This window comes from Chelmon rostratus, chromosome 1 (genome assembly GCF_017976325.1).
Source record: "Chelmon rostratus isolate fCheRos1 chromosome 1, fCheRos1.pri, whole genome shotgun sequence".
Classification (NCBI taxonomy): domain Eukaryota; kingdom Metazoa; phylum Chordata; class Actinopteri; order Chaetodontiformes; family Chaetodontidae; genus Chelmon; species Chelmon rostratus.
The window spans coordinates 32,339,738-32,444,737 of NC_055658.1; the positions used below are offsets into that span (position 1 = coordinate 32,339,738).

The window sequence follows — 105,000 nt, forward strand, 5'->3', positions numbered from 1 at the left end:
TCATCTTCATCATTCATCAAACGTTCACTGGTGTGTGACAGGCGCAGTTAAAAGTGGTGAGTGTCACCTGTAACACCTGTAGCACCGCCAGCCAACACACCCTCTGAAGGATGCTGCCTCAGGACACCTCAGCCCAAACACCTACAGTAAAAACTAAATCTGTCCTCAAATCCAGTCCTGAGGTGGTCTGGTCTGGCGGTTTACAGCAGAATACTATTATGTTAATACTTTTGTACATGGTTGATTATTATGAAACTTTTGAAGAAATAAAGTATCTTCATGAAGCTGCTAGTTATCTCGATTTTAACGCGTCTCACAGCTCACCTCAGTCGGATCATGTGAATTCATCTCGAGCCTAAAACCACTGAATCTGTCTTTGGTTCACCAGATGAACGCAGGATGTTGGAAGTAAACAAGCCTCCGTCACTGCAGTCTTAATTTCATTCACCAAAAGTGTGACGAAATATGTTCATCACCGACCTTTTTCATTACTTAGACAATTACAAGACTGCACAGCATCATTAAACTCATAATTTAATTTGAAAGCAATATAAGAATTCATATATTTAGCATTTTGTAATTTTTAGCTTGTTTATTTTATGAAAGAATGGTTACTGCAAGTAAGGGACTTTAATTTTATTGCGTGCGTAAAAGCTGACGCACTTTAGATGTGAAAGAGATGGTGGAAACAGCTAGAGGGAATTGGACCAGCACGGAAGTATATAGTTTTTTAACCGTGCTTGCTGTGTAACACCTGGAAATTGTTTTTGAAGGCTTGTTTTGTTAACCTTTTTTATTATATAAAGTTTTTGTTTGATTAAGAACCCAGCTTGCTTGCGTCCATTCTTTTCAGTGCTGGACTGAACGACACCGATACTGATCGGCTGCCGTAACACTCTGTGACGATATCAACATACAACACTGCTGACAATGAAAGACCGTGAAATGTAAGAAATACCAAGGTCTCGAGGAGACGATACATTAGAGATGTTGTCAATGCAGTAGTTGTGTTTGTGTGTGTGTGTGTGTGTGTGTGTGTTTGTGTGTGTGTGCGTGTGTGGGAAACACTGATGCTTCAGTCAGATTGAAGGTTTATTTAAAGCAGCAGTCAGAGCTTCAGTCTAAAACTGGCGAGCTAACAAGCTAAAATCTAAACGCTTTGCAATCATAAACAACAGTTAGCTGCATGCTAACATCTGAGCAGCTAACTTACTGAGTGACGAGTTTGGTGACATAAAAGTTGTGTGTTTATTTGTCCTTCACATCCACATCAAAAGTAAATGTTAGTGAATTGTAAGAGCTAAGTAATGTAGCTCGTTAGTAGTGTTAGTAGTGATTAGTAGTGTAGTGCTACGTTAGCTAGATGCCATGTTGGCTTAGTGCTATGCTAGCTCAGTGCTACATTAGTTCAGCGTTCGTATCCAGACTGTGAGGGTCGGGCAGAAGCTACATTCATGTCGGCCAGTGTTAGCATGTAGCATCTGTACTGTCACCGTCAACATGCTCGGCTCTCAGAGCGATGGAGACCAAACTTCAATCATCAGCTCATTTATTCAGCAGGAACATCAGAGATGTCACAAAGACCTGGTCTGAGCAGCATCATGATGAACATGAAACATCTTGTTCAAGCAGTGCTGAAAGCGTTCCTCAGGGCTCCTGACTGGGTCCAACTCGACTTCCATCCATTATCTGACGGTCATGTATGTTTCTGGGAAAGTGAGTGAACAGAAGAATGAATGAATGAGCTGCATGTTGTTTTGCAGCTGGTGTTCCCTCTAGATCCCACTGAGATGGTCCAGAACTGACAAACTGAGCTCCAAGCTTCAGCTTCACTTGTAAGTCCTCCAACACAGATGACAAACTGAGTTCATAGGATGGATTTAACTGATTCCACACAAACCATGAGTGTCCAACTAGCTGTGTTTTAACTCGTCGGTCTTAATCATTTTAAATTGTGTTTCAGTTTGACAATTCGTCTGAAGGTGAACTCCATGTTTCAGAGCATCAACAGTGAGCCCAGAGGGACAACACAACGGGGCATAGCCAGAAAATGTACCTGCTGTCAGGTATTCTCACATTTTAGGAGAAAACGTGTTAAACTGAGCAAACATAGTCTCATTTTCAAACTAAGGTATCATTGTGGAACAGGTAAGACAGGTAAGACCGAGCCGGCTGCTCATGGTTCATGGTTGTGTCACGGAAAAGAGTTTTTGCTGAACGTCTGAACTAAAAGTGAGCAGATTAAATCCTCAGATGGACCTCGACCTTTCAATCCACAACAGACAAAAACAGACGGAGGGAAACACACGAGGTGTTTGTGCAGCAGAGTAAATAACGATGCGGTCCAAGAACAGGATTGCGGTTTGGGACAGGTATTAGTGTCTCGGTCATGGACACCAATGGCCTCAGGATAGGAGGCTTTGAGGCTCAGCCGGTGCCAGCAGGCCCGTGACCGCACAGATTAACTGTTGAGTAATCTGGCAGCCAGATTATCCCTCATCCCTCAGAGGACGTCTCATCTCTCAGAGGACACGATAACAGAAGGATAATTTAACATGACGCTTAACAAGTGTTCACTTAACCCTCGTTAACTCGTGATCTCCTAACGAGATGATCCAGCAGCCACACCGCAGCGGGAGGAAAGAATCCTCCTGCGGATTATTGAGGCACGTTCTGTCATCCTTCATCTGAAAGAAACAAGCTGCGCTGTCAGGATTTCAGATGAAGCTTCCACAACACTGAAAGAGTGAAAGTAAACTGAGCAGCACCAGAGACAAAAAGACTGAAAATGATCCCAACTAAAGGATTTCATGTGTGATTCAGTTTGTTGTCTGCTCTGTTCTTTCCATCCAACTCTGCTGCCGTTGCCCCCCCCGCCCTGCTTTAAACCCTTTTCCTGCCATTTGCATCAGCTGACCTTCCCCGCTCACCTGCTCACCTGCTCACCTGCTCCCTATTTCCTCATTACTCCTGCAGTATACACACACCGGTCCTTTCCACTAACTCCCCGCCTTCGTTCTGTGTGCCTGGTTTTGACCTTTTTATGTTTTCTGACTCCAGTAAACATGAACTTTTCAAAAAAAAAAGAAAGTTAGAGACAAATTTTAGCTTTGAGGATTTTTTTGCTTGATGTACAAACTAAAAAAAAAAATGTGGTAGCATTTTTAAATGAAAAGAAGAGAAAAACATGTACTGTATGTACCAAGAAAATAAAAAAAAACACACATCAAATGGCAATAAATTCCTGTGTACTTACAAAAAGAGTCGACGCCTTATATACATATAAGCAGCCGCGGCCGAGGGGTTGGAGAAGCGGCTTGTGATCGGAAGGTCGCCGGTCGTCAGTTCCCCGCCGGACTGGCAGAAAAATTTGGGTGTGGTGGAGTATCCCCTCCCCCTCCATTAGCCAGCTGATGTGCCCTTGAGCAAGGCATTTAACCCCCCCAACATGCTCCCCGTGTTTCACTGCATGTTGTATATTGCATGTGTGTGTGTTTCAACAGCGATGGGCTAAATGCAGAGAAGCAATTTCCCAGTCTTGGGAGTTAAAAAAATAAAATAATAATAAAATAAAATAAAATAAAGTGAGGTGAATCAGATCCTGGCCTCACCCTGGATGACGCACTGATCTGGGCTCTCATGTATGCAGATGACTCAGTGTTGCTTTCTCCCACTAAACACCTCAGTCTCCTGCTTAAAATCCTGTCAGATCTTGATCCTGACAGTAAACAAATAAAATGATGTTTCACAAGCTATCCTGAAATCAAGTTAACACACAGTTTCTGTTTGGACACCAGGAAGTTAAACATCAAGCATCAGGACAGCAGCAGCAACCTAATCTGACCAAAGCAAACTGCAAACAATGACAAAGAGAAATATCACGAATATCGGTGGAAGCAACCAAAACACACAGTAAACTCTAACGTCATCTGACACGCAAAAGACTCTGCACAGTGACCCGAAACCTGGACACCTAAATCTGGACACCACAGAGACTCAGTGAACACAAGTGAGCCATAGAGGAGAGTTGGCATAGACACAGCCGGCTGCCAGAGGAGTGAGACAGAAGTCCGCTGTCCCACCTCATGTCCAAACTACCAAATATTTCCCAAATTGAACCAAAATAGATCCTGAATTTCAATGTAAATCATGCAGAAACTCCCACATTTACTGGGGGAAATCTCCAAATGTGAAATAACCACAGCAAAATTCATCTCCTCTTGACCTGAGAAGAACACCTGTTCCTGATAATTGTAATGATAATTACAGTTTTTATTGTTATTATTTATTCTTTGAATCTTTATTTATTTGCTTATACACACACACACCTAAACAAAGTTATGTTTCTTCTAAACAACAGTCTGATCCAACGTTTGCTTTGAACTTTCAGGATTTTGGACCAATCATAGCACTGAGACTCTTCAAGATGCTTAAAGACATTCACCTGGACACTTAGTCTGGCTGTGTCTCTGATTTAGTACTGTTGGATCTCAGTGCCGCTTTTGACGCTGTGGACCATACAGTTCTATTCCACAGATGAGACTCTCTGAAACTGTCCTTGACTTGTTTAAGTTATACCTTCATGACAGAAAGGACTTTGTCTCCATTGGAAGCTGTGCATCTGAGCAGATGGCTATGACCTGCGGGGTTCCACAGGGGTCCACTTTGGGACCGCTCTTCTTCAGTCTCTATACTATGTTTCCTAAAAGGCAAATCCTGCAAAATAACAAAATAATTTGTAATTGTGCAAAGGACACACAAATCTGCATATCACCTACTCCAGGTGGTAATTGTCCTTTTTAGTCTTTTCTCTTGTGGACTCCCTGTCTCTCATAACTAGTTACAAATCTTAGTGTTCTCCTGGACTTTCGCCACATCAAAATCAGTAACTTCAACTGCTTATTACCATTAATGCAAAGGTTAGAGGAATAATGTCCAGACAAGACCTAGCAAGGCAGACCCACAGATTTTGTCCAGTAGATTGGATTACTTCAATTGTCTGTGGGCTTTATTCAGCTGCTGATGAAAAACAGTTCTGAACTGAGAGAGGAGCAGGTCGAGGGGAGAAAGCATGAGGAGCGAGGCAGAGACACGCAAAGAGCACCATAGCAAGACTTCCTTTTTTTCGAGCTGTTTTTATCTGCCAGATTTACGAGCCTGTGTCTTTTTTTGTTGTGTTTTTAAATCTAAGTTTTGCTTTTTATCTTGCTGTGTTTTTATTATGACTCAATGACCCAGTGCATGGACATCTAGCCCTTTTATTAAGTAGTCTATAACACCCGGAAGCTGCTTAACAAACAGAACTCAATCCTTGGGACTTTTTGTATGCAGGCTCTAGACCGACCACCTCCTGGGCTCCACCTGTCCAGGGACCCTGGGAATGAGGACTTGGACAGTGGTTTTGCTGCAGGGAGAGGAGACTTTTAGTTGGGGCCCCGTTTTAAGTTGTGTTTTTATCAAGTGGCTGGTTTTTAATCAATTGTATCTTGTTGCCCACCTCACCCTGTCTTTCTGCTGTTTGAACAGGGCTCCCTATCAAACCGGAGTGAATTTAAAAGTCGGGTTTTACCCAGAGACATTATCATGCAACACAAACCTGGAATAACCTCCCAGATACTATGAGACAAGTCAAAGATAAAAACTTTTAAAAACTGCCTATTATACCCTGTATCTTTTGAGCTTAGTCTTTAAACTGTGGGAGTATCTGTTATTCTGTAAACTTATTGAAATGTGCTACGCAAATAAAGCTGACTATCTTTACAGTGCTGTCCCTTCATCTCCTCCCTTGATATTTAACAACCATTCACATTTTGCATCATGTGACAACTCTGATTACTGTTGTTTTCACCTGACCTCAGGTGATGATAGCTGTGAAAATTCACAGATAACAGTAACAATAAACCAATTTAAAAAAGGAACTGTCGTGATATAAGCTTGACTAGTGTGCTGAGAAGAAGGAAGACTCTGACAAAAACCCCAACAACTCTGACTGGAAACCCCCCGTTGTCTCGCTGCTCTAGACGGACATTCTGCAGATGCTGGCACTGACCTTCCTCTGCCAGAGAACATCATGACAGGACTTTTCTCCCAGAAGGGAGGCAGAGCTGCTTCAGCTCAGGGGGCAGCTGGATCAACAGCAGCCTAATTCTTCTACTGTCGGTGACTTCCTAACAACTATAAAGGGAGAGCAGAACAATGTCAACTCACAACTAAGAGAGTTCCAACAAGAAGCAGACCGTCAGAGAAGACAGCTAGATTACCTCAGTGCAGGTGAAGGAGCTTGGGGGACCAGAGATGACCAAGAATTGAGTTGGCTGCACTGATAGGGGAGACGGGGGGGCACTGCTCAGTCCACAAGACAGACCTCCACACAATCTCAGACCCAAACCACCAGAAAGTCAAACTACACCTGCTGAAGTACAGCACAGACCTTTCCCTGAGGGCTCAGGCCCTCTCACCCAGTCATGCCCAGCCTCCAGTCACCCCCAATTTTTTACAAACACAGTCAGATGCAAACCTTCAGTGGGTCACAGTCATTTATGCAGTCTGAGAGGTTTCAGCCTGAACAGCTTCAGTCTTTTACAGGATGAATAACAGAATCTGTCTTCTGAACAAACCACAGGACTGCTGAAGGAACATATTCTTCACTGTGGGAGAGCTGCGTGACTTTAACCTGCCGTCAGGTTCAGTATTCACCCTCGTGTTCACAGTGTGTCTGATCACGTGACTGCTGTCCTGAGACAGTGACCTCAGATACTGAAATCCTCTTAAAACCTTCCAGTTAAATGTGTCTAAAAGTCCCTTCTTCCTAAAAAATATTTTTCGTGAAAGTATGAATTTTAACCCTGTTGAATGTTGTTGGCCCAGAGACATGTCGAGTATTGTTCTTATCCTCTTCCTGATCCAGAATCAGTTGAACATGAGTTCACATGTGAGCAGCGAGGCTCACGCAGACAATATGTTGTTTACTGCAGAAGCACTAATTGTTAAATGAAGCGTACTTAGTGTGCTATTGTTACTGTTCCTGTTCGCTGTGGACATGCAGCGTTTCGACAGCGTCTGAATCAGGTTGATGTCCACACTGGAGGTCCTCGTGTCACGCCATCCTCTAATGAGTCTAAACACAGTCTGAACCTCCACCTCCACAAAGAGAGCATTCTTCAGCCGGAGCGGGAAGTTGACTTTGCATTGTGACTGAGCGCTGACTGTTCTGATCATCCCCCCGTTCTCATGTTCACCCGAATTATCTCTGAATCCTGCTGAAGAAAACAGCTCAAACCAGGTCAGAGTGTTCGTATCCAAACAGGAGTCCAGCAGAGATTCACTGACCTCCGTCTTACTGTTCATCATCGTAAGTAGATATTATTTAAGATAAGATCAACTTAATTAATGCCCAGCTAGGGAAATGTGGTGTTACAGGCAGCATCAATAAAAATAGCAAATAGCAAAGGCAATGGAAAATAAAAAAAATACAATTCATTAATATTCTGAAAGTTTGGCAGGCCAGACGTGGTCTACAGGCTGTCAGCTGATGATATGTGGTGGATCTGGATTGACTTACCGTTCAGTCAGGATTTTGAGAAGCCCTGGTATTAAAGATATTACTACTAAACTACTAAACTCTGTGAATCGTTGTCAGTAAACATAGTTCCTTTGCAAATTTTTTGCATTCTGTTATTATTCACATTTTACACAAGTCCCAACTTTTTTGGAATCAATATTAACCAAAGGGATGCCCTGTGATACCCGAGGTGAGACTACACCTGTGCATACATATTTTATTTCCGCTGTGACACATATATTTATATTTAGCTGCTGTGCTATAGAGCAAACACTGTACTTAACTTATCCAGGCCAACCATGTGCAATTTATTCAAATCCTTGTGCAATTTTTCAGTATTTCTCAATATTTTCCATTGGCAATATATTTTTTAGAGTCTTTTGTATAAATTATACATATATAGTCAAGTTCTTATTTTGTGTTTTGTATTTTTTATTATCCATTGCCTGTTATTGCTATTTCTATTGTGCTGCCTGTAACACCAAATTTCCCCAGCTGGGGATTAATAAAGTTGATCTTATCTTATCTTAAATAGCAATGAAACCATTCTAAAGCCGAACCAGAACTCAGTTATGAAACCTGTAAAGTCAAATAAAAAGGATTTCATTGGTTACTCTCAGTAAAGAATTCTCAGTAATTTGCTTGTGAGGAAAGCCAGATAGGAATTTGTCAAAGATTTTATGACCAAAAATCAACTTCAAGAGTTGGTCTGGATGCAAGGGTAGCATGGAGATTGGCCTGTAATTCTCTAATTGGGCTGAGTCTAGAGGGTTTTTTTTAAGAAGTTGCTGAACTCTGGTGATTTAAAACAGTCAGCTGGCGTCATGTCTTGTAATGCACTTCCTGTTTTATTGTGAAACCCTAACTCTCCTCTCTTTTCAGACCCTTGACTTCCTGTCTGAGTGTCTGCCCCGCCCTGATTATTTCCACCTGTTCCTTGGTACCTTGTGTGTATAAAGTCCGCGTCTCTCTTTGTCCTGTGCCAGATCGTCTTGTGAACTTTGTCTCGTGACATAGTCAGTTCTTGCCTTGCCCAGTGAATCTCGTAACCTTAGTTTTGCCTTGATGAAAACTCTTGCGCCTTTGTTCGCCTTTTTTGTTACCGAGCGCCTTTTGTTTTTGTCTTGTAAAAATTCCAAGAGACTTTTTGTTATTAATGCCAGCCTTCCAGCTTTTGACTATCCTTGGTGTTTGAGTTTTGCATTTGAATCTGGACTGCACCTGATGGTCTGACCATCAGGTGTAGTCCAGGACTCAGTGTTTAGAACACCTTGGGCACATTCAGGCTGCTGTGGCCCAAATCACATTTTTTCTCTGCTCATGTGGCTCAGATCAGTTTTTTTCTTCAGCACAAATCAGATGGACTCTGATGCTTTCGGCTCTTGTTTAGGCCCCTTCCGCCTTTGTGTTCTGTGGTCGGTTCAGGTTTGTGACCAGTTCACACTGGAGTCTGATGTCAGCCACGTTTAAACAACAGAGTGAACAACCAAAGACAAAAAGCTGCTTTGAGCACCGAGGCCTGCAGTGTGAACGTAGCCTTTGACTCGTGGTCACAGGTCAAAGGCTACCTGTGATCAACGGACGTGGCTGATGATTTATCATGAGACCATTTCATAATCAATACATAAACGTATAAAAAGTTTCAAAGGGTGACTTTTACTTTTATAGGGTAAGGCAGTGTCTATAAATCACATTTGCTTTTCCTGTTTTAAGGATTGAAGATTCAGAGGTTTTATTTGTCACATGCTGCATGTAAATGTAAAGAATTATTCAATCAAAGAAAATCATTAAATGTTTAGCTCGGTGCATCACAGATGTGGTCATATTGTAGTCCACAATCAAGGACTGCGTCTAACTTCATGTGAAATAATTCTCTGTATTTCGGTCTCTGCGCGGCTCTGCTCTGATTGCGGATTGTTAACTGTTTTATTCTAATTATTTGTCGTCTGCTGTGATTCATTAAATGAGATGAAACCATCGGTTGTTGCACCAGTCGCCCAGTTTGCATCCATCAAGTTGGCCTGTTATCAGGCTGATATCACATTATAGCACATTATATAGCAGTTTGGGGACATTGATTATGTCAGTAATCAAATCTCACAAACAGGTGACATTCATGAGGCTGGACCAAGACAATCATGACGAGTACTTGGAACAGTCGCAGAACCAAACCGGACCAGAAGCTTCGGCTCAGTAGAACTGTGTCAACAACACTAATCTGCTTGTTTCAAGTTGAAGGAACCACTGAGGGCCGTTCGTTAACAAACAAAAGCTGCGATTCTCTGATTGGCCCAAATGAGAACTTCACCTACTTTGAACACCACGTGACTTTCAGACGTGGCCTCGGAGGTCAAAGTGAAACATAACTGATAAATATCTGATGTAAGAATTGACCATCAAAGTTTAAAAGGATCAGAAACTACAGGGAGGTTCTGTTCTTTCCAAAAAGATGAATTATTATAATCCGCTTTCATGTCAAAGTGAAACATAATCTGCTTATGATTTACAGAGAATTAGAATCACTGTTTTTAGCTCCATGTGAGGTGAAGGTGTTGCAGTGAAGTTGTTCTGGATTTGAGGAGGTCAGGTGATTAATCCAACAGCAAACCTGATCCCAGTCAGCAGAGAACACAGGATTCACATTCCACCTCGTTCCACGGGCGCCTTCTTCTGTCGCAGCTGATTTTTAGAGAACAGTAAGTTCAGTGAAGATAAACCGAAGCTCGGACATGTTGTTCACAGTTTGTTGTACAATTTCAGCCATCAAGCGGCTTCACACGCTGAGCTAAAACCTCTCATTTTTCATCAGTTTATGAACAGACAAACACACAGTGGCTTTAGAGTGGAGTCACGCTTCCTGTCCGTTGACAACCAGGACTTTTGGAAACTGAAACACAGTGGCGTGCACAGACTTTTTGAAGGGCAGGGGCGAAAAGGACTTCACTTTAGCACGCGTTTGGCTCCCAAGAGGGCACTTTAGCACGCGTTTTGGCGTCCAAGAGGGCACTTTAGCACGCGTTTTGGCGTCCAAGAGGGCACTTTAGCACGCGTTTGGCTCCCAAGAGGGCACTTTAATGCGCGTTTTGGCTCCCAGGGGACACTATAGCAAGCGTTTTGGTGTCCAAGAGGGCACTTTAGCACGCGTTTTGGTGTCCAAGAGGGCACTTTAGCACGCGTTTTGGTGTCCAAGAGGGCACTTTAGCGTGCGTTTTGGCTTCCAAGAGGGCACTTTAGCACGCGTTTTGGTGTCCAAGAGGGCACTTTAGCACGCGTTTTGGTGTCCAAGAGGGCACTTTAGCACGTGTTTTTCAACAATTGAATTGAAAATAAGGTGGATTTAAAGACTGAAGAGAGGAGTCTGGTCTCAGCTCTCAGTTCAGATAACGTTGGTGTTCTTTGTGTATCAGCGGAGGATGAATGCAGTGTTTGTGTCTGTGATGGATCACTTACATACTTTCCCCTCCGAGTTACAGACCCTCATGCTTCAACCACATGACAGATACAGAATGAGACTCAACTCTGTTCACTGAAAAACTAAAAGCTCCAGGAAATTAGCTCAAATCTGTCAGGGTGGTTAGAAAAAATCTTGTTTGTATTTCAGTGTTGAATGTTTTGTTCACTTGGGACAAAAAGAATGAAAACATTAATTTGGCACTTTCACACATTAAGAGGCAGATTGATCAAACTTTATTCAAACTCCAACCCTGTTTAAGGTTTTTTAAGTTTAAGTTTAACATACCCAGGCTTAGCGAAGGAGGCGCTAGCTTTTCTTTAGCTTCACTGACCCCAGCAGTCAGGCAAAGTAGTCACACAACAGCGGTTATCAACTTGGTAAGTCAACCCAGGTTTTCCCCATTCAAGCCAGGGGTGTCTTCAATATGAGGGCCTATGACCAAATATGGACAAGTCAGCTGGCAGCAGGGCGGCATATTTTACAAAAGTAGAATATAAGAAGAAGTTAAACACAGTCCAGGGGGTTCACTTGGCTCCTTTCTTACCAATTTTACGCAGATTTCCAGTAATCCATCCAAACACAGATGGTGAGTGTAGCTGTCGCAGGCAGTATTTCATGAGATTTTGATTTTATGATATGTTTCTGTCATGATTTCAGGATTGAGTACATCCAGCAATTTAGAAATGAATAGAAAATGTAATATAAATAAAAGGTTAAAATGTTAACAATTCACAGACAATCTAAAAACGTACCATTGTAAAATGTTTTGAGTCCTTTCTGTGAGGTTTTGTTTTCAGTGTGGACAATTGACTGTAATTATATCTTTAATTACTTCCAAATGGAGGTCTGCACATGCTACTGCTTCAAATGCTCTCCATCCTAACATGCACTAATCGGTTCTATTGCTATGATCTTAATTTTGCAGGTAGAGGGAAATGAGCCTGTGGCCTCCACTTATAGGACAAAATGATGACTGGGAACCAATTAAGCTTCATTTGAGCAGGTAGTTAGTGTGACATGCAAAAGGACAGTGCTTAATGATGTGTCCACAGAACCATCTGAGAGGTCGTCCATGGAAACTGTTCAGCAAAAGGTAAATTCAAAAAATACCTTGCAGGTGATTGGATGAACCATCTGTCTTTCACAGGCTCACTTTGACCAATCAAATCAATGAACTGGACGCTGTTTGTCCTCTAACAAACCCCACAGGTGTGAGTTTCCCTCTTAAGATCCACTGGTTTCCATGGAGAGCAGCTGGTGTGGACCGGCCTGCAGAGACCTGCAGAGGAAATCTGTGACACACTGACCTCAATCTGCAGCTCCATTGTGTGCTGCTAAGTAGACCAAAGCAGAGGCCCTGCGTGCAGAGTAGCTCTGACCGCTTGGTGTTCATGCTGTAGAAGGTCACATGATCACACCACCACCCATTTCCACCCCCCAGCAGGTTGTTTCCTGCCTATTATGTCGTCATATTTTACACAGACAACCTTAGAGACAACAATCTATTTTTCATTTCTATCAGGTCTGACAGAACATCAGCAACACTCATCTGCTCTGCTCTGACTCCAGGGAACCTGCAGACTCTACTGGCTTCAGGGTGGGCTAGCAGCAAAACAATTAACCCAAGTGGGAACTTAAACGTACTGACTCAAAATAAGAGAAACAAAAAGACATCTAACTCTAATCTAACTCCTAGAAATAAACGGCTGAACAAAAACACCACCCACCCCGACCGAACCTGGTCTGTTCTATCACTTAGGAGGTCTATTACATTTCACACAGAGACATGTTGGCTGGAATTGGAGAGAGGAGAGCCTGCAGGAGCTGGGAGGAGCTGGGAGAAACTGGCCTTTGGAAACCACAAGCTGGAAGTAATCAGCTCACTGGAACAACCTGCACACTCATGTAATCGTTCTCCAACGGGCCGAGCTCACCTGCAGCCCGTCACGCACACAGACGACATTAAACCACATACACAAATGTGCAGAAAATGTTCCCACGACCTCAGGGTTCGAACAGCTGAGCAGGATAAACACTGTATTCATCATCACAGCGTTACCTGGATGGAAGCAGACAGCAACTGTGTGACAAAGAAAGAAAAAGGTGGACACAAAGTGAATGCAGACACAGAAGGACAAGAGAAACAGACCTTCAATAAAGTCAAGTCAGTTTCTTTATATAGCACATTTAAAAAAAAGATGAGTTGACCCAAAGTGCTTTACAGTCGGGGCAGATGGGTCAAAGTCTGCCTCAATACAGGTGAGCATGATTAAAGAAAAAATAAAAAATACAGAGACGGCAAGACCAGAAGTGGCAAAAGATGGCAAGATGAAAATCAAAGTGATAATACAGGAAGTTCATATTAGAGGTGAGTTGACAGAAGCATGGGGCAGCTTCAGACCGGACCAAGAGCAAATGTAAAAATTTAGATTCAAATTTGATTTCACTTTTGATTTTGTCTTTAAGTTTTAAGAGTCTGAGCATCTGTCGTATGAGGACAGTGAGCCACCACGACTGTGGCTGAGTTTACAGACACTGTGGATTTTTAAGATGGTCAGACGCACCGATAGCAGCTATTTCCAGCCTAGAGACAGAAAAACCAGGTGAAAAGGTGTAGTGTGTGACCCTTCTGATAGACCCAACCCTGATTCAGTGAGTCCCCAAGACATAAAAACCTCATAGGTTTAGTCAACAGTCAAAAAACGTTTATCAGGACAACAAGCCGTAAATAATAAGAGATCAGGGTCTGCGCATCCACACAGGACAGGTGTAGAGCCGACATCAACGGGCAGAAATCTGCACTTAAAAACTGTGGCTGAGCCGCCTCCAGACCAGTACACCTTGGAGAATTTAACTCTATTCTGGATGGAGATGTGCAGCATTTACTCCACCACACAAGTACCTGAGGTTTCTGATCAGACACTTTTCATCAGGTTCAGGGTGAATTCTGACTTGTGTAGAATAAATTGTCAGTTAAAACTAAAATACAAAATAAAGGCTGACTATATATGCATATTTCAAACAAAGAACTATAAAGATTATGTAAAAATATATATTGCTGCAAAGAACAATAAAAAATATTGCCATAAAATATATATATAACTGCCAGAAATTGTAGAGAATATTAACAGTTTTAACTGAAATTGCACATGAACTGAAATTGCACATGCTGGGTAAGGATAAAATAGGTACAACATTTACACTGTTGCACAGTAATAAATATATATGTCACCAATTGCTTGCTCATGAGGGAATTGTTGGGTCTCTGTAAATAGTTTGGTCTGTGCCTGCTCTATATGGAAAGTGTGTCACGTCACGATCTGTCTGGTATTGAGTGCTCATTCCTGTCTCTCTCTCTCGCTCTCTCTGTCTCTCTACAGGTACATGAATAGGGGCGGGGCTGATCTCCTCAGGAGTGAAACTGATTGCACACACCTGACACTAATCAGCCCATCAGCGCTGGCTCCTTAAGCCGGGACCAAATGCTCCTTCAGTGCCAGAATGTTCCCTCATGTCGCCTTGCATTGTCTCGATCCTGAGGAGAGTCTAGCCACGCTCCCTGTTCGTTGTAGTTTCAAGAATTTACCTGAGTTATCCTCCAGAGTTTTCTGTATTGTTCTTGCTGTAGTTGTTGCTACTTTGGGCGTTTTTGTGTTTTGTAGCTCTTTTAGTTGATACTTTGATTATTGATATCTTCTTCCCATTTTGGCATCCTCAGTTGTACTCTAAATAAATACTTTTGTTTTTCCTCTCTGCATCTGGGTCCTGGTTCTCATTGCCCGAGCCATAACAAAGTGTCCTGAGACAACTTCGGTTATGATTTGGTGCCAGAACCTGGACTGGCCCTCGGGTATACCTGGCACTGCCTTGCTTAATGTAGCACTGGTTTCCATATTCGGACTGTTTTTTTGCGCTGCTGTGCTACTGTGACATATACATATTTATTTCTGTGCAATATCATTAATGCTGTAATCACTTTATCTATTCCATGTGCAATCTGTGTATAAAACTCAACAGAATCCTTGGCAGTATATTTTTATGGAACTTTTTTTCACAGTTCTTTGCAGCAATATATGTTATATATATATATATATATATTTCTCTTTTAAAGCCCTTTGTATGAAAAGTACAGATATATAGTCAACTTTTTTTTTTATTTCTCTATTTCTGTTGCTATTTTTTCCTGCTGCCTGTAATACCCAAATTGCCCGTCTGGGAATTAATAAAGTCTTTCTTATTTTATCTCTACACCATCTGTTGCTCACAAACATTGCTATGCCTCCACCCTTCCTCTTACCGCTCTCCGTCACTCGCCTGTCCACTCTCAGCAGATGAAAACCATTCAATGCGACATGCGTGTCCGGCGTGAGTTCATTCAGCCACATCTCTGTGAAGCACATGACGCTACACTCCCGGTACTCCCACAGCAGTCTGGTTAGCACTGTTAGCTCTTCCATCAGATTAGGAAGAGATCTTTGGAATTTGGGAGTCATCCTTGATCAGGATATATCATTTAACTCCCATGTAAAACAAATTTCAAGGACTGCCTTTTTCCACCTACGTAACATTGTAAAAATCAGACACTTCCTGTCTCAAAACGATGCAGAAAAACTAGTCCACGCATTTGTTACTTCCAGGCTGCATTATTGCAATTCCTTATTATCAGGATGTCCCAATTTGTTGCTAAATACTCTCCAGCTAATCCAGAATGCTGCGGCACCTGTTCTGGCAAAAACCAGGAAAAGAGACCATATTTCTCCGATATTAGCAGCTCTGCACAGGATCCCTATAAAATCCAGAATAGAATTTAAAATCCTTCTCCTTACCTACAAAACATTAAATGGTCAGGCACCACCTTATCTTAAAGAACTCATAGTGACCTATTACCCCAGTAGAACACTGAATGGGGGCTTACTGGTGGTTCCTAAAGTCTCTAAAACCAGAATGGGACCCAGAACCTTTAGCTATCAAGCTCCTCTCCTGTGGAACCATCTTCCAGCTATTGTCCAGGAGGCAGACACCCCCTCTACATTTAAGAGCAGGCTTAAAACTTTCCTTTTTGATAAAGCCTACACTCAGGGCTGGCTCAGGCTTGCCTTGGACCAGCCCCTAGATATGCTGCCATAGGATTAGACTGCAGAGGGACTTCCAGTGACACCCAAACCTCTGTTCTTCTCTCCCTCCCCATCTGTACGCGTTCCTGACCTATCAAGACATGTTCCTGATTTGGCTTCTTGGCTGAGCCTGGACTACTGAGTTCACCTGTTCACCATGTTCATATACTATCTGCTATTAATATGTAAATATATCACATATGTATATACTATGCCATATGCACTTCATATACCTATAAATCTATTAGAGCTGTAAAAACTGTGATTTCTGACCATCCCTGAACCTCTCTGTCTCTCTCTCTCTCTCTCTGGCCGCCCACCCTGACCCTGGTTCTGCTTGAGGTTCCTGCCTGCTAAAAAGTTTTTCCTCACCACTGTTGCCAACTAAAACTGTCCATAAAACCTACATTGCAGACTGTACAGTTAGACTGCAGGCAGTTGTGGAGACTAAGACTAAAACAATCCACACCACAGTTGAGGATGAGGGAGGAGTGGCCAGGTATGCATGGTGGTGGGATTGAAGGTGACAGCAAGCCCAGAGACCCACACAATGGCAGGGGAGATGGGGGAGGCTGACCAGAAGACCAGAGGACCAAACCAGAAGAGGGAAATCATGCAGGCCAAGGATGTTGAATGTATTTTCCAGCTGGATGTCACAGGAGATGGGTAAGAGGAGGTCTTCCCTCTCTACAAACAGGGACCAGGGCTCATGCTAGGATGAAGTGGAGCTGACTAGGGCTCCAGGTTGAGCCACCAGCCGGTCCCAGAACTCTTCAGGGACGATGTTGGGATGAGGGCTGGAATGACAGCAGGACAGGGAGCGGGGGTAACTCATGGGCACAGGCTGTGTTGGTTAGCACTGGGCTGATGATGATGGTGTCCATGAACTTCCCAGCGTCCTGGATCTGGTAGAGCATCCTATCAGCAATGTGGGGGCAGCTGATGGCACCAGATGGAGAGTGGAACCATGGTCTATAGATGAGAGACGTGAAACAGATAGGAGGCCAGAAACCAAGCAGCCAGCTTTGTTTTTACCTTTATTTATTCAGGAAAGTCTTACTGAAAGGAGGCCTGATAACACCCAGACATTCACACCTGGAAGCTGCTCAGTGCAACCGGCTGCTTTATCACTGTGCCCTCCCACAGTTATCCTTTGATTCTCTAACCTTTAGACCACCAGTGCCCACCATAAATGAGGAGTAGCAGCTGCTGGCAGGGAGGGCTGTGGTGGTCAGGTAAAGTGTACAACCAAAAGCCAAACAAGGGAAAAAACACAGTGCTGTACTTACAGCTCTGCAGTTGTAGTGTTCACGAGCTGAAGAGCTTCGCTGTGCCACCACTTGCCAGCAGCAGACAGGATCCGGTCCAAACCAGCAGTTTCAGGATGGTGGATGTGATACACGTTGCAGAGTAGAAGTCACTAAAATCGCTTATAAAAACAATGAGATGGCTTAAAATGGTCAGAAGATAAAAGTGGGATTTAATCAGAGAGACACAGGGGCCACCACCAAACATGCTGGTGAGCCTGTACAGTGAGGAATTGATTGATTGATTGATTGATTGATTGAGATTATTCATTCTTTGACCCAAAATGATCAGTATAAGAGGAAAAGTGTGCAGACATAAGATACGATCACACCGAGAGGTCAAAACAAAGATACACTCATAAAGTAAGAAATTAAAGACATGAGAGAGAAAACACTATATACAGCATGTAGTTTACAATCCTTTAGGTTGTACAAATGAACTGTGAATTAAATTACACACAAACACACAAATTGATGTCTGCTGTAACAAATCAGTTGCTTGGAAATGTCATTTCTGTGAGACAGCGTTGAATTTTAAAAAGTGAATTTAATATTAAATTTGAATTCCCGTGTTGAACAAGGCAGCAAACCTAAACCCAGTCATAAAAACTGCACGTTGTGCGGTGGGACCAGAGGCAGGAGCTCTGCAGTAGCAGCAGTTCAGGTATCGCCCTCTGCAGGCCGGATCAGGCGGTGTCTGCAGGCTCAGTCTGAGAGTGTGGGAGCACTGAAAGTCTGCAGCAGCCAACATGTGCACCAAAACAAACAGCCAGCAGTGTCACAGTCTGTATTTAGGCAGTTCTCAGAAACACGGCACACTGGATTCTTGGAGCGGCCTGGCTCACTGAAGATGTGATGCTTTCTGTCCCTGCCAACCTGCTCTTGGCTCATAGACGGCAGGCCGTAATAGGCGGCTTTTATTCAGAGCAAGCTGAAGGCATGTTTGGCACAACAAGCTGCAATCAGATCCAGCTCAACTGGGCAGCAGCGAGGAAAAATGTTTTTCTACTGTGGGACGGGTTCATCCTGGAGAGACTCTTCATTACATAAGAGCTGATTTTTATCTAATTACCCGCTGAGAAATATTTTTACTGTCTCACGTTCTTCAAACACTGTTCATATATACAGAACTTTATTTTAAACGGCGTAGCCAACTCTCCTAACGGACAGCTCTGTCTTTAAACAGCAGCCACGTGAACACTGAAATTCATCTTCAGATAAACATTTTAACATTATCACAGCTGTAGGCTGTAGATCTTTTCCTCCATCACTTCCATCACATCACACGATGAAAAGTTCTGTTAATGTCCAAAATGAACAGGAGGAATGATTTAAGAATGCAGAATGGGCCTAAAATGCCTCTCCAAGACAGACCCAGACCCAGTACCTGCATGGTTCTGGTCTCTTTTCAAAGGTAACACTCTGAACGTGTATTCCAGCTGTCAGACATTGAGCAACAGGTTTGAACACACTGAGGGAGAAGGGTTTTTTCCATCTGAGTAACTTTTAGATCCCTGCAGATGACTCTATCTGGGCCTTGCTAGCTGGAAAGACAACGGGACCCAGCATGAAGCCTTACACCAGTCCAAGTTCAGTAAAAAGTCATGACAAGATCACAGAAAATGATGACATTATGCATTATATTTCTCAAAAAATATTTTTGTATTATGTGTATGTATATATATATATTAAATTATTTTTTTCAGGCATCTATATTTATATTGAGGCCATTTATTACACTTTTCATTTCAAACCCTGTGTAATAGCCTTGTTTTCACTGAATTGCTTGATTTGGCTGTAAATTATCAGCTAAAGCAGCATCTCTTAGTGTTGTTGTCAGAGTGCAGCAGCCACTCTGACACCAACAGATCGCCTGTGCTCACACACTTACTGGAGTTAAAACGGAGAAAACGTGGACGCTAAGCATGTCTGCTGGCTAATGTGAAATGATAAAACAGCTTTCTGTGGGCTCTTAAAGTGTTTTATACTTATTATTTTACTGGACTGGATCGTCAGGACCTTTGCCGATGTCACCAGACTGTTTTCGTTTTGTTGTCCAGCAGTGGATAACGATGAGACCTGCTGTTGAGGTTGTATCTTGAAATGGTTTGCATCGACTGAATCACAAGAATTACAGTTTTCCAGCGATGCTGCAGCAGTTGTGCACATCGACGGTCGAGCGCTGAACCCCCCGACAGCCGAACGAACGCACAGTCAGCAGCTGTCACAGCAGTCTGTTCTTCAGAAGACGCATTTCTGTTAGTGTTGCCAGTTTTTACTGACATCGTCGTGTGTTAGAGCAGACAGAAAGTAAAGAGACACCTGCAGAACTTTTTCAGTCTCACTTCATTCAGCAGGCAAATCCAGATTTCCAAGCTGAAGAACAACTGAAGTCAACCATGAGGTGAGTTCTGTACCTTCTGTACGATGAAAAGTGACCTTTAAACTCCCTCAAAGTCCAACACAGACAACCTGAGATCCGATATGTCCCTCTTCACCTCGTCCCTGAACGTTTCAGCTGCTGCGAGGACACCAGATAAGACAGATAAAGTCATGTAACGGTCACATACGACCACTCGCAGAACATCCTGTTCCTATTTTGTTCTACATTAAAACGTTTAATCGCCTTCACTGTTCTGTGATTGTCCACCACTGAAACCTGCATTAAATCTGCTGATACTGTTTTCTTCAAAGAGTCATGAAGAGTCAAACCAGCGCTGAACGTCAGTCCTTATATGCAGTGCACTGATCAGTCATGTGACTTATTGATCATCATATATACTGAATATACTAAACAACACCACACTAACACTACAGGATTTACTGTTGGTGGATACAAACACATACGAGATAAATAAATACAAACCAAACAGGAACACAAGCAATGCGAGGATGCAGTTTCTCATCTGAACACACCAGTGGGCTGAAAGTTTACGGAAACAAATTCTGGGTTGTTTTTTCACATCTTTGCATTTTCATGCACAGCCTGAACTGACGGAGGTCAATCTGTTGCTGACTTTGAGTGAAACTGTTGTCTAGAAGTCTACTTCCTAATTAAATCCACTCAGGCTTCAACAAATAGATCAATATTTAGTGAAATCCTAAAAGCTTATCTTAGCTTAGCATAAAGCCGGCTCTGTCCAGTGGGCAATGGACTCCGTGGCTGCTACCAGTAACTTCCTGCAATCTCACAGATGAGCGTGGTCTTAATCTTCTCATTGAACTCTTCATCAGAAAGCAAATCAGCATATTTCTCCAAATGTTGAATTTTAAACTTTAAAGTGCCAAACTTCCCTGAGTCGGATTCGTCCTTTTCCACGTGGGCGTGCTAACAGATAAGCGTACGTGAGTATCAGCTGTGTTTAGTTGTGTGTTCGCATTGATCACAGATTCATCCTCTGGGATTTATGTTTTCAGATGTAAACAGATGTTCAGCTCTGTGACTGAAAGTAAAGAAACAAACTTCACCAAAGTGACCCGACAGCCTCGTGTCTGTCCTCCGGCCTCTGCGTGCCGTCTGCTATCTTACGGTCGTCCTCCCGTTGTCTGTCTTTTTCTGTTTAATCTGATCTGGTACACGTGAGGAGCGTCTCCTCGGTCTCTGTGGGACGCGATGCATGTCAAACGCTGCTCAGATTAAGGGAAAGGGGTTAGAGCAGCTCAGCAGGTGTGTTCACAGCAGCAGGTAATTGTGTCAGACAGGTGACGACGCTCGCTGCGTGCTGCTGACCTGATCCCGATCGCCGCCCGTCAAAGTCACTGAGGAGGAGGAGCTCAGACCTGCTGTGATAAGAAAATAACATGAAGATGAGCAGGTGACAGGAAGTACTGAGGTCATCAGTCCAGCATCCACTAAGCTGTTTAGTTTAATGACTAATGAACATCATTTGGTTAACATTGTTTAACAAATATAATTTAGTTAAAAGCATTTAGCTAACAATGTTAACCAAACGATGCTCATTAGACATTGTTTAATGAGCATCGTTTAGTTTCATTGTTTAATGAACATCGTTTTGTTAACATTGTTTAGTTAACATTGTTTAATAAACATTTTTTAATGAACATCGTTTAGAGATATTTGAGTTTCATTGTTTAATAAACATTGTTTAGTTTCATTGTTTAATATCATTTAGTTAAAAGCATTTAGCTAACATCGTTTAATGAACATCATTTAGTTAGCATTGTTTAGTTAATATTGTTTAGTTAACATTGTTTGATTAACATCGTTTAATGAACATTGTTTAGTTAACAGTTAAGTTAATATCGTTTAGTTAACATCATTTAATTAGCAGCGTTAAGTTTCATTGTTTAACATCGTTTAGTTAAAAGCATTTAGTTAACATCGTTTAATGAACATCCTTTAGTTAACATCTTTAATAAATATTAATCTGAATCTTAATTTAATTACTAGCATTTAGCTTACATTGTTTAATGAACATCAACATTGAATGAACATTGTTTAGTTGACATTGTTTAGTTAACATCGTTTAGTTAACATCGTTTAGTTGACATCGTTTAGTTGACATCGTTTTAGGTCTAGGTGAAGGCAAGTAGAGGTTTTGGTTATTGTTCGGGTAAGTCTCTCAGACACGACTCTTAGTCTGTGCAATGTCCCCAAAAATGAGGACCTGTATGTGTGTGTGTGTGTGTGTGTGTGTGTGTGTGTGTGTGTGTGTGTGTGTGTCTAGATAGGCGTGCATGTGTGAGTGTGTGTATGTGCGTGTGTGAGTACGTGAGCATGTGAGTGTGAGAGTGTGTGTGAGTATTTATGTGAGTGTGTGTGTATGTGCGTGTGTGAGTCTGTGTGTGTCTGTGGGGGGGGTGCAGATTAGGCTGCAGCCTGTAGTCCCTCCTCCCCTGCAGCTCCTCTATATATACAGAGAGCCGGAGAGAGAGAGTCAGGGGACGACCGACTGCAGCCACGGACAGAGTGTGTGCAGCAGAGAGGGAGAGCGGTCGAGAGACATACACACTGACTGAGGGACGAGAACAGACAGAAACACCGGAGCACACTGATGTCTCTTTCTTACATTTTCATTTGAAACAGGAGCAAAGGAAGAACAGGCAGACAGACAGGTAAATCAGACAGACAGGTAAATCAGACAGACAGGTACATAAGGTGAACCTCTTCTAGCTCTCCTCTGATGATGGACGATTACACACTTCCCTTCTGGATTTACCTGGGTGTCTTGACTGTGTTCATTGGCGGAGCCATGAAGAAGATTTTGGCGTCCCACCTGAGCGCAGCGCCCCCCCTGGTGGCCTGGCTGGGGGCCACTGTGCTGGTGGAGCGGCTGTGGGCTTTCTGCCTGCCTGCCGTGCTGCTGCTGGCGCTACTCGGCCTCGCCTGCTGCCTGTATTCCGCCGCCAGGACCGGTCCGCAACCAGCCCTGCCTGCCCACGGCAAGGCGGTCTTCATCACTGGTAAGACGAGGCCCCGCCCACTCTTTCAGGTGTGTGTGTGGCTTGTAGGCGCACACAAAAACAAAGAAAAATCCTGACTGTGCTGTTATTTTAGGATGTAGCATCATTTTTTACACCTGGAAGCCTAGAAGTGAAAGCGTGCTTTTTAGTAGTTTTAGTAGTAGTAAAACCTTGTATCTCTAAAACATGAACTTTTTGGGGGAACGTGAAATCCTTCAGCTGATGTGAAGGAATGAAAACCACCAAAAAAGGAGATACAAGGTTGACACGTGATGTGGACTATGAATTGGTAGAACTTCCTCTCCCATCATGAACCGCTTCCAGCTGAAACTTCATCAGCAACATTCAGAAGAAAAGATTTTTCCTGAAATTGGAACAAATTTTCAGTCATTCACGATCATTAAAAACTCATTATTTTTGTCAAACTTCAACTTCAAACTGACAAAAGTTTCAGTTCAAATTGCCAAAGATCGCAGATGTGTTCAGGAATTACAATTTTGGTGAAATGTGTAAAAAAGGATGTGGAGGAGAGGTGGGGGTGTCCCGTGGCTGCAGCCGGCAGAGACTCACACAGCCTGTAAGAGGTTAAAGGGAAAAGTTTCGTAACCTTTTGTGTGAGTGTGAATGATCACAGAGCCGGTCACGCTGCTCTGAACCCACTTTTAAAAACCATTGTATCGCTGCTCAGATCAGGGAGGTGATGTGATCCCACAGAGACTCTGACTGTGTGTGTGTGTGTGTGTTTGTTGGGGAACAAACTTCATGAACAATAGGCTGGGGGGGGGGGATTCCCCTTCACATTAAAAGGGTGTGAGGACGCAGAGTTCACAGGTCCCTGACGAGTGGTTTTTGTCCCACTTTGTGTTATCGGAGCGTCGTGGAAATGAGTGTGATAAGAGGACTGATTAGTTTATGGATCTGTGTGTGTGTGTGTGCGTGCACGCGCGTGTGTGTGTGTGCTTGGATCGGCCTCCATGCAGACTTAATCACATTGTTGTTGCCTGACGGCCAGCTGGCTCTGAGCGCTTTGTGTCGTGGTTAACGAGATAATCAGATCTGCAGATTAATGTGACTGTTTAATAACACCACGCTCTGCCTTTGTGTAACTGTTCGCTCATGTAATCGCCCTCGAGCACAGAACGAGACTTACAGTGGAAACTTTCGAACGTGTCCTCGGGTAACTGAAAGGTAGGAAACAGGCGTCACCATGGAGACGGACGGACGCTTTGCTGGCCGGGCTGCTGTGTCGTGTTACCTGCTGTTTCCTCCATGTGATAGATGCCGTAATCTGTTTTTAATTCGAGCGCTGAGAGAACGGTTTTCATGGAGATGAATCGAGTGCCTGTGATGTTTTTCATCAGCGATGAATCTGCCCGTTATTCTTTCAGGTAATCATTTGTTGTGCACGGTGTCAGGTGATACCTGCCCGCAGCCCACGCTGACGTCTTCAGGTGTCTTATTTTATTCATCCACACACTCGCTTTAGTGTGACTGATGACAAACTGTCAGATCTTCACTGTCACAGGCTGGAACCAGCAGCTGTTTTTTGAACTTGTTTTTCATGTTCAGTTGCTATCGGCCAAGTCTGCACTGGTACAAAGTGTTTCCAGGAAATAGTCACAGCCTCGCACTCTAAGTCCGATGCTGACGACTGTTAAACCGGTGATGCAGATCTGTGTGGTGGAGCGTTTCCCACAGTGTAGGTGGTGACTGACCCGATCGTATCTGTAAACCTTAATTCACTTACTCATCCTTCAGTACTTCATTCCAACGTACTTCAGTCACCCGCTGAAAAGAATACAAACCACCGGAGGCTTCAGGGCAGACAGTAGATTCAGAACTTGTTCAGGACCGGTTAGCCCAGAAAGTGGCCCAGTAAACTGAATCCGTTGGTCCTTGTCCTATGGATGTTTCTAGAGTCTTGGTGATGGCTCACAGGGCTAATTGGGAAACCACTGTGGATGGAGAGCTAACAGCAAACACCTGGTTAGTGCAACACGCTATCGCTAATCAGTCACAATTCACCTCTGGGATCAGTCGCTAATGGGACAATTATTTTGCACACTGATTCAAATACTCAATCATTCTGTTCTGATATCAGACGATACTTAAACTTGTATTCAGAGAGTCTTGTTTCAAAGTTAACAACAATACACAAGTGTAACTCACACAATTACATCAACACAGCTGAATGGAACCTACAACAAAACATCAGTAAAATATAAGGAAACGTGAATTCAGCACCACATTCTGTCAGCATGCTCTGCCGTCTTGTGGACTAAAGGTGCACAACAGGCAACTCAAAATCCAACAAAACTGGACCTGCCACATACAGAGCAGCACCAGCAGCTAAAACTTGTTTTTCTGTCTGTATTCAGAGACAATCAGTATCCACAGCTGAACTGGGCAGTGGAATATTAACACTACGATCACATGAGAACGTAAAACAACAACTCTTCAGTTAACGTTCAACAACTGTAACTCCCACGAGGCCATTTACTGCTTTCTTTTGTCTTTTTAAAGCCCCCCCAGCAGTGCTCATGTGTCAAATTGCCTGTGTGCAAACATTTTCAGACTTTGAACATAGGTGTGGTCTACATCTCCAGCAGCCACCTCCCACGCAGGAAGGAGTGCTTGTTTGATCAGGATCAAAGAAATCTAGGTCACTCAGACACACAATAAACCCAGAGAAACAGTGTTTAGGGAGGGCACACTTCAGCCTTTTCAGAGCCTCCAGCAAAATGTCAACTCCCACCATGAATGTGTGCAGTCACGTACGATGATTACCTGCAGCAGGTGTTCAGGAGCTTGACCTCCTGTGGCCGACCGTGAGCACCCGCAGGACATGCAGGAAAACTACAGTTTTGTTCAGTAAAGGTAATCAGGTGATGGTGAACTGTGTCCATTCCTGTGTAACTGTCTCCTGAACTGCTGCTGTCCGAACTGACTAGATCCAACGAGCGCATAATAACCTTGGATATAACACATCCTGTAATAATAACAGAAAACTGATTGCTGGCATGTCGGTGTTTTAACATTTGTGTTAACACTTTGGACAGACGTTCATGGTCGCTGCACAATGAATCCTGATTACTTCAGAGAACTGCAGATTTTTCATCTTGTGTTTTGTGTGAAATATCTCTTGGATGAAACGTGGTTCAGACCCTCATGTCCCCCTCAGGAGAAAGTGTTTCTTCTGGGTTTTCATGTGGCGCCATCAGCAGGTTTAATGTGTTCGGCACATTAGCTTTGTGACCAAATACCTGCAGAAGTAATGACATCAACAACATCCTCAGCTGGTGTTTACTGCTAATTAGAAAATGTTATCATGCTAACATGCTAAACTAAGATAGTGAACATACCTGCTAAGCATGGGGAGTTTTTGTCATTATGTTACTTCATTTGAGTAAAAAGTAGACTTTATCTTTGGGGGTAGTCGGCCAGAGGGGCTCTTCTGCCTGATACCCTTCAGGCAAATTTTTGATTTGTGATGCTGAGATATACAAATAAAACTGTTGCTTTATAGCCTGTTGTCTTTGAGGGACGCACGTTCCAGTACTGCTTTATTTTATAGGTTTGTACATCAGATTAATTTCCTTGGAACATTTGTGTAATTTGGTACTAATAATGTGCAAGATTAGAAATTCATTCATTCATTTTTCTTCTTTAATTGTAAATTAAATCTGTGTTTTCCAGATTTGGGGTGCAACTAAAACATATTTTCATGAACAATTCATCTCCTGATTTTTGATTTATTTATTTATTGCTTGAAAAATAACTTGAATTATTATCAAAATCTCTGATAATCCAGTGTGGGTCAGTGAATCAATTGATCGTTTTAGTTACTACATGTGATGAATTATATACCAGCATGACTACTGACCAAAAAACTTGGTCTTGGTTATCAATTTATTGGAATCAATTCAAGGAGGTATATGGTCATTCTCTCATAAATGCTTGCAAAGGTCTTTCCAGAAAGCTTTGTAGAGGATAAAAAGGAAATGATGGACCCTTAGTTATCCACGCTCTTTCCACATCCACTGTGCTACAAATGCACATGGAGTAAATCAGTCCACATGGCGGTTCACTCAGTCCAATTCAGCTTGATTTCGGGTCATAAATGTCAGTCTTTGTGCCGTGCTGAGGTAATCCCACACCAGATCAACATATACTGCATACTAAGCTGTCTATTGGCCAAGCGGTAGTGCTTCAGGAGGTCGTCTGGTGTCAAGGCAACACAGTTCTAAATCCCAGTTCAATATCACGTCTTTCCATGTGGCATTTACAAGCCGGAGCCAAACATCATTGCATGTATGCAAACACAAAAAGCCATAAACCGCAGAGATAAAGGGATTATGCAACCGTTCCACTTACCCTGTGATAGACCGCTTCTTATGAATTCATGTTTCAGCTCAGTGAGGAAGAAAAGAACTTAGATCTGATTACAGCCTGGAAGCCGTCTCGCCCTCCAGACCTAACAAGCGTTGGCTTTGATGCAGTAAAACAGACAAATCTAAGAGGAGATTTAAAACGTGTCCAGAGCCGAGATCTCAATCAACAGCTCGTTCTTAATTGGCTCTGCTGAAAGCTGGTGAAGGCCAGTGTGGGGTCACTCTGGAAATAAGAGCAGCGGGTGGAAAAAAAGGCCCCAGTAAACCTCTTAGAAAGCTAATTGAACTGTTTGAGGCACATTCCTCGAAGGATGAGGTTTGAAGTCACAGGGCTCACTGATTGGGCAGCGCTGCCGGCTGGCGTCCTGCCGTCACTTGCAGGAAACCTCTCATGACATGAACACCGCTTCGTTTATACTACACTGATCATTTTGTTTTTACTGTCAGACAACTTTCTAACAGAATGTCGAGCACAGCGTTAAAACTGGGCCAACGCTGTCAGACTGATGTAGAAATGTGGTTTTCTGAAGGCCATGAACTTTCAGTGGCTCCTGTCACGGTACTGTTGAGGTAGTCTGGTTCCAGGCCTCTGAACCAATGTCCACATCCCTGATCTATTCTATTGTGTTCTATTTTGCTGTATTCTGTTCTATTCTATCATGTTCTGTTCTATTCTATCATGTTCTGTTCTGTTCTATTCTGCTGTATTTTATTCTGTTCTATTCTATTCACTCAGTGTCTTTCCATAAAATTTTCTACCCTGTCCTTTCTTTCTTTAAACATCTTCATCATTTCCCTTCCTCTCCTCCTCCTCTCTTCTTAGTTGCTTAAGGTTCATCAGCAGTTTAACTTCGTGATAAATGTAGAGCCAATCAGTGCAGATCAGGTCACTCTTTCACGTGATGGAAGAAAAACTGGTTGTAGCTGATTCCTGGATGAAGATGAAGATGAAGATGAACATTTTGTCTGCCCTCTGATTGCACAGCGATGAGGACAACCTCTCACACTCAGACTGCGTTCAGTAACAGATCTCTACATAATGTTTGCTCGGCAGTACTTGATGGTCGGTCATCTGCAGTTATTTGAAGGTAGAAAAACACTCTTCCTCTTCCTGCCACACGGTCTCTGCTCGCATCTGGATCAGAGTTTGTTATGACAGAGTTTTCCAAGTGATGAAGCAATGAAGACCTGCACCATGTGACCGTGTTTTCACACACAGGGACGATGGATGCTACAGAACAAACAGCAGGAACATTTCATTAAATGTTGCTCAATAGTTGAGTCCTTGTAAAACGTTTTCAGGGATCACTAGAATGCTGTCAAGCACCCCAGAACATAATGATTGACTCCTACAATCTCATCAGGGACCCAAGGAAACCAAGGCCTGATCAAGGAAACCAAGAACCTCATGACCTCATGAAACCTCATGACTCTCAATACCTCCTCAAAGACGCACATGAAATCATTAAATAGCCTTAGAACCTCTTGGAGAACCCCATGAAGGATCTATAGAAGCTCTGCAGGAACCACTATAATCTCTCCAGGGACCTTTGTAATCTCCTTAAGAACCCCTAACCCCCAACACCTCTTCAACATGTTCAAGGATCCCTATAACCTTCTCAGGGGTTCTCCTCAAGGACCCATAAAACCCCATGCGCCCCCTCCTGACTGCTCAGGAACAGCTCGCAGCTCTCTGGATCAGATGGTGTCATTACTTGTCGATGGATGCCAAAATTTGTCAGCTAATACTTCTACAGGAGAAAAATAAAAATAATAAAATGAATATAGAAACACAGATTTCCAGTCGACCTTGCCCAGGTCCGTCCAATCACAACTGTTTATTAGTATGTTTGATACAATGTGTTGAATCTGCTATCGTGTCGGTTTGCTGGATGACATATGTTCCCTAACAAATGAACAAACAAATGCACTTCAAGCTTTTGTTGATAAGAAAGATGTGTTTGCCGCACTTCCAACAGGATATACTTAAATGTATATACAGAAATGCAGCTGGCATTTAGGTAAGCGTGTGTGTACTTAAATGTTGATAAGTTCAGGTGTATTGTCTTAATTCCATGATAAACTCTCTCTTAGTTAAATCACATTTCACTTTTGAAAAAGTGCTCCGACATGTGATCGTAGATGAAAGTGCAGTTCAGAGACGGGACGAAACAGCCGCTAAACTACTGCACTCTGTGTATCAAAATTAATTTATTAATCAGCTAGTCAATGGTAAGCTGCAGAGCTTTCACATCTTTTCAAAATACATTTTATTGGATTTTTCAGACAGTACAGGAAGTTATAGTAACTATTCCATAGATTGTGTAATACATGTAACTGTAGTGCTCTTTTCATGGGAATCAGCGTCACAGAAAACCTGTCATGGTCATCTCACATCTTCATCCTGATAAAGGAAGCTCAGAAACGACTGTGTTTTGAAAGACAGCAAGTGGGGGCCAAGTGCTTGTTAAGTATTACTGAGGTTAGATAGACATCTTGGTGACTGCAAACATTACAAACTGACGTGGCTTGTGCGGGAGAGGAGGGAACATCTCTGGTGATTTCAGTGAGGGGAGGCATCTGCAGAGTCCAAAGACACTGAAGACAAACCCAGCAGTCATAGTCTGTTCACCTGCTGCTGTCTGATATGCAGCTGCTGGAGCAGCAGACTACAGAGCACTCCATAAATCATCCTCCACACTCCACAGAAACTACAGGTTTTCTTGTGTGGCATAAAATAACTACACCTTGCATTTTGTTGTGCGACCCTGTGTTGCAGAATGACAAATAAAGGAACCTTGAACCTTGTTAGATTCACATATTTATTGCTTTTTTACGGAGCTGGCACTGTGTAACTTTTACTTTGGCCTTCACGTGCTTACTTTTAATGTTTCAGGTCATGAAGTAAAATGAAATCCAGTGGCCTGATTAAGCTCGGAGTCTAACCTGCGTGTAGCTGAATTTCTGTACGTGAGCGTGGAGCTGTTGTGTGCAGATGTTGAGGCCTCCGCCCAGAGACAGATGTGTGTTTTGACCCCGTACATTTCTCAGTGCTCATCTGTCAGATCCCCGTTTATTTCTTCATCTGAGGGGCCCCTCGGAGCCCCGGCCCCGTTATGTAATGCTGCTTCTCCTCAGAGCCGAGTGTGTCTCCTGCAGCGATACCAAGGCCACATGCTCAAACTGGCTCCATTATGGACATGAACCGTCTGCTTTTAACGGCCCGTTTACACTGGGGGTGTTCCCGCGAGCTCGTGTTTCAGAGGGGAACCCCCAGCTGTCCTCACAGGGGTCTGACAGCGGGGTGGAGCCAGCGTTCATCGGCCAGAGAGGCATCTCTGTCAGTCTATCTGAAACCCGAGTCCACTTCACCCATTGCCCTCAGAGCAAATATTAAAGCTTGCTGTGAGAGGTCAGCAGTGGACAGAATGAAGAATGTAGGACAGTGTGTGGTCTGAGAGCTGCTGCAGCTCTTTACAGAGCCCCGTGTCATGCATTCTGCAGCACACATCTGCACATCTGCTGCCAGCAGTGATCGAGCTCTCTGCCGACACTGTCCTGTGTCTGTTCAACTTGACGGGCCAAATATGTTGGCACGTACCAGGAGCTCTCAAAAAACATACAGACAGTGTAGAGGAGAAATGTACAGGATGACACACACAGCTAAACAGATGTTGACTTTAACTCATAGTGTAAACATCAGCAGACAGAGAAGAGCTGGATGTCTGGATCCAGGCCCAGCTGTTGCTTCATGAACGAGATGGTTGTTGTTTTCGTTTTTACTCGACACAGTTTTGTTCAGGTGTTAAGATCTAAAAATCTGCACAGATCTGTGTCCATGTTGTGCTTGTTGTTGTTATTGTTGAGTTTGTTGTTGTTGTTATTGTTTATGTGTTTGTGCTTGTTGTTGTTATTGTTGTTTGTTGTTGTTATGTTTGTTGTTATTGTTGTGTTTGTTGTTGTTATGTTTGTTGTTATTGTTGATGTGTTTGTGCTTGCTGTTGTTGTTATATTTGTTGTTATTGTTGTGTTTGTGATTGTTGTTGCTGGTTTGTCCTTTTGTTCTGCTGAAGATTTATAACTGTGCTCCACTGCCTTGTTTCGGTGTTGTTTGAGTGTGTGAGATCTGACATCATGAAGCCTGAACCCCCTGACACACACACACACACACACACACACGCACACGCGTGCACTGTGTGTGCTTGTGTGTGTAGTTATGAATCAGGTTGGAGACTGTGGAGTAGAGTGGTGGTATTTATTTCTGGAGCCAGTCTTCACTTTTTTTTTCCTTTCGGGACGTGACTCTGGAAACCCTCCAAGGACACAGAGTGAAGCAGCGTGCCAACGCCTTGACGCTCTCGCCAGCAGAGTTCTTTCAGACCCCCGCCGCACAAAAGAACAAACGGAACAGCGAGTACTGCCGCGGATCAGGTTGTAGGTGCTGGGACTTCTGGGAAACTGGGGAGGCGTGGGGTACGTGACAGGTCCCTGTCTCTGAGGGACCTGCACCCTTCTGGGAAAACATATGTGGACGTGTCGACTTGGGGGTTCTGTTTTTTGTCTGCTCAAGATGTAAGAATGTTTCACTCCGAAAAGATATTTCAGTTCTCTGTGAGCAAATGAGGAGAGAATAAAGTTTTATTAATGTGTCAGGCGTACAACTGTGCTACCACCATCAGTGCATGTAAGCCAGAACCAGAGTTCTGCACAGACCTGAAACTGAGAACCGAATCTGGCCTCATCTCACATCACCTCCGTGATGAGGACGCTCAGAAATAACTGTTTTAAAAGAAAGTAAGCGGGGGCCAAGTGCTCGTTAGGTTTTACTCAGGAGCGATAGAAAGCATCACGACTGCAAACATTACAAACTGATGAGGTTTGTGCAGGACCCAGAAGACGAGAACCGAGATCGAGGCCACTTTGTTATTTCACATGTGGCTTTGGAAAAGGAAGTAAAAGAATAACTGTCCTGACAAACTGATCAACAGCAGCAGCGCAGCGTAAAATCCAGAGAACTTCTACCAGCGGATATAATACGACCAAATGAGTGAATGAATGTCGTTCAGCAAAGTTCAGCAAACTGCTAACATGCTAACCAGCGGGGAACCGCTGTCGGTTTCTCTGTACTGTTCTCCTGACATTTCGTTCTCAGGATTGTTCCTCATTTCATTCAATGAAGAGCTGCTGAATAGGGAAAAATAAGTCTCCACAGTTTATGATGTCCTCCAGTGTCTGAACTGTGTGTGAATCAGGTCTCAGTTGTTCATACTGTGGCAGAGGAGCTGCAGTAAAAATACAGCTAATAAGCTAGGAGAGCTTCCTCCATTGTGACTCCCCGGAGGATTTACCTTTTTTTTATTTTTATTTTTTTAATTTACTCTATTGATCCCAAGACTGGGAAATTATTCTCTGCATTTCACCCATCTCTGTCTGAAGCAACACACACACATGCAGCATGCAGTGAACCACACAGGAGCAGTGGGCTGCAATCAAGCGCCCAGGGAGCATATTGGGGGGGTTAAGTGCCTTGCTCAAGGGCACATCAGCCGGCTAATGGAGGGGGAGGGTATACTCCACCACACCCAAATTTTCTGCCATTCCGGTGGGGGAATCGACCCAGCGACCTTCCGATCGAAAGCCGCTTCTCCAACCTCTAGGCTGCCCCCAACTTCATCACCCTGAGCAAAAAGAATTGATTTCACCATTAAATTCTGCCTTTTGAATGGCATCATATTTATTCCTGTATAATGTACTATTATTAAATCTGATTGTTTAGTGTAACTGCGCATGTAGGACTGAATTTATTCCTCTACAAACAAGAACTGAACAGTGTTACTAAAACCTCGAGGCAGTAAATTACAACCCAGATATTATCATCATCTCCATATGTGCCAGTTGAGGCTGCAGCTGATGACTGAGCTCTCAGTCCAAACCTGCACTGGCTGCAGCTGTCACGTCTGTTACCGACACATCCAAACATCTGCAGGGTGACGAGCCAATAAGAGCTGCAGCAGGAAGAGGAGGATTATGTCTGCCCTGTTTGACGCGATGCAGGTGAAAGTTGATCGGCGTGATCTAAACCTCAGATTAAGCTTCAACACACTGATCCAATCTGCTTCTCTTCCCTGCCAACCCTGCAGGAAGAAGCTTGCGTCTCGCCCAGATGAGATTTAAACCTTCATGTCGGTTTTTATGGATGAGTTTCTTCAGTTTGTCAGAAACTTCAGTGGAGCACGTCATGACTGCAGCAGCATGTTAAACTCTTTTATTAGGCTCTAAAATCAGACACTCGTCTACTGATGTTACGCTGTAAAATCAGCACTTATTTCTCTGCTCTTTAGAAACATTTTGCTCCATTTTTTCTCAGGGCTTTTTGTTGTTGGATGATGTCCTGTTTCTTCTTGTCCGGGGTTTTCAGTAGTTGTGCTAAATGCTCGTGTGTGCCTGCTGTAAAACGAGAATATCATGGGCTTCATCTGTATTGTAGTCACATATCTGCCCCTCTGTAAAACACATCTGCCCCATATATATATATATTTGCTGACTTGGAAAAGTCTGTGACTGAAGCCGACACTACAATGAATGTGACTGCTTCTTGTTCCACTCTGCACAGGGAGGACGAGGAAGCGTAGGCCTAAAGAGACACATCAGTCATCAGTTTCTAGAAAGTAAAGGTTTTTATTGATCGATACAAACCGCTGATAATAAGTCTGTCCCTGTGTCCCCGCAGGCTGTGACTCTGGTTTCGGGAACGCAGCGGCAAAGCATCTGGACACTCTGGGCTTCCAGGTGTTTGCCACAGTGTTGGACCTATCAGGAGACGGAGCCAGAGAGCTGCAGAGGACCTGCTCCCCCCGCCTCACCCTCCTCCAGGTGGACATTACCCAGCCACAGCAGGTCCAGCAGGCGCTGCTGGACACTAAGGCCAAACTGGGCCTTAAAGGTACAGACCGGCTCCTGAAGCCAAACCTTCTGGTTGTGAATCAGATCGTTGGCTTTATTCCCAAAGACATCTGTAACTCATTTAATAACAGAGATAACATTTAGCCACTTTCAGTTTGATCAGCTTAATCATTACACTTTGCCTGAGTCACACGTCTACAGATGAGGTAACAGCTGTGCCGTTCACTGCAGTTCACTGTCTCATGCTTTTAAACTGTGAAAAGGTCTCGTGGCCAGAGGACATGAAAGCTGACATTGTGTTGTCACAGAGCAGGTGTACAGGTGTTAGAGGACCTGAAAGCTGACATTGTGCTGTCACAGAGCAGGTGTACAGGTGTTAGAGGACCTGGGAGCTGACATTGTGTTGTCACAGAGCAGGTGTACAGGTGTTAGAGGACCTGGGGGCTGACACTGTGTTGTCACAGAGCAGGTGTACAGGTGTGCTGATGCACACTGTGTCTCCTCAGCTCAACAGGTTGGACTCCAGACTTCACTTCTCAGGCTGAAGTCGTTGCACTCTGAGCAGTTTGACGAGGTCGACTGTACCTTTAAATACACAGTGTGTGTTTTCAGTATTTAATGGCAGAGTGCGTCACATGCACAGGAATGTTTGAGGGCCTTCTAGGAAATCACTGACACGCAGACACAGCGGAGGAGGCGCTGATGCCCGAAACAAAGCAACAGCTTGAACTGATCTCAGTGAAGACGAACATCTGAGGAGATTCAGTGTTGAAGCAGACGAGTGGTTTGGTCTCATGTTTCACACACATAAATCAGAGCAGAGCGTCCCCTGGCTCGCTCTGTGATTGGCTGAGACCTGCAGCTCCCACTGGCTTTGTAATTAGACGGTTCAGGCTGCTGACTTTACCTCCGAGTCATCTGAGGATACACAGAGAGAGAGGCGGGGGGGGGCGGAGAGAGACAGAGAGAGAGAACAGAGAGAGAGAGAGGCAGAGAAAGAGAACATAGAGAGAGAGAGACAGAGTGTGAGTGTGTGTGTGTGTGTGTGTGTGTGTGTGTGTGTGTGTGTGGGTGGATGTGATTATGAACTGGAAGGAAAGGTCACTTACACTCTCATACACTCTCTCTAGAACTGTGTGTGTGTGTGTGTTCCCTGCTGCAGGCTGTGATTGGTGGAGACTGAGCCCTCAGTGCAGACAGGTGTTTGAGGTAGATTTGTAGGTATTTCACTGATTCATCAGTTGTTCGAGGAGTTCTTAGCTGCGGCGTGACACAGTCGACTGTCGCTAACGACTCCTCCGACAGTTTGAAATGGATCGATCGATCGATAATAATAATAATCTCAGAGGGAAAGTGCAGCCTTACTTTCCATTAATCAAACAATTAAAGTACAATTAAAAGGCCAAACAATAACCAATAAAAATATATTTCTATATATGATGATGCTGTGACTTCGAGACCCGTGACATTACTGACCCCAGGCCAGTGGCTCAGGAACTCATCACCTATGGAGGCTTTACAGGGTCACTCTCATTTAAATGATGCAATAATGTCTTTACAGATATTTTATGAAATAAATGATCCTATGCAAAAAATACAAACAAATTATACTATCTAACCATGAAACTGTGATGTAATCCAGAACGTTTTAAAACTGATTATTCTAAACTTTTATTTCATCCTGTTTCTTTTCACACTTGAGGACTGTGTTACAGCTCATTTTGGTTTCCTTTGGGCTGTTTTTATTCGTTCTGTTAGAGCCCATCATGGTCACGTCTGCAGTTTTGAGTTTTTACCATGTGCAGACAGGAAGTTACCTGGGCGGCCGTTCAGGTGTTTGACTGTCTGCCAACCTGGATGTTCTGTTCCTCGTAATCTTTTATCAGCTCTGAGCGGTTCAGGCCTAAACAAAGCTCCACAGTGGCTCGGCAAACAAAGCGTGGGATTCTGGGTCAGCCGCCTCAGATGAGTGTGAGCGAGGCTTGTTTACACTCGCACAAGAGAGAGAGAGAGCGGGAGAGGCTGACCTCACGGCGTCCTGTGTCGGCGGTGTATAGTGATTACGGTCATATCTGCTCACAGTCAGAGGCGACTGTCAGACAGATGGTGCACGTGTTGAATAAAGAGAAAACTTTAGAAAAAGAAAAACGCCACTTTTTCACAAGTGCACAGTGACGCTTTAAGTTTTAAATCCAGATACGAGGGGAGGGGTTTTCCATGATTGATGTCAGCTTGGCAAACATCATCCTCTCACCCACCTCCTCGATGGAGTCCAGAGGGCAGTCCAGGACAGAAGCAGCTCTCCTGACCAGTTTGTTCAGTCTAGCAGCTCCAAGTCTCTTGTGCAGTGCTGCTCCTTTACACTGATGTGTCCTCGGTTACACCATCTGTTGTTTGCAAACATCGCCATGCCTCCACCCTTCCTCTAACCGCACTCTGTCGCTCGCCTGTCTGCTATCAGCAGATGAAAATGAAAATTTTCCAAAGTAACATGAGCGTCTGGTGGGAGTTCATTCAGCCACGTCTCCATGAGTCACGTGATGCTTCACTCCCGGTACTCCCAATGGTTAGCGCCTTTAGCTCTCCCATCTTTCATTCCATCTCCATCTTGATAACACAACTTTCCCAATCTTTTGTTGTCCCAAAGTGTTTGAAACATGTTGCTGCATCACATTCAAAATGAGCATATAAGTAGTTTTGAATATGATTTGAAAAATTCAGATGGTGATGATGCCAGTATTGTTGTTGCTACGCTGAAAACTAAAGCCACGTCGCTCCACGGTGAAGGAGCTACATCCAAAGAGGAGCGAGGTGTTTTGGCTATGAAAGATCAAATGAAGAACAAACCACAGTAACATGTAAGAAGCGCAGGAAGATCAACAACGAAGGGGCAACATAACAAACTTATCTCACCACCTCAAGCAGAAGCAGCCATCTGAGTACGACAGCAGGAAGTCAACAGCTGCTGTCAGATCTAAACCTAGCCAGCAGTTGCATCGGCTCAGCACAGCACCACGGAATCCTCGGCAAGCCGTACTCCATATTTAGTTGAGATATTTTTTATCGAGAGTATCGTGGTTACAGAAATACTCAGAAATATCATTTTATCTGAGGGCCATACCGCCCACCCCTAACACCCAGGTTTATGAGCTGTGTGGGACTCTCCGGGGAGACAGATGCTAAATGACAAATCAGAAATAGTTTAAATAATAACATTAACTTTTAATTTGAGCTTGTGACGTTCTTGTTGAGCAGCAGGAAGATGTGTCCGGATGTCCCTGTGATGCTCCGAAGGGATTTAACAGGCTTTGTGTCCGCAGGGGTAAACAAGTGTGTCATCTGTGTGTGGTCGCTCAGCACTAACCGAACAGCAGTGGACCCAGTGTTGACCCCAGAGGGACCCCACCTCTGATAATAATAATAATAATAATAATAATAATAATAATAATGCATTTTATTTATAAGCGCCTTTCAAAACACTCAAGGACACTATACAAAGATAAACAATAGTAAAAACAAGACACATTAAAAGCTCAGAGGATGTAAACACAAGAGAAAACTAAACAGAGTTTAAAAAGTCATAGTGAATACGTGAACTGAAACAGACGAGTTTTGAGTCTGGATTTGAGCAGGGGTAGCGAGGCAATATTGCGGATGTCGGGGGGAAGTGCATTCCAGAGCTGGGGAGCAGAGCAACTGAAGCTCTACTCCCCATAGTACTGAGGCGGGCGGAGGGGACAGTGAGGAGGATGGAGGAGGAGGAGGAACGGAGGGAGCGAGAGGGAATGGCAGTTTGGAGAAGATTAGTCAGATAAGGAGGGGCAAGATTGTGGATGGCCTCGAACGTGTGGAGGAGTATTTTAAAATTAATTCTGAACTTAATAGGGAGCCAGTGCTGAAGTGCAGGGGTAATGTGGTGATATGAAGGGGTTTTGGTGATGATACGAGCAGCTGAGTTCTGGACCAGTTGGAGCTTATGAAGGGATTTTTGAGGGAGACCAAAGAGGAGGGAATTACAACAGTCAATGCGGGAGGTGACAAGACCCTGTACAAGGATGGAGGCAGTGTGGGGGGTGAGGGAGGGGCGGAGACGGTTTATGTTGCGTAGATGAAAGTAAGCAGGCCGTGTGGTATTATTGATATGGGAGTGGAAGGATAGAGAGCCATCAAGTATGACACCCAAGCTCTTAACCTGAGGGGGGGGGGGAACAGGAGAGTTGTCGATTGAAAAGGAAATACTGTCAGCTTTGGATAGGGTGGATTTGGAAGACTTCAGTTTTGTCCATCATAAGACACATACTCAGGCTCTGATCACCGAGCTCCAGGAACTGTGAGGAAACACATGTCTTACCTTTGCTGTGTGTGTGTTCGGCAGGTCTGTGGGGGTTGGTGAACAACGCTGGAGTGTGTGTGAACTTCGGAGACTCCGAGCTGTCGCTGATGTCAAATTTCCGCGGCTGCATGGAGGTCAACTTCTTCGGCACGCTGAGCGTCACCAGGAGCTTCCTGCCACTGCTGCGACAGGCCAAAGGACGCATCATCACCATCTCCAGCCCTGCAGGTGTGTGTCCAACACACACACACACACACACACACAGATTCTATAATACATCTGAACGTTCGAGAACAACTGAACCAGAGATGAACTGACTGCTGCCTTCAAACTGCCAAAGTAAACAAACATGGCTGCAGCTCCTCAGTCGTCAGCACAACCTGATCAGTCAGAACTGTCCCCTGTTCACAGAAGTCATGTGATCAGCAGGTTTCATGGTCTGTTAGACCTTTAGAGATGTCGTGTGCAGACTTTAAATTCTGGTTTGATCAATAATAAGTCACCACATGATAAGTTACACAAAGTGTTAATGAGAGAATCAGAGTAAATCAGTGAAGACAGTTTCCTCCCACACTCTGAGGACATGCAGATGATCCATTACCTGCCCACAGGTGTGACCGGTGCCTCTGTGTCGGTCCTGTTGACGGGTGACCTGTCCAGGTGAACTTTCACTCAGTGTCAGCTGGTACTTGCTTGGATATATTAAGGCAAAACAGGTTGTTATGATTAGAGTCAAAAATGTCCCTCCTCCAGGTCCAAGTTCACTGTGGACATAAAGGAAGTGATCCCAAACAAACTGTGAAGTTCCTGCTGTAGTTTTCCCTTTAAAGGCAGAAAGAGAAAACAATGTTTTCACAGAGCCCCACCCTCCCACCCTGCACATTGTCATTGGCTGGAGGCTACACGCCCACCGCCCAGAAAAGTCCCGAACACAGCAAAGTAAGAGAAGACCAGCAGGGGGTAGCAGCTCTGCAGACTCTGCAGACGCCACCACTCACCTCTAGAGAGGGTTATCATTTCTTCGTCTGGTCATTGTTTTCAGGACAGGCCTCCTCCTCTGCCTTTCAGACCACCACAGCCTCAGACCTCACCTGAGGTCACCTGATCCTTCAGGGATCATCGTCTGAGGAGCAGAAACATCTGCAGTGTATTTCCCGACTTGAAAAGCTCATAATGAGACGGTTCAGTTGAGTCCGTACCTGCAAGTGCAACGCATCGACATCATGTTCTCCTCACAAAGACTCCCTCCTCTCACTGCCAGGAGGTCTGACTTCGATCTGAACTCTGACCTGTCGCCAGAGGCTTGAGTCTCCTCCTCCTTCTCCTGTGGGTTTGTGCTCCTGCTGGTTGGCCACATCGAGCCTCCAGCCGATCCTGGAGGGTTTCCATCTGCAGGAGGCTGTATATTGACGATGAGCTGTCAGGACTGGATGACTCTGCTGTATCTGCTGATCTGAATAAAGCAGTAACTGTTTCCAGCAGAGGTGAAGGCAGCAGTCAGCAGAGCGACAACTTTGAGGAAGAATAAATGAACTCTGACCCTTCTTTCTCTTTTTTCTCTGCTTCCTCTGCTTCTTCTTCTTCTGCTGCTGCTGCTTCTCATGTCATGATGAAGTTCTACCTGTGTTTTCAGGTGACCAGCCGTTTCCCTGTCTGGCAGCATACGGAGCATCTAAAGCAGCCCTGAACCTCTTCACCAACACTCTGCGACATGAGCTGGAGCCCTGGGGGGTCCAAGTCTCCACCATCCTGCCCTCCTCATACAAGACAGGTAACAGCACAAACCTCTGCACCAGCCGATTATTCAGCGGTCTGACCACGTGTCCACATGTTCATGCATGTTTCTGACACGGATCAGCTGTCTTATCAGCAGTGCTGCCAAATCTATATGTACCTGACGTGAGCCTTCAGAAGGTTAACAGAGGTCCACGTGAAGTGAGATCATCATTATTCCAGGAAACAAACACAATCCATGGGGGTTAAACAGCAAAGAGGGTGGTTTAATTATCAAAACATTTGTTTGGCTGCCAGACAGAACAGAAAAGTTATGATGAAGGGATCAAGCAAGTGATGAGGTGAGACATAGAAACAGCCATTCAGATATCTGTCGATCCTGATTGGTCAGGATTAAACTGCACTCCTTGTTTTACATTTATATACGATAAGAAATATCAACGTGGAGCGAGTCATTTCTATATACATCCTAAAATGCATGAGTGCATCCATTAATACGGAGGCTGATCTGCTTCCATAGGAGGCCTCGTCATGTTCAACACGGGCCCGAACCGCAGTATACAAGGCCTTTAGTCCATGACAGGAAGAGGAAGAGGAGCGCAGCTCTCTGTGCATTCGTTATTACTGAGAGTGATCTGACTCCATCGGCCTCCTGCCGAGGAGAATGGTCTCGTAATGAGGGCCACATGTGGGACACGCCATCTGTTCTCACAGAGAGGACTAATTGCTGACTTTTGATTTTGAAACTCCCGCAGGATGGATGGATATGATTAGAGTGCTGGAGGACGAAGAGTCACTCAGAGCCAGACTGTTGGCCAATAGAAAACCTCAGTTTTTCCTCAGTTCTTATTCTTGGTGTGGGTTTGAATAACACAACGTCATCGTGTTAATAACTCACTGTGCTGTGGTCGCAGTGCTCAGGAGACTCCAGGGTCTCAGAGAAACCACAACTTAACGAGTTAATTATGTTGAGATGAGGAGCAGATATCGGGATCACTGGCCGAGGCCAGCGGTGGAGGAGTGTTTAGATAATCAGTCAGTGATGACTGATTGGACGTAGCAGTGGTGGTGTAAACAGCGAGCCGGGCACACTTTATCCTGCTGTTTTCGCTTTAATCCTAAAGGAACAGGTTTCTATTCAAACTCTTAATCCTGATGTTTCAGCTCCGTTTGGCTGACGGCCGACCGAGACGATGAACTTTATCCAGACTTTGTGTTGACATCCTGCTCGCAGCACCGAACCTCAAACCTCACACTGAGACAGAAAAATGAGAGATGTCAGCAGCTCAGCTCTGCTCAGTTTGTATGAAATGTGTTACAACACATGTTTCTCCGGCCCAGCTATTAAAACTGGAACATTTATTGGTCTGTTGGCTGCTGAGGCGTCAAACCAAAAGGATTTTTTGACATCCAGTCGGCTTCACACACGTGGCTGTTCACCAGGTGGAGAGGCTCTGATTAAAGGCATTTAAGACATGTTTTTGGACTACAAGTAAGCCAGGAGGCCCCACAGACCACCGCAGACCATCCAGACCTCATATTCTCATATTATAGCTTATTAAACAACACTTTGTTGGGTTCATTTGTTTCATTTGTAAGGACAGGACTTTCAGCCAGGAGACAGCTGCTCATTTCCTGAGTGGAACTGAACGTGACTTATTTAACTTACAGAACGTGCTGAAATTACGTCACGTACATAACATGAACATACGTATTTGAGCCCAAACCAGGATCTTTTCCTTAACCTAAGCAATTAACTAACTAACTAACTAACTAACCTCAGCAAAGTGCATTAAATAGTTACTGGATGTAACTCCTGTTCTATGAGTTTGTCTGCCAGTCATATGTGTTGTGAATGGAGATGTTGGCAAACTATTTTTTCTGTCAATGAGGACAGAATGTCAGGTGTTAGGATTTCTATATATATGGTAAATTTGTTAATATATAGTTTTATAACACCATCACTATGAAAAGAAACACGCTGGACGTATATTAACATGTATGAAACAGTTTCCATCATCATCATCTGTTTCCTTCATACTACAAACAGACAAGTCTCTGGAGAGTTTGAACTCTCAAACAATGCATGCTGGGAAGTCTGCTAATATCCTCATCATGTTTCTTTAAAGTCAGAGCAGCCCTGAAAATGAAAAGTTGAATGCAGATGAGATGAATAGAACGTATGTTACAATGAAGTAAATGATGAATCCACTAAATTCAGCCAGTGTGGTTTATAGGGCAGCAACACTGGAGCAGCCAGGATTAGTCACTGTTGGTTGTTGCTGTGGTAACCCTAAACTCTGCTGTCTCTGCAGGTCAGTCCAGTAACCACACCTACTGGGAGCAGCAACACAAGCAGCTGCTGCAGAGTCTGTCTCCGGCACTGCTCGAGGACTACGGCGAGGACTACGTGACCGAGACCAAGGAGCTCTTCCAGAGCTACGCGAGCCAGGCCAACCCCGATCTCAGCCCCGTCATCGACGCCATCGTCCAGGCGCTGCTGTCGCCGCAGCCGCTCATCCGTTACTTCGCCGGGCCCGGTGTCGGCCTCATGTACTTCATCCACAACTACTGTCCCTTCAGCATCAGCAACCGCTTCCTCCAGAAACTGTTTTTGAAGAAGAAGCTGATGCCGCGTGCTCTGAGGAAGCAGTCAGGCTTTGACCTGAACCTCAGCCTCCACAACAACAACAACAACAACAACAACGAGGAGAAACTCAAGTAGCTGTGAGACAGTAGAAACATCCAGATGGTATAGTCCTGCAGAGATAGAGGACCACTTCTGTAACGCACTCATAGAGCTGTATCCTGTCCTTTTCTATGTGCTGTTTTTAAATTGTTCAAGGGATCATGGAGATGCACCAAAATGGTTTCTGTTTGTCTCTGTATTGTCTGGCCTCATGACGCCCCCCGGTGGACAGCGGGGACACACCTGGAGGTCACGGGGCAGGTTCTGGTTGAGGTAGCGCCGCAGCCACAGGTCGATCATAGAACACTTCAACTCCATCAGCAAGATCAGCTGTACTGTACACACACCGAGAGTCACGCTGACTTCATGTGCCTTCATCACACAGAGGGAAGAAAGACGAGATAAAGATGCTGGATCAGCAGAATGAATCAACACTACAGCAGCTTGTTGAACAAGTGACACGAGAAAAACAGCCAAAACACAGATGCAGACAAACATCCACGTTCTCGTTTTATGTGTTTAACTAAATCTACATCAGCGTGGCTGAAGGCAGATCAAGCCTTCATCTTATTTCATGGTTTTAGCTTCTTACAATCACTTCTTACTCAACAACTTCATAGTTAGCACACAAACTGCTTCCTGGTCTGATATGACCCTCTGGTCTGTCCATAGTTGTGTGCACCTGGCCGGACCAGGAAGTGCACTGAACCTCCTGAAATATTCTGCAAGCTTTGTGACGCAGTGAAGGCTCCTTGCTGAGGGACTGTGGCAGGCGAGGTAAGCAGCTTCTTCATTGACAGACATCACTGTGGCTCTGTGTCATTGTAGACCGGGAGGGGTCGCGTAAAATGGGAACAAACTCCACCCGTGTGGGACGTCAGGCGCCTTGAAAACAAGCTGCTGTAGTGACGCCTCCGTCCACCAGCCCGCAGGTTTCAGACATCTCTGAAAATATTTCCCATTTAGAAAACAACATATTGAAATATATTCATGCTGAATCTCAGTTTAAAACTGCGACAGCAGGAAGCAGATGGAATTCTTTCAAAACAAAAGGACACGTTCAGTTGTCTTGTTTGTTTCATCTCACAAATCCAGAATATATGAACTTCATTAGATTTGCCAAGGGGCAGGTTTGCTTATCAGACCCAAATATAAGTACAAATATCAGACTTCCTGTTTAGACATCTGACCTTCATAATAAAAGCACAAACGTGATGAATAATAACTATGGCAGACTCTACAGTTTTTTTATTTGAACTATTACTTTTTTTTCTTTTTCTTTTTTTTTTTTTGCTTTAACGTATCATTGTGAATGAAATGTTGGGTGTAATGGTTGTCATGACTCCATCAGTGTTTAGACTGGTTCCCTATAAGCTTCACTTTCAGTCTACAGCTCTGTCAGGTGCCAGGTGTGATCATCTGGGAAATGAAGGCTGACTGCTGGCACCACTTCTGTCTGATTTTTCTCCTCGTGTTTCCTTCTCCTCTCCCTCCACCCTGACACCGACCCCTGATGTAGTTACTTGTTTGCAAGAAGCAACACAAACTGTTATTTCTCCATTGAATTACGACAGTTTCACCTCAGTGAATGTGCTTCTTTCTTCTCTCTTCTTTCCAAAGTGCTGTTGATTGTTTCTTCACTGCAATTTGGAAACAAGTGCAGCGTCCTGTGTGTTGGTAGCCGCCCGGGTGTCTTTATGACAGCGGCGCAACAATGATACCGCTCAGAAATGTTGCTGTTTTCACTTTAAATCTTATTATCATGTGGCCAGGCAAGGCTATGACTATGTACTGGCACTGAGACACACAGGAACACACACACACACACACTCAGGAGAGAGCCTCTGCTAGCTCTGCTGCTAGCTGCTAGCTGCGCTGCTGCACAGGTACCCACGGTGTCTCAGGGACATAGATGATGTTCTGGTCTGCAGCAGTCTTCCTTCCTGAGAGTAGCTGCTGGTTCGTCTCCACCCATGCTACACTGAGCGCCGGTCAGTCGGTGTCTGCCGTGCCGCCCCCCCACCCTCCACTTCACACACACAATGACCTTTGTGGCGATAACACAGCAACATTTCTGCTTTTTTCCTTTGTCTTCATGAAAAATGGAAAATAAACTGAACATATATATTTTCAAGTATCTGTAACTTTTCAAATGTGCTTTTATTCTAAAGGTCAGAAGCAGAAGTCTTATTTTTATGTGATTATTTTACTTTTCAGCATTAAAAATCAGCAAATGTAAAAGTTAAAGCCTCAGCAGACTCACTTGAAAACCAGATAATCCAGTTCTATTTTGGTTGGTTGATAATAAACCACAGAAACGTTTTTCTGCTCTTGACAACAGAAAATTCAGTTTTCTTGTTTCTGACCAGTTTTATCTTCATCTTCAGGTTCTTTGAATGTTGCTTCATCTTGTGGTGTGTTTTTTGTGATTCAGTATATGAACATTAATAAAGCATGTAGCAGTTTTCATACGTGATTAATCAGACAAAATCAAAACCTCAATTTTACAACGTTATTCCAAATGCAGGTCTATTTATTGTTCTGTAGATAAGAGTCACAAACGAAGTTCTTGGAATATTTTTGCACTTGTTCAGCAAGTGTGTTTCTGAGGTCTGTGGAAACTGTCTGTCCCTCGCCAGATTTAACCTCCCCCCATTCTTCTCATTGGTCCTTTCTTTGTTTTTCAGCCCAGTGTTTGTTTTTGAATCAAACTATTTATGGCATCTCATCTTGTATCATCACTTAAACTGTGAATTTTGTATTTAAAGGAAATTTTAAAAAACAACAAAAATATGATGTAAAATGTTCACTTGGTTCATTCTTTGATAGAAATAAAGTCGACTTTTTCAGACTCGTGGTTTTGACTCTTTGAGTTTGCACTCTGGCGTCTGTTTGGGGCGTATTTTGGTTCGGGTGAAATCGTCCAGGTTTTTGACTTTATTGTCTGAGTCTGAACATCCACCACAACACAGCGAACACAGATTCAACTATCATCTGTTTTCCATGTAGATGAATGTAAATGACACGTTCTTCTTCTGTTTCTGTTGTTCTAAATGTCAGCAGGTCTTTTTTAACGTTTGGTATCGAAGCCTTTTTCTGCTGCTTTCACATCAATATTTCACAACAAATGAAGCGACTTACAGAAGATACAGCAGTGAGCTTTGCTGTTAGCTAGAAACATCCACCATGAACACTGCTGTAAAAGCAAAGAATGGGCAATATTAGAGAAAAGTTGTATCCAAAAAGTTGGATGTTGGACTTCCAGGAGATTGTAGAGCTCAACACGCTGTTGTCTGCATGAACAGACAGAACAGCATTGTTGAAGCTACATGTTAGCGACGCCTTGCTATGAAACTGAGAACACTGATCCAGGGATCTGTGGATCAACCACCTCCAGATCAATGCAGGGAAACAAAAAGAGCTTGCGGTGGACCTCTGCAGGTGAAGCATTCTCCTCCTCCACAAGTGAACACCCAGGGAACAGACAGTGAGACGGGTACCTGAGTGTTCACCTGAATAATGCACTGGACTGTGCTGACAACACAAACATCCGCCTCCATCTCTCACAGTCCATGAGGCTCCACCTGACTTTCCATGTCTCCAGGCTGAGAACTGTCAGAGAAAGCCTGCTTCAGCCTACCTACAGATCCCCACCAACGAGGTTGGAGCAGCATGCTCCGTCCACCACGTGATCACAGCTCGGCGACGTGAAAGAAGCTTCCAGTACCTGGCGAATCGGGAGGGCAATGGTCCTGAAAAGGTTCAGTAATTTCCTATAATGCTTGGTCAATGTAGTTTTTAGCAAATGAGGGAATAAAGCCTTTGTTGAGGACATTTTTTTGTCAATAGTTTCAGGACAACAATGGAGCTCTATGGCACAGAGGAAGAAGGACCATCAGGCTTCGATACAGACATGGTGCTAGTTAACAGGAGCATTCACTGCTGGCTTGTGTTGTCACTATACTGGAATTTCTAACTTCAATGTGATACTTAAAAAAAACTGATACTTGACACCATTTTAGATACCACAGGGGAAAACTGACACAACACTGAGGTCATACAATCCTGACTTTTATTAAAAGATAAATATAATAAAGATTAAACCAGCCAACAGGATATAAAGTAGTTCAAATGAGCTCAGCCTGAAACATCTGCAGCAGTAAAATACAACATATATGCAGCAGGAATATTAATCCACAAACATCAGACATGACAGAGAAACACTGACAGCAACATTTTACTGATACACCAACACTTTGACTTTCCAGACAGTTTGCTCATAATGCATTATTTTAATGAAGTAAGGTTTTGAATGCAGGACTTTTCCTTTTCACAGTGTGGTCTTTTTCATTTTACTATTTTATTATTCCTTCTTTAAAATCTGAATAGCTGAAGATCTGCATACAGTCAAAGAAGTTTCCTCTCAGGTCAAACTCTGCAGCCTGAGACTCCTCAGGCCCGATCGCTCAGAGGGGATTAGCTTAGCTTAGCTTTGACAATTAGAAATGGCTGTTGGGCCAACAACTTACTGGGCCATCTTGTTTAATGCTTCAGTGAGTCTTTATAGAGGTCAGTGTGTGTGGGGGGGAAAGCACAGCTGGCACCAGTGTATCAATACTGTGAGCATTGAGACCATTTCAAATATTTAGAATCAATACATACTGAAAATTTACTGATATTTGTGACTTCGCTGGTGTTGGTTTGAGTCTGAACATGAAGAAATGAAGATATCAGTTTACACCGGGGTCCTGAAGATTTAATCACGTCTGTCTTTCTGGTTTCTTGGAAATCTTTGTCTTGATAAAACCAGGTGTGTGTCCTCAGATGGTCTGAGGTGGATCTGGTCCAGCAGCAGTTGGGTCAGTGGGTTGAGCTCTTGGCAGCATCCTGTGAGCTCTCCATGGTCCATGTTTCCCCTGTCATAGACCCAGCAGTTTACTGGCACCCGCAGGACGAACCCAGTGTGTACTGGGAGTGTGTGTCGGCCTTTACCTCCAGCTCGGCCGCCATGTGTGTGACCGTTTACTCTGGCAGACCGGCAGCTGAGGAAATCCGGCTCGTTTCCATCGGGAGCGAGGTGAGACGAGTCCAAATGTTCCCCTTGATTAAAATATGTGGTCTGCGTAGGAGCCTGGACCCCCCCAGCAGCAGCTCTGAGCCAAGTGATGGAAATAACTCACATTGTTTAAAGCTCTGTGGGAAACCAGCTGGCTGCATCACTGAGTCACTGAGTTTAACTTTCACTCACACTCAACAACAAGCACACAAATGCACACAGAGCACTGTGATTTATTATTACCCCCTCCCCTCCAAATTATACCCACACCCCTCCTAAAACACACACTTTTCTCTGCTCTCGCCTCATTTGACCTGTTTCTGCTGAAGACAAAATTCCTTCGAATGAGCCTCTGGCAGGAAACACACTGATGATATTTAAAGGTTTTAGTGAGTCGACTCCTCTGAAGAACCTTCAGTTTATAGGAGCGTCCAACTGCTGCCCCCCTTCCTGAGGCCCCTGGTTCTGTGAGCCAATGGGGTTTGAGCATGAGTAGTAGCGCTCCATTATGAGGTAGGCTGGGTAAACTTTCACTTATTTCACCTTAGCAGTTCACCAAATCCTGTTTCTGAACAAATCTGTGGCAAGAAATTAGCAATCCGATGGCTGAATCCACACTCACTGTAGATCTGCAAGGCCCGATTTAAAGGTTTGTTCTGTAAGGCGGGGGCACTACGGCACGGGGGCATTACATTTTACTGAGTGACCGTGTTAACTGGGGAGTTTCATCGAGGTGCGTCCATGGTTACCAGCGGTCACTCGCAGTGACGGCAGCTGTTGAAAACACAAACAGAGCTCTTGAACTTGACGTTCAGTTTATGGATTGGACAGCCAACACTGACGCTCTGTGCAGGAAAGCACAGAGTCGCCTGTACTTCCTCAGAAGGCTGGCGTCCTTCAACATCTGCAAAAAGCTGCTACAGATTTTCTACCAGTCTGTGGTAGCGAGCGCCCTCCTGTACGCAGTAGTGTGCTGGGGGAGCAGCTTAAAGAAGAAGGACGCAGCACGCCTGGACAAACTGGTGAGGAAGACAGGCTCCGTCGTTGGCACAGAGCTGGACAGTCTAACATCTGTGGCAGAGCGACGGTCACTGAACAAGCTCCTGTCCATAGCAGACAATCCTGATCACCCACTGCACAGCGCCACCTCCAGGCAGAGGAGCAGCTCAGTGACAGACTGCTGTCATTGTCCTGCTCTACGGACAGACTGAAGAGATCGTTCCTCCCCCACGCCGTACGGCTCTTCAACACCTCTCAGGGTGGGCGACAAAAGCAATAATCAACACAACAACTCTGGACTCACTACACCAGGGGTGGGCAAAGTTTTTGACTTGTGGGCCACAAAGGGTTCTAAACTTTGACAGGGGGGCCGGACCAGGAGCAGATGGATAGAGTGTTTGGAGTGGTAATCCACCTCATAAGAGAAAATAAAATCTCATGGGATATGTAGAAAACATGTGCTTTAATTTCAATTGAAAATGAACAAAAGCATCACAACTAAATATCTGTCTTTGAAGTTCCACAGAATTTATTATTTTAAAGCACTGAAAGTTCTGTTATCCTTCAGGATATCATCATCACTCTCCTCCTGACTGTCTTTTATTTAAAAAAAAAAGAAAACTTGTCCTGCTCCTTCTATTCAATCATCCCTAAAGCCAAAACTCAACAATGACCAGCACAAGGACGGAACAGTGATAACGCGCTTTCCGAGCCCAGGCTTATTGAACAAATTATTTTCAAATGCATTTTTTACAGAACACAACAGAGAAACTTATTTTTAATTTCAGGGGGAACAGTGTTGTTGGTCTCCCTTTTTAGCCAGTGCATCAAAGAGTTAGTTTTGTTGTTGTATCACATTCTTTAAACACCGCCACAGTCTCTTGGCAAATCAGGCATACAGCAGTTGATGGGTGATCGGTAAAAAAAATATTTAGTTGTCCTCTCCTGATTAAAAACTGGACATTCTCTGTCCACTTTTCTTTTCTTAGCTCCGCTCATCTTTACAGAAGGGCTGAGGGTCGAAGAGTAAAGCGCAAACGTGGAGTAATACGCCGCACCTCAACACAGCTCAATGTATCTAGAGTGTGCCATTTATTGGGAAAAAGACAGAATTGCAGGGGAAATAAAACATTAACAAGGTTTATTAACCGGCCCGCCAAATTTCTTCAAATTCGGCGGGCGGGATCAAAAAGCTCAACGGGCCGCATATGGCCCCCGGGCCGTAGTTTGCCCATGCCTGCCCTACACACTCACACCACACATCATGGACACACCCACTTTATCACACACACATCTATATGCTGGACTTAAGTGTGGACAAACCGACTGTTGCACACTGTCATTCTGCACAACTGCACCACTGTGCCCATATTTAACCGCCAGATGTTTATCTTGTATAGCTTAGTTCTATATTTTTATCTCATTATTTTTTTTCTTATATTGTTAGTTGGTATTTTGTATTGTATTTTAGCCTCCTTACTTGAAAGTTGTTCTTTTTTGCATGCCCTTGTGTTTCCACCTTTCCTTTGAGCTGCTGGAAATGTAAATTTCTCTTTGGAGATTTATAAAGTATCTATCTATCCGTTCATCCTGTTGGTCTCACTTAAGTCTTTATGTGGAGCATGCATCAGCGTTGTGTCCGTCCACCAAAACACTCTGTCATAAATGGACTTTAGCCACATTTTTATTTTATGCTTTTTAGGTCTTGATTGCTTTTAACAACATCTTTAACCAGATAGAGTAGTTTAACAGACAGCCGAGCTGAGTCATGGCTGCAGTTCCCTCTCCAAAGCAAACAATTTCCACACCTACGAAGTCCAGGCGGGCGGGAGGCACCGGACACCATTCTGTTTGGCCTTGTTCGAACCACGGCCACCGGCGCCATCCTGCTGCCGACGCCTGCTGGGAACTGCAAATTGCTCTCAGTGACATCACGTCACGGCATCATCCAGCGCAGGTCAGATCTGGATCACCGCTTTTCACTGATCCTCGATCTGGCCTTGCCGTTCAGTGGCAATGAGAACACGTTCTCTTTGCATCCCCAACCTCCGGATGTCTGCAGAACAACCAAAGATGCTAGATGCTACATCCAGCCAAGCACCCTCGGGCCCCATCCCAAAGGTGTGGATAAGAGGGGAAGACCATTCCCCAACCAGGGAGGGGGGTTGTGCAATAACTTTAATGACCTAGGATGCAACAGTTCAAGCAGCTGATTCCTCCACACACGGCCTGTGTAAGTATCTCAATCCCCCAGTTAACATCATGCCCTGAGCACTGCCTTAAAGATCCACCCAGACCAGCTGTGAGCCCAACACAAACCGCCTGAACTCCTGCAAATGATAGGAGCATTTTCTAGTCCACCTTTCCCCACTTACAGGATCAGTCCAACTGGTGAAGCTGTCCTCACACTCCTCCATCCATCTGTCCATGCTGGTCCACGCCGGTCCACAACAACCTTCTTATTCCCTGCTCAAAATGAAACTTGCTGCGAATTATTTCACTTGATGGTTGCAGTTCAGTTTGGTTTAGTAACACTACTCGGTTAGTTTAAAACAACCACCTGCTTAAAACACTCAACACTGATGATCAGTTTCAGGGAATGGAATATTAAATGAAGCAGGAAATATCAAGTAAAGCCCATTTACGCATTTATAAAGAAGTGCAGCAGTGAATAAGTGTGAGACAAAGCACCAAAGTTTCAGGTCTGTATCAGGAAGTCAGAGCTTGTTAAAGGCTGAAGCGCAGAGATCAGTTTTTAGCTTTCAGCGAGCTGCTTCCTGATATCTGAAGGTAGTTTGTTCCAGAGCTTTGGAACACATCATCATCATGTATTTGTATTTATCCTACTTCTTATTTATCAGAATAGACAAACTATGAACTGGTTCATTGTGTTATTTAGGCGTCAAGTTGAACTGTCTTAGTCTTATTTTCAGTAAGTATGCGTGAGACCACCTTTGACATATTCAATAAGAAAAATCTGAAAATTCAAACAAACACACTCCTTCTTTCTCTTTCTAGGCTGCTTCTCTAGTTGAATAAAATCTACTTTGTTTGTTTTCTGATCTGTCTTTGAACGCAGTGATTTTCTTCTCTGTTTGCTTTGAGAACAGTGTTTGTGCATGTCGGCTCATGAACCCTCCAGGCTCTCCTCAGAGTCCCCCTCCTCCCCTCTCGACAACAAGACAGTATCCAGATACTCTGGTTTGATGTCCTGATTTAGGCTGTGATGTCTGCAGGTTGATAAGAATGCTGATCAATCATACATATTGATAATTGACTTTGATTATTGACTTGGCTTTTCATCTACGAATGCGTTCAAATTGTGAATTTGGCAGCTGAACTTCAGAAAATGACCTCGACTCCAGCGGTGGGTAATGTCACAAAAGGCCGGCTCATGAACTTCACTGGTATCAAATCTCACTCCAAACTGAAGTGGAAAGTTGGCGGGCCTGTGTAAACACCGATCATAACATCGGTCATGCTAGCTGCTCTGTGGCTTTCCCATGCTTCCAGCCTCTGTGCTAATGCTAGGCTAATCAGATTAAACTGATATCATCTTCTCTTGAAGAGCACAGAACAACAGGATTTACCTCAATGTTCCTGTGAGCTGCAATGAATCTCACACAAAGTTGTGATTTATTGAAGCATTAATGAGATGTGACAGTTTAATGAACTCTCCGTGGTTCACTCAGTTCCTCTGTAGCTGAACTCGCTTCATTTCTTCATGTGTTGGCACAGGACGTTTGGCCAGACGTCTGGTGCAGTTCTGTGTGAATGTAGGACAACGGTGTCGAAGCTTGTTTCTGCTCATTACCATGTGAGACATACAGGCGACCACTGGAAGGATGCTGAGCGTTACAGCAGTACGCTTCCCCCTGGCAGACAGGTAACCTGAAAGGAGCCAAACTCAACGTATTTCTGTCATTTTTTTATCGTCACTCTGTTGTAGGTCTCTGAAACAGGGATCAGGAGCTCTGAAGCAGAAAATACTCAGTTTCAACAGATGTATTTTGCTCTTCAAGCCCTAATCTGGAAGGAACAACAATAACTGTGAACAAAAGCAGGAACTCAGCTCAGCTCAACTTACTTAAGTAAAAATTTAGCAAAGTATTAGCAACAGTATCAAAAGTAAAAGTACTGTCTGTTATTGTAATACTACAGAATCTGAAACTTTATTATCTGATTATTATTAACCCTTTAATGCCTAATGTCGTGAATTCGCATCAAACCGCTTTAATCCACATTGCAGCCGAATCGTGCTGCATTCCTCTAACGCCGGTTTGTGCATATTCAACACACACCTGGGAACCTTTGCTAGCACTGGTTTCTCGTCGGACCGGTCAAAGTGAAAACTACATCAGTTGTTTTGTTGTTACAATGTAATGGTTGTAAGCCAATTTTGTGGCTTTTATGATGCACATTTATGAATTTTGAAAAAAAAAAGTATTTTATGCAAATTAGAGACGACAGGCTTTAATGCTTAAATGAAAGCATTAACGCCTGTCGTCGCTAATTTGCATCATACCTAAATTTATATCTGTTGTATGTGCTACAGAGAAATTAGCAAACAATTTGAAAGCAAAAACACAGAGAATTCATTTTTTAAAATAATTCTAAATAAATTCAGGCATCGAGGGGTTAATATAACATTACTATTAATGTAGGTTGCCAAGTTGGAGCTCATTTTAAGTACTTTATATCTGTTACTCTTTGGTAGTTCAACCATTAACACCATTTAGAAACTCAGACATTTTCGGTTGCATTAATACAACAAGTAACCAGTTATCAAAGCTGGTAAAGGTAAATGTAGTGCAGTAAAAAGTACAATATTTCCTTCTCAAATGTAGGGAACTAGAGGTATACAATATTTTAAAATGCATACAATACTTTAAAAATGCATATTTTTCATACTTGAGCCACAACACAGTGATTCTTTCTCGACCACATGAAGAGAAACTATTAAAAACTGTTCTAGCTTTGGCCGCCAGGGGGTGCTGTGGCGACAGCTCCGGTGCTGGTACTTCATGGTTTTAGGTAGTCACAGGTAACAGGTGAATGGACCTGAAGCAGCATCTCAGCTGTGGAAAAGAGCTGTCTCAGAGATAAACTTTGAAATCAAGAAAGTTTCTGTTAATGTACTGAACTTAATGCTTTAGTTGATATTCCAAGTCGTTCGCGTTCACGGTAAAAGCTAAAGTAATATTGACCTTTCAGTAACTATCTTTGTGTTTTTTCTGGCTTTCCAATCAGCTGAGTTGTTTCAGCAGTGAAGGAAGAAAACAGGTTCCACCGAGATTTGAACTCGGATCGCTGGATTCAGAGTCCAGAGTGCTAACCATTACACCATGGAACCGCACAGCTGTGCAGCTGCCAAACAGCGTTTATATCCACATGTCTTTTTATCTCTGTGTATGTTTGTGTTCTGCAGGCACACCCACAGGATTTACAGGGTTTACAGGGTCTCATCAGCTCTCCACATTCATTTTTACACAAACTCAGCTTTTATTTGCAGCTTCCTGTTGAATGACGTCACATCCCGGTGTCGGTCACAGAAGAAACGTTCACGGAGCTGAAGGCGACAGAAGCACAGTCATCCCTGTCGGTCACCTGAAGGATGCGGTGAACTGCAGCTTTGTGATACAGGTGTTGTCCGGTGAGAGGAGACAGGGGGAAACTATGACGTCTCAAATTGCACCAATCAGAAACGAGACAGAACCGTGAAAGTCGTGACGCACGTGGTCATGATGATGCACGAAGCCATGTGTCAGACTCACCTTCAGACTTTTTTCTGCCAGGACTGATTTTACAAATATGAAAGTATTTTCTTGATGTGAATTCAAACGGATTTCTTAGTCAAAAAGTTGTTTCCAGCCAGCAGGCTAGTTTGTGTCATGGCCTTGCAATGACATCAAATAGATGCCTACTTGATTATTCATTAGCAACTGTTTTTCCATTTGTATAATTATAATTGATAATTATGGTTAAATTAATCTAAATTTAAATTAAAAACGAAAATAAAAAATATTTTGATACTGGAGACTTTCTTGAGGTTCTAGAAGACATTTCGCCTCTTGTGAAGAAAAAAGCTTTGTGACGTCTGATGACTGTTAACAAGAACACAGATACAAGCTACCAAGACTTGATTCAGAACAGGGATTCAACTATTGACCGTTTGTTAATACAGTGATAAAGTAGTAAAAAGTTAATGATAGAGACGCGTGCAGTACAACATGTAAGATATTATTATTATTTTTGCCGACTTACCTGACTTGTTTTGCTCACAGTGTCAGCACAGACATCAATAGACATGTCACACAATCAATAAAGAGAGAAAAGAGAAAAAAATAGTTTTCTTTTTATTACTTCCTTTTGTTACTGGAAAAACAAGCATCCATAAAATGAAATCAACTGAACTTTGGACACCTTTGGCTAGAATTATTTGAGTGAACAATAAACCCTGAATCATTTAATGTTGATTATTTTATATTATCATCGTATTTATTTTTTATTTTATTTATTTGTTTGTTTATTCTCTAGGCGAGAAGTGTCTGGAGCTGAAAGTCCCTCCTCCCGCCACCAGATGTCAGTGTAACACAACAGATTACCTGAGAGGCGACCGCTTTTCTCTCCTCACACCATCTCCTATACAATAATAATAATAATAATAATAATAATAAGGAACATTTTCCCTCAATATAATCTCGTAATCATATCAGGTGTTATTTCACTTTGTCAGTATTATTATTATTAGTAGTAGTGTAGTAACAACAACATCATCGTCATCATCATCATTGGAAGTTATATACAATTGTCATCTGTGTGCCGGCAAAACACCAGTTTTTCAAAATCAGTTGTAAGTTAATGTCAGTCTTGATCCTGTATATGAATATTTTCACACTATTATTATCCTGGATGATATTTGTATTGACTGATCTCTTCATCACTTCGTGTACACAGTATATACATCATCTCTCACTGAATAAACAGTGTGACTATTAACAATGTGCAGTTTATTATTGTGGAGAACCAGGGACTTGAAAAGAAACCAACATGATCCAGGGAACCAAACCCAGCACGACACCGGTGTCTGTCCGAGCTAAACAGAGATTAAAACCTGCAGAAGAAGAATCCACTCAGACTTCCTGTGTGTCTTAATATAAACATAGAGAGCAGAGTAATGTGCTGATATTAGATTAATGTGTAACTGAAGCTGAGGATCCATCGATGTGTTCAGAAGAGGAAGCTGCAGGGTCACAATCCTGCAGACATTCATCACATCGATCTGCCTGAAGCGACGGAAACATGAGACATTGTTTTGGGCAACAAAAACACTTTAACAGGCGTCAACTCATCAAACCTGATGGTCAAACATACATCAGTGACTGTACAGCTCTGACATGTGTGGCAAAATGTACATTTACTCCAGTACTCTTGTCTTGTAGTACTTGTATTTTACAAGTGGGCTACCATTTTTTTAACGGCTCCTGTTAGCTGTGTACTCATGGGTGTACAGATAACTATCACTGATCATGGTTGTTGACACACAGTGCAACAGTCGAATGCTGAACACCCACAAACGTCCCTCCATATAGAATTTTAAAGTACCTTCATATCCCAGAGAAAGCATCTGTAGGAGCCACTCGTCACAGGGGTGTTGGCAGCAAAGGTTGCCCAAGTTGTCCTCTGTTACACCCAGGATCCACAGAGTTCTCAGTGGTAATGGAACGGTCGTGGATGGGACATGGGAGACCTCGGGCTTGTCAAGGTTGAGCTTCAAATGATGTGCAGACATCCAGTGAGAGATGTCAGAAAGACGCAGAGATTCATGCTGCCACATGGGTTTTAGAAAAGCAGCAGACCCAGCAGGCAGCAGGTCCAGCGGACGGCAGGTCCAGCGGGCGGCAGGCCCAGCAGGCAGCAGGTCAGACCGACAGCAGGTCCAGCGGACAGCAGGTCCAGTGGGCAGCAGGTCCAGCAAGCAGCAGGTCCAGCGGACAGCAGGTCCAGCAGGCAGCAGGTCCAGCGGACAGCAGGTCCAGCGGGCGGCAGGCCCAGCAGGCAGCAGGTCAGACCGACAGCAGGTCCAGCGGGCAGCAGGTCCAGCGGACAGCAGGTCCAGTGGGCAGCAGGTCCAGCGGACAGCAGGTCCAGCGGGCAGCAGGTCCAGTGGGCAGCAGGCCCAGCAGGCAGCAGGCTGTGTGATCCAGCAGATGAAGGCCGATGTGCTGCAGCAGCAGGAACACGGTGTCGTCACCACAGTTGGCTGGTCACAATAATCAGGATAAATGTCCTGATGGTGTTTCAGTGCTGTAGCGAGTCTCCACCTGAACTGGACAACCTCTGAACAGCAGCCTGAAACCTCAAACCACTAGCTGCAGGAGGATATTCAGCTCATCGTCTGTCACCTCCTCTGTATGTTTAAACCTGTGTTCATCTGTCTTTCTTATATCATCACCAAGTCAGATCAGATGGTTTTGTTTTTTTCAGCACATTAGCCGTCTGGTTCAGGTCAGCGTTTCCATCAAACGAGCCACCGTACTGTACACTACCTGCTCAGCACTGCTACACAATCATTGTAAGTACTAAAGCAGAGTGACAGTAGCACTATTACACAACACACAGGCATATCTATGGAAAAAATGCCAACATTAGCCACCTTAAGCTACTAGTTACACAAGACCAACTGAGGCAGCAGCTGCAAAACTCCTGAGTGTGTTGAATTTAAAAGAGTGTGTGTGGGACAGAAACAAGATGATAATGTTGTACTGAAACAGACTGACTTGGGAGGATCATATTGAATTCAATATTTGGAGTATATTTTTATACAGAATGAGGATTGTGAATTTTGTTCCACATCACATTCATCGAAATTGTTTTCAGAAAAGATCTGTTATGTCCAATATGAGCAGGAGGAATCATCACAGTGAACAAAACATGAGAATTTTACTTTTAAAGACTGAAGTTGTGTTTTATGAAGAAAGGTTTTTGTCTGCAGAGCATCATGGGTGCAGAGAAACAGGAGCCTGTTCATCACGTAGAGTTTGTGAAGTAATTTAGGCCCTTTAGTGGCACCGTAACTGAATATTTGTGGTCTTATAATCCTAAAAATGTCTGCAGATGGACGGGAATAGGTGATCTTGTTCACTGTTTTTGGTCTTGTGTAAAGATAGAAAAATATTGGAACAACGTCTTATTTGAAATACGAAAGGTTCTGAAGAAGGAATTTGAATTTGACCCGGTTTCCCTCCTTCTAGGTCTTCCCAGTAACCGTTTAACTGATATATATCAGAAAAACTGCATAATATAATGACATTTTGTGCTAGGAAAAACATTCTTCAGCACTGGATCTCAGACAAAACCCCCTCAGTTGTGGGACGGCATAGGACAATAATCGAATATATACCTCTGGACTTTCTGACCTGTCTGCTGCATTACAAAATGAATGTTTTTGAAAGAGTGTGGAAACCATTTCTTGACTAAATTAATGTAAATATTTCTGCCATAATGACAAGAGCGTTTGTATGAAGGGAAAGAAATCTTATTTTTTATTTTTCTTTAGCTCCCATTATATTTCACACTTCATATCATACTGTATAATGTACCTGTTAGTTTGTGATTTTGATCTTTAAGTTGTTTCTCCCACCTTGTTTTTGTTTTTGTGGTTGTTTATATTTGTGTTTGTTGTTTGTGTTTGTTTATTGATAAAAATTAATAAACACATAAAAAAAAAATGTCTGCAGATAATTTAAAGGAAATGTGTTCATGAATTTAGAAATGCATCCACAGAAAAGCGTTGTGTTCTTTCCGTTCAGGCAGTTTATGGGAGATGAGGTGAACTCCTGTTTGGATCTGATGGTTTTTAGCTCCAGTCTGAGGAGCACCGTGCTGTAACATTACAGAACAAATCTTACGACCTGACCCTGAATCAGATTTCTTCCATAAGAAGCTTCATGAAGCATAAAGCAACAGAAAAACCTTTTATTTGATTTTAGCCACGTAACTTTTTCTCTCGTAGTAGTGAAAGCTGTACCATCAGGCTTGTTGGCGGCAGAAAAAGATTTATCAAAGCCAGAGTTTACAGGTGAGATGACAGAGCCCTTCCATCAACTGAACTACAGTTTACTATGATTGTCATTATGCACCAGAACGTTTCGCTATATCAGACGTACAAATTAACCACGGCTAGAAGCAATTTACAACATGCACTTCATGAAGAAAGATTGCATAGCTCTTCACTGTTTTGCCCTTTAAAACTGTGCTTTTTAAAAAGAACCCAGTCAGTGGATCTGACCTTTCTGCAAAGCACTGAAGTCAGAAAAGCCCTGTTCTGTTTCCTCCAGATGTGTCTCAGAAGAGCCAAAGAGTCCAGAGGAGACATCGGAGCTGCTGCAGAGATGCTCTCTTGGTATAAAAATAGCCCCATCTTGGTTTATGACTCCTCGTCAGCCTCCAAACGGTTTAGAAGTAATTAAAGAAAAAAGCTTCATGCAGTAGCAGCTTTGTCTCTGAAACGTCCCCGCTGTCTGTAAGATGCTACATTGGCAAGAAAACGCCTGTGCTTCTGTGAGTCCAGACCAGAGTCCGTGTCAGGTCTCAGGTTCTGCTGGGGAGGAAGACTCTCCACCGGCGATAGAAAGGACAGGCACTGAGTCGAGGTGGGTCTGAGGTTCAGGTGGAAGTGGAGTCTGGAGGGTGAAGACCAGCTGGATCAGGAAACAGGGTCAGACGTCTGTCCGCAGCAGGATCTCATATCTCATATTCGTATGTGGAAGTTACTGCAGATGAAAACAAAAAAACATGATGAGTTTATGTGTTGAACCGCAGTCGGTGACTGTTCACACTGTTAAACTCAGGCCTGAGAGAGAATCCACTGATCACATGACTCCACTGAAATGAACTGACTTTGCAGCAAAGTTTAGCCATCGTAAGTGCTGTTGTGACGGGACCTTTATTCAGTGTTTGAATGATTCTGTTCATTGCAGTGAGGGGGCGCTCTAATGCATCCAGTAAATAAAACGCAGGGTCATCCAGCATATAAACAGGAGGTCATCCTGAGATCAACTTTACACCCCACCTTGCTGCGGTGTGTGTCGGTCCACTGTGACACAGCTGCAACCACATCCATCAGTGACGCTGCTGTGATCAGCGGAGGACTGAAACTTTACACCAGAGAAACTCCTGCCAGTAGAAATAACTCCTGTCAGGGGATCATAAACCTCTGTGTGTGATAATCCTTCAAACTCTGTGGACTCCTGGTACCTGAAACATCAAATCTGTCGATGGTCAAACATGCCCACACTCTGCTATCTTGTTCCCAGTTCATCTTCTTGTCCAGACTGCAGGTCAGCGAAGGAGCACAGAAACTGGATCAACCATCAGATCCTCGTAGTGTTATTCAAGTCAGGAATCATGCTTTGCTTTTAATGTGCAGCAAAACACACTACTGCACATGTGTTTTGTTTTTACTGCACATGTGTACGTGCAGTAAAAACAAAACACACAGTGAACTGCTTTCGGGGCCTCAGATGTAAACTTTCACAATAAAATAGTGCCATTACATCACAATCCTCACAACACATGGTTGAGATTTGGGAGGTGTGACAGTCCTCTCCTCCAACCTGTGGTTATCCACAACCCCTTTCTCTGTGCAGCTTCACACCGACGTTTCTATGAACCGTCACAGAGAATAATCCTGGCCTCAGAAGTTATTGTCTTCTGTCAGCAGACAGGATGTGAATGAGCTGTCGCTCTTAACGACGTGCAGTATCTTAAATAAAGGTCACAGCGCAGGAGGAGCTCTGACTGTGCAAAATGATAACCTGCAGCTCGTCTCCATCAGCCATCACACTCTAACACACTGTTATCACACTTCGTCTCACCTGGTTGCTATGGTGAGAAGATCTGGAGCCTCATCTACAGCTAACCTGGGACAGGTGGTCCAGTGTGTAGAAAGATTTATAACTGGAATCAATGACCAGATAAATTCATTCTTCTTTTTCCAGGCGCGTTCTTTCTGCTTGTTTGGGTGGAGAAATGATGAATCATCAGCAGGAAAAGGAGTCTGATGAAGCTGCACTGCTGGTTTTGTGGGTTTTGTCTCTGAGTGGACCCTAACCCTTACCCTAACCGCAGCAGAATAATCTGCTTCCTGTCTGAGAGGCAGCTCAGGACACTCAGGACCTCCTCAGTCGTCCAGGTCCTGGCTATTCAGGAGGGCTGAATCAAGGTCAACTGGATGTAGAAACTTGAAAATGATTCTCCTCCTGACGGACTGGTGGAGAGTCCCAGGTATTCAACTCCTGTGGGGTCGTGGATTCATTGTCATTAATACCACTTGGGTCAGTCGTTGGGGTCACCTGGGCCAGGTGTAAACAACAGCCGTTATGTTTCTCACATGAGGCCAACTGTGAATAGTCGTTAAAGGGGAGAAAGGACACTATTGGAGGATAAGTGGAGGTGAGATACCCAGCACTCCTCACCAGTTAGACCTGAAGAAGCCCCGCGGATGAGAAAATGTTTTCAAGTCCGGCTGCCCTTGATTCAGCACTGCTTGAAAACCCCTCATACTTGACCTTGATAGAAAACATCATGAGGGCGAGGACAGACGTGGGAACACAGAGTCAAAACCAACCAAGCAGAGGAAACACCTGCACCATCAGTTTCTCTAAGCTTGTCTGAGTAAATTAGGCTTCAAACACATTTGTCTCCCGCACACAGCTCAGACGGTTATCGTTTGGCAACCCCTGTGGTCGCAGGTTGTAACTGCAGGTCTGTTTCGGTCCCACAGTTCTGGCGGAATTGACCAATTCTGTCCACCAGACAAAAATGATATTTGACTTTTCTGCAAAACAAACTGTATTGTGTTTAATTGTCAGAAATGACAAAGAGAGAGAGAGAAAGCAGCCGTCATACCTCAGGAAGTCAGGAGCTTTTGAGACCATGTTCTCGAAGTCTGCAAAGGACAGCTTGCTGTCTCCGTCGAGGTCGGCCTCCTCGATGGCTTTATCGCATACCAGAGTGACCTCTTCTGGTGTCAGCTCTCCTTTGGTCAGTTTGTTCAGAGTCTTCTTCAGGTCCTCCTTACAGATGAAGTTGTCCCTGTTAAAGTCTGGACCACAACCAGCAGATTACCCACAGAAAGACATTTCATTACCCCTCACATTACACGTGTTTGAGATGTAACAAGAAGAAAACCTGAAAAATACTAGTGAAGAGCCCAACGTTTAAAACGTCTCGACCTGCTTCTGTCCTCTGGGTGTCTAACTCCCACCTCAACAAACCTCTCACCGTATATCTTGAAGGCGTATATGGTCTTGAGCTCTCTGGGTGAAGTTTCACAGAGTGCAGAAAACATGTCGACGAAGTCATTGAAGCTGAGGTTCCCCCGTCCGTCCTCTGAGAACGTCTCCACGATTCTGTCTCTGAATGGGTTCTCCTGTTAGACAAGCACACACAACAACGCTTACGACAACATGCTAACGCTAATCAGTTAAAGTCGGCTTCTCTCTGCTGGACCCTTTACTCCTGCTGACCACCAGACTCAGCCCAATGATGAAGGGACACATTCAAATCAACCGGCCTCGTTCATCTCTCTGTGTCGTCATGGTGACACAGAGTGTGAGTGCTGATAGGTCAGACTCAGACTCAGCTGGAGTAGCTGTCCTCCCAGTGCCCCCCTCTCCGGACATTGTGATATTAATTCATGTCTGGAGGTCGGTGCTGTAAAGTCAAAGCTCGACCTGACGGAGCAGCGGGGGATCACATCCTGGTTCATCTCTGGCTGAAGAAGATATAAACATCAAGATGAACCCACAGAGCTGCTCAGTCTTTAGACACACGAGCAGAAACATCTGTTGGACACGTGTTAACGACATGGTTCACGCATTCATCAACTAATAACGTTAACGATCCTGTGATGTTTCATCCAACACCACCAAAAAGGCAAATCTTCTATCTCTGAACTAATGACGACGAAGGTTGGAGGTTCAAACCCCACGTGGGTCTTGTATCTTCAAGGGTTTTGGACTGTAACAGCTTCACCTGCTGATGAGCTAACTGTGTGGGGGCTAATGTGATCCTGTGATGTCTGGGCTGCCGCGACCACAGAGAGAACAAATGGAGACAAACACAACTGTGATTGGTCAGCTGGGACTGCCTGTGTTGTTTTCATAGACTGTAGAAATAGTTTATGTAGCTTCTGGGTCTGAAAAGTGAAGCCAGTGAGGAAGTGCCTTTAACATGTTTTTCTTCTAATGTCCAGCAGGGGGCGACTCCACAAAGCAGTCTGGATGTATAGAAGCTCATGAGAAAATGATTCTACTTCTAGACTACTAGTCAAGAGTTTCTAACACCTTTATGGTCTCAGTCGCTTGTTTCAAGTCTCCCCCCCTGCAGCGTCATGCTCATTTAGTAAATTATGGCCCCATGTAGAATAAGGTAGACCATGAAGCAGGATATGACTTAGGGCGTGACTGCCTTGGTTCTCAATCAGATCCAATCAGGATGGAGATGTAGAAGTGTGCATCCATGGCAGCTCCACCCTCTTGTCCAAATATGGTCACTTCTGGCTCCAAAAATCAAAATGGCAACAACCATAACGCCAAACTCAAAACCATAGTCCAAAAACTATGGTGGCTCCATCCACTGCTTATTATACTGAGGATGTTTTTAACTAAACTGAAATGACAGCTGCAGGAATGTTTACACACTGTTTAATGAGCTGTAGCTAAGTGGCTAATTAGCGAGCCTGCGAACTGACATTAGGCTTTTCCTGTGAATGTGAGGTGCAGAACAAGACGTGTTCATGTTTGTAAGTTAGAAAAGGACACTTTAGCATGATGCTAATGTGGATCGTGTGTGTAGCTGGCTGCTGATTGGCTCTTGTGATCATCTGCTCTGCCTATGATTCAACCTTAAGTTGCTGCTTTATGCAAGATTAGTTGATGGAGAGTCGACGAAGCCGTCGAAGCTAATTGTCTCCCATCAGGACACAAACAGTGATTCACAGAGCTGACATGTTGATTTGTGCTGGAGCAGAAAAAAACGTGTCATTTAATTTCAGCTGGACTTCCAAACATGTCGAAACGTCGCCTGACTCCGCCTCTTTCAGTTATCTTACGCTGTCGATCAAGAAAGTACACACGAGTCCACGCAGTAGCATCGCTGCCATTGACCCAAGATGCACCATGTTTGCTGACAGGTATCGATGTGGTTACAGTAAAAGTAACACAAGGTGACAGGTTGATACCAGGTAGACACGAGGACTCGTTATCAGCCTGTACCTTCAGTTCAGGCATGGTAACGATGAGCGCCAGAGGAACTTTGATGTCGGGGTTGTTGGTGTAGTCCAGCGGCACTAAATGTGGAGCCAGCTCGCGGTACCTGCCATGTAACCTGCAGAGGACAGAAGACACAATATTACAACAGGTGTGTTTAGTCAAGCCAGACTGAGAGACAGACAGACTTAGAGACAGACTGAGAGACAGACTGAGAGACTGAGAGACAGACAGACTGGGAGACTGAGAGACAGACTGAGAGACAGACAGACAGACTGAGAGACAGACAGACTGAGAGAAAGATTGAGAGACAGACTGAGAGACTGAGAGACAAACTGACAGACAGACTGAGAGACTGAGAGACAGACTAATAGACGGACTGAGAGACAGACTGAGAGACTGAGAGACAGACAGACTGAGAGACAGATTGAGAGACAGACTGAGAGACTGAGACAGACAGACAGACTAAGAGACTGACAGACTGACAGACTGAGAGACAGACTGACAGACTGAGAAACAGACAGACTGAGAGACTGAGACAGACAGACTGAGAGACAGACAGACAGGCTGACTGACTGAGAGCCACCATGGAGGGTCCTGGTCTAACCATCAGGAGAATTTGGGGTTCAGTGTTTAGGCTAAGGACCCTCTGACATGTGGACATGTGGACAGGATGAACCCTGTGATCAGTGGACCACCTCTTGAGATGTGGACAGCGGAGGGACTCAGTGGACTTCACAGCCTCCACACATGCAGCTAACATGGAGCAGCTGACCTGCAGACTCCATGAGGACTCACCGCAGGACTTCTTTCCTGGTGAAGAAGGTGCAGTCCTGCAAACAGACAGAGTCAGAGTGAGACAGGGCTGCCGGTCCTCAGGGAGGATCCGCTTTCACCGCATCAGTCAGCCGGACAGCAGCAGCATCATCACATGCAGCAGGATGCAGAGGGAGGCTGGAGCTCAGCCAATCAGCAACAGGAGAGACATCCTGCCCTGTCGCCTTCATCCCACTGCTTTCTACCTGCTCTATGTCTGCTGCAGAGAAAACATCTTAATTAAGCCGATGGATCTCTGGAGGACATCCATCTTCATCTTCATCTCTGCTCTAAATAGCTGAATAAACCGTGTCAGCGCGCTCTAAACGCCGCACACGGCGCAGATCGTCACCTGATACGCCTCCAGCTGCTCATCGGTGAAGGTTGTCTGCTTGTTGCCCATCCTGCTCGGCTGATTCTCCCATCACAGAGCTGCATCACACTGCGAGTTACCGCTGCTCTGAGATCTGCTCACATCCATTCAGGACGACGTGTTCCGGTCCAGCTGCTGGTCTAACATTCACACCCCTGATCCGGGTTTAATCCTGGACGTCTCCTGGTCGCAGAGAAAAAGGTGATTTTTACGCCTCAGCGGTGCAGAGAGGAGGCGGCGCGGGGACCAGCGTGCTGCCTTCTGGTGCTGCTCGTTCAACACGCAATCAAATCAAATCAAATCATGATTATATGAAACTTTGTGAGTCCATCTGTGTTCAAATGCAACGAATGAGTAAGACGTCTTGAAAAATTAAATGTTTCCCTAAACAAAGTCATTCAAATAACTAGTACTCTTTTTTTATTACAACAATTATAATATAATAATATATCAGAAATGTTTTGACGGTAATTTTTGAGAGTGAGTGAGATAGTGAGACTTTTATTTTAGAATCTTACTTTTCGGGAAGTCACTGTCACTGTGAAACCAGTGTTTTACATACAGGTGATCGACCACGTGCAGCAGTCACAGCGGTGGAGATGCTGATGATCTGACGCGTCTTTGTTCAGTATGAAGATGTGAGGGACACCTGACCGATTGACTGAAGTATCGTTTCATCACAAATGGCTCGAAAATACCAAATCAATGACAACGACACAAGAGAAGAAACAATTAAAAAAAAAAAAGCTTCCTGTTAGGATGTTCATGTCAATGAAGTTTCTGAAATTCCTGAAGGCAGCACGGAGTGCGCGCACACACGTTTTGTGCGGTGAGGGGCTGCAACCAAGAAACTAAACTCACTCAAAAACACGACATTATTATTCACTTATTTATTTATTATTATTATCCACAGACACAGGTTTCATTTTTCTGAGTCTTGGTTTGTAACACACTTGGTGACAGTTTATTTTATTACTCTCATCGGTCCTGATGACGAAACGGTCAAATTAAGTTTTTTCAAGTCATTTTTAAATCAAATGCAAATTTAAACTTTGTGCTTTACTAAGCAACACCTTTGTGCTCACACACACACCTGTAGACTTCCTGTATTGTCTAACCATCTTTTGGTCAAATCACTTCACAGAGTGACAAATGTTCTCATCATCTCACCATCAGCCTTCATACAAAGGATGTAGACAAAAGAAGAATAATTACAGCACATTTGCCTCACAGAGAAGCCAAAAACAGGCGAATGATTGAAACACATCACACAGTCAGACAGACGGAGAGGATTCAGAAATTTAGTTGTTACACTTTTTGCTTCTCTGGCACATTCAGTATAAACATTTTAGTATATTTCAGCTGTTACTGGGATTTTATTTCTGTAGTATATTTTTATTTCTGGTATATTTTTATTGCATTTATACATATTTTTATTTGACTGCATGTTAGTTTATTTTATTCTATTATCTTTATTTTATTTCATTTATATTTTTTATTATCTTGTTTCTAACACGGGGGTTGCAATGCAGATTTCATTGACATGTCCATGCTCAATGACAATAACGGCAATCTTGAATCATGAATCTTGAATCTTGAAGAAAACCTCACCAAATGACAGATTTTCTTCAAATCTGGCAACCCTGATTATCAGCACTGATATCACCCTGTCACTGATGGTGTCACTCACATTCTTTCTTGATAATAATAAACATTGTTTGTACAGCAGCTTTCACACAGGAATTAAAGCTCAAAGTGCTTTACAAGATAGATAGATAGATAGATAGATAGATAGATAGATAGATAGATAGATAGATAGATAGATAGATAGATAGATAGATAGATAGATAGATAGATAGATAGATAGATAGATAGACTTTATTTATCCCAAGCTGGTAAATTGCAGTGTAGCAGCAGCATCACACACAGTGAAATAAGTGAAAGAATTGTGAAATAAGACTATAAAGAACAGCACGACGGGAGCTGCTGCTACAGGCTGCCACCTGGGATGGCGCCAAAGCGAATCTCACATGAAACGAGTTTACATGAAAACAAATAGAAAATGAATGTAAAAGAAGATGAGACCTGCTGTACAATGACAAAGATGACAATAAAACAAAGATAATATGTAAAACCACAAAATAGAATTCAAATCTAGGTCTTATTCTAATATTAATTCTCTGCTGGACCAAAGAAAGAACCCTCCTCCTGCTCAGAGCATCTTTGTCCCGGCTCGGAGTGAACCCTCTTCCTGCTCAGAGGATCTTTATCCCGGCTCGGAGTGAACCCTCTTCCTGCTCAGAGGATCTTTGTCCCGGCTCGGAGTGAACCCTCTTCCTGCTCAGAGGATCTTTATCCCGGCTCGGCGTGAACCCTCTTCCTGCTCAGAGGATCTTTATCCCGGCTCGGAGTGAACCCTCTTCCTGCTCAGAGGATCTTTGTCCCGGCTCGGAGTGAACCCTCTTCCTGCTCAGAGGATCTTTATCCCGGCTCGGCGTGAACCCTCTTCCTGCTCAGAGGATCTTTATCTCGGCTCGGAGTGAACCCTCTTCCTGCTCAGAGGATCTTTGTCCGGGCTCGGCGTGAACCCTCTTCCTGCTCAGAGAATCTTTATCCCGGCTCGGAGTGAACCTCCTCTTGCTCAGAGGATCTTTGTCCCGGCTCGGCGTGAACCCTCTTCCTGGTCAGAATGGCAGGCAGCGCGTGGAGGTCAATGGTAAGAAAAGGCAGAATTATCACCGGAGAAGAAACGCTGAAGGTGTTCTAAACAGTCTTGACGTGTCTTTTCTGTGTGAGGTGAAGTGTTGCTGTCACTGCGGGTTTTTTTAATGTCTCTGAACGCGTTTTTTACGCTACTTTTAGCCGGTTAGCATGTAAGCTACGTGTGTGTGTGTGTGTGTGTGTGTGTGTGTGTGTGTGTGTGTGTGTGTGTGTGTGTGTCCTTCAACATGATGACAGTAGCTAGCAAAGCTAGCCGAGGTGTTGAGTTCTTTAACGGGACGGTCGCATGATAAACCTTCACCGCCTCGGCTCCGTCAGTCCTGGTGGGGGCTGTGGTCCGGCGCCTGAGGCCGCAGCTCTCTCTGATCTACTGTCCAAACCCGAGCTATGCAGTCTGAAGAACCACTTTAAGGTCTCTCTGCGGTTCGGCTGTGAGATGTCCCCCGTAGAAAACGGCTGAAAGGCGTTAAACAAGCTGAATGCCCATTGGCTAATTCGGCATACATGACATCCATCACACAGGTATTAATACAATAATACTGCAGCTGGTCTGAAGTGATTTTGTCCTCATACACCACACAAATGGTCTCATCACATGTGACTTTCTAACATTAAATTGAGACATGACAAACAAAGAGAGGAAATCTGCAGACATTTGTCTCTTGTGTAATTTGTCGGTAGAAGTTAATGGAAGTGAATGATAAACAGGTCAGGGGTCAGTTGTTCCATCAGTTTAGCTGCTGGTTGGCAGCAGTGAGGTTGTCCCTCTGGTTAACCACAGACCACCGCTCCTGTTTGGACCTGCTGTCTAACAATACAGACTGAAACAAATCAACGTTCGCTGTTTGATGAGGCGGCAGTCGAACACCTGAACAGCAGCGCCGAGACACGTCACGTCATCATGGACGTTTCAAGGTCAAACGTGTTGATGTGACCTCCATGTTTCTCCTCCAGTTGTCCCAGGTGGTGGTGAAGAGGCCTGCTCTGTCCTCTGCTGCCTTTTCCAGAGGGGTGAGTAGTTCAGGGTCACACACACACACACATTAAACATATCTGTGTTTGTGGGCTCTTGATCAGGAACATATGATGGGGGCTGGTATTACAGGTGACAGATCAGATTAGATAGAACTGAAAGGATTCATCAATTAGCCGAAGAGCAGAAAATCATTTGTCAACAGTTTTAATAATCAACGGATCAGTAATCAATAATGTTGATCTTTGGGGAGTTTTGCCATGAAATCCGACAAACATGTGATATAAGTGGAGTGCAGCATTAATCCGGTTTCGCACTCTGACCTTTGACCTGTTTCACCGGTTGATGTTGCTGTGCGGACTCTGCAGATGCAGACGGTCACACTGATTCCCGGCGATGGGATTGGACCAGAGATCTCCACGGCTGTCATGAAGATCTTCGAGGCAGCTAAGGTGAGTGCGAGCAGATGTCAGAGCAGGTCTTGAAGGTAGCTGTGCTTTTAAATTTCTGATTTCCACCCGCAGGCTCCCATCAGGTGGGAGGAGAGGAACGTCACGGCGATAAAGGGACCCGGCGGCAGGTGGATGATCCCTCCCGATGCTAAAGAGTCGATGGACAAGAGCAAGATCGGACTGAAAGGTGTGCTAATGTTGTGTATAAAACTGAGCTGCACAGTTTTCTTTAAGGTGGCCGTCCAGCCTGAACCTTCTCTCCTCTAGGACCCCTGAAGACCCCCATCGCCGCTGGTCACCCCTCCATGAACCTGCTGCTGAGGAAGACCTTTGACCTTTACGCTAATGTGCGACCGTGCGTTTCCATCGAGGGCTACAAGACGCCGTACACCGACGTCAACCTGGTCACCATCCGGGAGAACACGGAGGGCGAGTACAGCGGCATCGAACACGTGGTGAGTGGACGGGTTCTCTACCTGCTGCGTGCTGACACGACGCACAAACGGACAAATCACGTGAACGCCGAGTCTGATTGGTCAGCTTGTTTATCATCTTTATCGCATGTTTCAGCTTCTCCCCACAAGGTAAACTGCATCCCTGCTGAGTCACATGATGTGTGTGTCTGTGTGTGTGTGGTGACAGCTGTAACCATGGCAACTTTACAGACAAAGACTGGAGATGGCTGTACCCAGGGTCACTGTAGACAAAGATGGAGACAGATGTAACCATGGTAACTACACATGTAGAACCAAAATGTTTGGAGAGACACAAATGAGAAGTGGAGGACGAGAGCGAGACTGACGTGAAACTGACTGACAGTTTGGGGTCTGTGGTTCTGGTGGTTGACCCTCATCTCGCTCAGGTCACTGGTTTAGGATCCAGTCTGTCTCCACTAGTCCTGTTGAGCTGATGTGAGGAGATCCAGTCAGGAACGAGCCGCTGTATACTGTACGTGTGTTGAAGTTGCAAGCAGGTGCTCCCACCTGTGTGAGCCGTAGTGATGATGGTGTACCTGCCCTCCTCACCTGTGTTCCTGTAGGTCAGCTAGCTGCTGCAGACAGGATGCTGTGCTCCTGCTCGTCTTCAGGGTAAGAAGGAGGAAGCAGTTCAGCCACACGCTAACAACGCTGAAGCTTCCTGAACCTCCCACCTGTCCACCTGTTGAGTCCTGATGTGGATCAGTCTGTGTTCACACTGTCAGCTCAGATCTGAATCATGGGTCCACAACATCTTTAGCCTAGCTTAGCACAAAGATTGAGAGCAGTGGGAAGTGTTAGCCATCAAAAGAAATCCAAACAGTACAGCTTCCAATAGCTGCAAGTCTGCCTGATTTACACGATTGATAAACGAACTAACTCATGACCAAACCATCAGAACGGATCTTTCAGCTGGCAGTAGACGTTCATGTGTGATGTCACTTCCTGTCAGTGGTTTTCCACTCCCACTGATGATCTTCAGTCCATTTTCATTCCCATTGCTGTTGGTGTTTCCCCTCCTTCCACTGTGTGTCTTCACCTCAGTCCGACTGTCATGCAGCCTTCGGTGTCGTGCATGAACACAGTAACCGTGTGCTTTCATTGAATGCGTCACTTGCTGGTCTGTCTCTTATCACGATCCACTTGGGGACAAGACGCGTAGCGGGATGACGACGCTGTACTGTGTCCTCAACTCCAGTCAGAGATAAACGACGATTCACGGCCTGAAGTCTGAGTGAAGGATGCTTTATAACGTGAACTCTGGACAGTGTCCACAGAACCAGGTCCAGTCATTGTCCACAGTTGTCCTTTCATACGTCTTTCTGTGTCAGACGCGTCCTCACTTCCTGGAAATACTAAGTTTAGGCGGGGGCTGGAGCCTGGGTAGAGCAAGGTGGAGGAAGAGGAGGATGACTCATCTGTGACGTGTCCGTTGTGGTGTCGATATCATAGATACGATGTCTGAAGAATGAAAAACAAAATACAGAGAAGAAGAAAAGAGAACGAAACAGCTAAACGCTGTGATGTCATCAACACGCCGGCTCACTGTGAATCCTCCAGACGACGACCTGATGATGATGATGACCTGAAGATGACCTGATGATGACGACCTGATGATGATGATGACGACCTGATGATGACGACCTGATGATGATGATGATGATGATGACGACGACGACGACGACGACGACGACCTGATGTGTCCACATATGACCTCAGTTGAAGGCAGGCTTCGTCCTCCAGAACTACACAGTGATGTCCAAGTCAGCTGATTCTGACGTTTGTGTTCACACAGCTCGTCTGGGTAACGTCCAAAGTTCAGGGTCGTGGAGTAGTGAATGTCCCGAGAAGATCCACAACAGACCGGGACCAGTCCACCTGCCCCTGGAAGAACAGCTGTGCCCCTTTTAAAACATGTAAACACAGCTGTCTGAGATGGGTTTTCACTGGTTTGTGACCGGAATGTTGTGTGATCATCCCGGATCTTGTTTGATCATCCAGGACCTGCTGTGATCAGCCAGGATCTTTTGTGATCAGGCAGGATCTTGTGTGATCAGCCAGGACCTGCTGTGATCAGCCAGGATCTTGTGTGATCAGCCAGGATCTCGTGTGATCTCTCTGCTCTGAAGCGCCTGTCTGGTCTCGTTGTCGCAGATCGTCGACGGCGTCGTTCAGAGCATCAAGCTGATCACTGAGGACGCCAGCAGACGCATCGCCGAGTACGCCTTCGAATACGCCAGAAACAACCAAAGAAGCAGCGTGACGGCCGTCCACAAAGCCAACATCATGTAAGAACAGTATTACTCTTATTCCTGAAGTCAGAAAGGTGTGTCCCATAATGTTTCAGTCACTGGTAGCAGTACAGTAGGGGGCGCTGTATCGTGAACTCTCTCTCTGTCTGTCTGTCTGTCTGTCTGTCTGTCTAGGCGAATGTCAGATGGTCTGTTTCTGAGAAAATGTCGTGAGGTGGCCGAGAACTTCAAAGACATCAAGTTCACCGAGATGTACCTGGACACCGTTTGCCTCAACGTAAGTCCATCAACTCATTCACACGACTGAATCATCCGACCCTGAAAACAACGAGAGAGAGTGCAGAGGCCAGCCAGGCCCAGCCGGACTCAACCAGGCCCAGCCAGGCCCAGCCGGACTCAACCAGACTCAACCAGACCCAACCAGACTGAACCAGACCCAACCACAGTCAAAGAGACTGACCCAAACTGAACCAGACTGATCCAGACCCAACCACAGTCAAAGAGACTGACCCAAACTGAACCAGACTGATCCAGACCCAACCACAGTCAAAGAGACTGACCCAAACTGAACCAGACTGATCCAGACCCAACCAGACCCAACCACAGTCAAAGAGACTGACCCAAACTGAACCAGACTGATCCAGACCCAACCAGACCCAACCACAGTCAAAGAGACTGACCCAGACTGATCCAGAGTGGTCAGGACTCTTAGAAACAGACAGCGGTTGGTGTTGGCTCAGTGTGACACAGGAACAACATGTTAAATCCGTTTTATTGATCGTCCGGCGTTTTCTCTCTTGATCATTGTAAGAATCTCTGACGTGTCCTGATGCTCTGGATTTTCAGATGGTTCAGGACCCCACCCAGTTTGACGTACTGGTCATGCCCAACCTGTATGGAGATATTCTGAGGTCAGTTTGCTGTCAGCGTTTTTATTTCACTTCATCTGCTGAATCGGAGACGTTGACATGTCGCTGTGGTGTTCTGTGTTGCAGTGATCTGTGCGCCGGTCTGATCGGAGGACTCGGAGTCACTCCCAGCGGGAACATCGGAGCAAACGGAGTCGCCATATTTGAGTCGGTTCGTTTGTCTTTTATTTGGTTTTTGAGGTATTTAGTCAATGAAAAGGTCGCGTTGTAGAACATCTGAACCCTGATGTATAAAAAAGCTTGAACCTGAGACGGCTGGAGGGTTCAGTGCCAGCGATTGATCATCAGTTATCAACCGTGTGTTAAACTGGTTTCAAACATCAAAGGGAGAAAGTTTGACGTCAGTCTTCTGTCTGAGAGACATGACATCTGTTCTGGGGTTGCAGGAAGCTGATTGGTCCATTACTGTTCTCACTACACATGCAGCCACTGGGTGGCGTCATTAGAGAGCACAATGCACGTTTCCATAGTTACGCAGATGACACACAACTGTACATCAGTGCTGAACCACATGATGCTGCAGCTACAGACCCCATTACTGACTATCTGTTCATCAATAAATCAATGGATGAGCAATAATTTCTTCAAGTTAAATGAGGACAAAACTGAAATCCTGCGAGTCGCCCTGAAACAAACAGAGAAATGCTGTTTAATAATCTGGGAAATTAACTCCCTGGATTAAATCTGAGGTTACAGTCTTGGTGGTCTCCTGGATTCAGTTCTAAGACTCAAGACCCACATCAACAAGGTGACAAAGTCTTTTTCCACCTTAGAAACAGATGCTGAAAAACAGTCAACTTGATTACTGCAACATTTACTGACCTGATGAAGAAAAACCACTGCGAGACCTCAGATCATTCAAAACTCTGCAGCTCAACTATGACCCAGAACTAGGAGGAGAGACCACATTAGTCCAGTTTTAGCTGCTCTGCACTGACTTCCTGTAACATTCAGCACTGATTTTAACGTCCTCGTCCTTGTATACAAAGCCCTTAATGAACTAGGACCAAGACACATCTCTAACTCCCTCTTTATTATTTGAAAGAAAGTCGGGCTGACAGTTAAAGTCCTGCTGGAGACTCGACTCAGGAGGATTGTGTTCAGTTTGACCCAACCTGAACACACTCTTAACATTAGAATCTGAGTGTGTGTTTGTTCCATCTGCAGGTTCACGGCACCGCCCCCGACATCGCCGGCATGGACATGGCGAATCCCACCGCCCTGCTGCTCAGTGCCGTCATGATGCTGCGTCACATGGGTCTCCATGACTACGGCAACAAGATCCAGACGGCCTGTTTCGACACCATCAGAGAGAAGAAGGTGAGACTCTGAAGCTTCTCAGGTAGAAGCAAAACTAAATCCACGTGCAGGTGAAACAGGTGACGCTCGTTTGTGCTCCAGTAAGTTCGATTAATTGATCCTAAAGTCGTGTTTGTACGACTGACCTTAGACCAGCCTGCATCTCTGTGGTGGGTCACATGTTGAAGGGACACAGCTAACAGGCGTTCATTCAGTGTTTTGTCCGGTTTTCTCTCTCTGTGCACATCTGCTGTTTGCACTCTGATGCTCATGCTAAGCTACGTTTCATTGTGTTTCTGTTGTGCCGTTTGCAAGCTGAATCTAATAAGTGTTTGAGGCTGTAACCATGGAAACGTGTCGTTTGATGATCTCAGGTGCTGACGAAGGACCTGGGAGGAAACTCCAAGTGCTCCGAGTTTACAGGTGAGATCTGCCGTCGCATCCAGGATCTGGACTGAAGCGGCAGCAGCGATGGAGCCGCTGCGGGAGCCCGAGTCTCCGCCCGCCCGAACCACCGCGGCACAGCGCCTCGCCTCCCCCTGCTGACTGGTTTGATGTCTCTGGAGCTGCGGGGAAACAGTCAGCTGCAGCTTCTTTCTACTGTATTTACACAAAGAAAAAAATGTTTTTGCTGTAATGAGATGATGGATGTGGAGGGGGCGGGGCTTCTGCAGCAGCTACCTGAGTAGTTAACATGATGAAACATTCACAGCAAACATACGCACAAGCGTCACATGACCAAGGTGGAATGGAATCATTTCAGGAGTGTTTTTACTCAAAGTATCATCATCGTGTTAATAATAATAATATCAGCATCTGCTTTGTTGTGTGGACAGTTTGGATATTTGCTATTTTTTTAACAGTGATGCAGTTGAACTGAAAGCTCGTCTTATTTATTGTTTCCTGTTACTGTCTCGTGCTGCTCTTAGTTTCAGAGCTCCTCAAACATATAAACATAAAGGAAGAGAACGCTGCCGCTGTGTCTCCTCTGTTTCTGCACCTTCACATGAACGTCACTAACATGCAAAGACGAAGACCGAGCCTGGCTTCGTCTTCATCATGTGAGGAGAACACTCACATTTCACACACTTCCTGTAGCGTCAGGACAGACTGCACTCATGTCGGCCTTCCTCTGTCTGCGTCCCCCTGTCTTAGTGTCCTTCTGACTGGAGCCTCTGGATGACGTCCTCTGACTGTCCACTGTGGTTTTATCAGATTAACATCATGGACACAACGTAACATTTTATCTGACGACAAAGCGCGACGTTAAGCTCACGGGAGTGACGCAGTTCACCGCGGGGACTCGTGTCTCTTCCCTCGGGCTCACAGACCTGAAGGTGTTCAGATGAGACGGCTGTGAGAGCGCGGCTTCCACAGAGGATGTGGGGACACGTCCTCTTTAAAGTCAGAGTCCAGACCACGTACTGTGGGTTTCGTTTGCTTTGTGTGGTTTCTTCATGGAGCTGCAGGCTGAGAGGTGAACGACACCTGAGGCCTCTGCTGCATGTTGTTTGATACGTCTCAAAGACAGAGATGAACGTCAGTCAGACATTAAACAGTGACGGTCAGAGGATTTAATCATGAACGATCTGTTGCAGCGCTTCTAATTGTTTGATTTCATGTTTCAATCAGTTTCTCGCTCGTTCTTCAGTCTTGGCTCTGCTTAAATCTTTAAAATCCAGGAACCAGCACAGTTCTTGTACCAGCAGCCCACCCCCCCTCTATCAGGGGAACGTCACAGGTCCACGCCCCCTGCTTCCTGGCCGCGTCAAGCTGACAGAGACGACCGGAACACATGTTGGCATCACCTTCAAAATAAATGATCAGGAGTTTAGTTAGCATTGTCATCTGCACAGAGGAGCGCCTCATGTCAGTGACAACTTCACAAAACTGTACTGGCAGCATTACGAAAGAATATATACATGAGGTAAAAACGTAGAAATGTAAACTGCTCCAAAGTGTGATGTTACTCAGAATGATGCTATGACCTGACCTGAGGTCTGTAAACCTGAGCTGGTCAGCTGGGCCAGATGATGGTTCATTTAGAAGTCTCCTGTAGCTCCCAGCTAACCTCTGCTTCAAACATCTCACTGCAAATACTTCACACGTAGCCCCTCAAAGCCCCTGAGTGGATGTCACACATGAACATTTTATTTCCTTCTTGAAAAGTTTGAACAAATACAAGACGTAAAACACATGATTACATGATGAAATCACAAATGCTCAATTCTTATGTATTTATTATGGACTAATGTAATTAATCACATTCAATAATAAAAGTCAAACAATGAATGTGTAAAGGCAAGATAGTGCTTCAATCATGTCATTGAATAATGAATATTTAAAAGCAAACATTGTCAAGTAGTAAATATTCACGTATAATAATTAAACCCGAATCTCAACTAATAAAGACACATTGAATTAAAAGAGCTGCAAAGAAGTAACTTAACGATTAATGGAGTAATTGTTTCAGCTGTAACCGCTCATTTGTTACTTCCAGGGCAACCAGGATGTTTTTATTACTAGTTGTAATGAATAAATCATGTTGAATAAGTGTCTAGAATACAGCGAAACAGGAGCACAGTTAGAAGCTAATGAGCTGGTCGTTTTGTTTTTTAAAGTGTTTTATTCTGAAAAGTCTGTACCGGATGTGGGCTGCGGTGTGTTCTGGTAGCTTGAAGCTGGAGCGTTTCCTGCTCCCGCGCGGTAGTGTTTTAGTAGAAACCAGTACGGAACCAGTGTTTCCAGTAAAGCCAGCAGAGTGTCGGAGGGTCGCGGAGAGTTTGCGGAGGCCGGAGGTTCCGTTAATTCACCGGGAGCACCGGGACAGACGGCGGAAAATGGCGAAGACGTACGACTATCTGTTCAAACTGCTGCTGATCGGTGACAGCGGCGTCGGTAAAACCTGCCTGCTGTTCCGGTTCAGCGAGGACGCCTTCAACACCACCTTCATCTCCACCATCGGTGAGTCCCCGCCGGTCTAACGCTGCTGTAACCCGGTACACGAGCAGCCGAATGGTAGCTGCTACCGGAACCGAGTGTGGTGTTAGCCACGGAGCTAACGGCTGCTGGGCAGGAAAGTGACAGCACACGTTAGTTTGAGCTCAGTGCCAGGTGACCTTTGACCCTACTGATCAGGTCTATTGATTAGCTCATCAGTGGCGTTTTGATGATCAGTTAAAGGAGAAATCCACCGATTCTACAGCTGAAGATGTGTTTACTGACCATGTTTGACACTTGTATGATGCAGAAAGAAAAGTCCCCAAAGACATGATGATAATGATGATAACAATGATGGTTATGATAATGAGGATGATGATGGTAATGATGATAACGATGATGATAATGATGATGATAATAAGGATGATGATGATAATGAGGATGATTATGATGATAATGACGATGATAATGAGGATGATGATGATAATGAGGATGATTATGTTGATAATGACGATGATGATGATAATGAGGATGATGATGATAATGATGATAACAATGATGGTTATGATAATGATGATGGTAATGAGGATGATGATAATAATGAGGATGATTATGATGATAATGACGATGATTATGATGATGGGACATTTTACTCACAGAGGATTTTTGTAAATGAAGGATACAAACTTCTCCTCAACATGAAGCCAGAACAGGAAAGCAGTGAAACAGCTGGATGGTAGAAAAGCAGAGAATCTTTGATTATTCAGATCATTGATGACGGAGTTTCTTTCTATCACGGATCAATAGACAGACTGTTACAGACGTGATGCCGACTCATCTGTTGATCACAGGAAGTGGTGAACCGGTCGTGAGTCTCAGCTCTGAAGTGAACGACTTCCTCGCGCTCGTTTACTTTGTTTCCTGATTCAAAGGACAGTTTCGGTTGGTCTGAGGCGGAAAGTCCCGACACGCTGACACGTCGAGTCTCGTCAGGAGACGAACGCCGAAACGACTCGCTTCAGAAAAACCTTCAGATTTCATTTCATGAAGCGAGTGCTGAACCTTTTCAGCTTAAATCAACCTCTGCAGTGGCTGAACGTCTCTGTGACGAGCAGATGGTACTGATGATGATGATGATGATGATGATGATGATGGTACTGATGATGATGGTACTGATGATGATGATGGTACTGATGATGGTGATGATGATGATGATGATGGTGATGGTACTGATGATGGTGATGATGATGATGATGGTAAAGGTACTGATGATGATGATGATGGTGATGATACTGATGATGATGATGATGGCGATGGTACTGATGATGATGATGATGATGATGATAATAGTGGTGATGGTGATGGTGATGATGATGATGGTGATGATGATGATGATGATGATGATGATAGTACTGATGATGATGGTGATGGTGATGGTGATGGTACTGATGATGATGATAATAGTACTGATGATGATGGTGATGGTGATGATGGTACTGATGATGATGCTGGCTGTCCAGGTGTGGGTCAGTCAGTCTTGAGTCTTTGACAGACTCAGTTTTGGACAGTGGTTTCATGTTGTCACAAACAGCTGCTAGATCTCAAGGTTCAGCTCTGAGACGTCAACGTCCACCATGACGGTCAAAGCACAGAGTTCCTGAGACATCAAGAGGTCAAAGGTCACCTGGACACAAACACACTTAAACCTGAAGCTCTGCAGGCTGAGGCAGAACACACACTCTGTCTCTCTGTCTCTCTCTGTCTCTGTCTGTCTCTGTCTCTGTCTGTCTCTCTGTCTGTCTCTCTGTCTGTCTCTCTCTCTGTTTCCGGTGAATCAGAGCAGAGCTGTGTCGCTCTTTTGTCTTCCTGATGGAAACAGGAAGTGTGAACTGTGTCTGCAGGTTTAGGCTTTTGGTTTGTTTGCTCAGTGACAGGTCAGACGCTGCGTATCGATCGTCTTTACATTCAGACCACCGTGAGACGGAGTGATGATGTCACGTGCTCTGGTCTCTTCTGGTTTTCTCCCAGTTCGGCTGCTGGAACTACATGAATGTTAAATGAGCTCCCACAATCCTCTGCTGCTGTGGTCAGACAGAGGACGCACTGTCACCACGCTGCCGGGGCCTCGTGAGAGTCAGCTGACCTCTGACAGTGTGTGTGTGTGTGTGTGTGTGTGTGTGTGTGTGTGTGTGTGTGTGTGCCCTGAGTCCAGACAGTTTTATAACTCTTCAACAGGGAAAATAACAGAAAGCTCAGGAAGAACCGCAGAGAAGGAACTCCTCTTCAGGATGGACGGACAGGAAGTACATGTCCACGTCCAACAAAATAAAAGTAGGACATGAACAGTCAGGATGAGGAAACTGATGATAAACATATGAATGATATCAATCATTAATGTGAGGCATTAAGCAAATCTTCGTTTGAGTCAAAAGTGAAATAAAGCAGACGTGTTTCATGAAGTCTGCAGCTCTGCTGATACTGATCCAGTGTAGAGCTGCAGGAGGAGGAGGAAGAGGAGGAGGAGGAGGTCGTTGACCTGCTCTGCTGCACGTGTCCTTGACAACCAGCAGGGTTTCACTTCCTGGTGACCATGAGAGCAGAAGAAGAAGAACAGAGAGAAAAGATTTGAAACGGAAACAAACTCAGTTTCTCGTTTTTTTCAGCACTGAATCAACAAAGACATCAGTCGATCCACCAGGATACATTTGATTCAGTTCTTTACACCTTTTTTTTTAGATCTGGGGGAGATAAACTAATGAGATTAATTCATTATTAAAATGAACATTACGATAGCAGACGTGAAGAGTTGTTGCATATTTTTTTGGTGTTTTTATTCAGATTAAATGTGGAATTTTGTTCATGTTCTAAGCAGTAAAACCCTCCCAGTTCGTCCTGACTGGCTGTAGCCCCCACCCTGAGCCTCTCTTGAGCCGCTGGTGGTGCAGAGCTACGCTAACACTGTATGTGACGTCTTCAGAGCTTCCTGGCGCTCACAGCAGCAGGTGAGCGTCTTCGCTGGAAGATCCTGGCAGATCACTGCTACAGTACTGGTTCCTGTGCCCTGATATCCACAGGAGCCTGTAATCATGTGACCTAAGGTGAGGGACCCCCCCAGGTGAGGGAGGTGCGAATAATGGAGGTCTATATGCGGCGTTGTGCTTCATCTTTACAATTTTCTCTCATTTAGGCCTCAAAACTTCATCCCGTTAGTTGAGAAAATAATCTGCAGATTGTTTAATAATGAAAATAATCGGGTTTTATTTTGTAGTTTTCCGACTTGTGAGAATTGGTGCACCTCTTCCACTTGGTTAAATGTGTTGCTCAAGGACACTGTGGCAGGTAGAGCCGATCAGGGGATCAAACCAGCATCTGGCTGGATGAGCTGGGCGAAGTGGGACAAAGCTTCAGCCCCCTCAGACCCTCAGAGCTGGTCCAGGGGCTTGAACCAGCGTCACAAACAGCTGCTCTGAGCAGGAAACGGCAGAGGAAAGCGAGCTGCCAGCTTCGTGGAAACAGATTTTCTCTCTTCAGAAACAGGAAGGAACACGGGGTCACATGTGTTTGTTTAACATAGCTTTGACTTCCTTTTTAACCACACAGAGCCCCCCCCCCGGTAAGCTGACAGATTTAACGTTCAGAGCTGAGAAACAAATGCACCTCCTGGATGGGTGGAGTTAACCGTGTCACTGTGATGTATGACAGGAAGAATACTGTCAGGCTACATGCTAACACAAAGTATAGCTGAGGTCATGTCTTTATATACTACATCCGTATATATATATATATATATATATGTTTGTGTGTGTGTGTGTGTGTGTGTATATATATATGTTTGTGTGTGTGTGTGTGTGTATATATATATATGTTTGTGTGTGTGTGTGTGTATCCTGTATCTGTATGTTCAAATGTAAAAAAAAAGCTGAGTACTTCTTGTACATCGTCTTATTATCTTGTCATTTCCAATCAAGAAAAAACTTGCTGGTTTAATAAAAGTAACTTAATAAAAGTAAAAAAAAAAGTTTTATAAAAAAAATATTTTTGGCCTGACTGCTTCATTGACTATGTATGTATATATATATAACTATCGAACTTCTGGAATGAAGCTAGCAACAAGCTTCAGCGATGAAGCTAACCGTTTGTTTGTCGGAGGCTGAACATCGAAGCAGCTGCTTGGTGTCTGTTGTTTTTTGGGCGTCTGTCACAGTCGGTTACTTCATCGGGTCGAATGTTGATGACCAGTGACAGCCGCAGCCTTCTTCTTCTTTGTTGAGTTTTTTGGTGCTTGGCATCCAGAAGTGTTGCATTACTGCCATCTGCTGGACTGTAACAGCTTCACAGCCCACGCAGACCCAGGGCAGTCGCTGCCTGGAACACACAGGTGTGTTCTGAAACCTGTGCACGTACGTGTATGGATCTATATACGGGCATAATATTAACAGCATCCTGAAGATTGATCCCTTGTTGGCAGCAGCGCAGGTGAACGTGTTGTCCTGATGGTGGCGCTGCAGGAAAGTGAACAGTGCCTAACAGTTGCATCTTTCTTGTGTTTCAGGAATCGACTTTAAAATCAGGACGATCGACCTCGACGGCAAGAAAATCAAACTTCAGATTTGGTGAGTGTGATCGATGATTCTGTCAGTGAGGATGAATCGATCATCGAACTGTTTGACGGGATGTCGATGCCTGAACCTGAACGAGCTTTAAAACAATGTGAACGAGCCGCCGGCTGGCACTGAGCGGAGAGACTTTCAACAGTCTGCTTCCTGTTCCTGCAGGGACACCGCGGGCCAGGAGAGGTTCAGGACCATCACAACAGCCTATTACAGAGGAGCCATGGTAAGACACGCCCCCTTCTGCTTATCTCTCTGCTATTGGACAGATCAGGTGTCAGTCATGTCACACACCTGAGCACATGTTAGCAGCCTCACAGCCGGGAGGCCGTGGGTTCGATTCCCGGCTGGCAGAGGGTCGTTCAGGTGAAAAGCCAGAACTCCACAGTTCTACTGTCAGCAACATACAACAAATAAACAATAAATATACAACAAATAAACAATAAATATACAACAAATAAACAAATATACAATAAATATACAACAAATAAACAATAAATATTTAACAAATAAACAAGGATCATACAACAAGTATACAACAAATATACAATAAATATACAACAAATAAACAAGAATCATACAACAAATAAACAAATATACAATAAATATACAATAAATAAACAGTCAACATACAACAAATATAAAAAATACAACAAATAAACAATCAACATACATTCAATAAACAATACATATAAAATAAATATACAACAAATAATCAACATACAACAAATATAAAGTAAATATACAACAAATAAAGAAGAAATATACAACAAATAAATAAATATACAATAAATATGCAACAAATATACAACAAATAAACAACAAATATAAAAATTTACAACAAATAAACAATCAGCATACAACAAATATATGTTTGTGTCTGTGTGTGTTTGTGTGTGAGTTTAAAGATCTAAAAGCTCCACACAATAAAAAACATATTGAGTTATTTGCCATCATGTGTGCAGAGCCAAACGTTAACTGCTTATGGACCCTATTGTACATGTGTCAGTGTCTCAGTGACTGATGGAGGTCCCTGCAGCCAGCAGCTGTAAAACAGGCTGCAGTTTAATCCCGCCACAGCGTCGATGTTGGTCCACTGAAAGTGTTTGTTTGAGCCGCTGACAGCTCAGATTGTTGTAATAAGTGTGTGCCAACATGGTGGAAAGGATCCTACAGAGATGGAGCTTTTTGTTACAGAGTAAGATCCTTCTTGTTAAACCAGCTGTTATATCTCTCTCACCAAAGCCACCAGACTCCATTCACAGAAACAGTCATTTAACGTGGTCAAACACACTTCATTCAAAGTGACAGAAAACAAATAAAACTCACCAAAACCTCCTCAGTTCATCTTTCACTGATCCAACAATCATCACTAACGCTGTTTGTTCTTTCAGCCAATCAGGAGAGAGAGAGAGGACGACATCAGAGAAACAGAGAAAACAGAGTTTCATGGAATTCTGGAATTATTTTCTCTGGACCTTCTGACCGGAGACATTTAAATATGTCCGACTTCAAACAGTCATTACTGGACAGCAGACGTGTCACTTCCTGTCTTTTGTGTTCCAGGGCATCATGCTGGTGTATGACATCACCAACGAGAAGTCCTTCGATAACATCAGGAACTGGATACGCAACATCGAGGAGGTACGTCACGCGCTCTGACATCACATCCCATAACATGACATCACACCATGTCGTCGTCATCAGTGCTGCCATCATGTGACTGAAAGCTGCCTCTCAAACTCGTGTTTGTCTTCAGTTTGAAGTTTACTTTGTCGGTGAAGAGGAAGAAATGACGTCATTTTATCACCTGGAATCAATCAAACCTCTCTGTCATTGTTCAGTTTGTGTTAAAGGAACCCGACCAGGTGTCTGGACGGACAAATATTTTATTGATTTAAATGTATTGATCGTCTTCACGTGCTGTCGACGGTAACGACCTCCATGTTTGTGTGTTTTCAGCACGCGTCTTCAGACGTGGAGAGAATGATTCTGGGAAACAAATGTGACATGAACGACAAGAGACAAGTGTCCAAAGAGAGAGGAGAGAAGGTCTGTGTCCTTCATACACAACGACCCCTGACCTCCACCCCGTAACCCCGAACCCTGAACCCCTACCCCAACCCCTGAACCCTGACCCTGTAACCCTGAACCCCTACCCCAACCCCTGAACCCCGATCCTGTAACCCTGAACCCCTACCCCAACCCCTGAACCCTGACCCTGTAACCCTGAACCCCTACCCCAACCCCTGAACCCCGACCCTGTAACCCTAAACCCTGAACCCCTACCCCAACCCCTGACCCTGTAACCCTGAACCCCTACCCCAACCCCTGAACCCTGAACCCTGACCCTGTAACCCTGAACCCTGAACCCCTACCCCAACCCCTGAACCCTGACCCTATAACCCTGTAACCCTGAACCCCTACCCCAACCCCTGAACCCTGACCCTGTAACCCTGAGCACTAAACAGTTTTCTTTGTTGTTCAGAGATCATTTAACAAAAAAAATCTCGTCAGGTGTCTGAACACAAACATCTGATCAATGAACAAATTGCCAAGAATGTGACTGTCAAACCATCAGAGTCCAGAGTCCAGGACCTGAATTCAAACCTCTTCTTTCACAGAGTCGCTCTTAGTGAGGACACTCAGAGAAAAAAAAAATTTCCCCTCACAGTTCAGACTAGATCCTGGTAGAGACTGAAGTTATTCACCGAGTGTCTCCGGCCTTCAGAGAGCTGCTCAGGTGACAAACTGTTAGGAGTAGAGAGGAGGACTTTGAAGAGGAGGAGAAATATTCTCCAGACGCTGAATGACAGTGAGTTAATGAAACTCTACAGATCAGATGGTTCAGGGATGATGTTTGTGGTCCATCTCCCACCAACACAAAAACACTGGACAGACAGGAACACTCAGATATCTGACTGCAGCGCACTGAGGCGCAGTTCACCTCATGTCCACTGGGTGGCTCCACCCGCAGGCCACTAAAGGTCATTCATGGACACGCCGGCTTCCCGCTGTTGTTGGTGTGACTGGTGGAGTTCTGTCAGATGGAATCTGAGACATTTTTCCTCGTCAACAGGCCGATCAAATGGATCACAAACTAAAATTAGCACCGTGCTAACAAACGTAAGCTAATAAACAGAACACCTCTGAGTTTTCCTCAGCATCGACTCCTCGTGAGGAGCTCTGAGACGACTCTGAGGTTTTCAGGCTTGAAGTTTAACTTGGACTCATCTTGTTGTTCAGCTCGCGATCGATTACGGGATCAAGTTCTTAGAAACCAGCGCCAAGTCCAGCATCAACGTGGAGGAGGTGAGTGATGAGCTTCATTCTGTCTGAGCCAATCAGGAGGAGTCGCTCCAATGTTCACCTACAGTGTTTTTTCCTCCACAGGCCTTTTTCACTCTCGGCAGAGACATCATGACCAGACTGAACAGGAAAATGGTGAGTTTAAGACACGAGAGACATCCAACACCAGCGAGCGTCCGACCCGACCATCGCAGCCGCCGCTCGGCTGATTGGACGACACATTTCTGGTTACTTTCACTCAGAGTCATACGTTTCGGTACAGTCTGGCACGAGTGAGGCTTGAGTTACTTTCACCAAAATAACTGCAGCAGTACGACCATCACACTTCCATCATGTCTGTAATCACCTGGTGTCTATGGCAACCTGAGCTCACCTCGTGATTGGTTCTGACGAGGTGTGTTTATCTGCCAGCCCTCAGCCGTGACTGACAGGCTGCTGTCTGCCGGGAAACTGCAGATTGCATCGATTGATTTTCACTTGATGTTCTAATTGTTGATATCTGACTGAAGGGGAGAGCTGTCAGTCATCTGTCACGTCTGAACCTGATTGGTCCAGTTTTTGTCTCTGTGACCTTTGAACCTTTGTGCTGTTTTTTCCTGCAGAATGACAACAACCCGTCAGGTGGAGGTGGGCCGGTTAAAATCACCGAGTCTCGCTCTAAAAAGAGCTTCTTCAGGTGCGTGCTGCTTTAGGCGGAGCCTGCTCCTCCTCCTCCTCCTCCTCCTCCTCCTCGCCTGGCTGCTGCAGGAGGGCCGCAGAACAAACGTGCGGAAGCAGGGAGAAGAAAACATCTTCGTACTGAATCTGTTCAGGAAAGTTTCTCCGCTTCTCACTCAGCTCAAATCTTCCTCCTTACTTCCTGCACGCCCTCCCCCTCCTCCTCCTCCTCCTCCTGTTGTGGACTCTCGCTGCCGCCAGGTCAGCAGCAGAAGCAGCGAGGTGAAAATGTTTTCTAAAGAAAGACAATGTAAGTGATGAAGACGATGAGGAGCAGAGGACAGTTTGTGTTGTTTTTCCTTTGACCAAAGCTGATGTGGAGTTACGGTGGCGTCTCGCTCTGCGGGATGAAGGTCGTCCGTCACGTGTCTTTCATCTCCGTCCTGTAAATGTTGTCGTGACGATAAATGTGGGAAATATTTCCTGTTTGTTTGTCGACAGTCATCAGTTCCACTGCCGATGCTTTGAAATCGAATTTATTTGAGACAATGAAAAGAATCAAAAACAGGATTTATTACAGGAAATGAAGAACAAACGATCCAGTTTAAAGTCGCAGACCCGTAAACGACTCACGAATCAGCAGAACGTCATGTTAAATGTAAAAAACGAATTCTGTTGGTGCCTCCTGTAAAAAACATAAGTGTGTGTGTGTGTGTGTGTGTAATGTAGACATTCACTGTCATGTTTTTAATATCAGCCGTAGAATCCCGAAGCTTCTTCTGCTCATCAGTCGCTGATATCAACACCTGATCAATATCCGATCAACATCTGATTAACGCTTGATGTTAGCACTCACAGACTCTCCATTAATTAGCTTTATTAGCATGTATGTTAGCAGCTTATTGGCTGTTCATTGATCATTATTTATTCTGCATGATCATATTCTGCAACCCTCAGTAATCTAATTACTGCTTGTTGATTGAAGTAATGAAGCTTCTTCATAACTTAACCTTGAAGAAACGGAGCCCAGAAAAGCCTCTAACACGTGTTTCATAATGACGAATGAAGAGCCAATCAGCTGCGAGTCAGCAGCTCGTTAATGTCCAGTCTGTGTGTGTTAATGAGCTGTGACCAGCAGGAATCATTGAAGTTTCACGTTTCATATGAAGACCAGCTGATTATCTTCACAGGGATGATGATGATGATGATGATGATCATGAGAATGTTGATGATGAAGATGAAGATGTTGATGATTGTAATGATGATGACCGTGACATTGATGATGGTGGTGACCGATCAATATGAGCTCGTTGAAGCATCAAAGCTGTTTGTTGATTTATAGCCCCTGCTGATGAGAGTCACTGTGAGACGTTCACTGTCTCCTGGTTTCCGGAGTTTCTGTTTGTTTCTCATCAACTTCTTGACGCTTTTTTCATGTTTTAGTTTTTTTTTGAGAAAACCCTTTTAAACGTGTTGGATCTGTATGAATGTGAAACGTTTCAGTCATGTCTTCAAAGTTCTCTTCACGTGCTTCATGTTGATTCAGCGTTCAGTCCGTCCAGACCAGAATTATTCAATCGTCATGACGACGGTCTCGTTACCTCGTTAAAGTTGTTAACGAATTACATTTCAGTTAAAATGATACATTTATGAACTCAAAGCCAAATGAAGAAATCAGAAAATCCTTTTTCTATTTTTAAAATGATTTCATAGATAAATTGAACATTTGGGACAATTAGAAGATAAAATTATTGAACTGAATATTGATGAATATTGACTTTTACGGACTTTGAGTTTCTGGATGTATCATGTAAATGAAAGTTGGCTGATAATGAAACGCTGCAGCCCCTCGTCAATAAACACATTGATTTATCTGCTGCGGACAGCTGGAGACTTGTGATGAAGACTCTGGAAACCTCTTCATCACTTTGTTCTAACTCGTTGCACATGAAGACAACTGAGCTATTGTTTACAGACTCACTCCAGCAGTATTATTATTATTATTATTATCAGACATTAATCTCAGCTGCACTTTATGTTCTTTGTGCTTCTTCTGATAAAAAGGTGCTTTAACAAACTGAATCAATCAGAACGTCACCTGATCAATACTGAAGTGACTCTTAAAAGATGATCATTGATCTGCTCGTCTTAATTTCCGCTCCCTGTATTAACAATCCACTGCTCATTTCGTTTATAATCACATATTTGAGTCAGTAGCTGTTTCACACCTTCAGTGTCGACAGTTCCTCTTTTTAACTTTCACTTTGTTCAGAATGTTGAAAATCAACACATGACGTCACTTCCTGTCTGGAAGTGAAAGTGAAGGAAAGCAGTGTTTTTATCAGAATTAACTTTTCTACCGAGCATGACCACAGTAATCAGCTGATCAATAATGGATAATCATTCATGTCTGAGGAATCTGTCAAATCTTCAGCTTTGTTTTCTTGTCGAAGTTAAAGTTTGTTGTTTTTTGACTGGAGTCTGGTGTGTAAACTCTTTTTAAACTTGTTTTCTATGTTTTCAGCACTTTGTAACTTGGCTAAAACGGCGCTATGCAAAAACACATGATGATTATTATTCTGAGCAGGTTTTGTTCCTGAACTCTTTGATCTGATCATACAGTCTGTCGGATGTATTGATCAGCAGAACAGACGAGGGTCAGAGCTGCGTGAACATGTTAAAAGGAACATTTTTGAAAAAATATTAAATTTTTACTTAAATCTCCAAACTGTTGAGCTTTTTCTTCTTCTCACACCGAGTCAGATTTGAACTTAACGTTCAGCTGTCTAACTTTAAATGGTCAAACGTGTGTGTGTGTGTGTATTGATTAGATCCAGAAGTGACGTGAAACTCACTGACGAGACTCGTCGGCGTTGACTCTGATCTGTTTTCATCAGATGTGAACTTAAACATATTTCTGGAGAATCAGAAATAAAGTTGTTACTGTCGGTGTAATGTCCTCAGACTTCCTGCTCTGTGATGTCACAGTGTCAGCTGATTGTATAGGAAACGACCGATCATCACCTGCAGCAGGACAGGAAGTCTCCGCTGAATCCAGATCATCAGAGAGGATCTGGATCCTCACAGAGAACCAGATCAAAGCTGCGACTTGTTAGGTGTCACCTTTCAGGTGAGTGAGTTCACCTGTCAGCACAGTTTCATAACACACAGGAGAGTAGAGACAGGATTCTTCTTCATTTTCAACGTTATTCTCGACCTCCTCCTTTCTTTCCTCTTCTTCCTCTGTCTTCAGGTCCTCCAGATGAAGAGCAGTGATGGTGAGATTTGTTCTGATTGGTCTGCTGTGTTTCTGCACTACATTTACCGAGAGTTCACCTGTCAATCAAAGTGAGTGGGCGGGGACTGCAGCCCAGTCCAAGTGACCCTGTCAGGCCTTCAGTCCTGAACCCTGATGGACTCTCCTGACGTCACCTGGTGAGTTTGAGAACGAGCCTCTGACAGGTCACGTCCTGAAGGGACCTGAAAGCCTGCCAGACTCTAGTCTTGTACTGGACCAGAGTTTGTGTCAGAACGGCTTCATGTAAACGACTGTTTTCATCTTTAATTGATATTGAATATTTTTTAATCAACAAAAGGAAAACTCAGGTAAAAACAGGAGGACTCGGAAACACGAACGAGTAATAAGTAATAATAAAGTAATAAACTGATTAAAGGTGAAATCATAAAGAACACAGAAATCATCAGATGTTGAAGACAAAGTCTCTTTGTCTCACGTTAACTGTCCACTTCACTTCCTCTGTGTCCTGCAGACAGGTGTCGTCCTCCCTCCTGTCTGGACCAATCAGGAGCAGGGCAGCGGCCTTCAGTCGGGGGTCAGGGCTGTATGAGGATCCAGGTGAAGGTAAGACAGTGTTAACTCCTCCTCTCCACCTCTGCTGAGGTCAGAGGCCTTCCTCTTATTTCTACTTCCTTCCTTCCTGCTTCCTTCTCCACCTCCTCCTCTCCTTTTCTCCATCCTTCCCCTTCAGGTCATGCAGGTAATATTTCAAACACTGATCATCATCATCATCATCATCATCATCATCATCACTGAAATCAGCTGCTGTTTCCTCTGATCTGAAGGTTGTTTCCAGATTCACCACCAGAAGGCAGCATTGTTCCAGAAAACAGCCTGTCTGTCTGCCTGCCTGTCTGTCTGTCCAACTTATCTTCTCTGAGAAGTTGATCTGATTTATTTATTTCTGTTCTCCCTGCCTCCTTCTGTCTGTCTCTCCCCCCTCTCTCTCCCTCCCTCCCTGTTTGTCTCTCCCTCTCCTTCTCTCTGTCTCTCTCCTTCTCTCTCTCCCTCCCTCTGTTTCTCTCCCTCTCCCACCCTCCCTGTTTGTCTCTCTCTCCCTCCCTCCCTCTGTGTCTTTCTGTTGTGAATTTTTCTGTATGTGTTAATTAGCTGGTGTAGTTTTTGTTATTAGTTGGTGGGTCAGGTGGGGGTCAGGTGAGGTCAGATGGGGTCAGGTGGGGTCAGGTGAGGTCAGTGGGCTTTGAAGGTGTGCTGTGCACGTTTTAACATCGTTGATAACAACAGAAAATATGTGTCAATAAACATCCAGCAGATCATGATATGATCACCTGGACCTGGACCTGGACCTGGACCTGGATCACTGAACTCGCTGTTTGTCTTTCAGGAGAGGACGAAGAGTCGCTGAAGGAAAACTGAGAGGAAGAAGAGGATTCAGTGAAGCTGAGAGGACATCGGCTGACCTCAGACACAGGTGAAGGCAGACACACAATAATCTGTGACGTGTTTCAGACGAGCTCAAGCCAAGGTCCACGGCGTGTTTAGCCTAGCTTAGCACAAAGACTGAAAGCGGGGGGAAACTGCTAGCTTAGCTCAATCACAAGAGAAAACACACCGTTAACAAAGGTCTGATTGAAACATACGCCACTGTGTTAGCAGCGGTTAGCATTCAGCTAACATGACAGAGCTCCAGATAAACTTGAGACTGCAGCCACAGGTCAGTTTTCAACAAACTCATGTTTATTATTCAGATAAGAAAAACGACGGCAGACGCTCAGCTGCGGCTTTATTTACACACATGTACAGTGAGTCGAGCTGATCCCAGACCAGCTCAGACACAGACTGTCCTCCTCACAGACTGAAGAGACAACAAGAGGAGAACAAACAGCAGCTGTGAGGAGTCAAACTACACAACTTTATCAAGTCTAACAGTTCTTCACAGAACAAAGTCGACTGCAGCGACGGCGGCAGCTAACGGACCAGCACGAAAGTAAAAAACTCCAGACTGCAGCAGGACGCAGACAGACAGGCTGCAGAGAGACAGACAGCAGACAGAGAGAGACAGTTTAATGAACATATGTGTGTATATAGTACATCAGGACACTCTCCTTTCTATGCTTTGTCCACACAAATGTATTTACACATCGTTCCAATAAAGTCAGCTGAAACTGAGCATTGGGAGAGATTTTTTGAAGAGCACAAACAGAAAACGATGCTGAGAACCGTCTCTGGACAGCTGTCACTGTTTTCTCATCAGTCAATGCTCAGTTATTCTCAGTCATCGTTCAACAGCCTGCTTTGACCAAACTGTCACATCAGTAAAACTACTGTGAAGCATCTCGTATGAAGTACTGTTCAGGACTCACCTACAGTCCGTCCTTCAGGTTCACACGATGGTGGCCGGGCTCAGGACTGCAGCTGCTTCCTGCCGACAGACAGACGGACACGGGTATCAGTCATCAGTCAACAACCGATCCATCGATCCACCAATCAACCGTCAGACTCACTGAACCTGTTCAACTCGCGTCTCCGAACTGGACACTGATGCTGCTCGTCAAAGTAAAAGTCTGTTCTGTATGTTTTTGTGTTGATTAATACTTTTATTTTGAAAGGCTGTTTCATAGGGCTGGGCGATAAATCGATTTTATCGATTAATTCGAATTTGTACTTAATCTCGATTTGTTTTCATGAAAATCGATTTTCTTATCAACATCCGCCACCAACGCCTGCCTGCTGGACTCCCGTAGTTCAGAGTGCGCGCGCCCCCGCCCCCCGTGCTTGATACACAAACAACATGGCGGCGAGCGGTGCAGATCTCACCCTGAAGAAAGGAAAGATAACTTCTATGATTTGGAATTGGTTCGGCTTTGTGGCGTCAGACACTGAACAAACAGCACCTCGCTGCAAAGTCTGTTTAAAGGCTGTCGCTACAAAAGGTAGCAGTACGACCACTTTACTGCAGCACCACAAACAGAAGCATGCTGCCGAGTGGGAGAGGTGTTGCTCCATACGAATGGATCAAGACCGCGGCAGCCCAAGCACCGTCACCAAAATAACAAACTACCGTATTGGAAACATTGACAAACTGTATCCCGTATGATAAGAAAGGAGCCCGGTGGAAAGCTGTCACGGATGCAGTCGCGATGTATATTACGAGAGATATGGTGCCCATATACACCGTGGAAAAGCCGCGATTTATTCACCTGCTGAAGGTTTTGGACCCCAGGTACGTGCTACCAGGCCGCAAACATTTTTCTGAAGTTGCCTTGCCTCAGCTGTATAACAGTACACGCCAAAGGATCGCTACGGAGCTGGAAGAAGTTCCGTTCTACTCCGCGACAACCGATCTGCAGTCCAGCAGAGTGATGCAGTTTAACGGTGCACTTCATAAGCTGAGAGTTTTGTTTGCACTTTATTTTATGTTTTATTTTTTCAAGTTGGTTTTAGAGTGCATTGTGTCATTTTGAAACTAGATAAAGCTCACTGAAAAGTTACATTGTCACTGTTTACGATGGTAGGAGGGCTTGCCATCTCTTTATTGTGGCTTGTTTATGTAACTTAAACCCCAGAAGGGAGACTTTAAACAAAATAAAATTGAAACTTGTTTTGAACTATTTCTTTGTCATCTGCAAATTGATTTTAGGTAGGGGGTGAAAAAAAATCGATTTAAATCGTGAATCGGGATTTTTTGTGAAAAAATCAGAGATTTTTTTTTTAGGCCATATCGCCCAGCCCTACTGTTTCATAATGAAAACGTCAGAACAAATGAGCTGAATGCAAAGCTACTTTCTACACCTGAGATTTTACAAAAAGGTCCAAGCATGTTCGCCCACTGGGCACAGTGCAGGTAGAGCAGATGAACAGGTGAACAGTGCAGGTGAACAGGTGAACAGTGCAGGTGACCAGGTAGAGCAGGTGAACAGTGCAGGTGAACAGGTAGAGCAGGTGAACAGGTGAACAGTGCAGGTGACCAGGTAGAGCAGGTGAACAGTGCAGGTGAACAGGTGAACAGTGCAGGTGAACAGTGCAGGTGAACAGGTAAAACAGGTGAACAGGTGAACAGTGCAGGTGAACAGGTAGAGCAGGTGAACAGGTGAACAGTGCAGGTGACCAGGTAGAGCAGGTGAACAGTGCAGGTGAACAGGTAGAGCAGTTGAACAGGTAGAGCAGGTGAACAGGTGAACAGTGCAGGTGAACAGGTAGAACAGGTGAACAGGTGAACAGTGCAGGTGAACAGGTAGAGCAGGTGAACAGGTGAACAGTGCAGGTGACCAGGTAGAGCAGGTGAACAGTGCAGGTGACAAGGTAGAGCAGGTGAACAGGTGAACAGTGCAGGTGAACAGGTAGAGCAGGTGAACAGGTGAACAGTGCAGGTGAACAGGTAGAGCAGGTGAACAGTGCAGGTGAACAGGTAGAGCAGGTGAACAGGTGAACAGTGCAGGTGACCAGAGATCTTCTCTCTCTCTCTGTACTCACAGGTGAACTGTAATGGCTGTTGAGGTGCTGTTTGTTGGAGGAAGAAGAGGAGGAGGAGGAAGAGGAGGGCTGGCTGGGGGGATTTGGCTCCTCGGGCAGCGCCTCCTGGAGGTGGGAGGAGACGCAGCCGCTGTCGGAGCCGGTGGAGCCGGAGAGACAGCGAGACGATGAGCCTGAACTCTCTGTGGCTGAAACAGAGAGAAACAACATGCAGATAAAGGTTTAGTTCAAACACGGAAACATGTGACCACGATGATGTCACAGTGATGTCATCATGGCTGTTTCACAGGCACGGAGGCTTCAGTGACAGACACAATCAGGTGCATTATGGGAAGTAACACTCATCTGTCTGATGCCACACATCATCGTCAGCGTACTCACTGATCACTGATCACACTGACTGATCAATCTGGGATCAATTTATATCCTTAAAATGCTGCCACACCTGCTCCTCATCTTAAAACCACCTCCAGCAGGAGTGACAGAGGAGCCTCCAGCATCAGTTTCTCATATCACGTGTGCTGCTGTATGAATGAATGAATCAGCTTCTCCTGTTTCTCAACAGTCTCAACAACTATTGGCCAGAAGCTGATGAGCTGATCTCAGTCCTGCCTCACAGACCATGAACCAGCCTGAACAGCTGGAACCTGCCCTGCTGAGCTCTGACCTTCAGCGAGGATGTGTTTACTTACTCATGGAGGGCTGGCTGCTGGTCTCGTGCTCCTGCTCGTCTTCCTCAATGCAGGAAGTGATGAAGGAGCTTTCAGCAGCAGGAGAGGAGGGGAGGCTTTGACTGGAGGAGGAGGAGGAGATGAGGGGAGGAACAGTTATAAAATGGTAGTACTGAACTTCACTGGAGTGAGTGTGTGTGTGTGTGTGTGTGTGTGTGTGTGTGTGTCGTACCTGTACAGGTGCAGGTTGAGCGGTCCCAGCAAGCTGGATGAAGAAGACCCTAATGTCGTGGGGTCAGAGGTCACCGCTCCTCGTTTAAATGGGTTAGACTGATCGAGGACAGAGACAGCAATGGACGCCCGTGTTCTGGCACCTGAACACACACACGCACGCACACCTCATTAGTTGATTATTCTATCAAACATTAGAATAAGTGTTGATTTGTTGGACTGATGGATGTTCAGACGCTCTGTGTCATCACTGATTCTCCGCTGGTTGCTCTCAGCCGTTACATACAGCTAGCGCTCGTTTTGAGCTCATGATGACTATATGCTGTTAGCATCGCGAGACGCTGTTAGCATCATGAGACACTGTTAGCATCGCGAGACGCTGTTAGCATCATGAGACACTGTTAGCATCGCGAGACGCTGTTAGCATCATGAGACACTGTTAGCATCGCGAGAAGCTAACAGGGAATGTCTGTGTACAACAGGAAGAAAGGAGCCGACCACGTCACAGCTCTCGTTCAGCAGGACTTTGATAACCTGCTCGTCTAATCTGCTGGAGGATCGCTGTCAGCTGGACTTCCTCATGCCACGAGGTGCATCTTTAGTCAGACCAGGTGTGTGTGTGTGTGTGTGTGTGTGTGTGTTCACAGGTGTCACCTCTGCTCTTCATGATGCAGTGAACCGCTCGGTCGCTGATCGCCGCATCGCTCGGCTGGATGTCCAGAAACGGTTTGTTGCCCACTCCCATCGACACCATCTCCTTCAGACGCATCTCTGAAACACAGACAGAAGGTGATGAAGTGGCCTCAGCTGAGGACAGACTCTCTGTGTCCCCTCTATACCTTTGTTCCTGGTGGCCTGGGTCCACAGAATTCGGGCGATGTCGGTGGTCCAGGCCTGTTTGACATCCAGCGTGGTGGCCTGAAGGATGAAGGTCTGATTCTTGGACGTCCTCCTTCGGAACCAGATCTCAAACCGCAGCCCGTTGTCTCCTGTGGACTCTGTCAGACCCACATCAGCTGTCTGAAGGACAAAGAGGAGCTCAGTCTGTCCTTGAAGTTTGACTCTGGGCTCTAACAGCTCTGATTCTGACTTCTGGCTCTGGTGGTTTTACCTTGAAGGAGTGTTTGTAGATGAAGACGTCCAGCCCTGCCTCCATCTTCTTGGGTTTACTGAAGAGGACGAGCTCCTCAAACAGGAAGACGTGACGCTGACATTTCCTCCTACCGGTCCAGACAGTGAACTCGTCCTGTCGGATCAGCTGACCCTGCTCCTTCAGGTTCACCTGGCGGGACGGGGGGAGGCAGACAGGTTGTGTTCAGACCTGCAGTCTGAAGCCTGGACACACGCTCTCACTACTGAACACGTGGAAGTACGTTGTAAACAAAGAGCTACATGTTTTTATTTTAGATTTTTCAGTCGTCACTGTTGATGCAGCTTCACGGATGTTCCGTGTTCCGGATGAAGATCAGAGATAATAAATTATATTAATGTGGAAGGAAGTTTTGTTTTATTTCAACTTCAATTAACTTACGTCACAGTCTCGGATGGCATCCATCGCCAGCAGGTCGTTTCCGTGGCGAAGCTGGAACTTGACCATGTTGGTGGCGGCCTGTAGTGCCACAAGCTCCGCCTCCTGAGCCGCACCCACCTCCTTCATGAGGTCAGTGAGCAACAGAGCATATTTACTCATCCTCTGAACAGGTTTCAACAGGTAAGATGACAGATCCATCTTATCTCCCAACTCCATCTGCTTCCTCTGCAGAGAGACAGAGAGAGAGAGGAGAGAGGGAGAGAGAAGAGGGAGAGAGAGACAAAGAGACAGAGGAAGAGAGGGAGAGAGAGAGACAAAGAGAGACAGAGAGAGACGAGAGGGAGAGAGAGAAGAGAGGGAGAGAGACAAAGAGAGACAGAGTGATAAAGAGACAGAGAGAGACACAAAGAGACAGACAGAGGAGGAGGAAGGCCAATGTCAGTTGATGCTACACTCAAAACGTGTGGATTGTGGGAAATAGTCGAAGGTCAAAGGTCACAGTAAGTCAACAGAGGTTACAGCATGAATGGAGGTCAGAGGTCAGAGGTCATGATCAGTGAAGTTCTCACCCTGAAGAAGGAGTTCCCGTGGTTTGCCAGCAGAGCGTCAGACTTGGGTTTGTTCTTGCTGTACAGAGCATACAGACTGAACTGCTCCTGCTGTTCAAACACAGAGCACAAACACACCTGAGCATGACATCAACAGGTACGTGATGATAAAACATCTGAGCATCACATCAACAGGTACGTGATGATAAAACACCTGAGCATCACATCAACAGGTATGTAAAGGGACTCTGTTCACTGTTCTGTTCACGCTATTTGTGAGCAGGAACAGCTGAATGTGTGTGTACAGTGTGCGTACTGTCTGTGTACAGTGTGTACAGTGTGCGTACTGTCTGTGTACAGTCTGCGTACAGTCTGTGTACTGTCTGTGTACTGTCTGTGTACAGTGTGCGTACTGTCTGTGTACTGTGTGTGTACAGGGTGTGTACAGTGTGTGTACAGTGTGCGTACTGTCTGTGTACAGTCTGTGTTCAGTTGTGTACAGTGTGCATACTGTCTGTGTACAGTCTATGTACAGTGTGTGTACAGTCTGTGTACTGTCTGTGTACAGGGTGTGTACAGTCTGTGTGCAGTGTGTGTACTGTCTGTGTACTGTCTGTACTGTCTGTGTACAGTCTGTGTACAGTCTGTGTGCAGGGTGTGTACAGTGTGCGTACTGTCTGTGTACAGTCTGTGTACAGTCTGTTACAGTGTGTGTACAGTCTGTTACAGTGTGTGTACAGTCCGTGTACAGTCTGTTACAGTCTGTGTGCAGTGTGTGTACTGTCTGTGTACTGTGTGTGTACAGGGTGTGTACAGTGTGTGTACTGTCTGTGTACAGGGTGTACAGTCTGTGTACAGTCTGTTACAGTGTGTGTACTGTCTGTGTACAGTCTGAGTACAGTGTGTACAGTCTGTGTACAGTCTGTGTGCAGTGTGTGTACTGTCTGTGTACTGTCTGTGTACAGTGTGTGTACAGTGTGTGTACTGTCTGTGTACAGGGTGTACAGTCTGTGTACAGTCTGTTACAGTGTGTGTACTGTCTGTGTACAGTCTGAGTACTGTCTGCGTACAGTCTGTGTGCAGTGTGTGTACAGTCTGAGTACTGTCTGCGTACAGTCTGTGTGCAGTGTGTGTACTGTCTGTGTACAGGGTGTGTACAGTGTGTGTACTGTCTGTGTACAGTCTGTGTACAGTCTGTTACAGTGTGTGTACTGTCTGTGTACAGTCTGAGTACAGTCTGTGTACAGGGTGTACAGTCTGTGTACAGTCTGTGTACAGTCTGTTACAGTGTGTGTACAGTCTGTGTACAGTCTGTGTACAGTGTGTGTACTGTCTGTGTACAGTCTGAGTACAGTCTGTGTACAGGGTGTACAGTCTGTGTACAGTCTGTTACAGTGTGTGTACTGTCTGTGTACAGTCTGTGTACAGTCTGAGTACAGGGTGTACAGTCTGTGTACAGTCTGTTACAGTGTGTGTACAGTCTGTGTACAGTCTGTGTACAGTGTGTGTACTGTCTGTGTACAGTCTGTTACAGTGTGTGTACAGTCTGTGTACAGTCTGAGTACAGTCTGTGTACAGTCTGAGTACAGTCTGTGTACAGGGTGTACAGTCTGTGTACAGGGTGTACAGTCTGTGTACAGTCTGTTACAGTGTGTGTACTGTCTGTGTACAGTCTGTGTACTGTCTGTGTACAGTCTGTTACAGTGTGTGTACAGTGTGTGTACTGTCTGTGTACAGTCTGTGTACAGTCTGTGTGCAGTGTGTGTGTCCTACATGTCGCAGGAAGCAGTGTGGCACTCTGAGCGGGTGTTTCCAGCAGGCCTCCAGCTCTCTCAGGAAGAACTGACTGTGGAAGTCCAGAAGCTTCTCCAGGTTTCCGAAGACGACGGAGCGTTTCCCCCTCAGGTCCTGAGGAAGGTCGGCTCGGTCCATCTCTGGGAAGTAGTGATGGATGATGTAACGCAGAGAGCGAACGTACTCCCTCTCCGTGGTCACCATCTCCTCCACAACGTGACGCAGCTTACTGCACAGATACAACACAGAGACTCGTGAGCTGCAGGCCAACATTCCTCTCAGAACACCTCTTCCTCATACAGCTCCTCTTCTTCCTCTGCCCGATAATCCGTGTCTGTTTTATTACTCAAACTTTTGAGTACAGCAGTCCAGCAGTTCCCCTTGTCCTCCAGCAGGGGGCGAACCTAACATGTACTGACACACATGAGTAAAGCAGAGCATCCTGTTCTCTTTGACAATCACACTGAAGACGCACTATTTAGACTGTTTACTGAAACAAAAGTAGAAAAATATATAAATACTATATATATGTATGTATATATGTGTATGTATGTATATATATATTATATATATAATAAATACTCCTTTACATTACAAGTACTTAAGTATCCCTCAAGTGTACTTATTATTAAACAGTGGATTATTATTTTTACTAAAGAAAACTGTGATGAGTTAATGCACTGTTACATAATCTAATCTTTACCTTTTACTGTAACTGTCAGCTGCATGAAGTGCAGTAAAAAGTACAATATTTCCCTCTGAAAAGTAGTAAATAAGTATAAAGTACTTCAAAGCTGTATTCCAGAAGCCACGATGACACCGAATCATCTGAGACGTTTCAGTTTGGGTTTGACGTCACTTATGACATCATCATAGTCACCTGTTTTGTTTTCTGTGACGACCCTATTGGCTACTCATCCTGCCGACACACTTCCTTGCCAATTACCCACCTTCCTCTGGGTCGGGAGTCTGTTGCCGGGCTGCTGGTAGTTCTGGGGGTGCCAGGCGTCCCGGGGCTGCGCAGACCGGGTCCTGCCCGGCCGTGAGTGGCCGTCCTGGGACAGAGCGTGTGGTCGGCCGCCTCGGTGCTGCTGACCTCCAGGCCGCGGATGAACACGCCTGTGTTTCCTCTGTGCACCGGTTCGCTGAGAGCGCGGGGACAAGGTCCGTACCGAGACACCTCAGGGGTGGAGGGACAGTCAAAGCTCTGAGTCTTCCTGAGCTGCTGCCGCCTACTGGAGGAAGAGAAGGAGCAGGCCGGGGAGGGGGTGAAGCTGGCAGAGGAGCCGGGCCGGGGCAGGCTGGGACTGGAGGAGCAGATATCCACCCGGCCCGAAGGCTCCTCTGAAGAGGCGCTGCGGAACAAACGCTTGAGGAGTGGGGTGTGCTGGGGGGTGAGAGGGGAGGAGGTGGGAGCAGGGGTGGAGGTGATGGGTAACAGGGAGGAGAAGGTGTTGTTGTCCTCCTCTGGGAGGCAGGTGGAGGAGGAGGAAGTCTCGTGCACTCCCCAAAGTCCAGACAGACTTTTTCTGGAGGAGGCGGAGCTTCTGCTGAGGGCAGAGTCTGAGCGTGGCCTGTGGGCGGAGTCTCGTGTCCTGAGCGCCGCCTCCATCTTCCTGTCAAACATCTTCTTGGTCTCCTGACACTTGGACCAGGCAAAGCTCCACTGACGGAGGCCTCGCTCGCCCCTCAGCTCACCTGCTGCCGCCTTCATCTCCTGAAAACGATCATCTGGGATCGGTGGGTGCTGGCGGTGGTAGTCCTCCAGGCAGCCAATCACAACCTGGCATTTGTCTGGCAGCGTACATTCCTCCATGCTGATACAAGCTAGGTGACGCATGCCCTCTAAAGCCCAGCCATAGGCCTGCAGACAGAGAGAAAGTGAGTCAGCTGCAGGTCATGTGACATCATACCAAGGGGGTGGGGCCTCAGGAGCACCTGTGACCTTTAACCCTGATCACCAGCAGGTTTCAGCTTCTTTAGATTGACTTGGGTTCCTGATGAATGAAACTAAAAACATCACGTATTCTACAGAATCAAACGTTCTGGAAACGCCTCAAAAAAACAAAACTTCATTAAAACCTGAGTGAAAACATTTCAACATGAGCTACTGGATGAAGGACAGTGCTGCTGTCAACTGACCACCACAGACAGACCAGACAGAGACAGACAGAGACAGAGACAGAGAGAGAGACAGAGAGAGAGAGCAAGACAGAGTGAGAAACAGACAGAGAGAGAGAGACAGACACAGAGACAGACAGAGACAGAGACAGAGAGAGAGACAGAGAGACAGAGTGAGAAACAGACAGAGAGAGAGAGACAGAGAGAGAGAGAGACAGACAGAGAGCAAGACAGACACAGAGAGAGGCCAAGAGAGAGACAGAGAGAAAGAGACAGAGTGAGAAACAGACAGAGAGAGAGAGACAGACAGAGACAGAGAGCAAGAAAGACACAGAGAGAGGCCAAGAGAGAGACAGACAGAAAGCAAGACAGAGACAGACACAGAGAGAGACAGAGAGAGAGCAAGACAGAGCGAGAGACAGAGAGAGAGAGACAGACACCGAGACAGACAGGCACAGAGAGAGACCAAGAGAGAGACAGAGAACGAGACAAAGAGACAGACAGACAGAGAGCAAGACAGAGACAGAGAGAGACAGAGAGCAAGACAGAGAGAGAAACAGACAGAGAGACAGAGACAGACAGAGAGAGAGACAGAGAGTCAGAGAGAGAGAGAGGGGGAGGTCAGGGAATGACATCATCCTCCTTGCTGGTAGTGAGAAAGCTTTGAAGTGTGTTTGAGCGCCACAAAGGAGCCGACCTCCTTTCTGTTGAGGGTTAGAGGGGGAGGAGTGTGTGTGTGTGTGTGTGTGTGTGTGTGTGTGTGTGTGTGTGTGTGTGGTATAATTTAAAGAGAAGAGGCCTCCAGTTTTCCTCCACTGATGGACTGAATGAATCTTTACTCCTCTTACAGACAAGGAGTACCTCAGCAGGAGAAAACACACACACACACACACACACACACACACACACACACACACACACACACACCAGAGCAGGGCCAACAGGAAGTGAGGATGAAGGTCAACAACAACATAGATGGACAGTAAACAGACCTCAGATCAGATTTGACAAAGTGATGGAAGTCATCATGGTCTGACCCTCAACAGACACACAGATGATCAGGCCTCTCTGGTCCTGATCCTGATCAGAGTCTTAAGCCACTTCTGTTCAGCTGAACGTGGATCAAACATGTGACGTGCTGAAAAACAGCTGCAAGTGGTTTACAAGCACCTTCAGTAAACACCAAAGAGGAGACCTTCTATAGAGGAGAGGTCTCACTCTGCTGGAGCCACTGAACTACAGAAACACTCTGAGTGCACGGTGGCGTCTCACAGCAGAGCGTCTTCCTTCACAGAGGATCTGTGTGATCTGCCATGAAACAAAATTCACACTGAACTTCAGGATCAACTCTGCTCATACACACACAAACACAACCGACTGACATTACTGACACTGCAGGGTCAGTCAGACACACACACACACACACACAGCTGACCCAGTGACCTACTGTAGGGGTGTTTGTGTGTGTGTGCGTGTGTGTGCGTGTGTGTGTGTGTGTGGGAACTGAGCGGCTGCACTGTTCAGGACATATCAGTCAGCTAATCAGTTTGAAGAGCACTCAGCCGACACACATACACACACACATTCATCTAGATGTGTGTGTGAATGAGTGACGTGAGACGGATGGGGTGTCTGTCAGTCATCTCCTGATGAGGAAGAGGATGGACAGATGGATGAAGGTGAGATCAGTGTTTCTTTTTGCACAAACTGACATATATGAAAAGTAAAGAGAAAAAGAAAAAGTATGAAAATAATAATGACAATGATTCAATTTCTGTCGATTGACTAAACGACTAATCAAAGAATCATTTCAGTTCTACTGTGGATCAAAACCAGACTAGAGGAGGAGAGGAAATGAAAAGAGACAGAGGAGGAGAGGAGAAAAGAAACAGAGGAGGAGAGGAGAAAAGAAACAGAGGAGGAGAGGAGAAAAGAGGACTGACCGGCAGGCTCTAATTAAAATAACATGGTTGTTATTGTGCTGAGGAGACAGAAGGAGAGGAAGATGAGGAGGGGGAGGAGGAGGAGGAGGAGGAGGAGGAGGGATTGCGGTGGGCTGACCAGGACCAGACAAGCTCTGGTTTGGGGGCCAGTGGCCCTGCAGGGCTCCAGGCCCGGACCCAGTCAACCACAGAGGAGAAGGCGGAGGAGGAGAGAGGAGGGAGGAGGGAGGAGGGAGGAGGAAGGTTAAAACCCTCCAAAACCAGATGAAAGGAGGAAGGGGCAGGGCTCCTACAGAGGAGGAGGAGGAGGAGGAGGAGTGGGCCTACTTCAAACAGTTTTCACAGCAACATCTTTCATAAAGAGGAGCTCCGTGTTTCAGGAGTTCAGTTACTTCCAGCTTTTCAAATCAAACTGAAAGCCTGATCAGCTGATGGCTCTGATCAGCTGATGGCTCTGATCACTGACCGATCAATACTACAATGACAACCCCGTCAACCCCTGACTCCATCTGATCAGAGTGATGAAGAAACGGCTTCACAATCTGACCTTCATCGTTTTCTACATCCATACAGCCAGTTCAACACTCATACCGACACATTTACTCACACACTCATTCACACACAAACACACACACACACACTCTCACAGACATACTCACACACACTCACTGACACACACACACACACACACATTAACACACTCACTACCATTCATACACTCACTGACACACTCACTCACATGCATGCGCGCGCGCGCACACACACACACACACACACACACACACACACAGCGGTGGATGTGGTCCGATGAGGTCTGGTAAAACCAGGTGACGTGGACTCCTGCTGTGAAGGAAACAGTTTGCTGAGTTTCTGCTCCTGTCACACAGGAAGTGGAGTCATCACAGTGTTCAACATCCAGCTGAAAACTAACCGCCCTCTACTATCTGATCTCACAGGAGGGAAAAGTCACTGTGTGTCCTTCGAGGACACAAAACACCAGAAACAACATCTACAGTCCAACACCAGGACACGGAACAGGACCATGAGACCGGCAGATCGGCCGAGTTTCCAAACAGCCACGATTCACTCCAACACCGACCACAGCAGACACGGTGTCATGACAATCAAACTTTCTGCAAACTCACAAAACAACACGTTAGATTCCAGCGGAGATCTCAAAGTGAATTCCACAGAAACATGGAGTGAGAGGTTTGACTTTCTCACTCTTCAACACAACATCATCATACTGTCAGGGAGGAAGGTGTGACTTCAAAACTGAAGCTCCACCTCAACCAGACTGAGCGGCTCCTCAGTGAAGTGGACTTCACCAACGCCAAGGACTCTGTGGTGTCTCTGGTCCAAACTGTAATGAACCTGGTGTCCCTCCGGACGACCACCTGTCCGTCACTGGCAGCCTCGCTGCAACAACCTGCTCCTGCAGACTGATGCTCCACAACATCAGGACACGTCGTCCCTCACTCAGGAGGCGGAGCAGGTTCTGGTCCAGGTTCTCGCCATCTTGGGTTCAGACTGCTGCCACTGGTTCCTGGCCAGTGGTCCTGCAGGTACCATCAGACGAGATACGGCAGCCCGGGCTTCTCCACCCTACACCTCCTCCCAACTCTGAACTGGCTCCCAGCTGTTGGACTCCCATTCAAGTCAGTGGTATTTTTCCCATGTGCTGCAAATGGTTCAGGTCCATCCGCCATCCAGACCAGGATCAAACATCCACCCCAGCCCATCCACCACAGTCTGCCAGTAAGTGTGATACTCCCTCAGTATGAAAGAGCCCAGCTACAACACAACAAGACTGTTTCCTGTCCTGGTGGAACAAGGTCCACATCCACATCAGGACAGCAGAAACTCAAAATCCGGTGAACAGAAACGGAACCAGGAAACACTCTGAGTTAGAGCTGCACAATTAATCGAAATTTAATCAAAATCGCGATTTTGGCCGCCACGATTATACAAAGCCAAAATCGCGATTTTTTTCCTTTTTTGTCATTTTCTGTATTATTTTATAAGTGGGCGCTCTTCTGACTGCAGCATAAAGAAAAACAGTATATTTGTCCACCAGCCACCAGGGGGCGGCCGTAGTCATAGAGCACGCCGCATCGCATTAGTAGCCACCAACAAGCAAGCTAAACTCAGCTCCTCTCCGCCTAGCGCGGTGCTATCATACCAGTCAAATTCAAGTGGTGAGAGCGAGAGGGATTGGTAGAGTGACCATTGTAGAGCCGATTTCTGAATCAGTGAAAATAAAGATGAGTTCTGGTGAAAATGACTGAACAGACAGTGGGAACAGAAGTTGATCAATCTTCCGGAGGTGAGGAGTCTGAGCTCGTTCCTCGAAAGGGCTACACATCTGTTGTATGGAGCTAT

The 105,000-nt window shown here is 44.9% G+C and overlaps 5 protein-coding genes and 1 non-coding gene across 6 annotated transcripts in view; 3 read left to right on the forward strand and 3 right to left on the reverse strand.

Moving 5' to 3' along the window:
* Positions 1 to 22,350: 22,350 nt before the first annotated feature.
* hsd11b2 (hydroxysteroid (11-beta) dehydrogenase 2) lies at positions 22,351 to 45,761 on the forward strand. The gene is made up of 5 exons (XM_041950793.1): positions 22,351 to 22,860; positions 33,982 to 34,194; positions 38,530 to 38,715; positions 40,121 to 40,258; positions 42,537 to 45,761. Exons 1-5 carry the CDS (start codon positions 22,581 to 22,583, stop codon positions 42,944 to 42,946), a joined length of 1,227 nt encoding a protein of 408 aa, XP_041806727.1. The 5' UTR covers positions 22,351 to 22,580; the 3' UTR covers positions 42,947 to 45,761.
* An 8,485-nt stretch (positions 45,762 to 54,246) lies between these two features.
* Positions 54,247 to 54,318, reverse strand: trnaq-cug. Its single transcript has one exon. It is a non-coding gene; the product is annotated as a tRNA-Gln (tRNA).
* A 5,400-nt stretch (positions 54,319 to 59,718) lies between these two features.
* On the reverse strand, positions 59,719 to 65,459 carry LOC121617217 (calcium and integrin-binding family member 2-like). Its single transcript, XM_041952350.1, is given in 6 exon segments — positions 59,719 to 59,740; positions 61,878 to 62,073; positions 62,253 to 62,426; positions 64,222 to 64,358; positions 65,039 to 65,073; positions 65,409 to 65,459. Coding segments are annotated over 6 exon segments (615 nt in total).
* A 2,586-nt stretch (positions 65,460 to 68,045) lies between these two features.
* LOC121616335 (isocitrate dehydrogenase [NAD] subunit alpha, mitochondrial-like) lies at positions 68,046 to 75,506 on the forward strand. The gene is made up of 11 exons (XM_041951109.1): positions 68,046 to 68,145; positions 69,105 to 69,161; positions 69,492 to 69,575; positions 69,648 to 69,762; positions 69,843 to 70,030; positions 72,206 to 72,339; positions 72,478 to 72,580; positions 73,150 to 73,214; positions 73,299 to 73,383; positions 74,400 to 74,552; positions 74,906 to 75,506. Exons 1-11 carry the CDS (start codon positions 68,119 to 68,121, stop codon positions 74,987 to 74,989), a joined length of 1,095 nt encoding a protein of 364 aa, XP_041807043.1. The 5' UTR covers positions 68,046 to 68,118; the 3' UTR covers positions 74,990 to 75,506.
* A 1,692-nt stretch (positions 75,507 to 77,198) lies between these two features.
* LOC121616992 (ras-related protein Rab-8B) lies at positions 77,199 to 88,775 on the forward strand. The gene is made up of 8 exons (XM_041951978.1): positions 77,199 to 77,495; positions 82,024 to 82,084; positions 82,247 to 82,307; positions 83,648 to 83,725; positions 84,044 to 84,133; positions 85,328 to 85,393; positions 85,475 to 85,525; positions 85,993 to 88,775. Exons 1-8 carry the CDS (start codon positions 77,372 to 77,374, stop codon positions 86,080 to 86,082), a joined length of 621 nt encoding a protein of 206 aa, XP_041807912.1. The 5' UTR covers positions 77,199 to 77,371; the 3' UTR covers positions 86,083 to 88,775.
* A 2,246-nt stretch (positions 88,776 to 91,021) lies between these two features.
* Positions 91,022 to 105,000, reverse strand: part of plekhg4 (pleckstrin homology domain containing, family G (with RhoGef domain) member 4) — a 44,408-nt gene continuing 30,429 nt past the window's right edge. Inside the window, exons 13-24 of the mRNA XM_041940423.1 lie at positions 99,505 to 100,418; positions 98,534 to 98,783; positions 96,782 to 96,871; positions 96,213 to 96,437; positions 95,793 to 95,963; positions 95,521 to 95,701; positions 95,336 to 95,452; positions 94,683 to 94,824; positions 94,472 to 94,572; positions 93,780 to 93,967; positions 91,670 to 91,728; positions 91,022 to 91,333 (exon numbers count right to left, since the gene is read on the reverse strand). Coding sequence (XP_041796357.1) covers positions 91,690 to 91,728; positions 93,780 to 93,967; positions 94,472 to 94,572; positions 94,683 to 94,824; positions 95,336 to 95,452; positions 95,521 to 95,701; positions 95,793 to 95,963; positions 96,213 to 96,437; positions 96,782 to 96,871; positions 98,534 to 98,783; positions 99,505 to 100,418 — 2,418 coding nt within the window. The 3' untranslated portion in view covers positions 91,022 to 91,333; positions 91,670 to 91,689. The remainder of the gene's footprint in view (positions 91,334 to 91,669; positions 91,729 to 93,779; positions 93,968 to 94,471; positions 94,573 to 94,682; positions 94,825 to 95,335; positions 95,453 to 95,520; positions 95,702 to 95,792; positions 95,964 to 96,212; positions 96,438 to 96,781; positions 96,872 to 98,533; positions 98,784 to 99,504; positions 100,419 to 105,000) is intronic.

Bases quoted from the DNA above. Each gene is read 5' to 3' on its own strand.
- hsd11b2 (XM_041950793.1), top strand. From the start codon at position 22,581: ATGATGGACGATTACACACTTCCCTTCTGGATTTACCTGGGTGTCTTG. The intron at 34,195-38,529 runs GTACAGACCGGC...TGTGTTCGGCAG, and splicing joins GGCCAAACTGGGCCTTAAAG to GTCTGTGGGGGTTGGTGAAC. The intron at 40,259-42,536 runs GTAACAGCACAA...CTGTCTCTGCAG, and splicing joins GCCCTCCTCATACAAGACAG to GTCAGTCCAGTAACCACACC.
- LOC121616335 (XM_041951109.1), top strand. From the start codon at position 68,119: ATGGCAGGCAGCGCGTGGAGGTCAATG. The intron at 69,576-69,647 runs GTGAGTGCGAGC...TTCCACCCGCAG, and splicing joins AGATCTTCGAGGCAGCTAAG to GCTCCCATCAGGTGGGAGGA. The intron at 69,763-69,842 runs GTGTGCTAATGT...TCTCTCCTCTAG, and splicing joins GAGCAAGATCGGACTGAAAG to GACCCCTGAAGACCCCCATC.
- LOC121616992 (XM_041951978.1), top strand. From the start codon at position 77,372: ATGGCGAAGACGTACGACTATCTGTTCAAACTGCTGCTGATCGGTGAC. The intron at 77,496-82,023 runs GTGAGTCCCCGC...CTTGTGTTTCAG, and splicing joins CACCTTCATCTCCACCATCG to GAATCGACTTTAAAATCAGG. The intron at 84,134-85,327 runs GTCTGTGTCCTT...CTTGTTGTTCAG, and splicing joins CCAAAGAGAGAGGAGAGAAG to CTCGCGATCGATTACGGGAT.